The following is a 144,179-nucleotide window of genomic DNA, read 5'->3' on the forward strand; positions in this document are numbered from 1 at the left end:
GGGCAGGACCTTCCCAGAAACAGGATCCAAAACATGGCTAACCTGAGGTACTGGCATCAGCTGTACCTCCAGGACTCCCCATCCACTTCTCCCCCTGGGCTGCCAGGCTGCAGGAATTCAGAGCTTTGATAGTGGTTATCTTTCTTTCCTCTGCCTGCACCCAGAGTCAGGATTGAATGCTCAAGAGACGGATTTCTTGTTCTGACTTGGTTGTTTATTAAATCTTATCTAAAGAACAGAATGTTCTCCAGCACTTCTAGCTATCAAGCCAAAAGTGAGAAAATGGAGCTGAATCCAGCTAGTTACAAGGTCTTTTGAAGGCTAACTATCCAATTAAGAGCTAACATCTATATTATTTATACTTCTGACCCAATAACCAAACACCTGTGACCTGCACTGCAGTACCAACTATCCAATCCAAAAACTACTACCTGAAACCACGAAGAAGGAACAAGAAAGAGAGACAACACCCAAGAACCTCCATCTTGTCCCATACCTATTACTATATTCTAAAATCCCAAATTCCAAACCCTTCACCATGTGAAATTACACACTTTATTCTAACTACACACTAGTGATTCTAACTCCATCACTCAAATTTGGAAGCCTTCTCCACAGCCCCAAGTCAAAAGCAGTGCTCTTTTGAGGGTCAGTGTCAGAAAGCACTAAAAGTTTAAAACTCCCTGGCTTCAGGGTTTCAGCACTTCGCCAGCACTTGGATGAGCAAGGAGGGCTTTAGTACGGAAAGCAGAAGAGGCGGTGGATATGGGAGCAGCGGGTGGGGTGCGGAGGAGCTCACGGCTGAAGTTCGCAGGAGGGGCCGGACCCGAGGCGCGGCTCAGCCGCGCTCGGCGGAAATCGGGAAATGATCCTGGGACACGCGGGGCGAGCCTCGGCCCTTCCAGCTTCATCCCGCCCTTGCTGACCCCAGGACGGGCTGGTGGCACCTGAGAGGTGCGGGGCAAGCGGCCAGGGGTGTTGCTCGGGTTTTTATTGTTTTGGGGTTTTTTTTGTGCTGTGGCCGATGGCAGCCCCCGATGGTTTCCCGTGCGCTGCCGCATCCCGCCTGCAGCGAGGGGCTTTCCAAACAAATGGAAGTCTCAGTAATCTGTCGGGAGTCAACCCCCCAGATGGCACGGCAAGAGTTTTAAAGGAGGAATGTACTGGGTTATTTAGGTCAGCGTTAAGCTGCTTTATGCCTTTTGTTCTTCTGTTCCCTGTTGCAGTGTTCCCAAAGTGTGATGTACTGTATCAGAGCATCGGTCCTGTTGTCTTGATGAAAAACCTCAGACACTGCTCAGACAAAAATTGCTCTCTATTAAAAGAGTCTGAGTTGCGCTGGGTTTATGCTGTTGCAGTTCTGAAAGGTAACACTGAAAACAATTTGGTTTTCAGTGCTTCATAAAGGTCTGGCAGAGCTTTGCTGTGTCATTTCTCTCATTTCCTGCTGTACAGGATGTTACATGTACAAATGGCAGGAAAAAAAAAAAGGGTAAATGGTATTGTTATGCAGTACAGCAGTAAGCCCATCTAGCTAATTTAGTGTTTCACCACATAATTATAAAACATAGGTAGATTATCTTCTATAGAGATCTGAAACACTGAACCCAAAGAGCATCTGTGCAGGTCTACTACGCCAGGTTAAAATTTTCCCAGGGGAAAAACGTATATTTCAGATTATTGCTTTTCCCCCCATTTTTTTTGTAATTACTTAACTACTATAATAATTACTCATTATTTAAAATACATTTAATACCATTTTAGATAAAACATGCAGCTTGAAACCAAACATATAATTTCTGTCTTCAAAGACAGCAGTACCAGACTGCTGCTTTGAATTATACAATAAAATGAGCTACAAGGATTTCTAAGCTTCTATTACAGTTGTTTCTCATTTACCAGTAATTTTGCATATAAAGAGGTGTATTAACAGAACAAAATGCATCAAACATAATTTTTTTACATCATCTGGAGAACAGTGTGTCTTTTCTGCTTTTAAAGCAGATGCTATGTTCTTTCACATGACGTGTGAGATTCAGATGACTCTACCTTTTCTGGTGGGGAATCTTGAGGGTGAATAAAGAAGAGTTTTTCTTGTTCAGCTCAAATCACTGAATACTTGTCTCCAAAGTGATTTCCTTCAGCATTTAAAACAAGGTCTGTCCCTAGTGGTGAAGGACAATTCCCCAAACTTGCAGCGTTTGAAGGGTTTTCAGAGCAATATTAAGTCGAGTGCAGTTTTGCATGACATCTGTTCTCTCTTCCACACATCCACATCAGCGACTTAAGGTGACCTCAGAGAGGCGGCACACATCTGGATGAGTGCCAGGGAAATGCTTATACATCTGGAGGTGTGCTCAGAACCATTCAGTCCCTCCTCTTGCTTGCATTGCTCCCGTCCTGGAACATATTCCTTCCTTGGACAGTGTCCCAGTGAAGAACATTGAAGTTAACCAGCCTGACTAGGGAAACACATCTACCATTTTTCAGTTGTGACAGACATCAAAGAAAAGTGACTTCAGCTGGGCTCAGATGTTCTAGGACTGACACTGATTCAAGGAAAGCAAATCCTTAAAGTAAGTAAGAATCACTGGGTTCAGCCCATGATACTCAAAGCAAAGAAAAAAACTCATCAAGTGGATTGCAGGGAAATTCCAGCTGGAACAAACCCAGGCCTCATCTAACCTTCATCTCAAAACAAGGTCATTCGTGAAGTCAGGCCTGCTCACTCAGAGCTTTAAATGTCCTTGATATGGCATTTTACATAGGTCAGTGGAACATTCCTAAATGCCAGTACTAACCCAGCATACCCACCCTCCATCACATCACTGCAAACGCTGCAGTTGTTAACCTTGCCAGCAGATGCCACTGCAGGAAGTTTGTTATAAAATACATAAAAGAGTCAAGATCAAGATTTTTTGTTACTTGGTACATCACAATACCTACGCAGCAGCTTTCCTTCCAGAATTGCTTAAATAAGAAGCTGGTGATTGCAAAAACTGCCTAAGTCCTGTACCACTGTCTGCCCTGTCAGGGGACTGAGTTGTCTTGGGTTTGATGCAGAAACCACGGCATGTCAAAGAGAGAAGGTACAGCAGAAAGGCTGGATGCGATGGATGCTGGTCACTACATTTAACCCCTCTGGCAGATGCGGGACATGACAGAAACCTTGAGAAACAGCCACACTTGGAGCATCCTGCCTACAGTTTGTGCTTGCCCGAATCCTTGGAGACCTGCTGGTGCTCAGGCAGCCTGAACTACCACAGAACCATGGAGCAAGCTGAGTTGGAAGGTATCCATCAGGATTATGGAGTCCACTTTCTGGTGCTGCACAGGACATCCCAAGAATCCCACCCTGTCTCTCTTCTTCTTCCATAAGGAAGGGACTAGGAAAGGGCTTGGGTTTTTTTGTTAGTTTTTTTCTGAAGTTTCACTGTGAACTGTTGGTTCTTGATACAAGAAACCTGGCCAGGCACACGCATGGAAATCCAGCAATCAGCAGGCACCAGCAGCCATATCTGGGGAAGATCAGGCTCCACCTCTGCTGAAGCCTTTTCCTGGTGAGGCCCTCAGTCTCTGGACATCCTGACACTGATCAGGGTAGGAAAGAGCAGCACTGTTGCCAGTAAACTTCTAGACAATGCTTGTCTGTCCCTGAAGAGGTTGTGGGAGAGTGGTGGAAGAATCCATCTGCTTTACATGGCCTACATTCACTGGAGACAGACACTCAGTGATAGGAGAAGCCCAGCTGCTGGAACACTCGTGCCTGCTGCCAGCTCAGCAGCCTGAGAAGCCTTGATAAGGCTCAGAATGCCACATGGGGCTTGCCAGTGGCAGCCAGTGACTTATCCAGGCAGCAGCTCAGTGCAGGGGCCAGGCAGGAATCACCACGCCCCAGCCTCCCCTTGCACCCCTAAGCACCTTGGCCTTGTCTCTAAATGAAACTCGTGGGTGCAGAGGTGGTGATGGGAGATCAGGTGTGGTGGGTCACGTGCTGTAATAAAGGTTGGGTGGTGTGGAGGTGGACCTGCAAATTGTGGAACAATAATTAAGAGGTCACTGCTTCTGAGGAGAGTGGTGGTGAGCACAGGAAGGCAAGAAACCCCACCTTAGAAAGGGAGATGGGAACAAGACGGACCCTTAAACAACAAGGTGTCCACACAGTTCCTGGACATCCTCTGAACTGAGGGAGCCTACCAGCTTCTGAAAGCAGTGGAGAGGGACACAGAGAGAGAGAGGAGTATTCAACTTCCAGCAGAAAATTCTACCCCAGGCTCCCGGATTTTTCAGAAGGGAATTTCTCTGCAGTTATATCCACAGGAGTCCACTCCTCATGTAATGAGCCTCTTTTCCTTTGTAATCTCACTGGTCTCAAGTTAAATGATGAAAACTTCCTTACAACAGCACCCAGACTACTCACCAGCAGCACAGCAGTCAGGGAGCTGGAACAAATCCTTTGGCATAAAAAAGAGCCCAAAGGTTCTTCTTGAGGAAATAAGGCCCCCTATTGTCAAGCCACAGTTTGAGAGAAATGAAGCCTTCACGCTCAGGGAATGCTGTTTCCCCCCAGTGCTTTGTCTCAGCTGTGCAGTTTGGAGTTGGAGGCCTCACCAAAACAGGAAAGCTGAGATGGTGGCAGTCCCTTCTGGAGCTGGAGGTTTCCTTTAGGGCTACCTGCATGACCCTTGGCATCTATAGCTCATGACTTTTTCCTGTTCCCAAGATGCTTTCTTCCAGTCACAGGAAAAGAGGATCTGCTTTTCCTCAGCACCACTCCCGAATTACTCCTCCAGCTCTCCATGGTCAGAGCAGACTTTTAGGCAGATGAAGATGGCATCTGTTCTGCAGTAAAGTGTAACCCCCTAACACACCCCACTCTGTAGCAGCACCAACATTCACCTAACAAATAACATTTCCAGGCTCCTGTCAGCAACAGCTCTCACTTTACCAGCTCCCCAAAGTCTTTTTGCCCTGCCAGCCTCAAACTCCACTGGCCATGGGATGGTACCACCTGTACATCTCTTGTCTGAACACATGGGCAGAGTTAGGAGCTCACAGGACAATTTTCTGCTAACTTTGATTAACTGTGTGTTTGTGGCACACAAAGATGTTGCCTCATGGCAGGAAATAACTCAAACCACAGAAACATTTCCTTTTCTTTCTTTTTCTCTTGACATTTTAGCAGCAGGTTTTGGGGCAAACCCCTTAGAAACGGAGCAGTGTCACTCTCAGGTTTGTGCTAGAAGGTAAAATGCATATTTTGCCCTTCAGAAAATTCTACCTGAATGTAACACCAACGGCTGAGGTCAAGAGCCACTCAGTGACTGGAGTAAAACAAAACAAACAGAGGAATCATTTAATAAAATCCCTTAGAAAAATGAATGAACACTAATATGCACCAGCTGCACATTTAGCAGAACTGAAGTAGCAGATGCAGATTTTTCCTTTCCCCACAACAACCATTGGTGTTTGATGGTGCCCTACCATCACCACTTTCTGTTTTAACAATTCTTTTGGAACATGACACGGTGTCTGTAAATGCTCACTCTAAATTTTGGTCCATGGGCAAAGCAAACTAAACACACAGAGCACATCTGGCTGTCGACAGACACTAAGTTCTCTCATCTGCACCTTTGTTTTGGACTTGAGAAAGTGGAAATTGTTAATTGCAGGATTAAGTAAGAGCTCAGATCTATAGATTAAAAGCCTGTCATAAATTATATTGCTTTGCTAGACTAAGAAAATAGCAGATGCTGATGCAAGGAGTGGAAATACAATAAATTTCTTGTGATATCCCCTATGTAATTTGCTAGGAATATTTAACCTGAGTATGGAAAATTTCTTTTAAACAAGAGTCCTCACACAATCAAAGCTTTGGTTTTGAATGAGAACAAAAGGATCAGATCCTCTAATCAAAACCTCTCTATTGCCACAATCTACTTTGTGTTCTTGCATGGATTTTCCTCATACAAATGTAACAGAAATGTGGGTATGAACGGATCATGCAGGGAAACTCCACTTATTTCCACTCTTTTCTATGAAAAGCACACCATATAACAGAGAGCCTCGGAACCTACAGTTATATTAATTATAGTAACAATAATTATTAAGAATATTAATAATTTCTTGTAAGACAAAAAAAGGATGACATTTTCCTTATTCCTGTCTTGGTGCAGCACTGTCCGTGATCCCCTTGTCTCTGTATCCCACACAGACTGCCATCTCATTAATCCCATTATACCCTGAAATCTTTGATCAGTTTTTAATTTTAAACAGAATCTCGTGTGTTTGGGAAGAGAGGTCATACACAGGAACATTTTCTCCTAATGGTCCCATTGTATTTTTCCTGGTAGAAGCTGGTAGAGTGTAAACACGTATTAAATTTATACCTTGGTTCCCACAGACCTTATTTTTCTTCTTCATTGGCTCCAGCTATTTTTACACCTTTCCCATGACACATCACAATATTGGGCATTGTATCTGGAGGGGAACCACCCTGCCATTTATTCCTGCTGCTGCCTTTGCAGGGGCATTTCCCAGCAATAATCTACTTCTCAATACCCAACCACCCGAGCAACACTCCAGACTGAGCATTCCTGAGGGATATTATATAGGATTTTATTTTTAAGTTGTGTCCTTGATACTGAAGTACTTGGGTGTTTGTGCTGCTGTGTCCTGAGACTTGACAGGTATTTTTCCTGCTTGTCCAATGGCAAAGAGCATTATGCCAAGCAGCACAGTCCACATCACCTGCCTCCTCCTCTCCATAGCTCCAGACAGACTATTTTGCCATTCATTCCTGCATCACTGGTTTTGGACAACAACTGAAGAAGATCCCATGGTGGTGGTGAGAGAATAAACACACCACAAACACAGGATTGCTTATAAAGCCCCAGTAAACTTCCAGGGAGGAACAGATCTTCTGGAGCCTAAACCTAGTAACTGATAGCCACTTACCCAAATCACCTAGGCCAAGTGTCATGCTTTAACTGAGTACCACACTGCTGCTGCTCATTCCTCCCCCAGTGGGATGGGGAGGGGAATCAGAGAAAAAAAAAAGGTAAAAAAAACAAAACAAACAAAAAAAAAAAAAACCCCAACCAACCAACCAAAAAAAAAAAAAAACACCCCAAACCAAACAAACAAAAAAAAACCAACAAAAAACAACCCAAACTCACAGGTTGAGGTAAGAACAGTTTAGTAACTGTTAGTACTACTACTAATGGAGAGAGAAATATACCCCAAGGGAAACAAGGGATGCACATCACAGCTTAGGCTCTGCCATGAGCTGAGGAGAGCCTTCTCAATAGGCAAGTGAGAGGATGCTGAGGGAAGAGATTTAGGAAGCCTGGAGGAAAAACATGAATTCATATCCATGTGTCTACCTTTAAAGATGAATTTAAGATTTAAAAGACCACAAATAGTCTGAACAGTCACCCCTGCCTCTTCTGAAGCTGTTTTAAGACTAAAATCACCTAGTGGAAATTGTTCTCCAAATTTGGAAGGAAACAGTTTCATTAAGAGTTCAGTGATGCTTCGGCTGCTTCAAAGGGTATTTTCAAGAGGAAGAACTGAAATTAACTGGAACATGAAATCTATATGCAGGTCACAAAGACTTTTTCTGAGTTACAGTTTGCAATACAGAATTTCAGTCTGGCTGTAATGCATCTGTGCAGCACTTCAGTGAAGTTTTCCTCTGGGACCATTAGCTTTGGCAATGACATTAAAAATCCCCTCTGAGAACTTTGTAATGGAAGCATTTTCATTCCCTTTAAAGCAGACCTGCATGCATTTCTGAAATTCTAGTGAGGAACCTCCCCTAAAAAGGAGTTTTCCTTACCTGTTGCAAATTTAGTGCTACTGAAACTTGGTAGTAGAGCTCCAAATTCCCTCAAGGCTTGCAATGGCTGCATCCCCCTGCAATGCCAGCTCCAAACTGCACTAGCTGGAGATACCATCCAGCTCCTTGCTCAAAAAGGAGCTCTTACTTGTTAAGTAATTGCTCTTTATTTATCTAGTATCTCTACCTCAGCTATTCAGATCACCAGTAAAAAAAAAAAAAAAAAAAAAAAAAGGACTATGAACCTGTCTTTCAGCAGATCCATAAAATGTAATTATTACACAATGAAAAAGCCCAGATTTCCTGGTGGTGCTCAGGGCTTCAGGGCCAGGCTGTGCTGGATCCTGCAGTGCTCAGCCCGCAGTCTATGTCCCCGCCAGGTTCTGCCTTCAGACCTGAACTCATCTCCTTTATGCTAGTCAAATGTGTAAAAGGCATGATTATGGTTATATAGTTCACCTATAAAGAAAAAAATAAAGGCATAAAAGTGAAAAGTAATGCAGCAAGAAACTGGAGTAAATTTGAAGTGCTCCTTCCCTTTCTAATTCTCCTCTGGCTTTCCTTACACACAATTCTTGGGAACACACAAAACCTAGATGTTCCAATCAACATGAATTGTTTTGACCATGCTAAGTGTGCCATTATCATTGAAGCCTTTTGCAGCCCTATTCCTTCATTTTCAAGGAAGGAATTTGCATTTTTGCCTGTCAGAATCCCTCTCTTCTGGAGTCCTCTCATTTGCCTACCACTGCTGTGGACTTGTGATTTCCCTACCTACTTGCCCTGAAGGTGCAGTACCCTAATTCCATCCCTAAGTTAACCAATAAACACCAGAACTGTCACATTTTCAGATTGCAAGTTATTTTGTAAAAGTCCTCAAAGAGCACTTTTATTTTTTTTAAAGTAATTTATTTAGAGAGTACTTGAAAGCTGTCACTGGTATGCACTGTGCTCCCCTTCCTTGTATTTTGAGACCTGTGTGGGCACGTGACCTTGTGAAGATTTGGTGTAAGTTTGCCACCACAGCTTCACAAAAGCTCTCCTGACTCCAGAGTACCTGAGAAGAGCATTTAAATCTCTGAAGGAGTTTGTTTCCCCCCCCACCGTGAAACAGAACAACCAAAGCTAATTTTAAGGCCTTGCTCAGCAACGCTGCCTCCAAAAACGTCTCGAGCACACACTGAGCTGCCAGGTTAGGGAGATACACCAATCTCTAGCTTTGTCGAGTGTCACTTACTCATCTCTTTAATAACAGGCTTTAGGGCAAAAACAAAGGAAAAAGGGTGATAAGCAATGGATTTCCTTTCTCTGCTGGACTAAGACCTCCTGATCATCAGACAAAACCTGAACCTGGGCATCCATGGCTGACTGCACTGTCTTGTTGGGGACACAGTATTTATTAGGCACTACACCTCCCATATCCCTGAACTTCCAGTGTCCAACAGGACTGAACTCCTCAGGTTCCCACTGCTCCTGGGCATGATGGTCACCTCCTCCTCACTTCATTAAGTCACAGAACAGCCAATCTGAGTTTTCTGAGTGTCTAACTTGAAGTCGCTTTTGGGAGGTGGAACACATAAACTGGCTCAATGACCAAGACATTCACTCTCAAACAGCTAATAAGATGATAAGGAAAATTAGGATATTAAAAGGTTCTCACCTCTGAGAATCCAAACACTCTGGCTGCATTTCTGTCATCACCCACTCTGAACACAGGCAATGATTTTTCACTTACCACATAAACTCCTCAATGAACCAACTCCATCAGCACTGGACTATTTGGACCCTTCTCTGCTTCCTACACTGCAGTGCCAGCCTGTGGGACTGAGAGCCAAGCAGAGCTTTTCTCTGTAGGGCAAAGATTACTGAGCATGTTTTTCATGCTTACATTTGGAGCAGAATTGTCCTGACACTGGCAGAGAGAAAGATTTCAGGCCAAAAGCCACGTAAAATTCTCTTTCTTAACTTCTCCAACCACAAGGCTTCCTGGCAGTGACAGCCAGCCCTAGATCCAGTCAGGAGGCATTTATGAGTTTCCTCAGGGGGGCTTCTGGGGCTGATTCTGCAGCATCACAGGGCTTACTGAGCTATGCAGGGTCTAACGGGTTTCACAATAACAGGACTGGGGAAAAAAAAAGTCAAGTACCAGAAAATTTACCTTCAACAGAAGTACCAGAAAATTTACCTTCAGAGTTAATTGCTTCTTAACTTCCTAGCCCTACAGTGATGGGCAAGCAGCCTTCAGACTGCCCAGAAAGCCACCCCTCCTGACTATCTCAATTTGCAGATTCTATCAGCATCCAGAGCAGGTTTAAAAGCTGTTTGTGCTTTCAAGCCTCTTGCAGCCTCATTCATTCCAGCAGCATCCTACCCTGCAGATAGCATGAACAGTTCCAGAATCCCTTACACTTCTCTTCCTGTACCCACTTCTTCACTGCTATTTTTTTTCCTTTGGATGTGTCAGCAGGACAATTTCCAAAGACTCTGCAAGGAAAAGCAGTTCAGCACACTTACACCACATTAGCACAGACTACTTTACTGCTGAGTTGATGCTGTTCAGAGGGAATAGCTGAGGACTTAAGTGGCTCCAGCTGGTTGGTGATAAAAAGTTACATTAAAGATGGTAAACATCAGATGATGATGGGAGACCCCTTCCAAGTATACAATACTTGAGCAGCTGAGGGAGCAACCTGCAGTCACAAAGTGAAGTGAAAACGTCACACAGGTGACAGTTCTAAAACAGGCTGGGAAGGGAGGAGAACGTGGTGCCCACCACTGAGTAACAATGATGGCAAAATTATGCACAGCCAGAGCAGCAGCACAGCCCAGCTGCAGCAGCTGGTACACATCTTCTCTACTGAACAGTTTATCAGTAGGACATTTTAATAATACTCACTAAGATCCAGGACACCAAGCTCTACAAGATAAAATGACAGAGTTCAACTGGGATCCAGTTATAAATTGGAGGCAATTTCTAAATCTCCTTGACTTTAAGCATCACTGTGACAACCAACTACCCGAGGAAGGCCCTGTGCAATGGAAGATGCTGATTACCAGGTATACAGCAGACTGGGCTCTGACTGAAAGGTTTGCCTGTGCTTTTCCAACATCCAGAAACACCCTTCCTCTGCCATATCATGGAAAATTACATTAATTTCTATTGCACATGTTTTTAATTAAGATTATAAACCTAGACTGACATGAATATAAACCTTTAATTAAGAATAACTTGAATATAAGCACCTAATTAAGATTATATTCTAGTCAGCCTAGGTTTGTATCTCCTGATGTATCAATTTCAACAGTCTCAGGTAACCATTTCCACCGTGTTAAAATAAATAACTCCTAGTTAGGTCCTCATACAGGCTGACTTAAAAACATGCTCTTCTGATTGTGCAAATACATGTTGTGACAGTATTGATTCAACATACTACTTCTCTCTCTCTTAAGTCTCTGAGATCACATGTAAAAGAAGCCTCATTTCCCAAAACCATTCCTTAAGACAAACAATTTAAGTGATCTTTAGCCTGTTCTTCAAGAACTTTGAACTGGCCCCAGATCCTCCAGAATCACTGGCTTTTCCCTTTTGACCTCTCTGTCACCTGCCCAGCAACAGAATCAAGAACATTTACAGCCTCAAAAGGAATTGTTAAAGTCTTTGGTAAAAAAACAATTTGGGAAAAACTTTTCTTGATTCCCATCTTGTTCACCTACTGAAAACTGAGGGCATCTTCTTGATTTTGCATATTCTTTGTATGACTAGATGTAGAAGACACTGGCAAGTAATACTCAGCACTGGAACTGAGCCCAGTTAAACACTTTTCGAAGAGCCCATGACAATCCCCACTTTGATCAACCACAGACCATCTCCCTACCTTTCAACAGACAACTTTAAAAAGTAGCTACTGTCTCTCTCTTGAGAGTGATGGACTGAGTTGGTAACACTGTTAGGACATTTAAATCAGAAATGTTTACACCTGGTGCCTAAACACTGCCCCAAGTACAGCAGATGATTTTAGAATCTAGTGATAATTTTATTTAAAGAACCCCAAACCTTTGTAACTCATTAAGGTTGGTGCCAAGCTAGGCACTGGGACCAAGGTTTGCCAAATAAGAGCAGCAGCAAAGTGCAGCTTCAGGATGTCAAGTCAAGAATATTTGAACAGCTCTGCTCAGTATTCTGCTGTAAGATAAATTGAGCAAAACTTTCCTTAGTGCACAGAAACCTCCAATGACCTGCCATGGTAGGTTTGCTTTATTACCAGTACTGAAAATAAGTCATGAACATAAAAGCAGCAAGAGAAGAAGTCAGACTGACTGCAATTATTTCCCCCCAGTCTTTCCTTCTCCCTCCCACGTTCTCTGTGAATAGAGAGATCAAAGTGTATATATACCACGTGAGGATGTAAATCACATAATACATTTGAAATTAATTTTAATTTATGTACAGCAGTTACCATTCATGAATGTATACAGTCCCTGCAGTTACATTCTTTATAAGGTTAAGTCTTCACTTTTCTCTACTGGATCTTCTGATGGAGAAACAGAAAGGAGAGGTGGAATCAAGGAGTTAGGAATGATCACAGTCATTAAAAATTCGGGGATTTTGAGTAGTAAATCTCAGAGAGTCTTCCATGAGGTTCCAGAAATAAATGGTGGCAACATGTATATATTGCAATTTTATTTCATTCGCTCAAACAAAACGTTAGCATGTAAGAAATTTAAAATGACACAATATGATAAAAAAAAGCAGAGAATGAACTGAGAAACTAAAAAGAAGGTAAACCTAAATGCATGAAAAGTCAACATTCATTAGTGAACAGCTTCAGTCTTTGATTGACACTTGATAACTTTTAAAACAACGAACTGGAAATCATTATGACTGTCTGAAGAGATTTCAGCACCAGCACTAAGGGTTTTACATTCAGTTGGTTTGCAGTTGACTCGGTAGCCACTTGTCTATAGTGCAGGTTTATCACAGGTCAGATCACAGTGTTGAGGAAAGCAACGCCCTCCTGGCATTAGGAAGGATCCCTTAAACTGCCCTCAGCTTAAGACATCCATTGTACAAAAGCACAGAACCACCACAATATGGTTTTTTAAGAACTTAGTTTTTAAGAACTTAGAACCAGTAAGCAAAATAATTGTAGCTTCTGCAGTTCATTTTCAATACTGAAATCTCTGGAAATGGTGCAACTGTCAGTAGGTCAGGAAATGTCTACAGTAATCTTTAATTCAATCCGATTTTCTTGAAAGAACCAGTTCTGCAGGTTGGGATTACAGAAAGTATGTATGTAGAAGCAGCACAAAAAGACAACATCTGTTCCTTTTTCTTTTAAGCAGAAATCATGTTAATTGTAGACCAAGGCACAAAACGTTTAGTGCATAAGCCAGTTCCTTGCACAATCTAGAAGTTCAGCCTTTTAATTTTGGACCACTTATAGCCATCCATGCTATTCCACTATGTAACTCCTGAACCCTCCAAGAAACGAATCAAACATGATTTCTGACAAGGGTAAACATCCTTACTGCTCAAAAAGTCTACGTAAAACAAAAAGCTACATCAACAAAGATGAAAATGCCTCCTCTTGTTTTGAGAAAAACAGTACTTGACAAGCTTACTACGGATTTTTTTCTTTTTTAATGCCTTCAATAAATGCATGCAGAAAAGTGATGTTGTTTCTCCTCTTTATTAACAAAAAAAAAAAGAAAAAAAAAAAGAAGTTAGGCGATATTTCCACTGTCATCTTCCCTTAGAATCTGAACCTATAAGGTCAGGCAATGGTTGAATGGGAGAAAAATTTCTTGTTGAAGTCTTTCTGAAGCTGTTAAGTGCTGTTCTGCTTTAGTGTTCAGCACTCCAGGCAGTCTGTTATTGAAAGCATCTCTGACATGAATGGAGCTGCCTGTACTTTTAAGCAAATCTCTCCACAAGATGCAAGTAAACTTTTCTTCTGGATCAGCACAGATTCCAAAGCAAACACAGCTTGGAAAAATGGACAGTGCAAAGGAAAAGGGAAGATCTTCATCCATATTCCTTGTGCAAAGCACTACAGAGCCAATTTGCAGAATTTCTATTCCACTGAACTTTACCACATTAAAAAAACAAAATTATAAAAATAAAAAAATTACACTCAAGACTGAAAACCTTGGGAAAGAGAGAGGTACCACCCCCCCCTAAAAATGATTCTCAAAATTGTTGAGCAAAACCAATAGCATATCATTGCTGTTTTATTCATGGTTTGTGTATGGAACTGTGGGGGGTTTTGTTGGGATTGATTTTTTTTTGAAAGGAGGGTGGCAGATAAATCAGGAGGAGAAGGGACCATTTACTGTGACCTGATCATTCTCAGGTAACTACTGCTGCTCTGTTTCATTAAACAACCACAAAAAAGGAGTCTCAGAAAAGAGTGAAGCAGAGTCATGGTGAAAAGGTGAAGGACAATGCACTTACACAGGGGCATCCTCAGCAAGTCAGATGCCTACAACGTTTTTTCTCTCACCGAGAAACGAGTTTGGTTCACCTGGGAGTTTCAGAACAATTACTGGAAGTTATTACTGAATTTCAAATAGAAAACTGAAAAAAGATACAAAAGGATCAAGTACCTGGTTCCATTAACATGGTTACTGATAAAAGTCATGTTTTCCTCATTATTACACATGCATGTAAGATGAAAAAAAAGTGTAGAAAGTAATAAAAATGTGTCACCTTCCCCCTCCCTCTTCCCACATCTTTCTGGGCATAAATTAAGCCTTACAAATGAAAAGGCTACTCTGTGACATGCAATTTTTCTTTTAATTAAAAAGCTGGCTGTGTTGTGTTACATTACAAAATGTCCACATGCATAAATCTAAAAAAAGCCCCAAAATCTACTGTAAATCTACAACATACTAATGATTTACATTTGACTGCTGATTCGCCTTATGTCGAAGTCTTAGATTTGGTAAAGCATCGTAACAATGTAGGAAGGCATCTACATCTTTAAACTCTGGACTGTATTTGCTTTTTTTTTCTTTTTGTTTTCCTAGAAAATTGCATGAAGGCTAGCTAGAGAGGCTTCCTATCATAAAATTCCAAAATCTTGATATGTCATCACCGTCTAGGTCACCCTTACTTACAAATATTGCCCTTTAAAAGCACGGCATCTCTAATAGCTCCTTGTCTTGTGAACCGAGCCTCTACACATCTGATCTCTTAAATTACTCATGGAAATACCAGATATGATAGGAAGACAAACCTGAGATACATTTGAAGTACAACAGTATAACTTGCTAACTCCTTCATTAATAAAGAAAACCTCTCTGAAAAGCCTTCCCAAGCTTTTCCCTGTTTTTTTTCTTTTGTCTTAACAACAAATTCTGAAACATGTGCAATTTTATCTTGACATGAGTAGACTTCAAAGCACTGTGATCTTGTCTGATAGATGTAGGAATTTCTGCATAATCATTACAGTAACTTTAAGAGTCTTTTCCACCCTGCTGTAAAGGTCAGAAAAAAAGCTGCAAACTAGGAGGGGAATAGCATTATCACCAGAGTGATGCGTCTGAAGCTTTTCAGAATAGGTTGTTTCTCCCTCCTTCCAAGTGTCTGTCTGTCTGTCTCCGTTTTCTTCTAACAGCTCACAAAACGTAGTCAGTTTTACATCAAGTTAGAGAGTCACATCAGCTTAGTACGAGTCTTTCTATGCAGTATTGGACTTGCTGAGTTCCTGCCTGATAGCTGCAGAGAGACAGAGACAGAGTTAGCAAATCAAATCCAGTCAGGGCAGGAAGCTGGAACACACGACTGACCCCTCAAAGCAGGCTCACCCTGCTCTCACAACATGAATAACCAACACCCAAGGCAGCCCCATGTGGCTTCAGACAAGTGGCATTATCAACCAGGCACTACCATTTTTCTTCCCATAGAATTTATGTTAAAATCTCAATTTTCAGTTCCCACCTCCACCAAGGCAGTAAATCATACACAGAGTTTTATTTAATTCCTGACAGGTAGACCTTTAAGATTATGCTTTCTCAAGGATCTCCCTTAAGTACAGAAGGCTATACAGGAAAATAGCTTCTGTTAAAACAAAAATGAGAACTGTGAGAATTCTATTCTTTGACTCTTATGTTACAGATCAAAGAGGCAACTGAAAGCTAGAAGCACAATTCTCCTCTGAATATTACTAGTTTTGAAATACTTACCTCAGCAGCTCTGGATTATTTAAAAATAACCCACCCACCACCACACCATACTAAGGATAACTTCAAATCACTCAAATACAGCATCACTTGAACCACGCTCAAAAGACACATTGGTGTCAATGTTCTACTACAACAAAGCCCCCAGGAAACAAATCACTGAAGCACATCCATTGAACAGGTCTGGTACCAGTCCTTTGCCACCAGATGAAGAACAAAGCTACTTTTACCAGTAAATCACTCTCAGGTTATCAACACATCGTGCTTACATTTTAAAGCACCTGCAGCTACTCTAGAACTGAGCAGCAGTAGTGAACAGAGCAATACTTACCATCAATGAGTTCTTCCTTTAATTTCGTTAACTCCTTCCTCATTTCATCTAAAATGTCCTAAAATATGTCAGAGCATATATAACAGATTAGCAGACAGATTAATTTTGCCACCTGTAAATTTCTGTGGAGAGAAATCCAGAATTCTCTCACTACAATCCTTCCCATTAATCCTGAACCCTTCCGAGATGCATAACCCACCCTCCAGCTTCCAAGTTAATCCTCAAAACCTAAGGCATCCACAGAACATTATTAGTGCAGTACAATACAGAAAAAACAGCAGCTAGAAATGACACAAATTGACTCCTGTAGAATTTGTGAGAGAAGGGATAAGAATGAGAAAGCTTTGCCACAGGTGAAATGTGATGTGGAATGCAAAGAAAGGAGCTTACTAAACACCACAAGCCAAGGAAGTATTCAAAGAAAAAAGAAAAAAAGGACAATCAAGGTCTCAGTTCCCAGTGGAATGTGATGGAATGAAGGCAACAAAGTAAAGTGCTGTCCCTGCTTGCTGTTTTTTCCATCCTTTCCTCTAAGCTGCTCCAGGACCACTCACCAGGCCAGAAGCCACTCTAGAACTACCTGTTGAGCCAGGACTCAATCCAGAGCCAACCAAAACTGATCCATAACCCAACCTAAAGCCAGCTACTACGTGGGGACACAGTCTAGAAGCAACTAAAAACTGTAACCAAAGTAAAAGTGTCTCTAGAAATACCCACTGAGCTGCAGCCTGCACCAGAGTCTCCCTCCTCACCACTTGGGGATGAACCCACTGATCCAAACACCACTTGGAGATTCTTCACTTCCAACTCCACAAGTCCCACAGGATTCCTCTGCTCTTGAACCAGAGAGCTACACAAAAGACAGCATCCCTGATGCTCTTCCACCACCAAACTTGTGACCATGGGTGCTCACATCTGATATTAAAACATGGTGGAATTTGTTCTGCTACAGCTGCCCCAAGGGCTTGTTGCTTGTTTGGGTACAGAGAAGAGAAGGAAAGGTTTTCCAGGCAAACTGATTTCCCAGTTCCATCTGTAATGTCAACACCATCCTGTGTGTGCTGCCTAATGCAAAAGCAGGAATTTTGTGAGGAAGTAACAGGGCTCTCTCTAAGCCACCATCCTACAGGTCCAGCTGCTAAGAATACTGACACATGCCTGGGCAAAAATAAAGACTAGTAATTACTAAATCCTTAACTTTGGAACTGGCTAACAAAACAGTTAAAAATTGGTATTGGACAGCAGCAAGTCCTTATATCCAACTTACATAGCAATCTGTTTTAAAGCATTATACACATACCTGCTTCAATCTGTCATAATCTAGACCTTCTGACTGTACTCCGTTGGCACTGGGCTGTCCCGTTGGTGTAGATTTTGGTCTGCAGCACAAAAACACAACCATGAGTTACTGGTGGCTCATTATTACAGGATACATAGGACTCCCCCATTGAAATTATTGGCATTTTTCTAACAAAAACATAGAAAAAAAATAAGAATGGAAAAAAAAATGTTGGGAGTGGGAGGATGGGAAAAATCAAGCAGACCCAAAATACCACACAGAATAGAAAGTAACACCCAAGAATGTTTTCCACACACTGGAAATATTAATTACCATAAGAGTTATTAGTTCAAAACAAGAACTTTCAAAGCAGCGGACAGATTTCACTGTCAGTGGCTTCTGATTTCTTCACAATAGGCATGAAAAGCTGAATGCCTTCAAATGTCAAGTACTTTCCTTCCTTTAACTACTTGCTCATTCAAAAGGGGCTCTCCCAAGAAAGCATTCCCACTAACTAATGGCTGCATGTTGATGCTGACTGTATGAATGCTGGGCAATCACTCTGGGAGATTTTCAATAGCTGATGTTATCCAACTCCTCTGCAACCTCAATTATTCCATCAGTTGCTTTCTAAAGCCACTGAAAGCAAATACTGTAACAGCAGCAAGATTTGTCAGGTGATACTGAAGAGGAAGTTCTAATGTTTTGGACTACACAATGTTTGATGTTTGCTTATGAAATACTCTCTTTTAGACATCAAAAACTTGCTTACCCAGATCACCTTGCATTTTTAATACAGGTTCCAAAAGAAGGGGGTTTCCTGTCTTTCCACTCCTCTTTCCTCATCCCCTCTTTTATTCAAGGGGTAGCTCAGACTCATGGACTTACTAGAGCTATGAGCAGAGACAGAGCCTGGATGTTCACAGCAGGAATGCCAAAAGAGTTCTCCATAGAGGGAGGAATGTTCTGCTGTTCTTAAATACATTTTACATCTTCGCTAGTATTCTCCCTCCCTTACCTATAAAGGTTCAAGCCAAGAAGAAGCTGTTGATAAAATTCCTGACAATTCATCTCATGAGGTTTCCCTGACGTTTAGAATTATCACAGTATGCTAACTTCAAGGAAGGGCAGGACACAAAGCAGGGTCCTATTTCATTGCCCTTGTATGTGGCATCACTGGACAAAACAGCTCGGCCTGCACTCAGTGTCCCTTCAAAACTCCTACATAGGAGGAATTCATTTAGTACTGCATTTTTCTGCATTTGCCACATGAGGGTGCAGACTGATTTGCTACAAGGTGTACAGGAACAAAAAAACCATTTTATTTCTTCATTAGTTTTACCAAATCACTACCTTGAGCTTTCATGAGTCTTCCCTTACAAGACAGGAGTTTATCCATAAGGAAATTACCCTATCACACTGAATTTGTTCAGTAAGAGCTGAATGAACCTCACACTAGATTGTCTTGTTGACTTTTAACCTGACAGGATTATGTTCTGACTTGTTAACTGAAGAAAACTCAAATTGTGACTCCCAACAGCAAAGGGAGTCACATCAGAATGTTGGTTTGATACTTGTTCTTCTCTTGGGAATCACAAACCTCAACTGTCACAGCTGCAAAGACTTAAGTCCACACAGTTTAAGTTCCCAGAGAGAAATTGCTAATTACTATTGTTTGAAACACACCAAAAAAAACCCCAAAACCAAGTAAGGCAGAAGATGAAATACTGAATAATTTGATAGTGAAAGAAGCTGGAAAAGAGAATTCACCTTTCAACCACCAGAGAACTTACTGTGTGCACTAATGCTATGAAGGCAAACCACAGTTCAGGATCTTTTACAAAACCCTTTACGTGTTACAGTGCTCAGTTCAGTATGGAAGAATTCCTTGCCCAAAAACATTCATCAGCTGAGATCTTTAGCAATTGCTGTTTCATCAGGTATTTGGTATTTAAAGAGTTACTTGCAGTTTACACTTGAAATTGCGAGCCCTGACTTACTCCACGCAGAACAGCTGAGTTTTTCAGACAGTTCATATATAGTTTCTGACAGTTTCCATTGACTATAGAGTTCTGCTCCCATACACTATGGTAGGACAGAATCTATCTAACATGACAAACAAATCCTCTTAAATGCAGCTCCCGGCAACGGGTAACAGGCAGCTAGCACCTGCCTTGACAGAAAAACCCAACAAATAATATACTTTAATATTTTTAAAATTACTTATGAGTTTAATGTACTAATAAGATGGATTCAAAGAAAAGCTCTACACAAACTGTTTCTTTTTCTTCTTATCTTTAGAACAAAAAGTCAGTTTTACCCACCATAACTATCTACTGCTGCTATCGGTTAAAAATCTCCATGGGAAAGCTTTACGATTCTGCCTCTCAATCTTGGCAATGTGCTCCCTTTTTGCTTTCCAAAATGCAAGACATTCTTAATTCAAATACTGAAACACCATCATTACCAAAAGAGATGGTTTCTAATCTCAGGAATATCTAGCTGTGCTCCTTCCCAAATTATGCTAATTTCCCCCCCACCACCCCCTTTCTCAGCCTGAATGCAGCTGTCATTTAGGAAAACGTTAACTATTGAAATTCAGTGAATAAAAACTTCCCAGCCATTTGATCCCAACGTGGCTGAAGAGCTCTCCCGTGTGGTTTTTCATAGCATTGCCTAACAGGAAAGAGAGGCAGCCCTGACAGTCCCTAACACACCTTCAATCAAGCATGCAAAGGAAAGATTTTATTCATGCCAACATGCAGAATACACCACCCAAGATAAGTAGCTAGAAGGGGAACTTTTCATACAAAAAGATTAAGTAATCACCACAACGAGTGCTTTCATGAAAAACAAAGCTGAAATTTGAGGTTTCAATGTCAGTACTTTATGGCCACTAGAGAGTGAAACTTAGATCTCCAGCAAAAAGTACACATGATGTTAACTAACTTGCGAATAGATTCCAAACAGAAACATTAATTTATGTTTAAAAAGTCTTTAATCAAAAAGCAGATGTGAGAACACACCTAGGAAATTAATTCCTGTTCCTATGTATCTAAACTCAGAGCTTTGCAAACCTGCTTCTTAAAACACTGCAAATGGTCCACTAAATCCTGGCATATTCAACATGAATTCGTACCTTTGCAGGTGGAGACTGCCAGAAAACCAGTATTTCATATTAATTCATACCTGGTTCTTAAGCCATCTCAACTTGCCTTTGACACCATCTGCTTTTAACCAGACCACACGTGGGCTCAACTGGACAAACAAAACGTGGAGGAGGAACCTGGTGGTGCACGTGGTGATTACTAACCCATGTAGAAAAAGTCCAACCTTGAACTGGTCAAAGGGGTTATTAGGAAGTCTCAAATCCCAACAGGATGATACCTGTTTAATGAATCATAGAACCTGTTTTCAGAAGCAAGCAGATTTTTCCATGGAGATTCCCGTCTATTAGGGGGAGAAATACTACCTTTAAAAGCTATAATAGGTCTTAATTTTGTTCAGTTTTAGCACCTTAAACACCATGGGGTTTCAGTAGATTCAAGAGTTCTACATGCATGTTTCAGGAAATATTAAAAGCCCACAGCTCAAGTCCTTTCTGTTTGCTACAAAAAGAAAAGGCCTGATTTTAGACAGGACACCAACTTGTTTTAAAATACTTATCCATTCTGAATAGCAGCAACTGCCCATCTACCTCTGTGGAAGCTCTGAAGAGAAAATTTTGCTGACTTGCCAGTTTTTTTTAACTGTGCTTTGCTTAATCCCTGTCAGTGAGTCGCATCCTCCCTGCAGAGGTCAGGAGCAGGCTCTTCAGCCCTAGCAGGTGAAAGAAATCCCCTTCAGGCAAACACAGTATTAGCATTTCCAAGAGCAGCTCCCCTTGACTAACTCACTCAAAGCTAGTTTACCAAGCTGCTTGCTGAGAGAGACTTGGCAAATGTGGAGAATTAAGAAAAATACGAGGATACTCAAGGGAGACTTCTTCTAACACCTTCTCTTTCCATGAAATTTTCCTCATCCTGGCAGAGCAAACCGTCAACACCAACTAGGAAATTTTATCAGCAGGTCTAAAGTATGTGCTATGGCACCTTCCAGCAGGTTATGAGAGCACTGGAAAAGAGTACTGACATTAAATAAACACAGAATTCTTATTTTGGAAGAACTTTTAGAGTATACACCCAGGGAAGCTCGCATCAAGTTAAGTCCTATCAGTGCATTTTCCATGGACAAATGAAGACAAAAGCTTGATGAAGAGAGTGCCCCAATACATCTAAGAGAAATCCCAAAAATCCTCTGTACTCCTCTAGGTCAGAAAATATTTTTAAACAGACCTCAGCAACGTCTGAATTTCACCAGTTGGAAAAGGATCAGAGAAACTGAATGCATGGAACAGTTTACAAGAACTTACTGCTGTAGGGGCAGGCAGAAGCAAGACTTCAGAACATTTCAGACTCCCCAGAAGAGGCAGATAGTGAGAGCTGCCCTACTTATTAATCCCCTTACCCTATGGATAAGCAATTTGAGGAAAATATCCCCAGCCAAAGGGCCAGATCAGCAAGTGTCTTACACAACATGAACTCTAACATGCTCTTTAGGATTCCTTACATCAATTATTTCTGTTCCCCCACAGCGCCTCATTTTGAAGCAGATCAAGGTATCAGCACAAGAGACCTCGGCTAAAGCAGGTCAGACCTATTGGGGAGGAGGGGGAAGAGGGCAGGGGAAAGTCAAGGCCAAAGGTGATGCAGTATTTTGTTACCCTGGCCGTGTAGCAGGGAGAACATCACCACCAGTGGCACCTGCTTTTAGGAAAAAACAAAGCAAGCAACCAGAACCCAAGGCTGAAGACACCTGAAACTCCTGGATTTATTCTAAAAGAGAGAAAGATACTGAGAATGTTTAATGTTGCATTTTAGAACTGAAGACCTCAAGGGCAACCTCAACAAGAAGTAAGGCCACTCAGAGAACAATTGTTTTTAATACTCTGATCACCCAATCTTCTGTAACTGTTTCCAACAGCCAAATTTTAAGGAGAACTCAAGTAATTTCAAGCACAACATTCCCAAATTGAACATGTTCTTTTGTTTTCTCTCAAGAAATTACAGTAACTTTCTCAGATTATGAGGGGTCAGAACCCTTTAACCTCTGTGTACACAATACACAGGAATTCTAAATGAACCACAAGTTGTCTTAAAGTAAATGACAAATATACCTCATAATAAAAAAATCACCAGAGCAGCCATTTCACTTATTGAAATGCCTACCAGAACAATCCCTGCCTACCAAAGTTCCAGCTGACAAGTTACCAAAGATTGCTTGGTCCAAAGACACTGAAGGATGTAAAATATTTCTACACTTCTTTAGGATGGACTTTCTTAGATTGGTACAAGAGCTACTAAAAATTGTCACAGAATAAAGTATTACCAAGATGGCCAAAATAGCCACACAGGCATTCTATGAGTAGCAGAGAAATAGAAAGAACCCCTATTCTCTAGATTTGCTACTGAAATAGGAACTGCAGCACTGAATTTGGTTTCACCTTGCAGGAAATTTCAGACTTCAAAGTAAAGAATTAAACACTGCTGTAGTTAAATATACACCTTAGTAATTCAGTTTCTACACCAGCAATTGTTAAAGAAACTCTTTTTGGGTACTACTTTTGATTTTACTGTCAAAAATTTAACTTATTAATGTTCTCCAAAAGTAACTCTTCATTCCTACTTAAAACTGCTAAAAGCAGTTTCACAGCAGTAATTTTAAACCCATACATTTTGCTTTTAACAGTATCAAGATGATCTTTACTATTCCAGTCCAGTATCTTCAGCAGCATGTGCAGCAAGAACAAATGCAAGGAAAAGACAGCTGGTACAAAAGGGGAGTACCTGGAAATAACAGGTGACTTGCTTCCATTCACTGTATTTGTCCTTTCCCAAGGCTTTCTTGTTAGTTCTGGAAAACAGAGTGAGGAGATTAAAAACTGCATTCTTCTATTCACTGTGTAATTTATTTGAGGAAACTTCAAGCACCTGGCAACTCAAGCCAGCTGCTTGGTATTTTTACTACACTACTTTAGCTCTTTCATATTAAGCTATCTCCTGTAATATTCATCTGTGAAGGCACCAAGTGAGACCATCTTAAAGCCTCACTGGTTTCCCAGACACTGTAAATGCCATTTGATTCTTAATCCATCTGGAAGAAGGTCTGCCTACACTTTATGCACTGGATTGCTTCAGTTGTGAAACATGGAATTCTGAAACCAGTCAGCTTCAAATAATTGAAGAAGAGGTTTTCAAGCTAAAGGAGTTTTCCTAAACTCTTAAGGATACAACAGCAATTCAGTGCCAGTTTCAGTGATGTGCCAGCAGATAGAACCTGACACAACTAGAATATATTTCAGCAACGAGAAAGAAGATTCATTCCTTACAATCTGCACAAGTTAGGACAGCCTTTCTGTAGTGTGGATTGTTATTACTCGCTATCATTACTTACTCAGGACTTCAATGTGCCACTGATCTTACCAGTTTTCATTTCAAATTTGGAGTTTGCTTGGTCTGCTCCCTTTCTTTCATATTGCTTAGGTCTGCTAAGCTGGGCAAGCAGAGAGGCAGAAAGGCCCCTTCAGAGTCTCACTGACCAGAGAATTTCTGGGATGCAGCTGGATACTGAGAATATCTAAACTGCTGAAGTCTGCATGCATAGTCTGTAACCCAGCCAAGTACAGGCTACTTATGCTAGTAATAAGCCTTAAACCTAATTTTATACACCAGTCCTCAGGACTGTCCTGCCATAGGAGTTACTTCAGTTACTACAGATTTTAGCTGTATCTGCAAAATTGAGAAACCTCTGCTATGGCTGCAGTTTGCTCAAGGATGCCAAGCATTCCTCTTAGAACAGTCTGAAGACCTGTTCTAGTGATGAGGCTCAGCATTACCAGAGCATTTCACAGCAAGAAATGAAGAAAATTTCTCAACTGGAATGGAATGGTCAAATTCAAAATGCATCTGACATTTTTAGCAGGTTTGGTGAGGCTTCTTATCACCACCAATTAAAGGAACCACTTCCACTCATTTAAATTTCCTTCTTTTTGGGCCTGTATTATCAGAAGTGTTCCAAAAGCACTCAATTTTCCTAATGCTAATGTCCTTTCTGTTTAACAGAATGTGTTTAACCAAATGAAGCAGACTCTCTTAAAGGAAGAGGAAAAAAGGAGGGGTGTGTGTGAAAAGCTCAATTTGTGCAATGTCATTTACTTCCTTGCAGTCTGACTTCTCTAGATGAGTGCCTGTATCTCAATACTAAGTTTGCCAGTTATTTCCATCTGGACATGCAACTCCCTAGCACTCCTTTTTATTCCCCAGCCAGGTGTCACCTGGGTTTTGTTCACACTACAGCAGTAGTGGTTTTCAATATTAAGGCCTGCACATCAAGTGGTTGAATCATCTAGAGAAGTGTACACATGGGCAAGCAATCAGCAGAGGAAGCTGGAACAGACTGAATGCTGGTATATTCATTATCCAGTTACTTCCCTTCTGCTTCCACTGCTTTTTGGGATGACAAACTGCAGGGCTATATGGCGCAGACCCTCCCCCCCCCCACCCTTTTTGCAGGTGTCTCTTGAGAGACAATAACTTACAATACAAATACATGTGCATGCTGTCAACACCTCCTGGCCAACTGCAGAATGTGTAAGTTTTCCTTACTGACTGCAGCAGAGGCATTGGCTACACAGCTCCAAACACTGCCTCTTCAGCACAGGGATCACGGGCAAAGAATTTCAACACACTGCACTTACATACTTTATTCACTTATGTTCTTTTCATCCATCATCTTCTGAAGCAGGACCCCTTCTACAGCAAAACCCCAGGCTGTAATCATGGAAGAGGCAGGCTCCAAAATTCAGCAGAGCTGACTGAGATTTGTCACTAGATTTTAGCATTACAGAGTCCCAGAGTTCACAAACCTGAACTACTTACCAGGTGTGCTTGTTGAAGAAACTTTAGAAGATGAAGACTCTGATTCTTCCTGATTAAAAGGGAGACAAGAAGGAATATGGAAAGAGAAGGGAGGGAGAGAAAAAAAGTCCTTATAATCTGTTAGATTAATAAGACTCAATCTCAATTGTTTAAGTATTTCAGTTTTTATATATATTTAAAATGGTTCTTCTCAAGGGCATATAGAAAGTGAGCAAGCACTTCACAAAGTAGTGGTTATATGCATATGTTGACACAGTAAAGTATAAATAATTTTGTGTACACTACTGGAATCTCTCTGATAATCTTTGTATTGAATAATGTGAATTTGATAAAATTTCTCAACTCACAGCTTTATCTTCTTTTTGCTCTGGTTCTGTTGATCCCTTTTCAGCAATTCTTCTCCTGTAAGCAGAGACAAAAGTTACCAAGCTCATTATGGCTTTAAGATGGAAGAATGTTGTTTACTGCAATTAAAGACTTGTACAGCCCCATGAAAATTAGCGGTATAAGAAGTACTTTAAAAACACCTTCAAAGGCAAAGCCCTCATGCCAAAGCAGCCGTGCAATTTGGAAGTCTCTATGCCCAGCCCTACTGCTGCACAAAGGCTTACACAGAAGTACTGGATTACACTCAAATAAAAATGGCTATTCATGAAACATGATCAGCTTCTCAAAGCAACCACGAGCTGCTGTCTATCTGATCCTCAGCCAGCTGCAAGCAGGCAGCCCCAATCCCACCTGTGTGATGACTAAGCAGCTGGAGCAGAGCAGGAACAGCTTCTCACCTCCTGGCCAGCAGGGCACTCATTTCTTCCATCAACCCACTGCCTCCCAAGGGAAGGGGTCCATTTCCACGGCCACCGTCTGTTTTGGATGAAGCAGAGCCTCCTCCTCCTCCACTCGAACTGGAGGAGTCTTCACCCTTCAGAGTGCACAAAAAACAGCAGATGTGCCAACAGAATGAGAGCTGACTTCATGAAACCAGCAAAGTTCATGGGCAAGAAAGACACAACTGCATAAAGAATGGCCTGGGCTGGCAGCACATCCTGTAATGCTTTTTTCTTAATGAATTAAGCCTACCCCATGTCTTGATAGTGCTATTAACCTTGAATAAAGGTTAGAACCAGGGACAGGAATTGGAAAAAGAAACCGGAGTTATATTTACCCGTGAGACTTTCCTAAGTTTGGCTCCAGCAAGTGCAGCTGCTAGTCCAGTTAAAGGGCGATTATCTTCGGACACAAATCCTGCTGAAAATCCAGAGGCTGGGAGGGGGGGAGCAGGAGGTGGCAGAGGAACGGGAGGAACTTGGCTGGGCAGCGGAGGAGGCGGCGGTGGCGGCGGAGGTGGCCCCGAAGGTGGGAGTGGAGGAGGTGGTGGGGGGCCAGGAGGAGGTGGGGCTGCCACTGAAGACTGAGCTGGGCCAGGGGGCAGGGGAGGTGGAGGAGGAGGTGCAGGTGGTCCTTGGACAACACCTAGTGTCAGAGTGAAAACAAACAGAAGACATGAAGGACTTAGAAAACGAAGGTCTTACTTTCATTGAAATGGTGGTTCTTTTGCTCAGTGTATGAGACATTAAAACTGGTAAGATACTGGGCAAGAAAACACTGAATTTCAGCAGGAGAGAAGCACTCTCATTCAATGTCCTAAAAATATGACACAGTATGCTGTGAGAGATCAGACAGTTCCAGACACATTTACATGAAACCCCTCCAGTCAGGTTCTGTGCTGCAACCAAGAACAACTTTACACCAGGAAAACAGGCAGAGAGTCAAGTCAGGCATGAGCATCGTAGCAGGAGGAACAACAGGGTGTGCTCACATGGTGCTAAACAGTATCTTGTATCAACAAGCACTAACATCTGAACCCTTGAACTGTTCCAGTGCCAATGCTAATTTCTAAGCTGTATGTAAATCTTTCCTTTAAAACAATTCCAGCAATCCACTTTTATAATTTAATACAAACACTGATTAGTGAATTAGAAGACTGACATGTTTCAAGCTGATGGGAAGAAGCTCTTCTATTTTCCATCTATCTTTCTTCTACTTCTTTAAATTCATATTGTTATTCAAATACAAAGTGTACTTTGAAAAAACAATATTCTGATGATCACTGTATTATTATTATTATTCTTATAACAGGAAGAGTTTAAGAAATTTTGACTTAGACAACTGCTCCACACCTCCACAGATCCTACCTCTGTCTCACCCAAACTGCCATGAAGCAGGAAAAATGCTGCACAGCTACCTTAATCTCTAAAAGGCAGGAATTTCACATATAACTCTTCCTGTTTTCCTACTCTGCTAACCACTGCAGAAATTTAAAAGTTGTTAAACCCTCCTGGCATCACTCACTGTCCAAGTGCACACTTTTACTCCATACTAAAAGTGAGGCCATTCACTCTATTTCCACTCCACCCCAAAGCAGCTCAGACCTTCATTTCAGATGAGGATATAAACAGGGTCCATTCTACAAGGCTTGTACCAGGTTGCTCATCCCCTAGAAGCCCCTCTGACAACACCTTTAGAGCTACTGCAGAACTCTGTACAAAGACCTACATCTATTAATTCAACCTAAATCTGTTAAATCAATATAAAAGCAGATTCAGGTTAAGAAAGACAGGTACTGCCATGTAAGATGCATTTCTATCATATTGGAGGAGCGTTCATTAAGGTCGTCACCTGCTTAATCAAACTTTTTGTCCAAAGCTGTCTTAGCTACACTGGTAAAATACTGCAGAAAACCTGTCTCTCTCCATCTAAATACACACGTATGTATGTGCACACAGCCATGTATCAAAATACAACCACTGTCCAGACAGAAATGCTGCAGGTGTCACACACTACTTTCTAAATTCAAATTATTCCTCCCTGAAGGTCATTTACATGTCCAAAGCCACACATGTGCTCTTCTATGTTGCCTGCCATTAGGAAACTAATGATCCTGCCTGGTAACACCACGTTCCAAATAAACCAACACCGCAGGGTTAACCAAGCAAGAATTTGACAAACTCTGTTCTCAACAGGTGAGTTCTTAAGAAACCAGAATTTTACTTATGACAGGCCACAGAACATCATCTCCTAGGCACAGAGCTTTTCCATTTCCCTTACCCCTGTTTTCCAAAGGGAGTTTGACATTAGACTCGCTGCAGCTTTGGAAGCACTGTGTTACTTCCTGGGGGCAGTCAGGGGCTTTGAGAGCCACGGGCTCTGCCCTGCTTAGCGCATTAGTAGCAATAACAGAAAGCCTTACCCTGCTGGGTCGGAGCTTCAACCGGCTGAGAGGCTGCCTGCAAGACTGGCTCAGAAGCAGAGGAGTCTCCCAGCACAGAGTTTAGAGAGTTCTCAACAGAGGCAGGGGTAGCTGCAGAGGGAGAAGGGAGAACACTAGGCTTGGATGAGGGAGTCGAGGCATTCGGGGAGTTGGGAGAAGGAGAAGCTTGAGCTCCAGAGAGTGACAGAGGTGGAAAGGAAGGCAGTGGGGGGGGAGGAGGTGGCAGAGGCGGCGTTGGACCTGAGGTAGAAGGCGAAGGAACCGGATAAGCCAAGTTTTCAGGAAGCCCGTTAGGAGCCGTGGGAGACGTGGACATTTGGGTCACGTGATTGGAAGCCGACACTGGGAGGACAGGTCTTGGGCCAGTAGCTTTGCCTGGTGGGCTGCTTATCATTACTGGAGGAGACGGGGGCAGAGGGGCAAAACTGGGCACGGACCAGGCAGCGGGCTTTGTGCTGGGAGGCAACGTCGCCGCGGCACTGACGGGAGAAGGGGGCCGAGAACTTTTGTTCAGCGGACGAGGAACCGTAGCGTAATGGGGGAGAACGGGGTGGAAAGCTGAGCCTAAGGATGTAGCAAAACGTGATGCAGAGTGCCTTAGAGGCGGTGTAGGGGGAGTGGAAGTCGGTGGTGCAGAAGTCACTACAGCGTACTCCGGTGTGGCCTCTGCCATTGGCGCTGAGACTGCTTTTGCATATGATGGAGGAGGTGCTGAAGGAGGCTGGCAACTGGAGTATTCAGGAAGTGGAGTGCTATACGGGGAGTTGTCGAAAGATGGAGCTGGACAGAAGATGGAAAGCAGCAGCAAAGGCAGGATAAAAAAAGGAGAAAGAGAAAAAGGGAGCTAATGAAGCAACAAAACCAGCATTCAAACAAAACGCAAAAATGTAGACTACAGTTAGTACCAGAGGATTAGGCACAAGTGAAAATACTGTTAGGAAAGTTTTACACATTATCAACAGCTGCTCTTAAATTTATCAACTCTTTTTGTGCCAACGTTTGAATTTACAAGTACGTTCTAGAGAATGCATCCCATCTCCAAGATGGATTAGATATAGGGTTGAGCAATCAGTCTTTTACTAGCTTTAATCTTCTTGTTTGGTTGCAAACTGCAGGCAAATGTAATGATCTTAACATTTGTTTCAAGTCCACTACTAAAGCTCTTATCACAGGCAGCAAGTGTCATCTCTCTATTCCCCAGAAAAAGCTCCATAGCAAATATTGAAAGTACTGGGAATAAAACTACCAATAAAATCCTCTAAAATGCTCTAAAAACAACTTACACAGTATTCCTTGACTTTCACCATGAGCTGACTTATGTAAATTGAGTTTGAGACTGAAGAACAACCAAACACTTGACTAATGTGCCATTATATTACCAAAATGAGAAAGCTTTCAGTTATCACTTGATACATTTCCGCAGGCAGTGCATTATCTTATCTACAAATACATACAACACATTTCACTGAAATATTACTACAATGATAGATTAAGCAAGACTTCAGACTGAAAAGCATTTCTCACACTATTACTTTGCCTTATATAGGAAAATACCTTCTATGTTAATGCACTCAACCTGATACCTTTTAGGGGTTTTTTTTCCAACTTATGTAATGACAATACATTTGTTGAATAGAGCAATCAGTGATAAGGTACTTAGAAAAATTTAACTCATCGCACTTTAACCAGTGTTGAAGGTGCCCAAAATGATTCAAGCTCTTCCATGCAATCAGAGACTATGGCAACAGAGTGAGCAAATAGTGCAAAAAAATTTATTTCAGAATAGATGAAAAATTATGACAGGAAAGTCAAAGCTCTGGGACTTCTTGCCATAAAAAAGGGAAGGAATTCCAGCAAAACAAAGCCTGAAATACTGACTGTTGTTACACAGCTGTACTCACTGCCATTTGTTGGTTCTCTCATTCTCCATTCACCCAAACATATAAAGAGTGTTCTGGTGGTAGAACATGCTCGGGTTTTGAAATTCTTACCAGCATTTGAAATTCTTCTCTCTCTTTCCCATTCCAACTGTTCCCTTTCCAGCTGTTCTTGCCGTTCTCTTTCTTGCCTCTCCCGTTCAAGTCGTTCAAGTCTCTCCCGGTCCTGCCTCTCCTTCTCTTGTCTCTCCCTTTCTAGGCGCTCTTGCCGTTCCCTTTCTTGCCGCTCTCTCTCCAGTTGCTCCTGCTCTAGGCGCTCTCTTTCCAGTCTTTCCCTTTCTAGCCTCTCTCTCTCCAGCCTCTCCCGTTCCATTCGTTCACGATCCAGCCTCTCCCGTTCCAGCTCCTTCTGCCTCTGTTGCTCTTGCAACTGTCTACAGTCATGAAAAAAAAGGAAAGAGACTAAGCTGCAAAGCAAAAACTAAAAATATCAAGCAACTGTTAAAAGGATGAGGAGATAAACTAATCAACAATCTTGGCAGCAGCGAGAACAGAAGCACAGCATTTGTACCTACATGGAAGTCTTAATTCTAACATGCTGTTTTTCTGAGCTGGATAATAGTTTTATTATGCTTACAGTAAAAAGAATCACATATCCGATTTCCTCTTAACTAACTGAACATTCTGAGGCACAGCCTTCAAAAGGTAAGAATAGAAAGCTGATGCTGCTAATTTACTAACTGATAAAATCTTCCCATTTTGGGATATGGAGTTACGTTTGTTCTTTGCACGGTGTTTTTATACTCAAAGCAGTGAACAGAAGTACAGTGAAATAGCAGTAACACAAATACTTATTAAAAAAGAAATACCCCAAATAAATTATGGTTTTTGGATTAACTGGTCAGGTAGAATTTATCCAGATTTTACAGAAGCATCAAAATGCACGTGTCCATCCCCACTTGCATAGTAACACAAACACACAGCTGAACTGGCAACAACACGAGGACACCCTGAAGGCACAGGAAAACCAGACATGGTCAAAAAAATCCAGGGTGCAGCAGCCAAGGAAACACTGCAGGGAGCTGGCAGGGTTTCCAGCTCATGGGAGTCTTTGCAAAGCAAAGCAGAGAGGGAGAAGATGTGAAGAGGAGGAAAACAAGTAAAAGACAGGCAGTGGAAATACCCTAAGGGTAAGAAGAAACCTTGCACAATTCTCTGCCAAAGCCACTGGGTTGGCTGAAAGGACTTTCCTGAAAAAAAAATAAAGTGGAAAAAGCTATACACCACCTTTTTTGATACTTTCTTCTCAACTTGTTTTACATTTTCTTTAGGGTTTTTTAGGACTTTTTAAAAGACTTATCTTCCTAGTTGGTTAAAACACAGCTTTTTGATTTTCAAAGCTTTTTCGTCTCTTGGGGATAACTCCCTGCTGAACCAAAAATTAGGCAGATCCTCCTCCCAGCTGTGACCAGTATATTCCTGTCAGTACATAACACTGAAAATGTTGCTAGTTGTTGTTCTCCATTTTAATTCTTGTTTTAAAATAAATCAAAATCATAATGTTTAGAAAGAATATCTTGCCTATAAAGCACAGAGCCATTTTTTCTGCCACGTTTCAGACACAAAATGATTACAGCTTCTCAACAAACACAAAGCCCAGCCAGGTTTTAATTATAAAGCAGGGAGGAGACCTGAATTTTGACACCTCAAGCTACCAGATGTACATTTTCTATACTATGCCACTGGGCAATTTAATTTGGACAGTCATTGGCAATACTGTGCTGTATAGAGAGTCATAAGGACTGAATTCTGAAAAGGAGGGGAACTTCAGCTGTTTCACTCCTTTTCATGCCCAGAAAATATCAGCATAACTGCAAACTCCAGCCCGTGAACTATTGCTATTGAAGTCCATCCGATTTTCAGACCAAAGCTTTTCCTTTACAAACAAAAAATTATAAATACTGAAATGTCATAATTTCTATAATCAATTAAGTTCCAGTTATGCATAATGAAAGAACTTTTTTCACTATTTAACTCATTATCCATCAGAAGCAGAAAACCAGTTCTGCTCCTATACCATTTCTTCCCTCAACCATATAACAAAGCTGTAAGACCAGTCACCATGAAATTAAGAGCAGCAACTTATCCAGATAAATGACTGATTTTTAGCCTCTGAAGTCCACTAAAAAGTCTGGTGATTGACCCATACACATTTGGAACCAGTAGAGGAGTTCTATAAATGTTAAGGGAATATAATATAAAGCACAGAAATTTTGGCTCCAAGAGGTATTAATATTTTTGATGTTACATTTTTGCTTGCTCTGTACTGTACAAAACCAATTTGACTCTATGTTCTTCCCCTCCTCCCCCCCCCCCCCCCAATTAAATCTATTGTTAGAGGAAAAGAGGGTTTTGATCAAGGCTAACTTTACCTTGGTCATGTTAAAATTTTATTTTTTCTTCCATAAAGGAGAAGTGGATGCACATATTTGCATCTAAATGGCTATTCAGAGCAGAAAACAACACTAACAGACTCCAAAGCAGCTTTGTTTATTTTCATCATTCTTTTGCATTCACTTGCCAGAAGTGAGCATATTCTACCTAGAAATGTACACTCTTCATCCTAAACCTAAAATGTTAATAGGACATTCAGGATGATAAACATTCCACATTATATTTAGTTTATAATAACGGAAGGTATCAATTCCCTGGGTTTAACATCACATCAAGCAACTACCAGGAAATTTCTTTTGCTTAAAGTTCTTCATTTTTTTTACAGAAATAGAAGCTCAATATAGGTCACTCCTCACACAAGGGCAGCATTGCCAAGGCTGTTTTGCAGTAAGCCATCCCAAGAGCTCTGCCATTTCATATTTCCATAGGCAACCTGGAAAATAAACAGCGAGGCGCTTGGCATAAAGCTCCTTAATAATATTTAGTTATTTAGGGTAGCAAGGACGATGGCTGATTATGAAGAATTACTGATGGATCTTCTAATTCCAACTAACCTGGGAATAATATTGGCAAATAAAACTCAACTGAAGCGAAGCAGGGCAGAGAGAGGGAAATATCTAAAATTAATTTACAAAGTGCTGGACTTTGGGTTGCCTATGGACTCAGGAGCGAGATATTAGGGTTACAATAGGCAGTTCTGCAACAATATCCATTCATTAATGTGTCCTGTTCAAAAACCTCAGCAAGATGCTATACATCAAGAAAGGATTACAGAGCAGTACAGAAATAGCAGCATCCTGCCTTACGATCCCTGCATCCCTGCTCCCACCTCAAAACAGGGAGAACAGCAAAACTGAAAATATTCAAAGAGCAGCAGCAAACTGTTATCAAATGTACTCAATACTTTCCATTTAAAAATAATTTAGAAAAATGTAATTCTGCATTCTGGGAAAGACAACTAGAGCTGTATGGAATCCTGAGTGATGAGGACACCCCTTCACAACAGCTGGGAGGAAAGATTCAATGCAAATAATGAGAGTAAAGCTCAAAAGAAAAGAACACCTCTGCACATCAGGCAGATAAGCTATGGAACTTCGTGCTAGAGTGATTCAAAGAAAGAGTAAGAAAAAGCCCAAAGGGGGAAAAAAACCCCAAAACCAACCATGGGAGATCATTCAGAAAACAGAAATTCCATCATGCAGAAGCTGTTGGACCAAGGGATGCCCAGAGGATGGGAGAGCAGCAGAGGGAAGTATTCCAGGTGTTCAGCCTGGCCCAGAAGGTTTTGTGTCATAACAAAATGCATCTAAGTGTTTAAACTTAATCTGAAGCAAAAATAATTTCAATTGGCAATGAACACTATCAAACTGGCTAAGTAAAACCTAGATGAAAAACAGCGACATAACCACTTTTATCCACACAGGACATGAATAACAAAGTACTCATTATTTACTAAATACTGAGTGACACAGTATTTAACTTTTTTTTAAGTATCCCCATTTTCCATTTCTTCAGAAAATAAAAGGAATAAACCCAGTTTTTTTTTCTTGCCAGGAACAAAGTTAAGCACTTTGCTCACAATATAAATGCTCTCCCAAGAGAGGGCAGCAAAATACCTTGCAAGCATATCTTATACATCTGAGATTAAATACACCATTGTTGAGAATAATTTCTATTATTATGTCACTGAAGCATCCCTTTGACAACAAAGGAAAAAATAAGCCAAAACAACAAGCAAGTAAAAAACCAAAAAACCAACAAAAGAAACCACACCTCACAACTCACTAAATTTCTACTGTCATTTTAACAAGTTTAATAAACCTTTTGAGTAGCAAACCACAAGGTGCACAGGTCAGCAGATCAGTATGCCAGTAATGCAATCAAGTTACTTTAACACAACTTAATAAGCAAGGAAGAATTCCATAAACTACACACTAGATCTTAGCAACTGGTAACAGCTGTAGCTAAAAAAAGATTAAAACCACATCTGATTATTAAAAAAAAAAAAATTGCATTATATCCCTCTGGTTTTGTTTAGCTAGTGTTAGATTGTATAACTTTATTTTAAAATTTTGTCAGAGATCAAAATTATCTTGGACAAAAGCATTAGTAGATTAAGGAGAGTCATCACACATCAATTAAAGTACGTCTGAATGTCAAGACCAGTAGTTCAAGAACACTGTGAAAGCAGTACCTGAAAATCCCTCAGTCTTAGGAAGCACATCTGGCCACCAGGACAACTTTTGAAAAAGCTGAAGAGGTACTCAAAATGTCCCAGAAAGCTGTCTCATAGTGAAATGCTCATTATGCAAAGACAATGATTATTCTAACTATTTTACAAATGTGACTTATTAAATCTAAGAGCTAATTTACATTAAATAGCAGAGCCTGCTGTAAAACTGTACATGTCAGTCATACATAAGGTACTGTTACTCATGTTTAGATTCAGAGTCACCTTCAGAATCTCAGAATAGCTGCTAGCTTTATCACAGGGACTATTCATGACACTTTCTTTATGGATTTTAATTAGCTTCATGTCAAAAGCATCTTGGGAAACTTCACTTTGGGGTGTTTTGGGGGAGGCTCTTTATTTTATTTTATTTTTTTTGTGGTGCTGTTCTTGAACTAGCTTACTTTAATACTGCATCAACCTTTAAAATTATTTCCGCTCTTGCCCTTATACTTTTGTCCAGTTAAGGAGATACTGGGAGGCAATGTCTGAGGATAAAGAAAGAATCATATTTACAATACTAACTTGTGACTTAACATGAGCATTAATCCTGCAGTTCTTTGGGCAGCCAAGCAGCAGGAGCATGACTACATTCCTGAAATAACACATGGAGGAAAAAAAATGCAATGAGCAGAATTAAGCACACACTGTTGCATCCCCTGCTGAAGAAAATCCCCCCCACATTCTGTGACGGTGAGTGTTTAGAATTTCTCCTACAAGACAACTGCAAAACAGAACTGCAGTTAATTTACTTACCCAGGTACACACAAAACCTTCCTGGCTTGCTCTTGATCACAAAAAGGAAAACAATTAAGAAGTCCTGCTGTCTCAGCTCCTGTTATTATATGAAATGAGCCAACACCACATGCACACTGAAATCACTTTCTATTTAGCAAGCAGCCCCACTTCATTCAAAACCCAGTGTGTGTGATGGGTAACTTGGAAGCTATCTCAAATTAATACTATCCATTATTTTTTGATCTGTGTTGTGGAGGGGGAAGGAAACAGGTGGGTTTTTTAACTTCTGTTCCTGAAGGTGAATGACTGAGATCTCTGGTCGTTTTGCTGAAGACCTCAGCATAGTCAGTGAAAAGAATGGAGTCCTCAGGTAATTCTCTTAAAATATGGCCATTACCATACAGGTTGAAGAGAAGACAAAGATCTCAACTAGATTAAGAAATTTCAGTGTTTACTGATAAAACAATATTCTGTTTCAGAGCAGACTTAATAGCCAGAGGGAAACTGTCCTTTCCTGGGACACTTTTCACATCTAAGCCTCCGTATCTTCTTCACCTGCAGCAAAGTTGCTGTATTTGTGGAAATACAAATACCACCAGAGCAAGGATGCCTTGAAACATGAAAATACTCCCATTGTGTGTCAAAACCCAGAGCTTCTGTCACAAGGGCACCAAGAGAAAAAAACCACAAGTAACAAATTCAGAGCTGAAACAGTTTGCAAAAGCAAAGAGCTGCCTGCTCTGGCAGGTCACCTTGCTTCCTCAAGTGGAAGTTGTGCTGTACATTCACATAAATCTTCAGGATTCCAACACTGGCTTGCCTTGCTCTTGGCTGTGAGATCAAGCCATTACATTTTTTCCCAAAAAGGTGATAGGAAACTGCACTGAGAAGTCCATATATCAACCTGAATAACAGAGTTCAGCCATGAACCTGGAAGGCTTCTTGTCACAAAGCCAGATACATTAAAAACAGAGGTATTTCCACGAACAGTACAAAGGCATCTTTGTATCACATCCAAATTCGGCAGGCATTGAGCTGATAGACATTCCAAGATGAACAGAAACTTGTTTGAAATACTTAATTTTAAAACTCACTGTAGAAAACTAAGATCCAAGACAAAGACTGGAGAAAACAAGATACCTTGAGGAACAGACCTGACTGAAGTAATTGTTGCATTGAATGAAGAGGTCAGCTGCAGGCAGATAATACATTATATTTGACAGCTGTTAGTCATCATTTAGGTACACACCAATTTCACATTTCATTCTTTCTTGGCAGAAAAACTGTGTGTCAAAGCAGGGCATCAAATCACTCACAGAGATCAATATGAATACTATCCCTGTTTTGTCTGCTTAAAGATATCAAAACAAGGCAAATGGGGGAGTAAAAAAAATATCACTAATGTGTATTGAAAGAAGTCACCAAAAAACCATCAATTATAAAACAATGTGGACTTAAAAACGTACAACTGAGGGGAGATTTTCTGGGTCCCTCATGGTGCTTTTTTGGTTTTTTTTTTTGAAAAATAGTTTCTTAATTGTGCTGTTACTTTTTCTAAAACAACAAGGTGTGACAGAAGAGAGACATAAGGATGACACCCAGAAGGCACCATGAAGGTTGCCAGACTATTGCTGGCTTCAAATACTGCATTAATATTCTGCACATATTGCTCTGAGAGTTACCATTAAGACATTCAGTAAAAGAAACCAAATGTGGTTCTAAGAAAGTACTCAACAGTATATCTTTCTTTCTGTGCTTCTAGGTTTTGTTTTTTTTTTAAGTTTTAAAGACAAGAAATCTAGGAATAACTACTATGCTGATGTTCTAAAAGTAAATGTATTACATCAACTACAACTAAAGTTGGGCTCATCAATCCAAAACAGCTGAGTTGTTCAACCTGAAGTCTCAGTGTACCCAGGCTCTTGTGGCTGCCTTGAGCTCCTCCATCCCTGCTTCCAACTGCAGAGCAACAAACAAGACAGCAGTGTTTTGAGTTTTATTCTCAAATGCTGTTAGCCCCAGCATGTGGGCACAGATAGCATTATCTAATCCAACAGTCACTACTTACTAGAATACATCTCACATGATGGTTCTCCTCCTCCCACCACTGAGTCACTGCAACAAACAGAGCAGCTGGCTGCAGACAGGCTACACAATGTCTGCCTGAGCCACAGGCACCAGCACCAGATGCAGGCTGACCTCAGCTCCATCTGAAGCACGTTGTCCTCTACACAAGAGCAGCTACCTTGTGATCACCAGGAACTGCATGCGCTCTCTGGACATCAACAGAAGTGGATACAGACACGGCCAACCTACTTTATCCCTGCTGAAACTACCAACAGGGAAAAAAAGTGCTTTGACACGTTATTCTGAACTTAGCTCCTAGCTTGATTTTTAATAGTTTAATCCTCTGATCATCTTCTACAGAATTTCAGGAAAATGTGTTTATTACGGCCCTTGAAATTCACAGGAACTTATCTGAGCAATCAAAATGGAGTACCAGCATTAAACTTGCACTTGCATCTTTAATATTAAATATTTATTCACCACTCCAAAATTCAGCATTTACCACAGAGCTCACTCTTCTGTACGGTCACGCAAACCTACTGAATACATATCTCAGTGCCTACACATGGAATGAATACACACCACCCCCCAAATTTCATAATTTATGTACAAAGAGAATATACATCCACGTCTTGGAAATTTGCTATCTGTATTGACATCAAACACAGGCAGCCTCCACAGAGGCTAAGAATCTTCATAAATAAAAAGTACACGGATGCACCAATAACAAGCTCAGCAGAAATGATCAATATTTAACCTCTTTGCATCTTCCTAAGCAATCTCAGATGCATAAACTTCACTTTGCATTATCTAAACTAAACTCCTGCTCTAAAACTCTTAACAAGTCAGCTTTATGTTCTGTCAAGTGCTTGGCAGTCAGGACAGCTTCTACCTGAGCAGAATGCACAGGGTGTCAGAGAAACCCAGACAAGACTTAGTCAGCTTGGTACAATGAGCAAGAAACAGGGATTTAGATTTGTGAAGTCTGACTGTTAAAGGACAGAGGTTTGTGAGGTGAATTTATGTATATGCTCTGGAACTGACCATTACTGCCACTCTGAACAGTACCCTGGACCTTTGGTTCTTTAAGCAGCAGTAAGAGGTGAGGCTGTTTCAAATATGTTTTCTTTTTTTAATTTGTACCTAACACTTTATACAATGCAAAATTATGAAGGCATGTAACTGACTACATGTATCATGATTTTGAAACACTGCACAAATCGAGGTTCTTATAGCTATTTCCAATGTTTGGGCAGCTTTCTCTTGATCAGTCACCATTGCATGTAACACTTTCCATGTCCATTTGATTTTCCCTTCACACTAATGTGGTCTACAGGTTGGTGGTTTTCACCTTTAAAAACAGGAAACCTACTATGAACTCTCATTCTATTCTGATCATCAAATTCTGCACTATCATGCAACTCCTCCTGTTCTCCTTCAATCTCATGTAATCCAACTCACATCAGCAACAAGGACTTGCTTTGTTCAGCAGAACACCAAATCAAATTAGACTGTTACAGGTCCCATTGGTGCACTGATGCCTGTTCTTGTGCTCCTCACACTTTCACAGCAATCCTCCTCTCTTCCACATGAACTAGCAAATTCCCTCTTGGTATCTGTGAAATGATTTACCAAGGTCCAGGAACAGCCTTTCTGCTTTCACAAAGAAAATACTGTCTGGGTCCAGTTTACTGTCCTATGTTTTATCCGTTAGCAAAGTCAAATTAACAAGTTTCATTTCTTTGATCAAAAGGGATTTAAGGTTTAGGAAGAAGCTTTTATGTTATAAGCTAAAAATGCATTAGCTGGAAGTAATAAGAACTAAGTTTTATCACTCAAGCAAAAATTAGTAGGCAGTCACCATGATAAAGACATGAAAAGACAACTAGAAACCTGGCATAAATTAGATAGAGGAATTCTAATAGACTAAGGGATCTATTAATGCTTTTGGTTCAAACATCATTAAGCCAAATTTTCCTCATCTTTTTTTCAATATATTATCTCAAACTAACAGAACATGAACCTTCCTGGCAGAAGCTAGATCACAGAAGGACACCTGTACTCATGGAATTTTAGAAAAAAAAAAAAAAAAAAGAATCTCAGCAGTAGGAAAACCTGCTTTTATTGGTGACTCCCTTTCAGTAGTGTATTTCACAGAGTACAGCAGGAGCACAATTTCATACAAGGGAACCATAACCAAAAATCTGGAAAAATGTAGAACAGCTTCTAACTCAAATTTCATGCTCTGCAATAAACAGAAAAAACCCCACACTACTAAAAGATTTCAAAGCAATTTTATCAATGTCATCTGAATACTGCTTAATGGAAGAGTGGTCTTCTCAGTCCTCTGAACAGATCAGTGTCACCAGCATCTACAGTTACGCTGTAACCACACAGCACCCATTACATCTATCCATAAAGCCAAGTAAGTCACTGAAAACTTGACTACAAATAGAAAGAAAATGAGACGGGCTAAAAAAACCCCCAACCAAACAAAGAAACAACATCCCCCTTTTGATTCCATTTAAACCATGTCTATAAACTAACAATAGACAATACAATCATATGAGTGGATTCTACTGACCTCTCAAACCCTAAACCAAAAAGCCAACAACTCCATCATACCCATGTGTATCTCAGATTAGAGCTGTTATATGCTCAGTTATAATCTAACCAATCCATATGCCTTTTAAAGAAATCCTTCTTCCTTTGAAAGAAGCTGTTGGATAAATGGCACGATTTCAGAAGCAAAGAAAAACTGGAAGCTGTACATCTGGCCACTAACTAGGGAAAAGTCACAGGCTGTGGGAAATCAGTAGAAACAAGGCTACCAGGGACACAGCCATGGGCAAACTTTCATTCCTTTGAACTATAATAGCTACATTGATGCTGAATTGCAGGATGCAAGTTTTCTTCTCTTAGCATTTCTACATATGTTTTTAAAACAGCTCAGGAATATGTGAAAATTACTAATTTAAAGGGGAGAAATATTTTACTGTAGTTAAAAAATAAGACTAGCAAAATTCAGGGGGAAAATTTGTTTTAATCTCTAAAATAAAAACCTTGCCTTCCAGCCTCTTAGTAAATAAGAAACTGCTATATTTGACAGTCTCTGAACTTGTACTAAAACTAAGAATCCTTTGACAGGATTTATGAAAACCACACCATATCAATACTAAATTCTAGTACAGACACATCCTACATTGCCTTTAACAGTATCATCACAAATAAAGTATTTAATAATTACAATCCCTCCTAATATTCTGCTGTTGCATTTTGCAAACTTGTAATGTTTCTGAGTACTCACGAAAGAATTCGGTCAAGTTTTGGTCCATGACGTCCCTGAAGGACGGTAGGGGGCTTGTACACCCTCATCATTCCTTACTATCTGTACAGATCCTCTGTTCCTGGAGCTCCTGGTCTCTTTATTTATGAAGCAGTGACCATTTTGAAGTTATTTATAAGCATTAACTCATTACATTCCCAAGTGTCATATTAGATACCAACTCAGTGACTCATATTCCTGACAATGTATTTATCACTGCTGGGAGAGAAGGTAAATTTACATGCACGAGCAGCACACACAGGCATGCCATGAACTAATCTTGTATTTTAAAATGGTCTTTGGCATTAGGTAACTCTGAAGTTATTAACAAATACATATGTCAGCTGAAGCTGGCTCATTATCAATCAGTGGAATCTATAAACACCGCCTGGGCACCATTCTGACAACATGAAAAACAAGCCACAGAACAAAACATCCCTTCAGTTTTGAGGATCAAAAATGGAAGCTGGAGTGTTTTAAAGCTTGCTATTACTGTGCTTAAGTGAGTGCAAGTTAAGGAAAATTACAGCTAGCTTCAAGCACTCCCTGACAGGAAAGGCATCTGCCGTGTGCTAAGGTTTCTTAAAAGACAGTAACAAAATTATCAATTCACCAGAAAAAATTACTCCACTACACCTTATGTGTAATCTCATAAAAAACTCAGTGTTTCAGATGGCACATCTGGTCCTAGCAGCCTCAGAAACCGTATCACTGCACAGTAAGCAACTCAAATATTCAAGTATGAAGCTCTGCAGCAAAATAAATGAAGTAGGATTAGTACTTTAGCACTTTTACCCAAAATGGAAGGGCATTTAAATCCTTTCTAAAATAGAGAAAAACCTCTGAACCAAAATTATGTACTTCTGCTGGCAATGAACTAATTTCACTCTTCAATTCCCAATTTTCCTCAGATTCCTGAACACTGCTTATGAAAGCAAATGAAAACATCAGAGCCATTGAAGAGACCTCTCTATTATGCCACTCTTCACTGGTCAGTCCTTTGGCAAAATATTTCTGAAGAAATGTTTCTATTTCTGCCTAGGAAAACCCTGAAGCTCCAAGCCACATAATTTAACTTTGAAATTAGTCCTTCTCTGAGCAGAGGGTTGGACTAGACCTCCACAGAGTCCTTTTTTCAACTTTAATTTCCATGCAAGCAGATATTTTTCTCCAGCTTAAAATAATTTAAAAAACCTTTTTCTGCATTTAACATGGGAGTCAGATTCACACTACTAAATCCAGGTACACCTAAGAGGAGGGATGTGAGAGCAGAACTCAAAGACAACTATTACCAAGCCACATTTAGAGAAAACCCCCACCCAACAGACACACATTCCACAAGCCATAGACTTGGCAAAGCCTTTCTCCTGATCCATCACAAACCCCATGTTCCTTCCCACGCAGTAACATTTATTCCCATTTCATGCATTCCCTGTAGTCTTACTGCTCCCCACGGGATTCAGGTCTGCCCATACTGCCTTCACCCTTTACTGAGATTGGAAATGTCACTTGTAGATATGTTAAAAGCAACATATACTTAAATCTTTTCTTCCCAACTATTTACTACTCTCTACATTATGGTAGTAACTCTTGTTCTTACAGTCTGAAAGCTGCAAGACAGTTACTACAGAAGAGAAGTTCTAGCTTAGAGTTAATTGAACTTTATTATAACCATGTAGTTATAGGAGTAATGAGATTGAAGAAGCATTTGTGAAATGTTTTAACAAAATTACATGCTCTTCTTAAGCTTAATGACACAACAGCAATAGTCTTTCCACGGACAATCTGTCTAGCAGCATAAGCAAGTGCTCATTCCAGGGCTCCATCCTTGTTTCAGGGAAAAAACAAAACAAATCCAGAACCAGACTTCAAAGAGGACATTGCATTAAATGGAAACAAGTAGAGCACACTGATCAAAAAAAGCCGTAAGAATGCCATCTGATAGGATGTCCTTCACATACCAAAAATTTCAAGAGACTTTTAGAGTTCTTAATATGGGACAGCAGTTTTTTCTGAGGAGATGTCAATCTGCAATGCTTCTCTCAAAAGTATTTCAGCATTAAATTTCAGATAATGTGGTTTTCTAAAGAACTAGACAGCAAAAAAAAATACTAAAAGCCACTAATATAGGATAGAAAAATATGAAAATAAAAAGGCTTTTTAAAAGTCTGTTAAAAAAAGTGACACAAAAGACTTTTATCATGACAGCGAACTTGCATATAAACACATCAAACAGACAAATTTGTAATGAGCTTCTTGCTATTTGTTTTTAAACAAGGTAACTTCCAGATAAAGTGATTCCTGCTGAGATCCAAGAGCACACAAAAGAAAAGAGACAGACAAGTATGACCAGTTTTGATGTCAACCCTTTGTTCAACATATATAGCTTGCTTATCAAATGAATTCTTCCTAAATTGGCAATCGGGTTCTGCTCACCTTTTCATAAACAAACTAATTGCTGAATAGCAAAATAGAAACAAACTTGAGTGCTAATTAGACCCAACATGTTTAAGTATTTTTCCAGTTATCACAAAAAGATACTAGGTGCATTTACACCATCAGTCTGGACTACTTCCCATTTATTCAAGGCTCCCATTCCCTGTATCTGTCCTGTGTGTGACCTAAACCGTTCCCAGCATCCCTTCAGGAAGGGAACAGCTAATCTCCTGGGAGTACTTTGATGGTAAAATAATCCAGGATTGCAGCACAGGCAGTGTGCTTGGGACAGCCCAAGGTCTTACTGTTTTCACTTAGCCCAGGGTGACAGTACTGTCCTACAAGACTTTCCCATGTCATACACCCATAACCCAGACACTCACCCCACAGCAACACCCCACATATTGCCACGAAACAGAAGCAGGAATATGGAACCACAGAGTCTGTAGAAATTTGGCACTTCATCAACACATAATGATTAGTAAAAGGAATAGAAAAAACCCTGTATATTTGAGATGCTACAGGTCTGAAAAAATATCCCACGGGGATAGAGGTTGAATGGAACAGCTTAGCTTGGAGGAAGCACCAACTGGTGAACACCAGGGGAACACAGACCAGTTGCTGACAGCAGCACAGATATAACCAGCACTGCTCCAACTGAAATTTAAACTGCTAAAGGCTCCATCAATTTATACACTAAAAGCAGAAAATTAAGGTTTTTTTCCTAAAGGACACAGTGTGAAAGCAAACAAGATTTCCAATAGAATGTTCTGATCTAGTACATCCACATTCAGGACAAAAACCCTGTCATTTGTGATGACTCAACTCTCTGTTTCTAAAACTTCCTTCCTTGCTTGCTGCTTTTTTCATTGTCAAAAACTGAACACACAACAGTAACTTGGAAAATTAATTAGCCTGGTTGAAAATGACCACAGTGAACTCTCCCAAGGCTTCCCCTCTGATCTTCAGCTCTTTCCTGTCATGCCAATTTCAATGGCATTGTTTGAATGGGTGGAGAGCATGAACAAGGGATCCAGTGACAAAGTTTTTAGAGAGCAGCACTAATGAAAACTGCACATACAAATTCTGCCCTCGTGCAGGAGAGCAATTCCATGTCCTTGACATTTATTTTCTCCTCATTAGGAGTTATCACTTCCTTGAACTGAACAGCTGCTCACTTTTAATACCATACCTCCTCTGGATTTCCATTTCCTCTTGTGATGGACCATTTTGTACTTGAGAGGGAAGCTGTGAATTCTGTCGAGGCAATGTAGGACCTAAGAGCAAAGACAGATCATAAATTAATGGTTTGAATTTTTACCATGCAAAAAAAGCACAAAATCAAGGAAAAAGGCCAGCCATCACACAACATTTTAAGAACTGCTCACTTCTGCTTTTAAGCCAAACAAGCTCAACAACATAATGCAGCAAATAAAAACTGCAACCTCACACATGTACAAGGTTATCTCAGACATTTGCAGAATGAATTTATTTCACATGGATGGAAAGGTATCACAGAAATGCAAAACAAACTTTCTGTATGATGGAATTTGACAAAAGCTTTGAAAAGCACTCAGAGTCTGAATTTTTTCTTAAAACAATGAACAAGTATTCTTGGAGGAGCAGGAAAGGCTCAAAAAATTAAAACACTCACCTAAATAGAACACTGTCAAAGGGGGAGAAAACAGAAAAAGGAAAAAAACAAAAGAACAGGAGAAAAACCATCAGAACTGTATCACCATATTGAGAGAAGGAAGATAAAGGATGTTTCTAGAGGTCACACCAAAATCTACCCAGATTTCAGGTCATCAACTTGGATCAAAGACCTTTTTTGCACAGGTAAGTGTTGTGTCCAAAGGAATAGGGACATGCAACAAATGTGAAAACTGCAAATTCTGCTAAGCATGGGAGATGCAAAAGGGAAGGTCATGGAAAATCATCCTCAGCCTTTATTGATGGGAAATTCTGAACCATACAACTTTCAAGCAATTGTCTATGTGATATCTGTGCTCTAGAATCAATAAAAAACTTTAACATTTTAATCACAAATGCATTTACAGCACAAAACTGTGTAAAAAGAAGGGAAGAACAACAAAGTGTGGAATGGAATACAGGAGACCATGAATGCATTGCTGCTGTCAGACAGTAATCCAGGAAATTATTTAGACTATTGCTATGCTCAAGATTATGAAATTTATAAGAAACAAGAATTAGAATCAATTAAAACATTAAGTTTTGAAAACATCCCAGTGCAAAGCAGTAATTTCTCACAGATATTCTACCAGTTAAGAGTTACAGAGTTGTAAAGAGATCTTCCCCATCTCAAATATCAAAATGCAAATTTATTTCCTATCTGAACTTGTGGAAGTCACCCAAACCCATAAAAAGATCATGTGTGATACACTGACACATCAAGGACAGACAATTTGCTTGAGACACAGCAAACAAGTGCTTTGTTTAAAAGCCCTACAAAGAGGTTCATTTCCTCAGAATGCCACAGTATTGTATTCACTGTGATCTTTAATTGTGAAAATTATAGAACACTACAGTATCTATGTACCCTACAATTACAAAAAGTATTGGAACTTAATTGTAGAAGATAAAAGCAGGCAGTGCAATACAGAGGTCGTGTGTTCCTCAGTTACTCTTTCAGAAAGTCCTTATACCTAATGGCTTGATGTTGCTTGAGATGTACTATTTTTTGCTTGAAGTATCTCCCAGAGACACCCACAGGTATAAAACCTATAGTATTTTAAATGCAGAACATTTGACTCCAATGATAAATTAATAGTTAAATTAACATTATGTAGGAACATCTGACACATGGCTCATCTGGAAAACTTTGCTGCTTTAAAATTTTGTAAGACGCGCGTCCTCCTCTCCTCTCCCCTGTGTGACAGGTGGAAAGCTGTCATGCCCATTAAGCCATGACTGCAGCTCCCAGGCAGCTGGGCTATTTGCTGCCTGCACCAGGATGCAGCCTTTCATGGACTTTTACAAGTACACACAATCCAGCAGCAGTTGAAGGTGCTATAAACACCACCACTGCTGCTTGCCATGCCCAACAGAGCACTTGGAGTAAGTCAAGGCTCACAGCTTGAGCTGCAAACTGCAAGCAACACTAAGTATCAGATATGTGATGAAATTCCTGTCCTATTTCTCAGAATGAAATAAACTGACCTAAAAATTAATAATGATGAACAAAAATAAGAAATGGTCGTAATGTGTCCATACACCAACCAGAACTATTTTGCACTGAAAATGCAGTGGAAATTAAAAGTTCAAGCTTCCACCAATTTAATCTTTAAGTGTATTTAACAGGTTTTTTAGAAGAAGGTATTATGCTGCAGTAGCTGGATGCAGACCACCACTCTCCAAACTTTCTACCTTTGTCATTCTTTAGCCAATACCTCCAGAAAGTAAAGCCCAAGCTTCACGTGCCCTGGCTCTTCCAACACACCTAGCTAAGAGAGAACATGTTCTTGTAGCCTCAAACTTTGTTCCAGAGCGCTGTCCTTCAGAAAACCATGTTATCCATCACTTCTCCACGAGGCAAACATGGGCAAGCCAAGTCAGCTTTAGCTTGGCCAGCCTACTCGAGTGATGGGCTTCTTTCATAGCTATGCATACAGGAGACAGAACAAAACCACCTGCTGGCAATTAACCTGGTGGTTCCAGTACTTCTTATACATTTTTGCCTCAAGGAAATGTAACCTGAGTAAACCAAAGGCTTTCAAAAAAAGGGAAGTTCAGCTCCCAAGTAATCCATCCTGTTTTCTCATGAAATTTCCCTCTGCAGCCACCCTGCTAATGAGCATTAGAAAGTCAAAGGTACATGCCAGGTGGAAAAGTATGTTCTATCCTAGAAGGTTTATTACAGCAAGCCAAGACTACCACTTCACTGCTAAAATACAATTGCCTGGGCAGCAGGACAGGTGGTATATTAAATAAACAGGAACGAGCAAATAACCTCTCTCAGGCTTTTGAACACTTCAAGATACTTCAGAAACATCAACCCCCATGAGAAATACTCAGATACCGCCTGGAAAAGAACTCTGATCTTCCTACAGGATTACTTTATCTTCAGAAGCCAATATAAGCCAAGCGAGAGATGAGGCTGAGTGATCTATTCATTCTGAGTTTTAAAGGAAACCTAACATCTCTCTTTTTCTAAGAAAGCACAGATGGTGCACTCTGCAGCACATTCTGACAGAGGATATAATTTCATACTAATTTCTTCAGCAGCCATTCCAGTTTCAGTGCTTTCTGTTTTTCAGCTTATTCTCACCTTTGAATCACCCTTCCTCTACAACAGTTCAGACAACTGTGTGGTGAGAGATGGACTGGAAATCTAACAGATTAAAAATCCCAAGGAAAAAAGACTGTATTAAGTATTTCCACCAGCTAGATGATGGCTAGACCTGATTCTTCATGCAGGCACACAGACAATTATGGTGGCATCAACATCAGAACATCAACAGACTGCTGGGGACTGCTTGAACCAAATCAAGCATCCCCAACATCACCCTTTTAAACCACAACCAGAGTTACAGTTTATCCAACTCCTTAATTTTTCAGCCCTAATTGACTGGTTACCTTGTATCTCTATTCAAAAGCCAGGCCAATTTCAGTTGCACAACCCTAGGAAAGCATAACTGGCAAGCTGGGAAAGGAAACACACGGTTTGTCCTCAATGCCTTTTGTTCCTCTTGCTTCACTCTTTCAGTTACCTTCTCTGTTTCGGAGTGTCACACCACACCCCACCCCACTTCTTTTAATGCCAGCTGCACTGTATGTTATCAGTGTTGACACTGGCTGATATTGAAAATATCACATTCCTATAGCCCTAAAAAACCCCAAGGCTCAGCTGTTCAAGATTGGCACAACACATGTCCTGCAAGTTATACACTGTGTGTGCTTTCATTTGGCTGGACAGGCTTCCTTGGGAGCTGGTAACATAAGGATGGATGAAGTGGGGTTTGTGGGGGGACCAGGGGCAGCCAGATGATGTGAAATCTTCCTCAGTACCCCACACACCCTAAATTCAAGAAGGCAAAACCACATTAAAAAATGTCACTCCTGCAATTACTGCACTTCAGAGTACAGCAGTAAAAGACAAGCCCTAATTTTTGAATAAATCTAGTAAAGCTGGGCAACTATCACATGCCAAGAATTTTAGTTTGAGGTGAAGATCTCCATTTTCTCCCCAGAGAAACAGTTTATATAAACAACTCAGTAACTAAGAACTGCCAGTGTTTCACTTCTCAGTATGTCAGTGCCAGAACTAAGCAGTGTTCCAATTCCACAGTCTGATATCCAAATCAAAATATAACTTGTCTTTTAGAAGTCTTTTTAGAGACTGAAAGTGGACATCAAATTTATTTATACGCGTATATGATATACGCTAATTACAGTCTTTGGAAAACATTTTCTTTAAGGACAGTTTGAATACTCCTACTAAGCAAAGCCCACACCCCAGGCAGGAGTTCAAAACTACAGCCAAAAAGATGTATTTTTGTTAGGGTATATAAGAAGTCATTAAAAAAAAGGTGTTTTACTAAATGGTTAAAGGTTTTCTGAATGAATGGAAAACAGGCTTTTCAGAGAACTGTGCAGGAAGCAATAAGAACAACTATGGTGAAGTATCCCTCTTTCATGTTTCTCCAGCTCTTTTTCCCATTCACAGCCTGACTTGCTCTAGGCCATGCCAGAACAAAGTCTGGGTTGATTTGTTACCCAGCCTTCATCAGAACCAAAACCAGGTCACTCCTTGAGCCCTGGACGTGTTATGGGTTTATATACAAGATGATGATGGCCAAAACCAAGGGTATTAACTGGTTACCAAATCTTCTCTGATACTTCTGTTTGGGTGAATCATCTTCCAGCCAAGACTTCCCTTCCCTTCCAACACCTACTTCCTCACTCACAGTTGCCTTCAGCTCAGTTAAGTCACTCCTCACTCCAAACTTGAAAGTGAACTCTTTCCACTTCAATCCACAGGCTCTCTTAACTTGATCAAGGTAATAAAATGCAACAAGAATAACGAAACTATTCATTAAAACACACATGAATTTTAAGTAGATGTAAGCCTCCTATCAGTGCCAGCAGAACCCTCTATCAGGGCCAGCAGTGTCTTGGAAACCAGGAACTGATAACCTGGGAGCCAGGCTTGGCTCTGCACCAGTGTGCTGGGGGACCTCAGCAGCTTCCAGTTTCCTTCTGCCATCCTTGCATGCTTGGAGCTTCACCAGCAGGGAACTATGGCTGCTTGCTGAAACTACAAGATCACTAACTTAAAGGAGCAAGTACTGAAGTTAAATATATCAATACCATCTACTGTGGGATATTTATAGCTCCCCCTCCACCCTTAGCCATGTTAAAATTTGTTTAAATAGCAATGTCACAGGTGATGACTGTCCTTATTTGTTATAATAGTACTGAAATGAGTCTAACCAAGGTATATTTCGTAACTGTCTTCATGACTTTTATGAAAACACCCTGCTCCCAAAAGGCAGATTTAATCTATGTACAATTTCTACTGATAATATTTTTAAAGACAACACTATAAACCCTCAACAGTAAAATATGCTGACATTCCTCTATGCTTATTAAACAAAACTTTATCCATAAATTAATGTACTTCTATTTGTATTTGCCATGCAGTTTAGATCAGCTACCAGATTGTAATTTTAATTCAATTCTTCAGGTTGGTCACCTAAAATTCAATGCTTTCACATGATACACCACTAATTCTGAATAGCCAAAAAAAAAAAAAATACAAACTTAGGAACACAATAGGGCAACTCTTGAAACTTTGCATAAAACTCTGAAAACTTAGCAACCCTCCTTCACTTCCAAACATCACAACTGACAGTGATGATGCTTTCAATAATCTAATGGGCAATTACAATAAATAGGAAGTACTCTGTCCCAGTAAACAGGTAGAACTTCACATAGGGTCAATGTTTTGGCACGTAAATCAGGATTACCTAATCAGTATTAGCTATTATAAACACCTGGTAATGACCTAAAAAAAAAATATTTCATCAATCCCACATTTAAAAGGAAGGGAAAAATCTCGCTAGCAAGAGCAGAGATATTATCCAACTTTTGACAACACAGGTAATAAAAATACCATCATGTTACTCCTGTTCTGACAGGGAGTGCTGACAGCCTGTTCCAGAGGCTTGCTAAGAGTACAAGTACAGCATAATTACTTCACTGCTGTAGAATTTTTCTTCTCCCAAAACAAGTTTTAGCATGACATGAACCAAAACAGTACAAAGAAAAGCCCCCCCCAAGCTCCACATATACTTTTCTTATTTCAGTCTTCTGCAGTGTCTCTATATATTCCAATTAGGCAACCCCAATTTTTGCTTCAGTTTGCATTTCCCAGAGTTATTAAATTATTCAATCCATGAGTTGAGTGCATTCCCCAATCAGCAAGGATTTAATTACCTATCTCCGCTGCAAGAGAAAGGACTGCACATCAATATACATTTGTGAATAAAGATTTGTTTATTTAATAACTGGACAACCTAACTTTTAGAGTTACTCATTCAAGAGGAATTCAAAAAACGTGAACCACAGGGGCTTTTTCCCCTCCAAGGTCAGAAGAACAAAATAATGAGACCTTGCAAACAAAAATCCCTCCATTTCTTTTTCTTGCTCCCTATTTTCTTATGAATTAAACTGTGATCTAAGGCAATACTAGAACAGATTCACTGAAGCCCATCCTGACCTTGCCTTTATATCCAGAACATTCCAAAATCTTTTCAATACATAACTGCTACACATTAATACAAAAAGCATCACAAATCTTACATCTACACAATTCTATTAGAAAGAATTAAAATAGACGTATTTACTGTTGTGACATCCTTCCTTCAGCTCTTTCACCACTTTCATCTTCTGCAACAAACTCCAAGGACCTCCTCAGATGCAAATTAAGCATCTATAAACCTCACACTTAGTTTCTTATTCTCTCAGCAAGGCTTTCCTGAGGTTGTAGACAGATGCCACACAAAGCAACACTGATTCCAGCTGAACCAGAAGGTGCTTTTTGCAGCAAAACAGGGTATGATACTCCTTTGTTCCTCCCAACAAGCTTCCCTTACGTGACCTTGTTCCTTCAAAGAAATAATTCATTGTCTCACACATCAGAGAATTCTCAGCCATCTAATTAATTTCCCTTTGTTGAAGCTTTTCTCTCATTCCAGAGCAACTTTGATTGCAACAATGAGCCCTACTTAATGCAGACATGAAAACTTTCTTTGTAATGCAATGCAAAACCTTTGCAGCAAGCCATCATCTCCAGACAAGACCAGTGACTGAATACCTGAACGCATTGCATACAGCCTTACAGCCAGAAATCCTCTTCATTTGACCTCTTAAACTTGATGACACACACTTGTCATTAGATAAAGGTGTCACTTTTGGCCACATCAAACAGTTATTTAATGTAACGAGTAGTAAGTCTTTCAAAATTTTGCCAAGTAAGTGCCAGAAAAAAATCCTTGGTTCACTTTTAATGCATTTCTGAAACAGTATGGGGCAGGAATCTACAATTTAATTTTTTTAAAATTATATTTAAAATTCCAGAACAAAATGCAGTCCTGTGTTGTCCTTCTTTTCTGGAATTACAGGTTGCCTACAATGTGCCGAACTAGCCAGCAGGAAAATAGGGTTTGCTAATGCAATCATTCAAACCAGGACAGAGCTAAAACACTTTGACGTTTATTTAAATAAACAGAGTTCAACCATTTGAGAAGTTAGGACATTCATTTGATCAGTCCTATAACTCAGGGGGAGAACAAAATCCTAAATCTGCAGAGCATTTGCAGCAGTTTCACTGATAAGGCAGCCATTGCTTCTGAATCCTTAGCAGAAAGCTGCCACTTGCAGTAAAGCCTTTACTCTTAACTTCAGAGATTTTCACTCTGCATTCTGAACTCATCAGAAGGACAAAAAGCCCATCCCTGTCAGCTTAGTGGTGCCTCGCACCAGCAGATCCACTAGAGGGAGATCCTAAATAAAACAACCTCCAATTTTGCCAGCAGCCAGTAGAACAGCTGAGGATGCCAACTAAAAGATCAATGACATTTTTCAAATATATGCATGAGAAGGATATCATGATTTAATTTTATTTTAAAAAGAGGAAGAGAGCCATAACCAACAGCTGACTTGCAAACCAAAAGAATGTACACAACTTAATCTTTAATATTTCTCAGAAGTCATTTAGATTTCTGTGAACCTTTGCATAAAATTTAAAACTCATCTACAGCTTTATGAATTTCTGAATAGTATGCTCAGCTAACATTAAAACTGCTTTCCTTTTATGAATAAAATCCAACATAAAATAAGCAAGCTAATAAAAGAAACTGCCAAAATGAGAAAGCACAGCAGAAAATAAAGATACTGCAAGAATCTAACTTTAACTGGATATAATTCTAGAATTAAAGGGAAGCTATCTATGCAGGATTTCTTTATTTTGAGTTGGAGGTTCTATATACCATTTTGGATACACAGCAATTTATTTAAACTAATAGAGACAAGTTGTCATCTTCAAGTACAGATATTTGAAGCAGCATCATCAAAATACCAACTAGGACTGCATATTAGAAATTTTTAAAAGGCAAGCAGATACGATGAAAGAAACAAAACTAACCACATATAATATACTGATCATCATATATCAGTGTAAGTTTATTTTATGACACATACCATCCCAACACCTCTTCAGAAAGAGGAATTTGTTTATTATAGGGAGACAGTTGCAATACATTTCCTAAAATGAAGAGCTAATATTAGAGCCTCAGAGCCAGTGACCTGTCTAAGTAAATATTCATCTATTTCAGAGATGCTGTGGGGGGGAACCCGACACCAAGGATTCATTTCTAGCCGCACTTTTAGGAAAATTATACCAACTCCAGAGAAACAAAATTCACTGAACTTAGAGCAAGGAGCACCATTAGTTTGTTTCTAAACTGCAAACCACTTAGCAACCTATTTTCATTATTGAAGCAGCATGTTCAGAAAGAGACTTGATCCTTTTTACTTCTTACACTGGTACAGGTCAGAAAAATGAAGTAATCATACATTGCATCATTCAACTAGATCATACACTGACAAACTTTCCAGCTGATAAAACTTAGGAACACTTGTTGACAGTACTCTAACACAGAAACATTATGAAAATTTATCTTTAAACATTGTCTGGAAGTGATATGAGGCTGAGAGAGCAACTCCATGTGCCTTATTGGGAACTTTTTTTAAAGCAGTAGTGCTAAACTGCTCACCTGCTGAAACAACGCTGATAATGTTTGGCTCTAAAGTTTGGCTTTATTTCATCTTGATGGAAGCTAAAGCACCAGGTGACAGCTAATCTTAAACCACCACAGCCCTTGGCTGACAGGAGCCAGGGAAGAACAATTATCTCCTGCGCTCACCATCAGCTTGGGATGCAGCTAATTAATGCATTTTGACCTGTGCCTGCTGCTACAGAATCAAATTCACAAGGAGAAACAAAGTGACAACCCTGTAATTCAGAAAAAAACTTAAGGGCTACACCCAGTCACTTTCAAACAATTTAATTCGCGTCCATCTCAAAATTGTTAAGAACCAGAGGACAACAGCACTGTAGTCAGCAACCAGGCTGAGATAAGTCATACACAGTTATGAAATTTTGCAATCATAAAATTTTAGTTTTATCCAAGTCTTTATAAACAGAAGTGGCATCTCAGTTTAATGAAGTTTCTACTACTGAACAATATAACAATGCAGCAGCTCACAAACACCTTCCATAAAGTAGCAAGAAAACTAGTCATCAGACAAATTACAAGCCACAAAATAAAAAAGAACACACTGTCTAACTAAACAATGAGAATGCCATGCCTAGGTCATTTCAGCCTCTCTAGGAGCTCAGGTTTAGTGTTACGAGGAGTTTAACTGAATTATGAAGATAGGTATATGCATATATACAGGTAACTGAAAACATGTAACAAATTCCACAAGTACAGGTAATGGGAAAGAATTAAACCCCTCAAACCTCTGGTAATTACCACCAGTCAGGCCTTTCCATCAAAAGACTATAAACCAACATTTCACATGTTCCCAAATGATGGTGGGGAGACAGGTGATGAACAGTCAGAATGCATGAAAAGTTTACAGTTGAGCTACTTTTAGGGAAAACAGAACTGAGGGATTTAGAAGAGAAAACACCCAGCTGAGAGGCAGGAGACTGGGAATCACAACTGGGTTATTTTAGCAGGCAAAAAGAAACCTCCTAACTCTCGCTACCATGTCCATTTTGGCCTCCTATGTTGTGTAACAACGTAAGCACTGCAGAATGTTATCATCCACAGTCCAGGCAGCTTAGTTTCAAAAGCTAAGTCCTGAAACGACTACCAGAATAAAAAACAACTTAGAAAACCACCTTTTTTGCTGTAGCTGAGACAGTCCTGGTATAGTTACCTACAGGCTCTCTTCTACACAAGAGAAAGGAAACCAGCACATAACTACTGTCTCTTGTTACACAGGAAATCTTTAAAAGTTTAATGAGGACAAAAGAATTCTATTTGGTTACAAGAACACAAAAGACTCTTAGTCTTTTAAAAGAAACTCCCTCTGGGTGTGTCACAGTGTTATGCTGACCAATTTGCTGTTGAGCCCACCTAGAATATGTTACAGAGATCAGCAGAAGACTGAAAGCTGGGAATTTTTCCACCACTGTTTTAAAGCCTACATCACCCTGGCTCTTCAAACAAATTATTATTATAGACCTGGTGTCTAAATCACATGTGCTGAATGTTAATCCTGTTTTCAAGGTCTCTGAAATGGAAAATTCTGTGTGGTAAGAACTGCCAGAGAAGATTACCTGAATTTCAAAGTTTGGAGGGAAAAAAAGTCTTCACATTTTTATAATAAACCAGTAATCAGTGAGAAGTAAAAATACCAATATACAATAGGAACCTGGATGTCTCTAGAAATCCTGGAAAGTATCCTTGTTACAAGGTACATGCCTCTTGGGCAGGTCTTTTTGTTTTGCTTCCTTAAAAAAAAGGCAAAGCCAGCAGTTTCTGTATCTAATATAGAAAAACACGAAAATGTATTTGCTCGCTAGGAAGTGCAATTACAGGGATGTCAATCGAGTTGAGAAGCACTGTTTAAAAGCAGAAATTAGTTAGACAAAACACCCTAATAATTAAAACACCTAGAGGCTTAATAATGATTAGAAACAAGACTTACAGACTTTTACACATAAACATTTGAATTTTTCTGTATCTGAACAATCTTAGGGGGGAAAAAATTGTGAAGAGACTCTTACCAGCTTCCTGTGAATTTAATACTTCTAAGGCATGCATCATGGCACTTGCGAAGACATTGGCATCTTCTTTGCTGCCAAAATTCAGACCATACACCTGCCTAGCATCACGCCACTGGTGAAAGGTCTGTGTAGCCTGATTGTACTTCAGCCCTTTTGGAATGGCACAATTTATTACCACCTATAATAATAAAAAAAATAAAAATAATTATGTTTAAAATTGCTGTTCCATCAGAAGTTTTGGCTTTGGGTAGATTTTATTCCTCCACCACATGGGTTAATTCACAACCCATAATTGGTGAAACACAATGCTGAAAGCACATAACCATTTCAATTTTAATTTCAACACTGTCTGTAATCAGTGATGGGAATACACAAGAGGACTAATGAGATATTTTGTATCAACTTTTGTAGTTTAAGTGTTCTCACTCTGAAAGATGCAGTGATGTTTTATAACAGCAAATGTAGTAACATCAACAGCTCTGACTTCCAGCAGCAGTCTACTTGATGTGAAATATGCATCTGAAATTCAGAAACTCTTTTTCCCATGAATTTCAAAGGGTATTTGTTAGGTTTCTTTTTTAACCAAGTTATCACCTTCTCCCTGTGGCTGCTGCATGCCTTGCCTTGCAGGGTGCTCAGCAGCAGTTTACTGGATTTGTACCACAGATCACAGGGTATCATTTTGCAAGATTGTTATGGCTCACACAAAAGATGATAAATTCGAGCTATTAGGGCAACCATTTACTACAAGCCATCCACTAAGAGGATCCTATTGTACTTGGGTAACTATATCCTCTCACCTTTTTCTGCTGAATAATGGGAGAAAAAAAACCCCACATTTGCTCTCAGATGAATGCACAGAGACCATATGTTACTTGGAGTAAGTGTTTAATAACAAATCACAGAGGACATTACCAGTCTAGGCTTCATATGTGTGATAAATGACCAAGAACAGACCAAAAGAATTCTATGAAATGCTGGGAGGGAGGCAAACAAATATAAGAAGCTCTCCTCAAACAAAAGATTAGGTTTTTAACCCCAATCCAAGTATCACATGGCAGAGCACATTTACAGAGAGAGTGCTAATTTGCCATTTAATCATGATCTAGTAACTTCATCAAGGAAATTAAGACCTAATTGCTGTTACTCCCTTCTCATGCTCTTCAAGTGGTAGATGATCAGCGTTACCAAATATCAGAAGGTTTTTTGAACAAAATTATCTGGGGAAATGAGACATCATGCATCCAGGTTTTGGTGAGATAGGAAGAGCTGAAAGAACTGCTGGCGTCTACACAGGCTGCAGCTCACAGAGTAGAGTGGGGGAGAAAAGCTTTCAGGTTGCCACTTAAAAAGAACCAGATGACTTCTGAGTACACCACCAGCCTTTATAAATAGGTATCTGTAGGAAGAAATGGCAAAAGGACTATTGCCTTGGAGGCATGCAAAGTTCTTAGTTCACAGGGGGAAAAAGCAATAAAAGTTCTGCTACTTCAGTTAAAAAAAGCGATTTATTTTTTATTGGTCCCATAATTTTGCTGAAGACTTAATGTTCTAAATTTTCAGAGATTTCCTCACCTGATGATCCTGAATCTTCCTGCCCACTACTCTGAATGTGTTGTTGCCTGTGTGATGATAAATGTGAACTCGGCTGAATCCGGTTGATCCACCAGCTGGTACCCATTTCTTATTGGCATCATCGTAGACCATTACAGCAGCTCGTGCTTGGCAGATACTCTGTTCACTGTTAATATACAAAGTGGAGGAGAAAATAAAATTACTTGTGGCAAAGCATCATCTTTCTGGTTAACTTTTTTTTTTTTTTGTTAAACTCAAAATGCTAAAGTAATACTCCTGGAAATTTGCTGCAACCTCCACCTTTCTGAATACAAAACCAACAGGACTTTGATATTTTGCTTATATGTGTCCATTCTGAAAAGCTGTGGTCCAGACAGACAGGCCCAACAACTAATCAAAGAGATCAAGAAGGTATTCACTTCTTTTTGCACTTTTTCCCCTTACGGGTTTTTTCACCCTCCTTTTTCCTCACCATCAGCCATGAATTCTAATTGAATGACATAACCATATACAAAGCTTTCTGCAAAGAGCAAAGAATCTGGAGTTGCACTAGCTTCACACAATCTACACTTCCCAGTGGAAATTACTTCTGCAAGAGAAGAGAATTGGAAGGCCCTTGCACCTCTTAACACATAGAGAACAAACACACAGAACGAAGTCCACCACAAAAATGTCACCAGCTCATAAACGAAATACATTTTGATTTTGACACATTTTACAACAGTTGGCACGCAGATGTAACATTTTCTCCCTGAGAAAAGGTTCTACTGATCACCAAAAGGTGCAAATTCATTAGGAGATTGCTATCAGTAGCTATTCCTGATTATGCCAGTCATCTGGAAGCTGAGTTACACCCTGAAGTTAAAAAGGAGCATATCATAAATGTCATCATAAAAGAAACACACGAAATCAGACCATACCAGAGACAGACTATTTATTAGGAAAGGAAAGGGTGACACCATGCAGGTTGTCTTTATGGGAAATGTCCAAATGCAGACAGGAAATAAAAATAGAGAGGAATGATTTCTTATCAGTAAGGCGGATTCTCTGAACATACCACTCCAGCACATCCAACATTATAGAAAGCACATGATGCCTGGCTTGCAAGGAATGTGGCCTGCCATTTGGAAAACTGAGAAGGCTGAAGAGACATGAACCCTTCATAGGAAAGTAAAGGAATATTTATTCATATTTTATGAAAGAGGGGATGGTTGCCTCCCCCAGCCATCTGTCTTGGGGTTTTTTGTGTTTTTTATTGGTTGGTTGGTTTGGGAAGGGGTGTGTGTGTTTGTCGGGGTTTTTTTTTTCCAAAGACCATTCTAAATTTTCCCACTATCTTATTCACATTTCCCAACACAAGAAAATTCTGAAGTATGTCCAGCTGTTAACTTACAATACCAACATTTTAGAGAAAACAAAATCAATTTCTATCACACTTTCCATGGCATTATAGCAAATACAAAAGTGCTCAACAGTGGGATGCTTTTCAAGGCTCATGGAGAAGAGAGATCATGTCTCCCATGCACATGGGAGATTCATGATCAAATGAGGAAACAGATTCTTAATTTTAAAAATGCAAGTGTTCTAATCCCATCACCTATTCAACTGGATCAGAACGGGGATTACAACCTCTAATTAGACCACCCTTTTTCCAGTTCAATTTAGGGATAGTAAAGTCATAATATACATAACTAAAGTGCTTCTTTTCTAAGCATAGTTTACAGTTTAGACTGGAAGGACCACATCTGAACCAGGAAGAAAGAGTAAATGCAAAGAAAATAAACTCTGGTATAACTTTTAGGCATTTCACAGTCCCATTAAATGTCTGCCACAGTGAAACACAGTTCCCTCACTTGGGAAGAGGGCAGCACAAGAACCTACTGGATTTCTTTATTTTTAGATATTTTGGCACACATCTTAAAGTTCAAACCTAGAAACATTCTGTACCATTCACAAAGTATATGACAAACTGTAGTGGTTTTTCTAAAATGCCTGAGAGTAAACTTGGAAAACTTCTGAATCCATAAATGTATTTTGCTATATTTCAATTTGGATCCATCACATCAATCTGGATCAATTGCAGGCACGATAAACCATAAGTGACAGGACCTAGATACTGATTTGGAAGCAGAGCCATGTGGTTTGCAGAGTTCTTGCCAAAAAGTTACTTCTACTCAGTCATGTGCCAGACAGATTTAAAAAAGAGATTATATTAAAAATTGAGACTATGATTCTAAGATAATATGTTCCAATTACAACAAAAGTAGAACCAGAGTCACTGAGTAATGGTACAGTGAGCAGGAGACTTAATTAATAGGACAGACCATCAAATTTCAGGAGCTCTTATTCAGCCTAAGTTTATAAAGCTCTTTACATTATTTTATTTAACATACCAAAAAAAAAAGTAAAGAAATAAAGAAGGAGAAAAACCTATTCATTTTAGAACTGCTCCATATTCAAGTGGCACTCTTCACAAGTGCAAATAAGATGACCTCGAATTGAATTTCTAGCTTTTCTTTAACAACTGCTCAACTATTTTTAGTTCCACTTCTCAGGCCATGTCTTATAACTGGAAGTATTAACCAAGTCTAGATCTCAAGTACTTCACACTTCATCTAAAATGAAACAATTTTCATAACAGGGAATTATTCTAATTCACGTAAAAATATGAGATGATTCACAAACTTTTAAAAATTACAAATTCAAACAATTTCCAGCTGACCTCTTCAATCACTACACAATAAACCTTCCACCTTCACTTCATACAAAGTCTAAAACTAAAGTTTCAGTGTTCCAGGTGTGTAATTTTCATATCCAGGTATCAATTTGAAGGTGACATACTCCCCTCCTGCCAACAGTTCCCACCACACAGCACTTTGTTTATCAGACTGCAAGAGTAAGATGGAAAAATGAAAGAAAGAAAAGATCCCCATCAGAAAGAAATTAAACCACCACAGGATGCTAGCCTATTTTCCAGGTTCAATAATGATGCATTAGTAGGTGAAGGGGAGGTTTATTCAATTACTCTTACTAAGTTCTCTAGTGGTTACACTTCCTTTTAAAGAAAAGCATGGAGGCATGAGCTTTAGCGAAAAGAATCTTTAGTTCTGCTCTTCAATGGCCATTTGATAATTTAGCACCTGAACATAGCATATTGTATATTATAATTAGACACCATCAAGTACTTCAATATCAAAATCCCCCCTAAAAATAAAATGCATAATAGAAATCCATTAACTTCAAAGGATTACACCAAATCAAAATTCCACACTGTTAGTTCAGTGAATATCTTTGACTATCTTTGGCAGGTCTAATGAAAAACAAGGTTTATGATTTTTTCTGAAGACCTACCTTTTTCTACGAAAATTCTGACTTCACACTGTTGCTAGAACCTGAACCAGACTCTTGTATTCTACAAATACGTATGAACTTAAACTTCAGTGCAAAGGAACAAGAGCCAAGTGAATCAGAATGGTATGATTTACTGTATTTCCTGCTTTGCACACTTATGACACTTCCCTGCTGTATTAGGAAACAGGTCTTCACTCATCTCAGTATTTACACATGAGCTCTTCACAGTCCCCAGGCTTTGCTGTAACACGTGTGTCCCTTGCATGACCTGTGCTAGGATGGCTTCCTTCATTCACTGCACCAGAAGCACTTTGAACTGGTCACCAATGCAGATTTTTTTATATGTTACCTTACATGGGTGGCAAATAAACAAATTTTCTCCAGTCATGATGCAAGAGAAAAGAAAAAAGGATCTTCATCTCTCTGCCATGTCATTAGGCCTTCAAAAGCATCCTACTGGGTTTACTTGCCTAAATCTACAAATTTTCCTCTTCCTGGTGTGGTGTAGTGGTTCCAGAAACCATCAGACTTGGATTAGCCTGTACCTTTTCAATATGTGAGTTGATTAGGGTATGTGGGAGATTGAGCATCTCCAGGTTCACATGCTACTGCCAAAATGCACAGCTGCTCTAACAAGTGATTGCTAAATTATTAGGGCAGTGTATTGGGGAACTACAGTGAAATATTAACAAAGGAAAACTGAGAAATTCTGTGTTCCCAAGTAAAATTACTAAACTAAGTATATGAAATTATTTGCAGAAAACAGAAAATTCATACAAGGGAACATTCATGCAAAAAAAAGTGCTTACCAACCCTTAGGAGACAAAGTGTACAAAGCTCTCTTCCCAAAATGTAAAGCTTGACAAATAGCTGGATAAATATATGTTAGGAGGAGTTATTCTCCAGACAAAGATGTGAGGCTCTGATTGTTAAAGCCAGCCATTATTCTGGGTAAGTCCACCTACAGCAATACCATATAAAGCCAACGACAGGGTGGCTGGTTTTTATTTGGGGTGGAAGAGTGGGGGGAGGTCTGGCACTCAAAAGGCTCACACAGAAAACCACAGTAGTAATGAATCATAAGTATAACATTATTCTTATGGGAGAATATACTTTCCTCCTCCAGTGATGAGATCATACAAAAAGCTCAAAAACCATAGCAAACTGAACCCTAGCAGACATCATTCTTTTGCCCAGATGGAATGTGTTCATTCTTTCACATCCCAAGTTCTTAAGCTCAATGCACAGTGACACCAATCCAGTCTGCTGACCTAAGCCTTTTTTCTTTTTTCCTCTCCACAAGATGTGGATGAGTGGTTTTCCTCTCTCAAGAACCAAGAAAGATAAACATACTTCAAGGACCAAACTCGTATGTAAAACAGCACAATTGCAGCCACAGAAAAGATCATTTAAATATACTAACAAAAGCAAGGAAGAACTGTGATTGCTCTGATGCTCAACCTTGGGTATTTTTGCCAGTAATGTAACAATGAGGGTTTCAAAAAACTATATTCCATTACCACTGCTTCTGGTGATTCAGGTTTTTTTTTCGTGCTATGTTCTCAATTTACAGAGACATAACAACATGTTCTTAAAATGTGCAGTCATTGCAGGGCAGAAGGAATGGAAAGAGACACTGATTCATCAAACGCCTGTTTAGGATTTTCAAACCATGTGGCACAAAGCTAGAAAGAAACTCTAAACATTTCCAATTCTAACATTTTAAAAATACACATTTTTGAAAAGCAGCTAAACGCTGGTCCAGATATAAAGTTCTGTATCTTAGTGGCGGTGTTTTGCAAGCTAATTTTTCCTGCTTGTTCCTGAACCCTAACTGGCACATCACAGTGAAATTGTGTGTTCTCTGTTTTGCTATTAAAAAGTTAAAATCAACCACCCAAAACCACAACAAAATCCCACAAACACTGTATCACTACCTTCTATTAACTAAAAGAGACACAGTAGACAAAGTTGTCACATATTCTAAGTTGCGAATCTGGCTTTACAGTTAAGGTACTTTTTAGCATCTTGACCTTAACACAGAAATGTTTCCTATGCCCTCAAATATGCTCCAAACTGAACTCAATTACATAGCTTAATATTTATTTTCTGGGAGAAGGGAAAAAGGCTTGGCTTTGTTGACAGGGGTGGTATGAGTGAGGAGTGGGGAAGAACTCCGGGTTACTTTAGGTTTTAATTCATAACCATCTGCTTTAATTTTATTAATTTCTTGAACTTTAGCACTTCAGCCAGAAGGACATCTCAGAGGAGGCCGAGTATAACAATTAGCACCTCCTCCTGCCAACAAAGACATCCACACCATCAACAGGACATCATGGAAAAATACAAACCTTTAGGGCTCTGCAGAGGTTAACACAGCAGTTCAACAAGTTAAATTTCTCTAACTCATCCTCAGCTGAAAAGTAAGAATCTCAACTCTCCCTGCATTACTGAAAGCCAGTTAAACATGCTGCTGGCAAGGGAACATCACATGTTTGGTACAGCAGAAGGAACTAAGCTGTGCTGTGCCACTGGTACCCAACCTAAATGATGCAGCTTGCCTACTCCAACACTTCAGCCAGTACAGAATTTACTTGCTATTTAGGTTTTAAAATAAGACTCAGGAACAGCTGATTAATCTGACCTGTTTCCACATGGATTCTTCTTCCAACACCACAACCCCCCCCACATGACAAGAGTCCTTGAAGATTCCTTCCAGCAGCTCCAACTCAGGCAAGAGTGGCTTTTAAAACAGGAGGCGAATGCAGAGGGAGAAATCCCAGATTGCTTCACTAACAGCTCTCCTGTACTTGCTTGTGCCTAGAAAACTTTTGATTGATAACTGAGAGATTCATTCATCTCTCCCACTTTTCAGTCTCTGATAACCAAGAGATTCATTCATCTCTCCCACTTTTTCTTCTCATGAATTACTCAGAATACAGATTAGCTGCAACATCAGAAACCAGCAGAAAATCCTGCATGACAAAGTCCCAGCTAGAAATAAAACAAGTACTGCTGAGAAGCAGGGGAAACTGAATCATTGGGATTAATAGTTATCAAAGGAAAGGTGCTTTGCTTTTGGCACAGGATTCTGCAACACTCAGGAGTTTTAGCTGGTACACAGTTTGCTGGGATCAAACTTTCTTTGCTCAGTGAGCACCTTCTGCTGAAAGAAAATTGCTTTTCATCTTGTGCATAAAAGCATTTAACATTAATTTAGGAGAAGTCTGCTCTTGGAGCCAGAAAATTCTCATAAATTTCTCTTGTTGCTATAAATCTGTTCCTTGATGATTTTGCGTTTGTAGCTTGTTCCACAGCAGCAGGTGAATATCAAACAGCTGAAGGAAATCACTGCAGGACATCCAGGCAGAAAGAGAAATATTATTTAGAACAGCAGGATGTTGTCAAGTGAAAGCCTCCTTTTCACACAGAACTCCCAATTTAAAAGCCAAATATTTTTTCCCTACCCAAACATTTCACATGCTGTATTTCATGCAATGGACAAAGTAATTATGTGTTGAGAATTTGATATTGTCTCTAGCTTTGTCATATGCTGCTTCACATAAAAATTCACCTATTCCCTCAAAGGAAATCAGGAATATCTAGGAGAGAATACAAGTCAAACCAATGAACACTGACACTACAGAGACAAACCTTAACAAACCCAGAAGTATTAACAGGAATTAAGAACAGCAGACTGAAAAACACAGATTTTCAATAGCATAAAACTAACTGTATTAACAATGGCTAACTACATATGCAATAATGTAGTATTAATAAAATGTATTATACATATGTGAGTAATTTTGTCTACCCTTAAATCCATAAATACTCTCTGAAGTCCAACCGAAAATGATATTAACATACTTCACTTCTCAACTCTCCATTATATAAACTGTAATTACCCAAAACCAGATACAAGTTTTTTTACAGAAACAGACACTAAAATCCTTTCATACACAAAGGTGGGGGTGTTTTTTAAGCAATTCCTTCAGCAGACAGAAGGAATGACCATTTTCTGTCTTGTTCCTTTAAAAAGTACAGAATTCTGAACTTTCATTTCATCATTTATCATTCCAAGCTTGAGAGAGAGAAGAACACAGATATGCTAGAATTCTATAATATTTTATTTACAAATTTTATAATTTTATTTATTTTTTAGATTTGGTCTTTGCCTTGTATGCAAACTTAGTGATAACTTCATGGGAATACTTTACTAAAAGCCTTCATTATTTTAGCTTGGTGCTAAGATTTTCAATGAAACAACCTACAAGTTACAGGAGCACCATTTTCCCACTTTTTCCACTATTTTCTAGATTTTTTTTTTTCATTCCAGAGAGAATCATGAAGATTTTTTTTTTTTCAATAGATGCTTCCAACAGATATTTTGAAAAAAACAGGACTACACAGGGGCCAACAATTTCATTATAACACATTTACACTGACAGGGGAAATCCTTCTAGCCATTACTTTTACACTGGTAAAATAAAGTCCTGTATTTAGACTCCACAGAACCATGAAATAAGATAACTCAGTTTATGCTTGCTCCATGCACTCATCCATATTCTTGTTTTCTTTTATCCTCTTACACAGGGGTGTTCCCTAAAACATGTCCTCTTCGCTAATTTATCCTGATTTTTTTCCTGAAAATATTACATTGTTATAATCAAATCAATTTTTCCACTGGTTCTTCAAACATATTTCTTCAGGGCATTTACTATTTTGCTTATACTAAAAGGCTGCGCAGAATCCATGCAGTAATGAAGTAGATTCCATTTCCTCAAAGCAGATTCTACAGTGTCATCACAAGCCAAAGGTTTTGCCACAGTAAAGGATAATTCTGTCTGGGTAGACAACAGTAAAACAGGAGTAGAAGATTCCCACCATGATCTTTCACCTATCTCAAGACAGATTTTTATCAAAAATCAATTTCTTGGGGTTTGTCCCTGTTGTCAAAGCTAATGGAAAAAAATCTCTAAAGCAAAATCTGGGAATGAACCGATCTGCAAGCACCATGGTACCCTGTAATTGAACAAAGCTATCAACCATAAAGTCAGTATCTTTACAAAACAGGAACAATCATGACAGATTGAAAAGTTCAAAGCTTTTAACCTGATGGTCTTAAAAGGCCAGGACCAAAAACTAGCCAGACATATTAGTTCTTCCCTACAAATAGAGTATTTTTCAAGGGCTTGTTGCTCTCTTGCTGTGATTCCATGAATCTGAGCCCAACATACTGTGGAAAGCCTTTTTCAGCAGGCATGAAAAACATCTCCAACAACTATACTGACAGCTGATGACTTCCTGTGAAAAACCACCTAATATACACACATTTCCCATGTTCTATACAGTGACCTTCTTCTGTTATTTCCCAAGCTTTAGACACATGGTACAAATCACAGCTTTCAGAGCCCAGATTCCCCAGGCAAACCGAGCTCTCGAATGTGCTGCAACAGAATCCATCATTACATTGCCAGCACCACAGATCATGTAACTCATTTCACTTTCAGATAGCCAATGCCCAGCTCCTCTTGGACCAGCAAGACAGCAGTTTTTACATTACCAGATTAATACAAGGGCACCCTCTGATGTAGAGAGCTGTGTAAAGGGAAGGTGGCTAATCTTTTGAATGACACATTCCAGCCCCAGTGTTAACATATGAATATGCAATTCACAGGTCATTTCAAGAAACATTCATTACAAGAAGGAATTGTCTTTCTACAACTTAATTTCACCTAACAAGAAAAGGAAAAAAACCACAACATATTTTGCTAATTTAACTCTTGTTTTTAAACACCAGGTTGACATTGACATGAGTGTAGGCCAGGCTGGATGGGGTTCTGAGCAATCTGGTCTAGTGGAAAGTGTGCCCATGGCACAGGGGTTGGAACTTTGGGTTCTTTAAGGTCCCTTCCAATCCAAGCCTTCCATGGTTTTATGGATTAATCATGAAAAGATGAGCAGCAAAGCACGAGAAAAGGTTACATATGGTCTCAAAACCAACTTTTGTTCCCAGTTTCCAGGTCTGCATGAGTACTGCATTAGAGGGAAATAAAGTCAGGGGCTCCAGTTTGATGAACTGGATACTGAGAGTCCATCCAACTGAACAGCATGCACCCAGCACAGGTGAAGGTACCATGGTGACATCATGTGGCCCCTCTAACAGCTTTACAGGGTGCTCCAGATAAGTTCCTGACAGCCTGAAAAAGACAAGTGTCATGACCATCCCTCCAGCAGGACAAGAACAAAGGTTTGGGGAGCCAGAGGCTCAAAGGGTTGCAGGGAGCAGTTTGACATTTACCTGGTAAGCTGTTACTGGTGCACTTCTCAGGGGGGTCAATACCAGCTACAACACTGTTTAATGCACTTGTTGATCACCAGGAAAAGGGCATGTAATCAAACTTCAAGTCTGTGGATGCATTTCTGCAAACCAGGGTAGACTGGTATGCTGGACAGCAGAGCTGCTATTCAGAGGTTTCTCAGCAGGCTGGGGAAATTAGATGACAGATACCTCAAGAAATCTGGAGGCAAAGACTAAAACTTCCACCTCGGACAAAATAACCTCAGTAATTTAGAAAGTGATTATTCCCCTCTATTCAGACTGCATCTGGCACATTGTCCCCAGTTTTGGGCTCCCCAGTGGAAAAAAAGACTTTGACAAATTGGAGCAAATCAAAGAGAAAATCATTAATGGGGCTAGAGGAAAAGATGCACCAGGAGTAGCTTCACAGCTGTGCTTGTTCAGCCTCCAGCTAAGGCAGGAACATAATGGCCACTCTCAACTACTCAACAGGGAATTACAGGGAACAAGAGTCACAATCTTCTCAGAAGTGCACTACAGAAAGGTGAGAGGTAATCAAAAAGTGCAGAAAATGAGCTTTTAACCAGGCAAGGAAAAGTTGCACCAAGAAATCAGTGAAATAGTGGGAGAGGCTGCCCAGAGGAGCTGTGGAATCTCTGTCCTTTGAGACTTCAAAATTCAACACAGCCAAGGTGATGAGAGCAGATGAATCCCAAGAACTTCCACCTCGACTAAGACAGTGTGTGGCCTAGAAGAAATAAAATTTTTTTAAAACACTCCACTGAATTGCAGATATGTAAGTACCCTATTTATGACAATTTCTGTCTTAGCATCTCATTTTATTGGAATGCTCTTCCTAAAAATAACATGCATTTCACACTTGAAGTTTCAAGCAGCCTCTCCTTCTGTAGCCTTTAAATGAAGATCCTAAACACTACTGGTAGTTCTAATGTTCAAAGTCTAAAAGTAAGAGGTTCAAATAAACAACATAGTTTTTTTATCACTGTTGTGTACTACCAAATAAATGTCTGAATATTTAATAATAGGCAATAAGCCTTATTTCTTTCACACTCTCCTCCCAACAAAACACATAAGATTGATTCATGAATTTCTGACATCTCTTAACAAGTCTGTACTACAAAATACTTCAAATATAAACAGAGCTCTTGACAATCCTGCCCTCATTTCTGAGGGCACCAGGATGAGGCAAAGTTCTGGGCCTTATTCAAGCAGCTCAAAATAAATGAATTCTTACACAACTCAAGACCTGTCACGGTGTAGTAAGCATACAGTGATGTGTAAAAATTACCCCAGTTACAGCTGCTTCCTTGTACAGGAAAATCTAATGAGCGTTCTTATGTTGTGCATTCAGTAGAGACATTTATGATAATGTCTAAAACAAAGGAATACTAAATTCCCACTTAAATGCCTCTCTACAGCAGAGCTCTGCTCTCCTCTTTGAGCACAGGTTTCCACATACAAATCTCACAAATCAAGGAGAGGTTATTATCATCAAGTTGACAATCTGGAAGCATTCTGCTTTCACTTCAATTATGGGTTATTTACATTTGCCATTGAATCCAGTCAAAGTTATCACCTATATCGAAATATGAATTCAATTTTCATGCCAAACTGCTGCATTTAATCACCGAACAGCACATTTTTCTTGCACTCTTCTCTTCTTTGATCCAAATTACTTTTTGGCAAGGCTAAGTCAGACTTATTTTGAATAACTATGATTTCTTTCCAACATCATTTTGTCTCTCAATACCACTTTTTAAACCACTATTTTTTCACTCCACCTATATCCTACATATTAGTAATATCCTTCCTGAAGTGGCTGCTCACACAGCTACTTCAGAAGCTCTTCTTCCAAGTCTGACTGGAAGTCAATCAAGATTCTAACTTGAAGAAATTCCTGATTCCAACTCATACACCACCCCCAAATTCCTCCCTTCTTCCAGCAACGCATGCTAATACACTTCCCTTAAGGTACTAAGGGTTGTCATTAAAATCTAGTCCCCTCCAGTATAATCTCAATTGCTTACACTCCTCTATTAAATGCATCTTAAATTAACCTAGAATGATTCAAACCTGTGACCAATTTTTCCTCTGGATATCCTTCATAGAGTGCTATTTAACAATTAACAGTAAAAAATTCTGCATTTCCCCAAGTCTGAATCTTGATTTCATCAGTTAATGACTTTGATAATAACAAAGTGGTAAAAGTGATACGATCTAAAAATTCTACCGTTACTTATACATTTATTCATAAATTAAATCCTTTCTCTGGAGCTGGCAGAGGGATACAGAAGTATCTGGACTGTCACGTATGTGCTACTCTAATTCCAACAGAAGGGACAGGTTACTTGTACACTAATTGTTACTTGTATAAGCGAAAGGCTAAAAGTGCTCTACTCTTCCTCTCCAGACTAGTAGGCAAAGAACAGCACAAGGAGAAACTGGAAAATCAATGCTAGAATTCATTGCAAAAGTATTTTGAGACTCAGTGACCCACTTTTAACTTTGAACATCAACAGATGACTGCAGTAACTAATTCAACCCAGTTAATAATTAACATTAACATTTGTGCATTCATTACATCTAACGTTCTGTCCTAGAAAATAGGATGATCTAGATGCACCATGAAACACAGAGTAGAAGCTGTTTGATTTTCCCACAGTGTCAGCTATTTCAAGCATCTTTTGCAATAAAAATTAAGCAGCTAGAGTGCAGTGGCAGTAAGCACACAGCCCTTGAACAGAAGTGTATCAACGCAGATGTGTGCTTGAAACATTTGTTTGGGGGGGTTTTACCCACACAGAGCAGCCAGCACAAATTGGCATTTGCACCGTCATCTTAATGAGTTAAAACAAAAACTATATTTTGACATCTCTCACCTCTCTGAAATAGGTCTGTATCAAAATTTTACCAAAATGGTTACACGGTGAAAAAAAGAAAAACCTGTCTTGGCTCCAGAGCGGATGACACCCACATAGGGAAAAAAAAAAAACCACCCTGAATTATTACACTATGTCAGGTGGTCAACACCATTATAATGATCAACATCTTTATCAAGAATCACACACTGGATTTCCTTCTAGAGAGCAGCTCCTGTAGTATTTCAAACCTCTTGGCAAAGTAATTATTGCTTCAGACTGCAATACTTTGTTTCCCCCATTTTAGGATGCTTTGCTTGTAAGCTTCTTAAATGTTGTCACTGAGATCTGCCTTCACACCAGAAAAACACGTTACCAAGTTAAACAGTGAGAAACTGTGTTTGCCTTGCTTTCCTGGTCCCAATTCCTAAGCAGTTCAGCTGTCTCTCCGGTTGTTCTTTGCTTTGCAAATGCTCAAGTTTAGAGACAAAAACCTCGATTTGAAGACTCGAAAGGCAGCTTTCTTTCACATTTACTTTAATCTTAAATCTGTGTCCCAGCTGGAAACAGGACAATATGTTAATCTGTTAAACAGCAGGATCTACAGTAACAGGGACATATCCATGTTCTGTTCCATTAAAATACCACCTACCTCTATCCCCAAGTTTTAGAACAAATTGCATTACATCTCAGGGTGATAGCAAAAGGAGATTGTATTTCCCAAGAGTCCTTTGATTTTAAACTTTCCCAGACATGACAAATCACACTTTGAAGTGTATCTGCACGAACAAATACGAATAATTATTCAACAAACTCAAAACCTCTACATGTGAATTTCTGTTTGTACTTGGGCACAAGGCTTGGCTCCACAACAGCCAAAATTTGATTAAAACATCATCCAGGAGAAAAAAGTCTACAGATTTTTATATCTTCACATATTATGCTGTACATATAATGCAGTATTTTACAAAAAATTCCACTGTGTAAGTCCTTTGTACCCAATGGTATTACCAGGTTGGGAAGTCCCTTAAAGTTCTGATAAAAATATTTTTTTTCCTTTAGGGCAAGGACAAAAGTAGTTACTGGCTTCCTTTACAGGAAAAACAGGAAAATAAAGTTTTCAAAATATCAATTAGATCCAAAAACCCCCCTGAACTAGCAAGAGTACATTTGTTGTATTACTACCAAAACTGGAAGATATGTTTAGGCACTTTCTTCTAACATTAGTTAGAACTGGATGTCAGCTATTCCATTTCCTCCTTTTCAAGGAGCATAACTGACTACACCTTATCTCACCCTGAGAGTCCAGTATTTAAACTGAAAATACTATTACCTTTTTTTTTCTTACATAATTTTACTGCTTATCTTTTCTTACCCAAGTTTATTCAGTGAATCATTACATATAAGGAAGTCACTCTCATTAAACTAAAATTAGAAATTCAATCTAGAAAGTAGGAATACAAACAGCCCAAACAGAACAGCACCCATAGCCAGTTAAGGTTTTTTTTCTATGGTTTTAAGTATTAAAACTACATCAAAGGAATAAAAAGGTAGAGGCCTATACTAACCACTATACATTGCAAATTAAAAAAAAAGACTTGCAAACTCCAACTGGGGAATGAGTATTTAAAAGCTAAGTTATATATTCATCATTTGCACTAATCAATTATTTAGAGGAGAAACTACAACGCAAAGGTGATCTGAAGAACAATTTTGCTCACACTAGAAATTAAGACTCCTTATCAGCATATCCATTGTTTAGGTTTGTGCTAGCTGCAAGTGCCAGAAAGCTTTATCTGAACAGGGATTTTCACTAGTTCAGCTAATCCAACAGTAATTATCGGAAAACGCTATTTTAACGCATAAAGGCAGCACAATCCAGCTGGCATCCCAGGGGCCTCTCTCATTGTACAAGATGGCTGTTGCCAGGCTCCAAATGGAACGTGCCTTTCATTACTCTAGATCAACACTCCAACAACCATTGTATTATCTTCCCTCTCCAGCTACAGCTTCATTTCAGAAACCACCTCTGCCAGCCAGCCTTGCCTTGTTTTAACTAGCATTTTATGATGTGTCTCGTACTCGTTTCAGCGCTAAGATAACTTCATGGCAGAGAACATTTCACTGCTATTTACAGCCCTTACTACTAGGCTGGGTTTTTCCAGTGTCAGGACACACTTTTAACAGCTATGCTCGGAGGTTTAATCTTTAAACCACACAGGGAGCGTTCTGCAGCTTCCCTCTTCACAGAAGCTTTGGGAATCCTACTCTCTACCCCGGGCCTTCAGGTCTGCTTGCAAACAAGGACTTTTGGGTGGGGGTTTTCTCATGTGTTGATGGGCGGTTTTTCTTTTTTTAACTCAAGAATACTTCCATGCTCTAGCACACACATCAGTTTGATAACACCAGCTGCACACTTAACAAGATTTAGTTCTCTTCAGTTATTACCTGCCCAACAAAAGCCCTCCTTTAGGCAAATGATACACAAGACAAGGGGATTAACACCAAGCAGCATTTTCAGACTAGCTATGCATTCATATTCCAGAATACATTATGTGATCAGCTGCTACCCTGAGGTAAGCAAGCAGACTGCACTCCCAACCCTAAATAGGCATTTCGCAGGGAGACAGAGGGAAAAGAGAAGTTTTATTACCAGCTTTATGCCATATGCGGTCATGTTAAAACCACAGTTCAATTAGCTGGCCCCTGATATAGTCTAATCCAGTTTCCATTTCTGCATATCCAATTGTCCAAATTAATTTCTTAAAAAGCAGGCGATGAAATGTAACAATAAAATTTGGTTAATGTAATGTGACACAAAGTCAACAGAACCTCGTTTACACATGTCCGTGCACAAAACGAACAGGTAATGTTCCAGGAAACACTAACAACCTTTAAATAGGCTGCAAAAAATTACATACTTTCAACTATTTTTTTCCATTGTGACCTTTTTCCTCCCCTACATCAGCATATTAGTTGTGGGGGTTGTTTTGTTTATAGAGTTTATCTTTAAAAGCAGAAAAGGTAAACTGCTTGTTCTCCCTCCTCCCATGTACAATGAACAGCATTCACTGCCTCTATGAAGGATCTAAGGGCTGTGAGTCATTTGTTTTGGAAAAAAAGCTCCCAAAGGCTATCAAGCAAGACTGTTGAGATAAAGCCTTTCAAGACTTACATCAGGGTTTCCCAGACACTACGTGTACCAGTAAGTGCAGACTAATCATATTTTGTCAGACTGCACACCACTTCTGAATCCATCTACCAGCACGCCAGCGCAGATAATATAACCATAAACTATTAGAAGCACATGCTACTCCATGCAAGACATCTTCTGCTTCTGCATCCTCATGCAAGTTGCTTCAGAAGTGCTTCGGGGCTTTTTACAAAACTGAGACAAATAGGAAGCAAAATCAAGCTGGGGGACTCAAAGTTCTGATTGCCAGCAAGGAGTGAACAAAGCAGAAAGCTGCAAAAGGCTGTTCCAGGCTGAAGGAGAAGAGAAGCCCCAGCAAACTGGTTAGCTACCCCAGCAGCACAATGCTCTGAACTAGCCAAAGTTCTGGTTTGGTTTAGAAACTTTTATTCCAGGCATCTAAGGCTGCCAGCAACCTAGGCAGTCTAATCAAATCCAGGCCTTGGTTAGAAGCAGTAGTTTAGAAGTCAGTAGCTGTTTTCCCTATGGTTCTGGGTCAGACCTACAGCAGCATTTGCACTCAAAGCAGGATAGAGGTGATTTAAATCCAGCTATGGCAACACATCTCCCTCCACCAGGCAGGACACCAGGCAGTGTTTTTTAACAGCTAATATCTGCTAAATTAAGTGGACACACACAGATGTTCACAGGAGCAAGACTTCTCAAAAAAAAAAAGAACCCAAAAGCAACACAAAAGCATAGGCATTTCGAAAAAAATATTCAAATGAAAAAATACAGTAACAAGCACCAACATGCAGTCTTACCTATTCCTGCCTAACAATGGTCAGAAAAGTAGGCAACACATTATAAGGGAGCATTCAAAGCAAATTGGAAAGTCTGGGAACGCTCCAAATACTATTCACAACTCCTCACAAAACACAGCATACAGTGGGACTCACCATGAGCGCCTGTGTTTCCTTCAACTCAATAGCTAAAGAAACAATTAGAAAAGGCTTGAAAGGAGTAAAGCAGCACCCTGAAACATCTAAAAATACTGTTGCATCATGTAAAGACATTTAGCTGATGGAACAGCTGCATGAAAAAACATGCACATCTTTTATACAGCAGTGTAAGCCCATAGGGAATATCTTTATACATTAAAAAATAGAAGTAATTGTACAAAGTACAGATGTATAAAACAATTTCTTCACCTCCATTAAGTAACCAGCACTCACACTGCAAGATCCAGTGATATTAACAATGGCTTGGCTGAAACAATCCAAATAGTATTGTTACTGCCAACAGCAGGGACTTCCTGCTGAGAGGCAAATCCACCTCCAAGTATGAAAACCATGCTCATGAAAACTAAGATTCCCAGTTACCTGTGGAATGTAAGATTTGCCACTTTGCAATCTTTTCTGTGACAAATCCATTGAGGAGTAGCTCATGATGAGTCACGAAATAGTATATTGGGGGGTTGAAGCTGTAACTGCTAGTGGTCATTTTGGAACTGTTTATAATAATTTGGCTCAGGTAATGTGAGTGCATACAAAACTACAGGTAAAGTACCACCTTCCTACCAGAAAGGACAAAAGATCACACGGAAGTGACTGACACCAACTTTCATCATTAGACAACTTATTTAGGGCGGGGGGACGCACTGCATGCTAAGTATATGGCATTGACATCTACCCATACAATATAAAATCTAAAGCATAAAGTAAAAGTATCTTCAGTTTGCTTTCCACAAACACGAGCACCAAGTAGCACACTTTGGACTACAGCAGACATACAAATTGGGGAAACACTTGGCAAGGCAGAAGTGCATCAAAAAAAAAGCACAGGAGTTACAAGGTTACAAATTAAAAGAGCAAACCACTTGACACAGAGGAAAAAAAATGTACTAGCAACATCCTCCATAAAGAAGAAGAACAGGAAAATTCCCCCAACAGTAACAGCAGTGAAATACTAGAACAGACTATGAAGAAATATTGTGAAATTCCACAGGAGAGTCTGAAAAAGTTATACGTGTCAAGGTAAGTTTATTGGATTCTTTTTTCTCAAGCTGCTATTTCTGGAGCATGCCTGTGCACAGGCAGCCCTTGACCTCACAGCCAGCAGAGCACACTTGCAGGCAGAAGGTGCCAGCACCCCCTTTCTGACACTGCTGCAGGGAGGGACAGACCCCCACCACATGAAACCCCCAGGCAGTGATGCAATTCCACCATCCATCACAGGTGAACCATGTCACAGGAGAGACCAGCACTGGCTCCACACAGAACAAGGTCAAGACCCAGCAGGAGAGTTACAAAATGTATTGCAGTACTTGGGTGCTGGTTTTATCGCTCCCAGAGCAGCAGGAGGCTGTCTCAGAAGGTACAGAGTAAGAATCAATCAGCCAAATGAATCTGGCTCAGATGCTCCCAGACCATGGCTCTGCTCCCATGTCTGAGAAACACCCAAGGAGCATGCATAACTTTATTAGGATCTGAAGCTACAGCTCAAGTAATTTGCAATTACGGCACCAGCTGGTGGCCCAAAGCACCGTGATGTGTTATTTGAGCCTCCCAATGTCTGTGGCAGTAAAAAAAAAAAAAAAAAAAAAAAAAAAAACAAAAAAAAAAAAAAACAAAAAAAAAAAACACGATGCCTACAGTATCCCAACTTCCTTTAACATTCGACAGACAAAGTTACATGTAGGAAATAAACCGAGCAAGGATCTAAACATTCACTTATGATACTTTAGGAAATGAGAATATCGCATCAACATAAGTGAGACACAGCTCAGCAGTGTTCTTAGTGTTTTTTCTCACACTTCTCCAAGTGATTCGTATTTTGACTTATCTGCCCAGGATAAACAGTCCCTCAAATGCAGCACTGTCTAGAAATGATCCTGGTAAATTATGAGCAGGCAGCTGATTAATTCAGAGTCCCAGGATAACAGATTACAGAACTAGCTCCTCATGGCTAGAGCAGAATGTTCTGCCTCCTTACACGTGTGACTTCCACAAGATACACCAAAGACTTCCAGGTTGCTGACAAAGAAACAAACAACCCCTTCCCACCAAAAAAAAAAAAAAAAGAGGGCAGTGCTTGCATAATAATGATTCTAACTCAGTGTTTCCCTTATACTGGCAGAGCCACTAAATTGTCTGTTTTCAAGCTCATAAAGCAGTCTTTGTCCTAAATATTTCTGACAAGGTATAAGAGACAAATATTGCAAGTTGCAAATACTACACAACAGCACATGCAGAGAGAACTTTTTGGGCAGGAAGGAAGAAGCAAAACCAAAGTACTTTCTTTACCATCACAGGAGGCATTTCCTATTCAGAGAACCAGAAACCTGGTCCTCATAAATGATGAAGGAAAAGTAAGGCTGAATAATCAACATCAAGTGATACCCATTTTCATAATTTCTGGAACCCCTTAGCCTTTAGCAATAACTTTCCTTAAAATGAAAAAAAATGAAATCAAATTAATCCCTAAGCAGTCTAGAAACAGACTCTGGTTACAGTTCCCAACAATCTTTAATATAGTAAAACCATAATTTTGTTTTTAGTATTACTCTATTTAAGTTTCAGTGGTTTCAATTATTAAGAAGCCTGCTGAAACTCATTCCACTGTGGTTACTCAAATGGTATTTGTTTCAACTGATAAGAACATGCAAATTTTTTGGTCAAACACTCTGGATCTTTATCTGTTTCTTTTAAAAATTCTGGATTGCAGATGGTTTTAAGAAAGTCCCTGACCATGTACAGCACGGTACCTTCTCTTCACGTATTGTGCTCTGTCAACTTTGCTGTCTGGAGCATCTCCCTTACGAGGAAAAGCTGACAGAGCTGGGTTGTTCAGCCCTGAGAAGAGACAATGGAGAGGGGACCTCATCAATGTCAGTCAGTATCTGAAGGGAGGGTGCCCAGAGGAAGGATCCAGGCTGTTCTCAGTGGTGCCAGGCAATAGGGCAAGAGGCAATGGGCAGAAACTGATGCACAGCAAGTCCCACCTGAATATGAGGAAAAACGTTTCCTGTGCAGTAACTGAGCACTGGAACAAATTGTCCAGAGATGTTATGAAGTGTCCCTCACCAGGGACATCCCAGAACCGTGTGGACACAATCCTGTGCCATGTGCTCTGGGATGACCCTGCTTGAGCAGGAAGGTTGGAACAGATGACCCAGTGTGGTCTCTTCTGACCTGACCATGAAAACACTGTGTGGCACCAAAGTTGTTCTGCAAATCAAAGGATGTCAGGCACCGCAAACATCTGCAAGTGCCTGGCAATTCCAACTATGGCAATTTGTGTCTGTTCACCACCTCCAGACGTGCATTAGCTTCTCAGATGCTGGAGTCCACATTTAAGCCTAGTTTAACGTCAGCTATCAACCACTTCAGATGTTTATCCTCCAGCTGCTCCTACTTCTGCCACAGCATTAAGTGACAACAAATGCCCAAGCAGTCAACCTTACCAATGTCCCTGAGAAACCTGGTATCAGTTTTCCTGTGTAATTCTAATGTCTGGATAAATTCTAACACCTTGGGACAACTCTGATTAATTAGATTCAAAGAACTGACCACTGAAGGCTAAACAACTATTACATCGCTCTTCCCAAAAAGAGAGCTTGAGAATTTTGGGCTTGCAGTATTTGGTGTCGGTTATGAAACCAGCTTTTTCTCTCCAAAGGTCCAGCCCCTATGAGTGGTCTTCCATGCTAGGTGCATAAATAGGTATAAAGGACGAAGAGGAGATGTTGAACCTTCTTTTCGGCTTTTTGTAATAGATTGGTCTGAATCTGTCTGCAAAAAAACAGAGAAGAAAATTGTGTAGGAAAGTTTGCATGGATCTTCTCTGTGCTAGAATTAGATCAGTGCTCTCCACGCTCCCCTTTCATATACAAAGTGACATTTTTTTAAAATACTGGCTAATGGAAGCTTAGAGTTAAAACCTGCACATATCAGCAAATTTGTATTTTTGAAAGTTTTGACTTCAGCATATATGGAGAGGTTATACTTTTAATGAACTGAATTTTAAAAAAAAACCTGTCAGACGGTACACAAGGTCTGTTTGCAGAATGACTGCACAAATTCCTGCTCTGTGCATGCCATTTGACTCAAAGTGCAATCCCAAAGAAAACAGGTCCCTGTTTTTCACATACCAATTGTTGGCTTGAATCAGTGAATTCATTGTCTGAGTTTGCATGACCATAGCTGCAGTATCATTTAAATAAAGATTTTGTTCCCCAAACTTTTACAAGTACTTTGAATACCTTTTGGTATCATAACATCCCTTATTCTAAAGCAGTCTGCACACTTGAAAACTATGTAACTTTGGGAGGAAACAAAACCTACAAAGCCTCATATGTTTGATTCAGAGGCCAGGTAAAAGAGCTCTCCACCAAGACCTTAAAAGACTTGCACTCAGTTTCTGAAGATTCTTTAGGACCAAAAGGCAAAGCACTGACTTCTCCCACTGTCCCACACTTCAGGTAGTACCTGCTGAAACAGTGGCTTATTGCAGAACCTGCTGGGGCCTTCCCTGGCAGCCAGGTAAGGACCAGGGTGTGGCACAGCACCCAGAACAAAAAAGCTCCCTCCAGATCCTTCTCCATTTGGTAACAAGCCTGCTGGAGGATTACAAAAGAGAACTACCTTCCTCTGAAGAGAAAACCATAGCACTGAATTAACACATCCTGTAGTATTAAGTATTGTACTCTAAGTTTAGTTTACTTGATGCAGCCTCGATTTAACTCACCCAAAATCCCTATGCTTAACAACCCCATCCCATCATTTCAATTTTCATTGCAAAAAAAAAAAAAAAAAACAAAAAAAACCAAAAACAAACAAACAAACAAAAAAAAACAAACCACAAACTCTTTCTTCTTGCTTAACACTCTCTGTTCGGTTCCTTTGCTGTACACAGTGTAGAATCCCAACAGCCAAAAATGCTGTTCTTTGCAAAATCTATGCTGCAAAGACAGCCAGAATCATGTCTGCCCTTCATTAATATTCAGTTCTGCCTACTCCAGTGATAAAACTTAAACCAAGTGATTCAGTTATAATAGCAAGTGCCTCTAGACAGCATTTCATTATCAATTTGCTGTCACTACAAACTGAGTAGGAATCCAAGTTTACTGCAGCATTTTTGGATTTTAATCTAGGTTATGGTATTATCCACCTGTAAAAGAAATTAGCAGAAAAAATATTCATTTATTAAAAGGTCCCAAACAAAGAGTGAACTATTTCTCAGGACAAAAATAATAAGGGCATGTGAAAATAAGTTACACTTAAAACACTTAAGTACACTCTGATTTTTGCAGCAACAATACTGCAGGGAAACAAAACAGCTAAATACAAAGTTGGGCCTCTTAAGTGGATCAGAGAGGTAATGAAGTAAGTTCACAACTGCTTTTAAAGGAAACACAAGGCAGAGGTTTTCTGTATTAAAAGAATTATTCAGCTTAAAATGGGAGCTCAGTATAAGTTATTTGTAAAGGCAACTCACTGTGGTCAGTAACTCACTGTAATTCTAAGAGACAACACAAGTAAGGTCCTTCCTGCATCATTCACTGTTCTATTTTACAACCCAAAAGAACCTAATGTGGCCTAAATTTAAATTACATAACCTCTGCTCCTGTCAATGGGAGCTTTACAACCGTAAATAAAAACAGCTTTTGGTCCTGACATGGAAATATAGTTGAATTTTGAATTAACTAGAACACAATCACATTTTCTTATACAGTTACATTCTCTCTTTACATCCAGCATCTAACAGGCAAAAAAGTAAGAATTCTGCTGTAACTAACTGCACCTTCTGATTGTACCTGTGAAGGTTTTAAACAGCATTTCAGATTCCCCAGAAGAAATCAGGAACTCATCAGTTTCTTGCCTGTACTTCAACACTAGGTTGTTAATCTCTTTAATATCAAAAGCTCACAAAATTTCCACCTTTCATCACTGAAGAGTTACTCCTACTCCTGTTTATGACAACTGAAGATACAAGAGAAATCAAGCCCAAAACCTTAATTATTGTCAGATTAAGACTTAAAACATCCAGAAATGCTAGATTCCTGGAGTATTCCTAACATTCCTGGAGTATTCCTAACATACTATACCAATCCACAAACATAAGCAGTAAGAAAGCAAAGGACAGCATACAACTTAAAAGAGGAGTAAATTCAAACATTTCACTAGACTTTAATCATATCATAGGTGCTGGGGTTTTTTTCAGTCAATATAGCTCTTACATTGTAAAACTTAAGTGTCAAGCAAAACATTACTATGAAAGTCACAGTATACAGAATGCTGCCACCATAACTACCATCTGAGGTCACCATGCTTCAGTTTCACAACTCTCATATCAAGGAGATAAAGGGAATGCAGGTTAAAGAGCCAACTGATACTACTACACCACAAAAAAATCTACTGGCTTCTCTCCTGACATACAAGGGAGCTGTGAATTCAAAGTTTCACGACTCAGTACTCACATTCCTGCCCTGCAGGTTCTAAGATTGCAAATTCAATATTCCTCTGTATCACAGGATTTCTGTTCAATTTTTTGTGCTTTGCTCTAAGCACAGATGCCTAGGGACAGCTAAAAAAAAAAAGGAAAAATAAAAACAAGCACAACTGACCTTTAATATGAGTAATGAACCAGGTAGAGCTGCAGGACAGTGACCTGACGCAAGAGCTGCAAGGAATAGCTTCAGGAAAGCCCTGTTCTTGCACAGTGTAAATCACACACAGGAGCTGTGCAAGTTTCAGGCTCTTCCCTCCAGCCATAAAAATTACGCAACATGCACTGCCTCTGTGCTAGACACACAAAGAACACTTTTATAGAATCAGTGCCATAAAAATATTACAAACTGCTAGAGCAATCACCAAAGTAACCTGTCAAAAAATTGTCAAAATGTTTAGAAAGATCTTCCCTTACTCATGCAGACCTTTATTTGCTAAAAGGAATAAACTGGAAGGTGTTCTTTGGATACTCTAAACTCCTTCATCTGCATATTCACTTAATCCACACTGAGGAAAATTAACAATGCCCTTTTGGTCTTAGGGTAGCACAAACAACATGATTGCTCCTCCTTTTCATTTTACTTGCAAAGAAATACATTCACTATACTGTACTGCATACCATAAACCAGGCTGCTACTTAACATAAGCAGAACTCACAATGACAGGGCAAAGGGAAGCACTTGCAAATCTCAGTTTCTGATTTGACTTAACTTAAATAAATCCCTACCACCCTAAAGGTTAAAAAGTTACATACAAAGATGGTGAATTTCTGGACTTTGTTGCTACAGGAAGCTATGGAGAGAGATAAGATCAGCAAGCTACAAAAGAAATTAAAGGAATTAATGGGTAACAGGTTCTTTAAAAAATAATAAAAGTAATCTGCAGACATGTTCCAAAACACCTCAAAATAGACAATGGATTCTAGGGTGCTGGCAGAGAGACAGGAAAAGAGATCCCTACGGGGATGCTGGCAATTTATTCCAAACAGCTTCGCCTATTGCTGCTCTCCAGGATGGTGTATGGGACTACATTGATCAGTAGTCCGCACCAGCAGGGCACTTCTCCAATTTTGATGCAACTCCAATATTAAAATCTCTGTAGTTCACATAAAACCTAACACCTTCCATAGGCAGGGAATCATAGAACCCTGCTATCTGTCTTGTTTAAATTACACATCCTGTTTTTCTTCGTTTTGTTATCAAGGCAGTTAAATCTAAGATAGGAAGCAAAGTCTTCTAGATAAAAAGTCATTTTCTATTGTTTTAAGTAGTCAGAAGGAAGTCTCAGTTTAAACAAACAGCCCCTCTGCCCAGGAATCACCACTGGGGAAATGCAGGCAATCTGACATATTTTTTAATTTTAAACATAACCGCTTTCAACCCCATTTGCTTTATTTCATAAGTAATCGACAGCTACGCTATTTTTGATGTATTTCTGTCCAATATTTTGTAACAAACCAATCAACCCAAACCCAGTCCCTACAAGCCCTGTTCTTGGGTTATCAGGTAACAGCAGAAAAGCATTGCTCCATGCCACTCTAAGAGCAGGCTATCAGATGTAAGGAATTCAGAAAGCACATTGCAGAATCAGATTGAATTCGAGACAGCTAACAGATCTGTGAGTTCCGTGAACAAGCTCGGAGAAGTTCAACATCCAAAGTTTGTGCTGAAAAGAAAACAGAAGTAGAAAGAGAGGATGATCTCAGCAGCAAAGGAGCACGTGTAGGTGCACCAGCGAGGCTGGCGTGTTTGCAACGGGGATGTGACAATGTTGCCCTCATTATTATCACACACACAGTGTTTAATCTCTGTGGTAAGGAATTATCCAGGAAAAGCGCTTAGACTTCCAAGAGACACTAAACCCAACAGGAAAGCTGAACACTGAACTTTACAGGCTTGCAGAGAGACACCACCTGCAGCCCTCTGAAGAATTTTAAAGCAATCCCCAACTACATTAAGTTATGATCTCCCACATCTCAGCTCCCCCACGGCTACCAAAAGGATGGGAGGTTGGCCAATCTTATCACCTTTAACTACTCAAGACTAATACAGCAGTGTCTGGCCAGACCTGCTGCAATGTCAAAAGAGAAAAACAACTCCAGCTCCTGCTTCATCTGGAGAGCTAACAATAGATGCAGTGCATTCCACGGATCAAACAGAGCTGCAAATAATCCCAGCATTTTTTGCCATGGTCACACGGAGTACACAGGCTGTCACTGAAGCTCTCCCCAAACTGGGGAAATACTGGGGGAAGTCTTGGTGCTTCTGTAGCCTGCAGCCACTTTTTAAAATGGCATTTTATACTATTCTCTCTGAAGATGAGCAAATAGATTCTAAAGTGGTTTGACCTGACTAAGTCTCGTCTAAACCACAGAGCAAGACATTCTAAAGCCAGAAAAAAAAAATTCTCATTTTGAGAGAAGAACCTGTTTTGCAAACAAGGCATATAAAAGATCTTTTTAAATGTGAACTAAATTTAGGATTGATATTTCAGTTGCAGTTTGTCCAGTTAGTCACAACCACAGGAAAAAAACCCTAAAGATCTCTGGAGGAATAAAGTGTGTTTTTTGATTCTTTTAATTAACATCATAAAAATTGTTTCATTAGCTTCAAAATTTTTAGGAAAAGAATGGCAAAAAAGCAGGTAACAGTTTCAGACAAAAAAATATGATGCTAATTTCTCCAAAGCTTGCAACAAAATACAATTTTAGCAAGTGCTAGACATCACTCATCAGCACTAAGTGAAGCTTAGACAAAGCACTGATCAGGTAAGCCTTCATAACAACATTTATTTTGACCAAGTAGAATTAAATTCCAAAACCTTAAGCTAAGTTATAGGTAAAACAGAAAACAAGGAGAAAGGCTAATGCATTATACAAGCCTGTAAGACACCACTACCAACCAAGTCCTCTTCACCCTATTAAATTTTTTGGTAGCAGCTCCACAACTGCTGGGCTCTAAAGATGGCATTGTGGATGTTCTCCTGATCATCCCATCACCAGGTACCTGCAACCCTACTGTAATCACCGAAAGTATCCTTGGCAGAAAGCTGACAGACAGACACACTCACTGCCAAGTGAACATTTGTTTCATTAAGAACACCACTGAGAGTGGTTTGAAATACAAGTATCTATTTCAGGTTTTCACTTGTGCCTTTGCTGGCCCCATTAGTTAAGATATGTGGCTGGGAGCAAAAGGCAGCACTCGTTTTTGAAAGGCACGTGATGCTCCTGATAGGAAAAATGGCCACTTACCTCACACCTCATGATTTTACTTAGAATAGTAAGTTAAGCTCTCTCTGTACACGGAATTTGCTGGATGAAAAGCTTGGGCACTCTCCCCACTCCCATACCTCTTTTGATCCATTCTTACCTACTGTCTATGAAGCGATTTAAGCCCAACATCCAATGGGGAGACAATCAGCATGAAGTTACTCACTTAAGCCTAAAGACACTCAACAATGTACAGGAGATGAAAGCAATGTCATGAGAAGATCAAAACTACACATAGTAGCTTGCTGCAACACAAAAAGAAAGCAAAATGCAAGGGTCCTCATGTTTTCAAGTGGTTTTGCATACACAAGTGGTCATATTTTCAATTTTTAATAAAAATTCGAATGGTTTCAAATAGAAGTAAATAATCCATGATTACCAGTTTAAGAGCTTATCCCCTAAGTGTACCAAGTAGCTACACAGAAAATCAGTATTTGATAACAGTCTAGCAGTATTTCCAACACTTCCAGACAATTATGAAACACAAATAAGCCATGTACAAAGGAGATAAACCACCTATCTCTTGAGGTAGTATTTTTGCTAGGTGCAGAATCCAGGAGAACTGCTAATTATACCCAAGCAAAACTATCATTCATGGTACAAAGCTTCTTCAAGCAGAGATCTATTTCCAAGTAAAAATAGATTTGTTTTAAAAAATGTTTATACTTCTAAACTTTATATTGTAGAAGAACATACTATAAACCACAAAACACTCTCTATGCATTAGACTTCCTTAAAAGTTTCTAAATTATGCAGATTCCTGCTACAACAAAATACCTCATTCTGATGAAAACACAGAATTTCTGCTGAAACTTAGAGCAAATTTAAGATTCAGTACAGAACTCTGCTACAATCCACAGCAGCTAACAACAGCCTGGGCCACACTGAAAGGATTTTAATCAGGTGCCAGCAGCACACCGGTACCATGGTAAGGGAATGAAATCTGTGCAGTTGTGTAACTACAGCAAGAAGAGTTTACAGTAAAAAGAGAGTTATCCTTGCAAAACCAACCTCCTCCCTCTTTCAGGCTATCATCAGTAGGTTGTAGCCCAACATCTTACCCCATAAAACTGGCCCACTCTGCTTGGGTCCCAAGAGGGTATTCCTTCACAAAGCAATCCCTGAGCATTACCAGGGGAGCTCACATCATCGGCATTCTTTACGCTTTAGTCTTTTCTCGGCAGTACTGTCAGTGATACCACCAATAGATTGCTCCACACTGCTTTTCATAAAGCTCACGGTCTCAACTGTGCAAAAGTTTGCAAGCTTCAACCACAACTGATGACTTTTTTTTTGTGTATTCTGTGTCTGCATTTACTATGTGCCTTCTCACCAGGAGAAAACCCTGAATGTCATAGCTACGAGCCTCAATCTTCAGGAGACTGCAGTTGTTTGGCTTATACTGAACAGATACAATTCCAAGCTGAGAAACTCAGCAACATTTTCCACAAAACTACTATATTTCAGCTGGTGTTCAGAACCTCAGCCCATGGAGGGATGTCAATCAGGTTTGCAAAAGCTCAGAGCCCAGTGTTAGATCCAGAGCAGATGTGAGGTTTTGAATGGGGAAGGAAGCAGGCTGTCATGTCTATAAAGAACCCATGTTTAACTTCAATCACAAGAAAACGACCAGCACAAACTGTTAGTAAAAACTAACTAAAAGATAACAAATGCATCTTCAATGCCACTCGTGAACTAATGATGTCAAATACTTTAATTTCCTCCAGTTCTTCTGGAATCCTACACTAATTACCACAGAGGGCAGATGCTGTCAAATGACTTTGTTCTTGACAGCATTCACGGGACATTTCTGTAAGAGATGTATGCACAAAATTACTGTAAGGACAGCAGAAAGGAGATCTGAAAACCTTATTCAGACACCAGATGCTACACTCAGAGAAAATATATCAAGTGCAGCTTTGCAATGCCTGTGCTGCAGCAGAACCATAAAGAGATGGAAGAGTGTTCTTGCTATTGGAGATGACAGGAGCCCAGAAGAAGATGCAAGCAGGGTAAGAATTCTGATTAATATTTGCATAATGGAAGAGTGACCAAAAAAAAAATAATATAAAAAAAACAGTTCAGATCTACATTTAGGTACATTCCAATGAACAGATGCAAATCTGTGCATGACAGACTGGATAACAACCAGCCTTAGTTTCCAAATGATGAGTTCTAAGTGGAGAGTAACAACTGGCAGGAGGTCTTAAAACAGACCACAGTGAGAGATTAATGAAATTGATGAGTTCAATCTTGAAAAGACTCAGGAGAAAGACAAAGCCTCACATACCCTAGAGGTAGCTTCTGAGAGAATAAGCTGGTCTGTACTGTCCAGAGTTAGTGAGTACAGAAACCTTAATATACAGAAGGAAGATTTAAATACTGTAGTGAGACCAAACCTCCAAGGATAATTCAGAGTGGGAAAGTTTCAAAACAGAGGTGCACCATCTCAAATTAAAGATAAATTTAAATGAGGTGCCCAAACTGCAACCTACAGACCAGAGCCTGCAGGAAATATCTGTCTGCCTGGATGGTCTCTGGCATAATTTTTCTCTGGAGCCTCCAAAGATTTAGGCAGAGAACATGTACAGCTATTTTGGAAAGTTGTTCCTTGCTGCTCAGAGGGTACCACAACACCTCGCTCCTTAATAACCACGCCTACATCTGCCATGTAGCCAAAACTCACAAAAGTAACCCATCTCATCATTGTAGACCAGGTGCACTTCCAGTTCTCTAAAAGGAGTCACTGAAGTGGACTGTCCCAGTCAGATGAGCATTACCCATCTTTTAGGTGTATGGTAAAGGAGAGATCGACTTAGTCCAATCCAAAGCACCTTCAGAGAAAGCCACCTGGCCTGACCTACTCAAAGCACTAGGACAATGGATGAAGTGTCCCAGTCCTGTCTTAAAAGCTGATGGATAACTACTGATGGATGTTAATTAGCTGAAGTTCGCAATTCTGATTAAGCACAGTACAAGGAGACCACAGATCCTTGTAGCTCGGGTTCCCCCCTGGCAAGCACACCTTGTTGTGATCACAGTTTTCTTCATGTGCATGCTCTACTAACATGGCAATAACTACCAAGAATTAGTGATTTTAGGGAGAACATGCAGCTGACAATCTAGCTGTCCCAAACCTACATGTCTTTCAAATATCATGGCACATTATATTTGGCCTATTATTTCAATTTTTAAAGAACTTGAAAAATTACACTGTATTCTGGTTAAAAAATAAACCCCAAAGTTAAAAAAAAAGTGCGTGAGTTAAGAGCACCTCAAAATTCTGGTTGCTTATATATGAAGGAAGGAGTGACTTGCAGTTGTAAAACCATTAAAAAGTCTTAGTTACATACTTACTCCTCTCACCCCTCCCACCTTTTTTCTCAGACTGCCTCTGACTTTGGATAGATGAACTGAGGAGTAAACGAACAGCTAGTAGGTTTCTTCATTATTCAATGTGTAGTGACGTTTTTTGCACATTAATCAAAACTTGCTCTGAATACCAAATTCAGAAGTTATTCACAGTTTAAGCACAGTGTCATAAAATATAGCATTTGAGAGCTTCAAACTTGAGCACAGCTTCTTTTTAAGAAATTAGCAAAAGGTGGAAAGTAAAGGAGAAACGGATGGGAAGTTGTTTCCTGCATGGGAGACCTGAAGCACAACAACTGGTGCACCCAGTCTTCTGATGTTACTCATTTAATCCAAGATGATCTAGGGGCCTTTGTCTTCAGTGGCCATCCAAGACTCTCTCTGCTTTGAAGGACTAAGGCAGATGCTGAATAATTAAATGTTTTGACATATTAGGCCCACAGTCTTAAGTTAGTAAGGAAACAAGCCTGGACACAGCTAATGAACACCCCTAACAACTCTCAACCAGCACCAAAGGACAGAAATTCTTTGAAAAATAAGAAGTGCTTGTAGAAAACACTGAGCTGAGCCTATGAAATCATCTTATCTTCAAGCAATTCCCTACCTCATTCATTAGAGACTTTCCGACCCTGGCAACAGAAAGACACGCTAAACAAAAACAAAACAACAAAAAACCAAACCAAACAAACAAACAAACAAAAAAAAAACAAACACAAAAACCCCAGGCTTCAAACCACCATCTATTTCTATCTGCAAACCAGAATCCAAGCTCTATTGTAGGGGAGGAAAAAATAGCATTAAACCATTCACATGCCCCTGCATCCTTTTTGAGATAATTCTGCATCTGGTGTATGCATACAGGTATTAATTAAAGACCAAGAACCAGTAGGGTAGTGTCACTGCTCACATATACACCAAGATTGTATTGATTTCTTTTCAACAGCCAAATAGAACTTTGGACCACTGGTATCAAATCTACAAGATTTGCCCCAACTTAATTTCAATTTGGGGGGAAAGATGATGAATACTAAAAGCTGACTGTTTTGACAAAGCCCTATTTATAGCAGCATAGCACCTGAAATTAACTTTTAAATGCTGTTTGTGCTACAACTAGAGTGTTTCCAGAACAATCACTTTCTACTCTGAGTTCCTTTAAGATTTACCTAAGCAGCCTACCAGCACAGTACTTAAACCTTACAGCTCAGATTTCCCAATTTCCCGGGTATATTCTAGAACTTCTCCATCTACACACTAAAATTAGATAATTTTATTAAAGTTACAGATGAAAATGTTATCTTCACAATAAAATTATATTCTGCCTCCCTTCTCAAGAAGAAGAGACATTTTTACAAATTCCTACTGTTTCCTGTGCCAAAAGACAGAACTAAAACAAGCCACCACAGCTTAAAAAGTCTCAAGCAGTTTTCTCATTATGGCCAAACAGTTGTGCAACAGAAGCAGAGATCCCTCTTCCCAAAAGAGAAAGCAAAAAGCCCCAAGCATCCCCATCCATGTATTTAAATCATTTCTGTGACAGAGCTTAGGTTTGATCACACCAAATGCCATAATAATTTTTTAGGTTGCATCAAGTTCTCTTTGTGCACACAAACATTTTGTATTGTGTGCCTGTTTGAGAACAGGCACACAACTCTCTGGCACTGAGGTCTGAATTAAGCATCAGACTACGAGAAAGGCATTTGTGTTACTAAAGGCTGCTTGCTCAATGATGCTTTATAGATTAGAGACACCCCCTTGGCAAAAGAAGCAAGAGAACAGTACTGAGAGGTGTCTCTTGAATATCTTCCTTTTTACTTCAACTCTTTCTTTTGGTTTCTGCTTTATTAAGCCACACAACTAAATTTACTGTAGTACTTATTTTAAAAAGCTACTTTCAAATCTGCTTCTGATTTAAAGTGATGTCAGACAGCTCTAAGAGCAAGAAAGTGACAGCATTTGACCTGCTAATTTAAGTATCTACCTTAATTTCAGCTTAGATTTTGTGAATTGTCTTTCAAAACCCACATAAAAATTCAGAAAACTGATTCAAATAAGATTGATTATTACATAGTATAAACATCATGCCTTCTGAGACACAATTCACACATTACAAAACCACAGTATTACAAATCCTCAGCTTTCCAGTTTCTGTATTTCAAACATCTATATTGCTTGACAGACATTGAAGCAAAGATCAAATTAACATCCTTCTAGATTTCAAATATCACTTTTGCCTTGTTTTCCACTACAGAAGACTAACTAGATTATAAAATAATGCCTTACCAGATGTTGTCATTTGTCCATTACTTAATTACTGGTTCCAGAGGGTAATTTTCCCAAACACGCTCTAAACATTTATTCCAGAATCCACTGAGAGCAAATGGACAGAATTTAGATGCTGAGACTGGTTGGGCTTAGCACTGGGGGGAATGGGGACGTAGGCAGAGGAGGTATGAACATATTCAAATATTAAAGTTAAATCTAATAATTAAAATTTAAGCAGATATTTTGGTTTAAAGATTCAGATAGTTAATGCAGATGGCACTTTCTCTGCATCACGTACAACGGTTTTCACAATTCACAGCCTAATATTTTACCCATATAACAATTTTCTCCCTTTTGAAGCGTTAACATGTTGCTTGGCAATGCCATCCCACCCCGGGGAAGATAACCACCACCCCTTTTTGTCTGGCTGGAAGCCTGATTGTGTTGCACAGGTGTCCCATCCATCCAAAAACAAAGAGAGGCTCTGCGAGTGCACTGACGTCACCGCAGCTCCAGCAAGCCCCAGAATAGCAGCTCAAATCCATACTTCATACTCCAGTGCTACAGGAAGCCAGAACCATACCCTCCTGCTAAAGTATAAAATGAACGGGCACAGATATGTGCTGGGAATACCAATTTAATATATCCTGTACTAAGTGACATTCTGTTTGTTGCATAGCAACAGGAATCTACTGCAGAAAAACAATATGGAACCTTTTTTTTTTTTTTTCACTTGCCAAGCTACAATTAACCCCAGTCTTCCTGAGAAAAACACATCCACAGCATAAACATTACCTCTGTCACCAGCCCACTAAAGATGTTATCCAGCATTTACTCTGTTCTACATTAAATGATTCTGTGCAGGTAAGTGGCTGGAGGGCATGGTGCTGCCAAGAGAAAATTCTCTGCTGCAGTGAATATGGCCAACGATATTTTAATTCTATAGTAATGACCAAGGAAAAGTTCTTAGATACACAAAACTTGCATTCTTAAGCATGAAATGCTTTCATAATTTTACAGTGTTTCTGTCATAGTACATAAAAAAATTAAGGCACTCAAATTCTGAAAGAAAAGCCTATGGCTTCATTTCTACATGGTTTTATCTTACAAAATATTAAAAATGAGCACCTACCTAAACTACTGTGAATTTAAAATTATTTTATCTTCAGATTTCATAACAATGTACATGCACCTAAACTCTTTGCCTCTTCAAGATAAAGTTTTTTGTAAGACAGTATGAGTTGCATAAGATCTCTCCATGTTCCCAAACGAAAAAGAAAACTACAACCATACAAGTGGTTGGGAAATTGATACATTGATATACCATAAATTGTATAAAAATATGCACCAGCAAATTGGAGAGAATCCTCTCTCAGGTTTTTGTTTCTTTGCTCGTTCTAAAACACCCTCCCCATTCCAAGGGAATGACATGATCAGGGTATGCTCACTGAGAGTTACAACCAGAATACCTGACGCGTGGGCTTTGGGGTGAGTCTACTCCCTACACCCACCCCAAGCACAGACATACTCAGGGACCAGGAGGTTAGTTCAATTCAGGAGGAAAAATGTGAGATTTCAAATACTTGGATTCAAAATATCGAATGCTGAGACTGGTACCACACAAATCACCAAACTTGCAAGCATTCCTCACAGCTACATAAAGAGTCTTCATAACAGGGTTTTCTTTTTATTGTCAGGGCAGCGATCACTGCAAGAGGAGATGTTGCTTGTTTTGCATCCATCTGCCCTAAGAAAAGGAGGCAAGGACATTCAAGGCAAGATATCCAGGATACTCAAAACTGGCTTAACAGTATACTCCTCTATGCTGTGACAACTGGGGATTTCAACAGGGGAAAAAATAAAATGCCATTATTAAGTATTATTAAGCATTTGTCATGTCTAAAGATGCAACCCTTGCAATGCAATCTACTTCTACCTGCATCTTACAGATTTACTATGCAAAAGTCACACTAGTGACCAAGACCATGTCTTCACAAAAATAACAGACATGGGCTCTTTAAAAAAGGCATTCCAAGCATCCTTTTACCCAGTGATTTCCAGTAGCCAGATGCTTCAAAGAAAAAATATATGTTCCTGCTTTACATGGAACCAGTAACATTTGAAAAGTATTTTCACAGGTTTACCTTCTGACACTGTTCTCTGTAAGGCAATCTCCGCTTTCTTTATGCAGACATCATCTTTGTAGAATAATAAAAAACCCAAACAGCAATCTAAATAGATCTTACAGCTGCTAACCTGTTTTCAAGCACCCAGTTTCTTAAAGTCTGAGATAAGAATTACACCAAATACTGCTACAAGGTCAGACACCAAAACTATGAGCTACCTATAAAAAATAAACCACACGGTAACATTTACCTGTATCTGCAAGGTGCCTGCAACAATCCACGCAGTATGAAATCTCCACACGGTGTCTGCAAAGAGTTGAGCAACTTTCTGAGGAATTCAGCCCTTGGACGTGTGAAATTGCCTGTGTCCTGTTCCCCACCACTTCAGACAGTGATCTAAGATATTGTCTCTCCTTATAAAACCTTTGTCATGTTTATAAGCATAGAGTAACACAGCTACAGCAACAGTATTCATAACCTGCAAGGCAACCTTTGTGTTTGTCTTATTGCCATCCATTTGTAGATTTAGCTATTCTTGGAAACAGGGACATACACCTGTTCTATCAGTGACTAAGAAAGGTACACAAAATAAAAGGAATACCCTTTGGTTTCAAAGTCACCATTATAGTATGCCGAAGAAGAGGCCTGAAGCCACCCTATTCCTCCAAACTTCATGAACAGAGTACTTGAGGATACTGCCAGAATACAAAATCAAGTCCCTGAGCTCAGCAGTCCAGATTTCTTCACCTCACAGCTTCAATGCAAGGTCAGATGTAAAGTGCAGCAGTAATCATTCTGAGGATAATTCATACATGATACAATTAACACAGCTGATCACCAAACTAAAGGCTACTGCACTCATCACACCACACTGTGGAAACTAGAACAATGGTACCACCACAAGCCTTCAAATTACAGCATGAAATCTTTAAGATGCAAAATCTATTTGACTGCCTTCTTTGATGTGTTTACTTCTTTGGTCTTCTTCCTCAATCTCAAAGTAAAAACTTTTATCCAAAAGCTACTACTGCATTTCCACCCAGTAGCTAAAATCCCAAGGAAACCATTGAAATGGTACAAAACCTCATTCTCAATTACTCTCTGAAACACGTAACACTAAAGAAGCAGTCGAACTACTTACTGGATTCAACTTGTGCTTAAGTTCAAAGACAACACTACTCAAGAGCTCTAATCATTCAATCCCTCGTCCTCCTGCTCATGATTAGACACAGATCCCCTGCTAGTTTTCCAAAACTGACCTCTCCTCAGCCTTCTCTTGGTCAGAACAACACTGAACTCTGGAAAGGTCTTTCATGCTTTCCCTCACCCCTCAAACAGCAAGGTCTAACCAAGGGGGGAAAAAAGCACTGACTACTAGAGACAGATCTACTGTCTCCAGATGCAACTTCAGACCAGATAGTTCATATCTGACTAGGAAGGCAGTCCTGTGTTCCAAACATCTTTATTTCATATATGTACATCAGACACTTCCTGCACCATCCTCCTGTTTCACTCACACTAACGTGAATCAACCAAATACATCAGTGTATGACAATAAATTAAACCATAATATCACCTCGGACTACATTCAGAGATTTTTATCAAAGCAGAAGTATTCTGAAATAGGAAAAAAAAGTACCTCTAAACATATTTTTTAAAAAAAAAAATATCAGTATTTCTGCTAGAGTAGTACCAAACCATACCTAAGTAGCGCGTTCAGTGACTAGACTTGCATATACAATTGCTAAACTTCAATACCTGATCATTTTTCGAGTGCTGTCATTCTCTATTTTGATTCTCTCTGCCAAAATTAGGCTCATTTGGATTAGGTGTCACTGTTCAGTCAGTCTGGCCACACCACCTATTTCAGACAATAGGTAACTATGTTTATTCTGAAGTTGTAAAGTCCATTTGCCATCATCCACAGTAGCCAATTGCAGGTTTCCAAAAACAGGCATTGCAAATGCATGCAAGAACACAGTACAAGTTTTCTAGGAACGTGGGAGATATAATAAAAGGTGCACAAATTGCTATGCACTGTTTATAGAAGACTCCAAGCTTTTAAAAGAAAACAAAGAGCAATGGGATTTTTATGGAACAGGAAAATACAGGCAGAAAACAAGTTTTCAAAATGAGTAGCAGTGCATAGTGTTCACTGCAGTGCATTATTGACATCAACATACACTAGCTAGAAAACAAAAATTCTTGCTCACCTGGAACTAGAAGCTTGGAACCTGAAAAAGCCACAAATTCAATATAAGTTCTTTGAATAACTAGTGATTTTAGGCAGCAATACTACCAGGTTCAATGCCCAGATTTACTCAGAGCATATGCTTAAGTGACATTTGCAAAGTCAAACAGAAAGCTGAAAGGAACCTAAAACTACCAACCACCTCTTTCCACCAAAGCCAGTAAAAATACCACTAGTGCAGCAGTATTGAAAGTTTTGTTTGAAATACATGAACTACAACAGAATCTTAAATCACCTTTCCATTTAGTACTTCTATTTTCAATCCCATATGATAGGAAAAATATGCAACTTAAAAGGAAATCTCCACAAAATATAAGCTTCTAATATGAAGACATACTGATCTATAAAACTGAAATAGAAAAGTGTTCACCAGGGTGGTTCACCAGATGGGGCCACAATAAAACACTATCTTAACAACATGGCCTTCAAAGCATTTAAAAACTGCTTTCACTGTATGGTAACCTGCAATAAACTGACAGCAGGCAGTGGCCTAAAAAGAATTTTAGGTATTAAACTACATTTTAGGAAATTGCTTTAAGGACATACACAGAAATCGATTTCCTCTAAAAAGAAAATTCAAATATTTCTTTACTCACTATAAAACTACAACTAACAGATAATATGCGTTTTAGCTGTACCAGTGACTACTCTTGCTCTTTTACAATTCTGCTTAATTCCAGGTTTTATAAGTTCTTCTGTTTTGAACTAGGTGGCAAGTATACCACAGCAAACAACAACCTCTCCTCACTTTCTGTATGGAATTTGAAGCATAGATTACTTTGCAAGCTATTTCAGGAAAGAGAAATTTCAAATTTGTAAAGAAAAGACAGTGAAAGAACAATTTCAAACAAAATCCTTACAATTGTGTTTGTGCTGCAAACTGAAAGTTGAGTTATTTCTGGCAGCACACCAGTCCAGCAAAGTAGCATTTTTGCATCACCCTCTGGAGTGCAATCACTTTCCACTTCTTTCTCCCATACTTCACCTGGTGTCAGCATCTTTCTTCACCAAAATTAAAAAAAAAAAAAAAAAAATCCACAACACCAACCCACACACTTAGCAAAGCAGACCAGCTTTGGACTAAACTGAAATTGTTTTTGCTATTCTTCTTTTACATAAAACAGCTTTGACTGGAGAATTTTCAGTATGTGAAACTAAGAACAAATTATTTTTTTTGCCTGAATATTGACAGCGTTTTCTTTTAATGAGCCTTGCCTAAAGATTACTCATGGAGACAAGAGTTGTACTTCAATTCCTCACACTAACTTGTGCATTGATTCCAAAAACATGTCCTTATTACAAGCAGTTCAACTGGAAAGACTAATCTGAAGCGGACTGACACACCATCTCACATCCCACTGAACAGTCCTGTTTTCTCCACCAGGCATTTGGGCAGGAGACCCAGAAAGATGTCACATCACCTCCCCAGCAGCAGCTCCATAAGCCTCCCATAAGTGCCTACAGAACCATAACATTAGGAGCAGCACACACTACCATATAACACCATTACAGGCTGGTAAGCACAACATTCACATTTTCTTCTGGAACATTTTTAACGTTAGTCATGAAATAGCTACAGTGAAGGAGACTTGTAATACATGATAGCAGGGGAGAGGTTTAGCAATTAGGAGAACAATTTATTAGGAGTACTTGAAGCAAAATTCAACATTTTCCTCTACAACCCATATTGGTACGGAGCATTTTCAAATCAGACTCAATTACTTAGATACACGTTTTCATTTCTCATGTCAGAAAATTTGAAAGTTAAAATAAGGTGGTGCAGCTATTTCTAAAAGGGGAAAAAGTTCCTATATATTGTTCAACCAAAAAAGCCGAACAGAAACCATGTTCTTTTCCAGGTTTGTGAGAACCCATGGGAAGTTAGGGCAGGAGAGGCACAGCAGGGACACAACAGTGGCTCCTCACCTGGCAGGTTTAAATAGAGGCAGACACAAAAGCAGCTTCGCTCCCACATTAATCCTAAGGAAGATTCTAACAGCCCAAGAGCACAAAGTAGTTGTATTGAATTCCCAAGGACTGGCAGGGCAAGGTGGGGTGGGAGAGTGAAGAAGGCACCAACAGATATCACAGATGATAGCTCATCAAGGCTGATGTGATTTCAGTCTCTGCTACATTTAATTTGAGCTACTACTAGAAGTCAAATTTTTTTGAATGAAACACAAAAAGCACATATCTTCTGCTCTCTCTCACCACTACAGCACTCTGAAAACCTAAACATGCCTGGATGTTTAAAGGGCTGGCACATGTATTTCTGCATTGCTGAGTGGAAGCAGGCGTGAACTGTCAAAAGCAATTCTAGATGAAAGGTCAAAGCAAAAGAGGGAATAATATCTGTTTCACAGAATACATTTGCTCTCTCTAGTAATGAAAGCAAATTACTCTATCATCCAGTGGTTCAATAACCTACTTCTATAATAGTTCCACACGAGCTGCCCTGGCATGGGAAGAAGCAGCCCTCATTACAAAGTATTTCCAATCACATGCCTAAGGCAGCGCTGAGACACGTCACTTAGGGCAAAGCATCCACTGAAACAGGTGCTGGGAGAAAAATGTTTCTGCTTTTTATGGAAGTGGAGAAAAAAGGCTTTTAGGCTACAGTGGTCCAAAGCAGGATGCCAACTAACTCGTTCTTGTTTTCTGACCTCCAACAGCAAGCATGAAACCCTGAATCAGAGTCAAGAAAAGACTTGTACATGCCCTTCCAAGAGAGCATTCCTGAATTATACACACTCACAGACTGTTTCTAATTTTCAGAGGCTGACAACATAATTGCTAAGATGGTCATAAATAGCTTTGTCTAAAAAAAAAAAATGTATTCTCATTCCTGCACTCTCCATTCACATGGTAATTTTTTAAAGATTTATACTTTTACTATCAAAATAATTCACTAAACTATCCAGAGGCCTTGCGGGCAAAACAGCTGTCAGATCCCATATCAGGTGGGCAGAAACAGCCTGTCCAAAAATTACTTGCAACTGTCACAAACAGAGTACAAGCTAAAGACCACACTTCTATCAGACAGATGACTCAGTCCATCTGTTAGTTTATTTAAGAACAAGGAAAGTAACCTGAATTCTTGTATCCACCTGAAAAAAAATCCTGCCCACACCACCAATTTTTCTCTTGAGATACAAGCAATTTTAGGAACTGTATTGCTTGCAGTTATGCATATCCAGTCTAATTTAACTGCCTGCTTGCACTTCCAACATTTTGTCAAATACTTCTCAACTAAATTAAGCTTCCTATTTCAAATACACCATTCGGGCAAGTATTAAAACTAAAGGCACAATTCCAAAGAGTTACCTTACGTGCCCAACAATAATTTAATGTCACCATCAAATTGATGGCCTTGCTGCTGTGCTATTTCACCACTTTAAATAACTGCAGTTATGGCAGCACACTGAACTGTACTATTGTCACTAATAATGCTCTTGTATACCCACTTTCCTGGAAACCCCAGGAAATGTGTGTGGGTTCCTTCAAGAATTCCTAGCCCTAATGAAGGTACATGTTTTGTTACTTCTGCTGTGGGCTTTCACTCAGTGAACAGTGAGTATGGCATTAGTTTTCTTAGCACAACACTTAAAATATAATGAAGGGTTACCAACCCAGGCACAAAATATGCTAACTTTTAAATAATAACACCAAGTGCATTCTGTAGCAACATATTTGAGCAGAAAAGCTCCTGATTGTAAGTAAATAGAAATTTCAGTGTGGCTTAGAAACCACAGATTTAGCTGCCTTTTTTTTTTTTTCAGGCTGCCCTTTTAGCTTGAAAACACAAGCGAGAATACGACATAACTTTTCAGAAAAGGAAAAATCTATAATAATTTAGCTGTTTGCCCTATCTAAACATGGAATGAAATTCACATATCTATGATATGCATAGTAGCCCATCATAAACACCTATTATTATACTGGGCTCTGGAAATACTTGAATTTAAAATTTCCTAAAAATACCGTTTCTCCCCCAGTTCTTGGGAACTTGGGTAATGAAACCCGATTAAGCAAGTCTGTTTTCTGACCAGCACACTAATGAAAAACAATTCTTTCCCACACAAAGAAATGGATGTAGTAACCCAAAGAGAAGGCTGTACAGTTTGATTTTTTAAAAGCCAGTATCTTGTAAAGCTCATTTATTTTTACTGGAGTTAACATTCAAAATGAGCCTGGTTTAAAAAAAAATTAAAACTAAAAAAATTAAAAAAAGGTAATTCAGTTAACCTTCACGGTAGAATCTCAGCTCTAGCAGCAGAGTTGTGTTTACCAGCTACCGTAATACAGACTTCAACATATGCTACAATAAAAGTCTGTTCACACACATTCCTCTTGTACAAATACGATGGGAAGTCATGCTATCACTAGAACAGGGACACCAAACTCTGCTGTTACCTGCATCTTCATCACCTCTTCCCCCCACCACATTTCAGTCAGCTGGTGAATGGAAAGCACACTGAATATGCCCATTCCTGGGTACCTATTATAATATAAGTGCTTTCAGGAAACTGTATAAGGGGCAGCACTTTTGTCAGCTAACCAGAGTACAAAGAGAGCAACAGGTGTTCATGGGAATCAGCTGTTTACCTAGGGCAGGAGACACAGATACACACAGCCCTATTCAAGCTGGCTCCTGAACCAAGTAACCTCATACTTAGGCTACAACATTTAACTGGGATATTCAATATTCAGAGTTTCTCTGCAACCTAAAACCCCTAACAGATGTTATTCAAATAGCATATCATTTCAATTTGAATACAAAGCAGACTTCTGCAAGAATTAATTCTTGTGCAGTGTCGGTGTTCGTGTCTCACAGAATTGCTGATTATTTTAACATTCAAAGCTGCTCTTCACAAAGATGTTTAGTATTATCTGACAGAAGGAAAAACAGTTTGCTCTTTGGTAACTGACCAGCTAATCATCCAGACAAGATGCAAGATCTTAACACAAAATCATTAGAATTAGTTCAGGCTCATGATGGCTGAAGAACAGCCAAAGCACAGGAAAGAAAGTGAGGGTGCTTTCCCCTACCCTATCCCATTTCATCTGTTTTATTTATCTGTTGGAGCATACTTACCTGCCCAACAGCAATGACAGAATGCAGTTTGCTCATTCCACAAGACCATTAATATTGTGCCAAAAGTGTACTTTTGGTATAAACTGCTAAGATTTAACAGCATCTGCTATTACAGAGGAGCTATGTATAAGAAATGCTTGTCGCTTGTCCCACGTACCCTGTCACTCCTCACCCGTGAGACCTTACCTAACCAGCAAATGCACATGAAAAGTCATTGCCTTTTAACAAAATACAGCATGAAGATATTGTTTAAACATGTTTCAGAAATATACCATAAAGCATAGTCTAAACAAGTCCAAAGAGAGAGCATGGAGTGAAAGCTTGCCATTGCACTGGAGTCAGACCAATTAAACAAAACTGAGTGTATTTAATAGTGCCTCTATTGAGAGAAAATACTTCTTTAACCACATCATTTTTTTTAGCCTGTGTAGTTTAATTGGTCAAGCTTGCTTCTTTTTTTCCAGAGGGTTGGAACCAAGCGTTCTGGAAGTCAGTTTCCTTTGAAACACCCCATGACCACTCATCAGAGCAACCCTCCAAATCACAACTGCATCTCCCCCTTACCAGCTTTATGCTCTGCAGGCACGAGTCAGTAATATTTTACCTACATTCACTCACTGCTGCAAGTCAACTATTCAAACATCTAAATAAGCAACCTAAGGGTAGGTTCAGCCTAGACACTTTCCTGTTGTACTAGTTAAGAGAAAGAAATACTTGTGCTCCCTCCAAGCTGGCACAAGTCCTAGCACACATACAGTTACATCAGTGAACAGTGAGCAGTCTTGCTGCTAGAGCTCACTTCACTCAGCATCACCCGCACAATTCAAGTGCTTTATGCCAGCACGAAACCCAAACTTACACGGGGCTTCCCAAGGTATTTGTGCCAAGTCTTGCTCGATTAGCAGCACTCATTGTGCTAAAGGCTGTCAAGATAATTAAAAAGAACACCTCTGCTTAAAGGATCTGGATACAAACTGTGGGTTTTCCAAGCTGTAACTTTTCATTTGCAGGGTATCTGACTTCTACATGAGCAACATGAATAACTGAAAATAAATTATCACAAGACAAAACAAAGCTTAAAATAACGTAGGACATAAATACCTACAGTTAACAAAGAAAACTAGAGGGAAATACAGGAACACAATTCTAAACAAAACAGCAGGGAGACTGTTCCCATGCTTCCCACTGCAATGCCACCCTTACCATTGAAGGTGCACTGAAAGAGGGGTCCCTCACAGTACGAAAAATTTTATTAGGATTTTCCTGCAATTTGCAGGGAATTCTAATGGCTCATCGGTTTTATGCAGCAGAGCAATTTACCGACTTAGATCACGCAAATCTTGCCGGACTTCTACTCCAAAGGACCTCACGGCTTACACTCGTGTCTTTAAGACAAAGAAGGTTCATATCCAACAGTAAGGCAGACAATAACTTCCAGGCGAAAAAAAAAAAAAAAAAAAAAAAAAAAAGGGCAGGCATGAGTAACTCGTTTCCCCAGCTGTCTGAGTGAGGGGCAGGCCTACAGGGAGCGCGGCGTCCCCGAGCAGCCAGACCAGCGCTCGGCCACCGAGCCGCATTTCTCACCGGGTCCTGCACCAATCCAGAAAGGAGATTATGGAAACAGAACAGGCGCTAAAAGCGAGCTGGGGGGGGGGGGGGGGGATGGCGGGGGGAAGGGGGGGCACGGGCCGGGGAGGCAGAAAATCGCCTTCAAATGAATGAGCCGGCGGGGAGCGGGAGTTCCCGGCGGGAAGGCAGCCGGCACCCACCTCGCTCCCCGCCGCCCCCAGCCACGGCCACCTCTGTGTTTACATCCCAAACCTCCAAACGCGACACTTTCCCGGCTGCCGAGAGGGGGATCCCCCCCTCCCTCCTTCCCCCCCGGCGCCTCTTTATTGATTACCGAGGGAAAAGCCCAGCTGCTGCTGCAATGCAACACGCTCCGGCTAAGGCGGAGGGGAAGGGGGGGAAAAAAATCACCACCGGCAGAGAAAGAAAGGAGACGGGCGCCCGGGGCTCACGCCGTGCCCGGCCCGGGGGAGGCGCCGGAGTGGGGCCGACCCCCGCCCCGGGCCGGGTCCCGCCGCCGCCCCCCGACCGCAACTTCGCCGCCGCCGCGGGGGGACGGGGACGGCGGACCGCCCTTCCCCCGCCGCCACTAACAATGGGCCCTTCCCCCACCGCGGGGCTCCCCTCGGCCCGGCCCCCTCCCCCGCCGCCGGCCGATCCCCCCGGCTCCCGACCCCGTTCCCGTTCCTGGCTGCGCGCCGTCCGAACCGGGGGCCGCGGAGCACCGTCCCCCACCCCGCGCCCGACGCCCGCTCCGGAGTCGGCCGCTCACCTCATGGTGCTGCCCGCGGTCGGGGAGCCGCTCCCGCTGCCTCGCTCGCTGCGCTGTCTCCCCCGCCCCGCTCCGCTGCTCACCGCGTCTCCGCAGAACGAGACCCCCGGAGAGCGAGACCCCCGCCCGGCAGCGCCGCCCGCTCCGCCGCTCCCTCCGCCGCCGGGCCGGGCCAGACCACCGCGGGGAGCCGGGGGTGGGAGGGGACGGGAGAGGTGGGGGAAAGGGGCGGGGAGGAGCGAACCACCGCGCGGGAAGGGCGGGGGGAAAGGAGGAGGAGGAGGAGGAGAACGACAGCGGGCGGGGGGAGCGTGGGGGCGGCCGGAGACACCGGCGGGGCCGCGGGAGCGGCGGCGGGCGGGGGGTGCGGGAGCGGCGGGCGCGAGGAAAGAGGGAGGGAGGGAGGGATAGAGAGGGAGGGAGGAAGGGGCGGGCGGCGGCGGAGGCCGCGCCCACCGGCGCGCTGTGCCCGGGCTGCTCGCTGGGGCTCGGCGGCCCCGGCGTGGGGTGGCGGGGGTGGAGGGACGGGGCGGCCGCAGCCGCAGGTGAGGCGGCGGATCCTCCTCACGGCGAACCGCCCGCACGCCCGCCCGCGGCAGATTCTTCCCTGTCGGCCTCGGGAGTCGCCCCGGAGCGGAGAGGCGGGCTGGGCTCCCGGCGAGCCCGGTGCCTCCCTGCGTGTGAACACCTCCACCCATCCGCAGGCCCTTCCCCGTTCGGCCCCACGCTGCCTGAACCGGGCTCCGGCCGGCCGGGAATGCTCTCCCGGTGCGGGGGGGGGGGGGACACGCAGCCCCTAAGCCCCCCCCTGCCCGAGCTCGGCAGGTACCGGCAGGCGACAGCGCTGCGGGCAGTGGCCCCTCCGTGCCCCCAGCGGCCCGAGCCTTTTTCGGGAATACAGGAATGTTATTTCTTCGTCTTTCGGTAACCCCGCGCCTGTCCTAAATGCAGATTTAGTTCTGCTCTCGGTACCCGCGGCGGACCCAGCACACCGTACAAGTAGCTTTAACCCAGCTCGCGTTCGGCTCCTTTGTGTCAACTAGCGAGTGAATACCCGTTCTCTTTCGTCTCGGTTAAAAGAAACTATGAATAAGTGTCTTCGCAATTGCCAATGCCGTTAAGCCATCTTGATGCTTTTGCACCTCCAATTTAATTTTTCCTTAATGAATACCAGTGTTTTCTAGGGTCTAGTAGTAAAAATATACATGAGAAACAAATCTGTAAGCATCTTCTTTATGACACTTTCTAAAAGTGTCTAGACTTTTAGATATAAAAAGTGAAGAATTTTAAATATATATATATTTCTGATGTAGGTTCCACATATTTACGGGGATTTTACCATGAATCTCAGCTATTTGACACCACCTCTTCCTTGATCAGTGAGGCAGAGTCACTCACTCTCAATGGTGTCAGTAGCACAGTAAAAGATGAACCAAACAATAAAAAAAAAAGGCCAGTTGTTAGAAAACACTAACTTGGGAACAAGGACAGGCTCTGAAACTGAAGCTAATGAAGAATAGTTTAGTAAGAAAACATGTTTTTACTGGCATAGGGATGATGTCAATGAAAACGTTGCAGTAGAGGTGAATCACAAAATGCAGATGAGTAATCAGAAGAAAAGCGACATCTTGATCTTAAAAATTGTGTACCTTTGTCAACAATGTAAAGACAGTCTGAAAAGGGGACACAATTGAATCTAGTAAATAAAATTACCTTAATTGCATTCAGCAAATGCTCACGACTCTAATGACTGGCAGTGGACCCAAGTTCTTAAGGCATAATGAATTTTCTAAGATCTGGGCTTCCTATCACCAGAACATAGTCCAAATGAAAGGTTTGGAAGGAAGGCCATTCTGGCAGTGAAAAGTCACTTCAAGGTAGCCAAGCAGAAATGTTAAAATCTGTATCTAATATATCTCTGTATCAATATAGAAACATCTAAGATTTATGTCTAATGGGCTTCAGCAGGTACATCAGTAGAAGGAATGGCAGAGACAGTTGGAACAAGGAGGATTTTGTTCTATAACAGAAAAAATCAGGATCCTAATGTGACCGTACTGGTGCAACTGTCTGGTCTTACTAGTCAAACCTAAAAGAATTTTGACTGTGACAGGTATATAAAAAATACTGAAAGTATGCCTGGGCTCCAGGTCTGTCTGAGAGGGAATGAAAATAGCCAGAAGCTGTTACTCCTGCAAAATAACTATTATTGCTATTTGTGTTATATTACTTGGTGTTCTTAGCCAAATCAGATACGGTCATAGCTGGATTTCTGAAGACCTACTCAGTGGTACAATAGAATTTGTAAAAATGCCAGAAGAATCACTTTGCATGCTGGCATCGCAGATGTCATCAAGTGCAAAGTCATTTTGGACACTATCTTAGTCAAAAATCCCATTGAATTAATTTGTAACAAAATAGTAAATCTGCAGTAACTCATATTAGCAGCTACATGAGAAGAATGAGAGCCAAAATTATATAGGGCAGAAATCAAATTATAAATGTTGAATGCCTCTTTCTTTCCAGGTCACTTTAGTGAGGTTATTGTCAAGAAATTAAAGTAGTCTAGCAGAAGAAGGAGTTAGCATCATGTACATATTTATGGTACTTAATTATGCATTGAGAAATCTGCCCGCTCTCATAGCGGACCACATGCTCCAAAACTGTAATAGCTCAGTGTGTCCTGTGTCCAAGTCACTTGGTGTGACTCTGCTGTCACCTTTCTCACTGATAGGATCCTCCAGCAGCACAGCATGGATGTCAATGCCCTCTGCATCCCTTCCCACTGCTCTCCCTTCTTCTGGCAATGACAAAACCAATGTGGCAGAAAGCCTTCTTAGCTGGTGGTGTCACATTAATAACCTGAACCCCATGTCAACCTACAAGGCAGAGCCACATAATGGTTGTTCTAATCAGTATCCAAGGACTGTGTCCCTGCCCTTCTTCCTCTGGATCCAAGCTGCTCAGAATACAGCAAAACCACTTTGCATTCCTCCCTCTTGCATTTTCTGCTGCTCAGCTGCAACTGAGGACTGTAATTCAGACACTTCCCAAAGCTAAGGCAGCTCAGGTTGAGCAGTATGGTGTGCCTCCTCTCCAAACAACCTGACTAATGAAAGCTTTCTGAATGCTACAGGAAGGGCTCACCCAGGCATAAACCAGAAGAGAATGTGTTCCTGTTTCGTATCAGCCAACTGCAAGAGGCTTGGCAGGCTACTCCCAAGTAAACCCAGCAGATCCCATCACTTCTCATCAGTATGGATCACCCTTGATACAGGGTCATGAGGAGGATGCATGATGTTCTTATGCTCTGGAGACATTCAGGGAATCCAAAAGCTTTAAAAAGCAGAGTAATCCTTTCTGTCACAGTGAGATTTCCCCTGTCTTCTCTGAAACAATCTCCCACTTTCCAGTCTTTGTTTCCTTAGAAAGAAAGCTGCATAATGCATATGTAATCTTGCATACACAGGTCATATGCAAGATTACTTTGGCCTTCTTCAATGATTGTAAATAACATAACGCAGGATACAGTCAAAGAAGTTTCTGAAGCAGGACAAAGTGGGTTTTTTTGTTGGATTTTTTTTTTCTGGTGGTTTTGGCTTTTTGAGGGTTACTGTTCTTTTCACTTAATACATCCAGAGTTTGGGTTTTGAGTACATAAAAAAAGATATTTTATTTCACTTGTCTGGATTATTTTCAATAGAACTGGTATAGGAAGAAAACATTATTTGCTATATAATAGAAATGAGAGAGTTGCAACAACAAAGCATGAGTTTTCTCTCCAGGGATAGTGAAGGCCTTCCCAAAAATGGTGGACTAAAAGAAAATAGCTCTGACACTGTGCTTCTGGTAGCATTTAGGATTATCAAAACAGAAGTGAATTAAGTAACTGAACATATTCTTGTTATCAGTGATTATGTTAATCTAATTTATAAATATATCTTTTGCTCTGGACCAGACAGAGCTGACGCCTGAACCAATTCTGTGAGGTCATGGTTAGTTGAACAAAATTAAGATCCAGCTATTATATAGATAGTTAAAGTATATTGGCTAGTATAATTCTTCCTGTCCTCTTCTTGCTTTCCCTCAACCCCAAGCCATTTTCAATTTCAGGTTGCCATGAGTCAGCTGACTGCTGAAGTGTTGCATAGCAGACCATTAAAGGAAATGCTTTCAAGTAAAAACTCCTTAGTTTTATTTTATTTATGAAATTACACAGTTTTTCCTAACTGCCCTCTGGGGGAGGGGGAGTAAACTATCTACAAAATTCTCTAGGAATGCTAAAATAAACAATTATTGGCATGACTCAGCAGATAACAACAATAGCCAAGAAATCTTTTCTTAAAGGAATAATATTTTTATTCTGTTGTAAAAAAGGCAAAACAACATCACCAGCAAAGGAAGCAAATCTTTTGCTATCAAATGCGGTCCTTTGACTCCTAAAGGTGAAACCTGGTCTTCTTACCAGCATACCCTGCTCCTTGTTATACAAGTAAACAACTCCCAGATCTTCCATTAGGCACCTCCAAAAAGGAATGAAAACAGCAGCTGAAGCTTTTCACTGTGCTTCTTTCCACCAAGGTTCCTAAAAGTGCCCCCCACACTGTCAAATAGCATCAGCACATCAAACCACTAGCCTCTGTAGATGTGAGTTGGGAGTATGGTATCCGTCCTTCAGGCTGCTCCCAGTAGACTCAAATATTTAAATGAAAATTCCTTGTATAAAAAGGGATTGTTTTTTCCCCTCTAGGTTTACCATGAAAAGAATTTGTATTGTGCTGCAGGCTATTCAGAGAGGGTTGAAGTCTCTTTTTGTGTAAGTACTGTCTATCAAGTGTAAATCGATGTGTTGTGTACTTAGTGTAAAAATGCTTATCTGACACTCAGATAAATTATGATTGTTGTTTTGACCCTTGTCTTTCATTCACCTCCACTCAGCTGCTGACTTTTATGGTTTCTAAGATGAAATGTTGATTTAAGAGCAGTGCAACTGACCAATTCTCATCTCGTCTTTTCCATCTAATTTTATACTCTTTTCCCCTAATAGTCGTATTTGCCACCGCTCTGCATTCTTCTTATGCATTACCAATAAAATGTATTCATCATGTCCCCTTCTCTCCCTTGCTAATGTCTTAGAACAAATTGTACTCTGCTGCTTTGTCTTTTGCTGGAGCAAAGTCCAGGCACAAAGCTGGCCCAGGATTTGGTTAAGATTATTTTGAGCCATCTTTTCTTACAACTCTAGATGAATTATTCTCTGAGGTTCTCAATCATAGCCAAGGATTTGGGCCATGATTAATTAGTTATTATTAATAATTGTTAAATGCCTACAGAGCTCTTGTAGCATAAGAAAGGGTAGGCTTCTTGCCTAGAAAAGCTATGTAAGGGATGTCTAAACTGCAGACTCCCATGTCTAAGCCAGCTTTAAAATACTCAGGTATTACTTATCTGGTGCTCAGTGCACTCTACCTAAAAGTGCACTGAGCTCTGCAAGCAGCTTCTACAACCCCAGCAGAGGTTTGACTTCACCAGAGCATGTTCACTGCACTGTACCCCTTCATCCTGTCTGAGATTAGGCAAGCAGATGCCAAAGGAAATGGTGTAGTCTTTCATCTGGAAGTCTGCACTAAATTTCACCAGCTTAATGTTACCTTGCACTACCCTGGAGTTATTTTATCAGACTCCATTACAAATATGTTCTCTATTTTGTCCATCTTTCTCCTTTCTCCTCCCTTCTATTTTAGATGAATGACAACACACTTGTTATTGCTGGTAAGTTTTCATTCACTACAAAGTTGGAATAACTTACGGTGGAAGTACTGTCCCAGTTATAGATGAATGACAACACTTTTACTATAGCTGGTTAGTTGCCATTGACTGCAAAGTCAGAATAACTTGCAGTAAAAATAATGCCCCGATTATAGATGAATTACAACACTTTTGCTATTGTGAGTGAGCACCTGTGGATTGCAAAGCTGTTAGTAACCTACAATACAAGAAAGGTTGCAGCTTAGTGAGATGATAACCTTTAAGTCCTTTTCCAGCACTGCAGATTCTGCTTTCTGGCAATAGCTATAGCCAGTTCCATAATTTGGATTTCAAATTTAGTAAGTGATAAATCATGCATGAGACCCAAAATATACAAAGCAGCAGTTGCAAAAATATTCTTTCTCAGTATTTTAGAAAGAACATCACTTTTTTTTTTTGCCAAAAGAATTAATGTTTCTATAAAAAGACGTGAAGAAATGAGCTCTTAAGAGATTACAACGCTAACACATGCCATTATTATTACTATAACTAGTTAGAAACTACTTCAAAATGTAGATGTACTCTATAAAACCAATGAGAAGGAATTCCTTGCAACTGGCCCTAAGTAACGCATCCAGGACTAGGGATTTGTATCTTAACCATAACCACTCTCTCTGCTGAGTATTTATTTATTCTCCACTTCCTCTGTTAGTTCAGCTCCCATGTGTGACAAACACAACCACATAAACTGTGATGGATTTTCTCCAGCTCCTTCCACCCTCAGACAGCACAGAACCACCTCGTACCCTATTTCCTGTGTCACAGGTTTATTTCTAAACAACTCATCCTGAGTGTTTGACACTGACTGGTGTGCTGCAGTCAGGAATTCAACTACTACGGTCAACTGACTGCTTTTCAAGAATACCACTCAATAAAAAGTGCTGGAAACTCTACATTCAAATCTTTGCTGAATGTTGGACTTTCTTACTGGTTAATAAGAAAAGATTCATCTTCTGGAGAGTATAAATAAGTAGAGGTAGGAAAAGACCAATAGAAATTCCCCACCAGGCTTTCTCCATACTTTTCAAAAAACAACCTTCTACTATCTGGAATACATTTTACTGCCCAAAGTTCTTCTTTGTAAAACTTCTTAATTCTCTTAGGCTTATTGAGTCTAGATAAATTCTACATTCCCTTTTTTTTTTTTGTCTTCTAAATAGCTCTAAATTTTACCACAGGCTTCTTCAGACATCAACTAACCCAAAAAATACCAACTGTTCTCTATCACTAAACAAAATTTTTATTGTTCCCATAGCTCAGTTTCTCAAAAGATTCCACTAACATTTTGTGGTTTTGTTCTAAGCTCCCTCCCATGTCTCTAGTCCTGGGCACAAAACTAATATCTTTATTCAAGATTATTATTATTATCAAGCAACTGCTCTTTGCTTCTGAACATGTAAACAGAAATCATAATTCAGGAGACTGTTTCCACTACAACAGTTGTTGTCAGTCTTAAAGAATCTGTGGATGTATAATAAAGGACAGGTAGCACCAACTGAATGATTTGTAACCCTAAGAGATGCTCAGACAATAATTTTATTTAATTGTCATGACTGGTTGAATATTTCTAACCTTCCAATTGTGAATAGAGGTTGCTTTTTGCAGAGAAATTACTCTTCTAACAATGACCCATTCATTCTGCTGTGACTACACCAGTGGGTGAACGGGAAATGCCAGCTCTGCAATGTTTTAAATTACTACTATTATTATTAAAACAACTGTACTAGGGTATTGGCACACCTGCAAAGAAATAAGCTTACCTGTTCCATGGCTTACCTGCTCATGGTTTAGAATCATCCTAAACTGTAGCAGCAATAACCATTAGCATCTGATAGGGTTGGTCTATTCATAAAATCATCAGTAAAACCTTCCAGGAGCTCCTGGACAAACTCAAACAGAAAAAGGAAGCCTACAGAGGGTGGAAGCAGGAACAGGTAGCCTGGGAGGAATATAGACAAAATTGTAGCCAGGGATCAGATTATGGAAGTCAAAACTCTGAGGGAATTAACTCTGGCCAGGGACATCAAGGAGAACACAGAAAAGCTTCTATAGGTACATTGATGATAAAAGAAAAACCAAGGAAAATGTGGGCCATCTCCAGAAGGAAATAGAAGTTCTGGTTACCCAGGTGGGACATGGAGGAGGGTGAGGTCTCAACGATGTTTTTTCCTCCACTTCCACCAGCGGGGGCTCCAGCCCCACCAAGCAAGTCACAGGAAGTAAAGGCGGTGACTGGGGAATGAAGAACCACACAATGTAAGGCAAGGACAGGTACCAGAGCATCTAAGGAATGTGAAGGTGTACAAATCCATGGAACCTGACGAGATGCATCCATGGGTCCTGAGGGCACCAGTGGATGAAGTGGCTGAGCCATTATGCATTGAATTTGAGAAATCATGGCAGTCTGGTGAAGTTGAGTTGGTGGATAAGGAATTGGCTGGACGGCCACGCTCCAAGAGTTGTGGTCAGCTGCTCAATGTCCAGTGGAAACCAGTGATGAATGGTGCTCCTCGGGGGCCAGTATGGGGACTGATGCTAACACCTCTGTCAGTGACAGGGACCGTGGATGGAGTGCACCCTCAGCACGTTTGCTGGGGACATGAGCTGAGTGGTGCTGTCAAGGTGCTGGAGGGAAGGGACGCCACAGGCACATTGACACACCCGTGCCCACGTGAACCTTATGAAGCTCAATAAGGGCACGTGTAAGGTCCTGAACCTGGATCTTGGCATCCATCCCTGGAAATGTTCAAGGCCAGTTTATATGGGCCTTTGAGCAACACAGTGTAGTGGAAGGTGTCCCTGCCTAAGGCAGGGAGTTGAAAATAGATCGTCTTTAAGGTTCCTTCCAGCCCAAACCATCCTAGGATTCTGTGATTTTCCAAATATGAGTTGATGTGTTGGCAAAAACGTGTTCAGATAAAAAATGCTAGGAAGATAAGATGCCCATCTCTTTCCACAAGAGGTGATGAATAAGGTTAAAAATGCACAACTGAATGAGAATCTATTCAAGGGTGCAAGCCTGCTCCTAAAACCCAGCAGCAAGGGCAATCTTTGTGTGCTCCTTTGGAGCAATGGCTGAGAACAAGAGCAGGAAAATAAATGGGACTTTAGCAAGAAGGTGGTGAGGTTGTAATTCTAAAAAAATTGATAAAACCCTGTATGAATTCATCAGCATTTGTCCTGAGAAAAGAACAAGTAATTGATCTACAATGGCATGGAATGTATTTTTTTAAAGGAATTACCATATAATCATGTTTCATAGACGATTATTCCAAACCGAATCCAGAGAAAATATAATACCAAAGTCAGTCTGCCATTGTAGAGGTGGGCTTTGCATTTATCAGTTTAATTTTCGCTTTAAAACCAAAGGAGGCCAGTTACTTATTCTGCTAAAGCTGCTGTGCAATGCCCTTCCATCTCTTAACTTCATCATGAAAACTCAACAGGAGTTTTAAAAAAGACACATCACAAGATTCATTTGACAAAAACCATCAAACATTCTTCTCCATAATCTGGAACAGATGGAGTGTCCTGAAGACAGCTGAAAGCAGATACGTGCCTTCTATCCCACCAAAGCACAAGGATTCCTGCCTCATAATGGTCATTTCGGGTTGACCACACTTGTGGTAACTCACAGTAGGCTGGAAGCTGCTTCAGGCTGTGCTTGGGAAGGGAGAGGAGTTAGGTAAAGCTGAGAAGATGAACTAGCCCAGGGAATTACAGAGGGATTTCATGCATGGATCAGATCATGTTAGGTCAAAGCACGCCACAAGAAGTGATGTCTTCGAACCTGGACAAAATGAGACTTACAACATTGCTTTGGCATTCTGGTCTGTGACTTGTACAGAGATGTAGGAAATTTCACCCTAATAAACAAATTCTGATTGCACTCGCATGTTAACTAAGAGGTATTCTTGCCTCCACTTGCATTCAGATCACTGAGGAAAGCCCAAAGCTGTTGATCTTTTTCTGGAAGATCAGCCTGGTATAGGCTGCAGGAAGATCCTGGACACAGGAGTTCTTCTCAAGCGCAGCTAAATCCATGAGCTTTCTCTACAAAGCTCTTAATTTGTAGCATTTTCAGGCAATTTTTGGAATGGATCTTTTTAAGTCACAGAAATAAGCAAGTTAACCTCATAATCACTGCATTACAGCCTCACCCAGGACAGCAGTGCTGGTTCATGTGCTACACAAGTACCTGAGCATGTTCTCTCTGTGTGAGTTAACCTTTAACATAAATCAGCTGAGACTCCAACCCACATAAACTGTGACCTAACAACAGGGCATTTCTTCTTCCCTTCAGTTTCAAACACAGCCACTCATCTTTTCATTTACATGAAGATCTTTTACATCAATTACATCTGAATTTTATGCTATAATTAAGATCCCTTTGCACCAAAAAAAAAAAGTGGTTCAAAATGCATTAATTAATTACATTAAATAAGCACACAAGAGACAGCCTTGCATTTTTTGTTCCTCATCTAAGAATTCTGTGAAGCCAGCTGCAATTCACAAAATTGCTCAGCTTCACAAGCATTTCTCCCTCAAATTCTTAGACCTTTTGGATATCTTACTGGTTTCTGTGAGGGCTCTCAAGCACCCAAAAATGTATTTCTCTTCCTATATCTTGCTGTCTGTACCTTTGCTAAATCCTTCACAACAGGTTTTCCTCAAAAGCTGAGAATTTTCCATAGCCAGGGCTTTACCTACCAAATTCTGCAGGCAGACTCTCCTGAGATGCTGACCTCACTTGTTTAATGATTTCTCTCCAGCTACTGCATTCTTACAGCAACTGTACAAAGGAATTCTGACTGGTTGTAAGAACTAGGGAAAGGCTTTCCAAGTGTATTCAGGGGAGTTAAATCCTGTTAAACAGCAGAGACAATCCTGTTAATCCACAAGGCAATTAAAACAATTTGTCTCAAGTGTCCAGGATTTTATCTTCATTGTCTCTTCTCCCGTTATTATGTAAAGAAAATTTTTGTTTAATGTTAAATTCATTATTATGGCTGTGACAGATAGGTATAGAAACTATGGAGAAATTGTAGATGGGTTGTCATTAGCTGAAAGACTAAAAGGGATGCTTAGTTGGAAACAGTGATCTTTCATAATTCATCAAAATGCCAGGATTGCTGAATATTCATTTCAAAAGACAGATTCTTTGCTGCCATTTCACTTTACAATGGGTTTGTCCAAATGGGAGTACTGTGCAAAATTCTGTTTCACTTGTTTCTGGTGTCTTCAGCACGGTGGAAATAAATTATGAAGAATCCCCATGCTCATCAAAAATAGACCATTTGCAAAGCTTACAGGGAACCTTCGTGCAAGGAAAGGGAAGGGTTGGAAGCTATGACCACGTGAAACACACATCATAGTCCATGTTCAGAATACCTGGCTGGCAGCACCCAAAAGGCTGGAGGGATGGATCTGCTAATGCCATAAAGCGTATTCTCCCTCTGCACTGCCTCCTCTGGGATGGAAGGAAAGATAATGGCAACCTTTGGCTTCATGCCTGTCATTTCCATGACACTACTATACGTTCCCTTCAGCATTTGTATGTCTCCCTTTACCTCTCAGCAGCATCAGTTACTCAACAGGAAACGTCTCGAAATAAGCCTTTCATTTGAGGAGTCTGCCAAAATGAAAACACTTTTAGAAAAAGACAACTGATCTCCTAAATAGAAATAAATCTGAAATTAACTGAAACCAAAATTACATGTTTCACTCCCTACACCCCCACCCAGGTCTCTGGATGCTGGGAACCTTGAGCTCCATTTTAAAACTAAATTAGACTTACAGTCTGAAAACTGACCTCAGACTCAAATTTTGGTGGAGTGGCTTGAGATGATATGGTCTCTACTTAGATATAAATGCACAACTTTAGATCCCCTGTACTCACAAGTTGTTTCCTAGAAACAAAATCTTATGATTTCCCATTCAATTAGATTGTGTATTTTAATGAACTCTTTAGTTTTCTCATTAAGCAAATCATCAAATAGAAGAGACATCTGCACTGTTCTAACTGACTTAAATAGAAATAATGAATGTACCACCTTTGGGTTGATTGGACACCTGGATTATTTCTCACTGAGAAAAATAATACATCTATCCATGAGCAAATTTTGAGAAGAGACAGTGAGATAATTTAATAAAAAAAAGTTATCAAAAAAGTGGGCTAGAATTACACACATTTACTGAGTAGAGCCTCTACTCCATCCACTGTTAGAGCTTCACTTTGAAGACTGAAGTGAAAGAGCAACAGTTTTTTTCTTTCTGAAAATTCCATAACAGAGGAGAAGGGAAGATCTGGTTCATGTATTTAGCTATCTAGGAATTCTTCTGAGTAAAATACACCAGGATTTGCAGTTGCCACCTTTATTCCTTCTGACAGAAATAATTCCACTGAAATATTTTTTCTTCAGAGACACTTGGTTTATATTTTATTAAAAGGATAAAACTGTTATACCTAGAAAGCAAGAAGCCTTTCCAAAAAAGACTTCCTTGGACTAATTTTTACAGAATACAGACCATTTACTTCACAAAATTAAACTCTTGCACTTGGAATTTCATGTGCAAAACACAAACCTCGGGAACAATTCCCAAAAGGATTTATTTAACAGGCTTCATTATGTGGAAAGGGTATAAAGCAACCAAAAACCTGAAATGGCTGCTCAGCATTATACTGTTCTGTGGCTGCAAGTGTGATTTACAACTATGCATTTTCTGCCCTTGTTTCTTTAGCTTAGTGCTGAATTATAAATGAACAACTGGATCCTGGCATTCTCCCTCTAGTTTGAAAATAAAACTAACCTGTTTGAGGGACACTTTTTGAAAACATTCAGCCAATATGAATTCTTTATAAGAAACTGTTTTATTGGGAGAAAAAAAGACCCCAACCCATCTCAGACCTTTCTGTTTTGCTCTTAAATAAAGAGTAAAGATAGCTAGATGTAAAACCAGGCCAAACAGTTCCATGTCAGCTTGTTTGATGCAGTTCAAGTAACTGTGGATAACCAATTCACAGAAAAGGCAACTGGTTTGCTTTGGATTGATTTGAATTTAGATGTGCAGTAAATTTGTCCCCTGATGTAAATACTTGACAACACGTGAAGTCTTCAAAATCACTTTCAGTCTGCCTGACAACATGAATCTCTTTGTCTGCTCAACATTTGTGGTCCATATTTGTTATTAAATAATGTGCACAAGTGCTGCAACAAACGAATCATAAATAATGACTGAGCATTTTTTTAATAGATGACGCAGGTCCCTGCCTCAGGGGTTTACTGTCTACCTCCAAAATGGGCTAAAAAGCCAGAAAATTATACACAACACCAGAAATTAGCAGAGGTCTGGCACTGCCCAGTACTAAAAGCTTGAGAGAAGACATTAGTATGAAGGAAGAAGAGACAGAATTGTGAAGTTCAAAGCCAAGAGCACATTAACACCAAAAAGACATCTAAGTTTTACTTTCATACTGGGTGTGATCTCAAGACCTGCTGGAGGGAGAATCACCAGATAGCCAGTCCTTGCTGTATTTCAAGCTCTGTCACAGCTAGACCTGAATGTTTATCATTAAACAGATGCACATCAAGAAAGGTGTGACCAGTCTCAGAGATGAAGTTGTGCTTGTGTTTGCAGGCCCCCAGCTGGGCATGGAGCTTGTCCTTGTACCTTTCCAAAAACCTCAGCATGGGGCTGTAAATGGCTCTGTGGGGCACTCCCAGGGGTTAAGGCAGACTGGTGGAGGAGATTGTCTGGGCACTTTGCATCTTCTGACCACAGCCACCAAAATAACTCTTGAGCTGTCAAGCATAGCCCTGGGGAACAGGGAAGGTTCTTCAGCTCTCTCCTTGTATTACAGGCCTGGATTCGGCTGATTTAGCCTTTTTTTTTTTTTTTTTTTTTTTTTTTTTTTTTTTTTTTTGTAAATAAGGCATCAGGATCTGCCAACAACATTCCTCTAATTTTATCTGATCTCATAGGAATTATTTTTAGTAAGAACTGGTTTGCCCTGAAAGAAAGCTATTCACTAAAAAAAGCTTTGTATACTTAAGACATATGGGACAAAAGGAAGACTGCATCTAGCATTAGTTTTCTCTTTCAATCACCAGAAAAACCCTGAAATTGCCCTTTTAGCAAAGAGAAAAGATAAATGGGTTTGTTCTGAATCAAAAATAATAGATATGCCTTGTGCCATTCTTGACAACCTTTTCTGAAGTCTAATTAGCTCACAGAAGATGTGCACAACTCCCACCTCTAAGAACTTTACACAGGTGTAATTCCACTGAAATAACAGCTGAATAGCTGTAGTAGAATGAGAGCTATTTTTGTCACTTCTCTCACAAAAATTATTTGAAACAGATACTTTGTAGAGGTAGCAGCAGCCAGTCCCCCTTTCTGACAAGCTTACAAGCACTGGAGACATTGCTTGGGGTCATCATCCTCTGTATTTTGGTGCACAGACTTAGTGAATGGCATGCATGTTATGCTTACTAAGCTACTTTGGATAAACATGGAAAAAATGTAGTGGTATAGTTGTCACAGACCAAAATGGTTTCATGTGCTATTTGATTTGAAGGGAGATTCCTTTGCTGTGTGTCATTTACCTTTTATACATTGCTGCTGTGCAGTATTTCATAACCATTCATTCTTTGGATACCCACACTGACATTGTTATATACATATAGGCATGAAAAAATGGGAACTGTGTGTTCTTACTCGACGTCACATTATAGTCCACAAACAGCTTTATTGCTCTTCACCATGTTTGGGAACAAAGGCAAAGGGATGACGTATGTCTCACAGTAGAACAATTTCCTTCTCACACTTGCAAAACAGAGCTCCTCTCTTTTACATACGGTTTATGTACACATGCATAGCCTTGGGACATCAGGATCTGAGGAGAAAACCTCTCATGTTTCATATAGAAATCAGTGACAGGCATGGTCATGTGCTAAATGATAAATAAGCTAGCATGGTGGAGTCAGCAAAAAACTTTCATGCTTTAATTTTTAACATCATTTCTCAAGCGGTGATCCTGCAAGTCACAAGGATTTTTGAGCAGGTTGGGCCCTGTCATGAATTAACTGTTGGCGTAACTGATACAACAGCAAACAGCTTCCTAGATAATGAACTTCTTCAGGAAAAGTACTGCTTGTGTCTTTCTGGCATACAGCATAAGCCCTTCTCGCTGATTCCTGCCTTTCCTGGCACACCTGGAGTGCACTCACTGTGCCTCGGTCACTGAGCATTCCTTGAATCCACTGCCACCATGGGGAGAGAATTATGATATTTAGGATACAGCAGGATTTGAAAGTAACGTGGGATCTGTTTCTCCCTCCTGTCCCCTGTGGCACTTTGAAACCACCCTGCCATGCCCCTGTGTCTCCATTTCTGCCTTCATGGTGATAATTTCCCCATCCCAGGAAGTCTGAGAGCCTGTAAATGTGTTTAATGTGAACTGAGGTCTTCCGTTGCAATTTTCAAAGCAGATGTAGCTATTTTGTAAAGGAGGTTGTGACATAATGGATAATAAATATAAGGCTTCCTGCAGCTGAGGTTTTTACACTCTGCATTTAATTCACTGTTTTCTTGCTGAATTATAATATTCCAACATTACCAAGTACTAATGATGACAGCTGAAAGTTACATTGTTTGGCATTCACCTCATCTCAATACTTGGGCATAATTCTAGCCCAAGTAACCCAAGCAGAAATGAAGGATACTGTATTGCCTTAAAAACATCCACATCCTTTCCTGTAGTAATCCTAGCCCATCCTTACCCTGAAGGAGGGATGGATCACAAATATCAGGAGGTAACTTCTGCTGTTCCTTTCACAAGCTTCTCAGTTTGACCAAACCTCTGACAGTTGCTCTTCAGTCATTCAGTAAAGAATGGGCAGGCTTGGATTAAACTTGTGTGCTGTGACAGACAGCAGGGTGGAAATGCAAGGGGAGCAGCCCTGTGGCAAGGTATTTGGGGTACCTGGAGTTCCACAGTCTTAGAAGAAAGGGAGCCTAGGATAAGGGCTAGAACAAGGAGCTCCTGGCAGCTGGAATATGTCAATGGTGGGGACTAAAACCTGAAGCTGGAAGGAGACCCAGAAACAGGGATGGAGACAAGGAGATGTAGGGCTAAAAGGGTGAGAAATTGGGAATATAAGAAGGAAAAGCTAGAGTAACTAGGAGTTGAACACTTCCCAGTTGTGTTAAGAGTTGACACCGTGCCTAGATGGGTTCCTCCCAGAATATGGAATAGAACCCAAAATTTATGATTTACATATTTTTCTATTTTTGCTACTGAAATCTACTAAAAAGAAGATGGATGCCTTTTCTCCTTGCAGCCTGCACAGGGATGATACACTTCTGCATGGTGAGAGTTGTCTGTGAACCTCTGCTTCAATCTGTGGATCTGGAATTCCTTCCAATGAAACAAATGGAACTGAATGTAGTAACATGTGAAAGGAAATCAACCTCCATTCCTTAAAAAGCTAAAAAATTCTTTGATATGCATGTGTTTGTGTATATATATATATATATATATATATATATATGTATGTATGTATGTATACACACACATAAAGTAGTGTGAAGGGAACTTGTAATGTCACTGCCTTCGGAAAGCAGGAACTACAAGGAATGCAACAATTGGAGCTCAACCATTTTTCATCTGCTCTGAGCACTTCCATTTTTATCCAGTCTATTTCTTACACCTCATGCAGAGGTTCCTCCAAGTCCTCCGGTGCTCCACAGTTACTTCAGCCTTTTATTCTTGGAAAGTGTTTGGGTAGTGGGAGCCCCTAAGTGAGAGATCCAGTCTCTTCACAGACAACTTCACAATCTAAAGAATCTGGACTGTAATTCCATAGCTGGAACTTTTCACTGCAGTGCTCAAATAGAATTCAGCCAACGCCCAGCTTATCTTGCTGTTCTTCCTACTCTTCCTCCTTTTATTTTTTCTTTGCTTCATGAGCTTTTTTTTCACACTTTTTCAACAAAAAATGAAAGCATTTTATATTTCTTCATCACTCTTTTCCTTTCCACCTCTTCTGTTTCTGTGCTTCTTTTTCATAATTAGCTCTCTTTTTTTTCCTTCTTCATTTTGCTTCCCTCTCATGTCACAAGGAATGAAGCTTGAGCCTGGATCTTGCATTATCTTAATAATTATTTGAACCTGTATTATGTCTTTGGACCACCACTACAATCATAACAGTTAAACCGTCTTTTTTTAATATTTTTTTTTCTATAAAAACTAATCCTAGGCAGCCTTCCAATTATGATATCAGTCTTGTAATGTTTGCCTGAATTTGCTGACATCCTGAAAGAATGATCTCAAGAGGTGTATTCTCCTAGCTGAGAGGGCCAGCAATGACACATCACAGTCAGTTTTTAGCCTGCCCACAGCTGATTATTTCAGGGATTGGAATAGTGCAAGTGGAGAGGATGGAGCCCCCCAGGAGGCAAAATCTGGAAACAGCTGGAATAAAGATGAGCAGGAAGGATCAGGGGCTAGGAAAATAAAATCAAAGGAGAAAAAGGAGGATCTTAAGAGCCCAGAGGCAGAAGTAGCAGTAGCCTAGAGCAGAGATTTTCTGAATGTGTTGGAGAACAGGAAAATAAGTACTGATTAACTATTAGTTATAATGTAATTTTAAGCCATGAAAAAGCCTCCTGGTGGTATCAGTATGAGAGCCAGTGATAACTGTGGAGATTATAATGAAACACTGTAGCCTCTTTTCTTTTCTCCTCAGCTCTGTTCTATCATCTTCCTTACCCATCCCTATTTTCCCTCCCTAGACCTGTCCAGCTCCTACAGCAGTTAACAAGAGCCTTGCCATCAACTCCAGGAGGAGCACAGTTGCGAATTACTGTAAATTGAGGCCAGCCTTGGCAATAAACCCATAATAGGGCCAGTTCCACATCAGAAGCAGAGGATGTTTCACTGACAGTGCTAATGCACTGTCCAGCAATAAAACTACTGGTTTCTGGCATATTATGGAGCAACATGACAAAAAATTGCAGAATCCACGATATTATCCTACCCACAGTTTTCTACTCACCCTAATTACAGTTCTGTTGCTCAAGCTATATAATTTGATTTTCAACAGCACACCAAAAAGGCAGGAGCTCAGCAGCTCCCAGAGCTATTACAGTTTGCTGGACAAATGTGTTTTGCTTCTGGTCAGGACTTAGGTGAATAATTAATTAGGAAGTTAGATGTCCAAACATGTCTCCAGTAGGTCTACAGAGCAAGAAGAGTTAGTAAGGGCTGGCATGCCTGGATGCCACTCCAAATGCTGAAAGTTGCTGGCAGCTCTTTCCTCTAAGGGCAGGTGGTAGATCCAGTGGAAGCCACAGTGTTCTTGCACTTTCATTCCAAGTGCAATTTTTGTGTCTTCAGAGATAAGCAAAGGCCTAAGCTCCACTGGTTTGGTGGCTCTTGGCCCTTGTCCACATGACAACAAAAATATCTGCTGGAAAAGGAAGATGTCATTTTACTCACCATGTGCATCTTGTTTGGACCTTAAAGCATTTTGCCATTCTCTTACTTCCATACAGGTATATTTTTGTTTATTTTCCATTGAAGTCCCTAATACATTTTTTTTTAATTGCTGTTGACACACAGTTGTCATATGCCACGAGCTGACTCTGCCAGATAAGCATTGCTGTGGTACAGTCAAGAGCTGCCACCCTCAGCTAACCTGTCCTTCTGAAGGAGATTTCCACCTGATGAAGCAGTAAGTCTTTTCTTCTACCTCTGCAGAGGCATCAGTGCAAACCCAGTCAAAAATCCAGTCAATATTCAGCTAAGGTGAATGTAAGTAGGCATTCAGGCTTTCCATGAAGAAACTGAGGTGTGACATGCTCTTTACAGCCAAGGTTGCCTGGGTGGCAATACTCTCCAGCACAGCAGCAGGTGGGAAGCTAAGGCAGCCACTTCTGTAGCTGCTGCAGCAAAATTCACCAGAGCTCATCTCTCAACATGGAGTAATGTTCTTGGCATTAGCGGGAATCAGACTTCCTCTGACTGAAGTGAAAAGTAGCAAGGGACATGATTTCAGATTGTTACTGATTTTGTTTCACTTTCAAAGGCAGCGAGATCAAAATTTGAATTCTAATTATGTGCCTTTTTTTAAAGTCACAGCAGCTAACTAATTCTCATCAGTGCTTTCCCTAAGATCAGAAGCAAAGTTGTCCCTAAAATATATTTTTTCAATACCAAGTCAGTAATATAAGTACAGTGACTAAGATGAATCAGTTCTGTGGTGCTCTAATTCTGTGTTTAATAATGAAACAAAACCAAAAATTACTAATGAAATGGCAAATCCTGCAGGGTACTGAAAATTGCAGACTGTTGTCTGAGCTTGCACTCTGACCCCAGCTTATGCTTGTCTGCTGAAGCACAGTAAGCGCACATGATATTATAGAACAAATAACACACACAATTAAGCCAATACATTCAGGCAGATAAAAACTAATGAAAGATTTTAGCTCTTCTCAAAAATAATGTGCTCGGTAGAAGACAAACTCTTGAAGCATGTGGAATGTCTTAACATAATACATTTCCATGCTTAGATTCTCAAAACTGCAAAATAGAGACATTTATAGGTATGTGTCTCAAATGTAAAATAATATTTTTGGAAGGAGCAGACAGTATCTTTTTCTGACACACTGAAGGGGAATAATGTTCATTGTTTATGCATTTGCTAAAGCAGTGGAATTTTACATGGCTAAACTTTATCAGATGTATATCAGTTTAAATTGGTTCAAAATCCAACTCAACATTCATTTTAGATCACATTCTTCAGAGGAACTGATTTATCAGGTTGCCTAAATCTAGATGCAATACAAATAAGCCAGGAAAGACAAATAAGTCTCTTGGCACAAAATAAATGAGCCATGGGGAAAAAGAAATGTGAAAAAAATGAACAGTTTAGGGTAACTAAGAAAAAATCTGCCAGTGGGAAGAATGCACAGTTTCAAATTCCAGACACTGCCCCAGTTGGATTTCCTCATGTTCCACCTTCCCTCCAGCCCTTCCTTTTTAATTTTTATTCTTTCTCCTTTTTTTTAATCAGTGCCTTCTGGACCACCTTCCCTGCTTGCATGCATCAGCTCTCCAGTTTTGCATTTGCACTCCTTTTTAAGCCACATCTCTTTAACAAAACTTATAAACCATTTGGAGTGCCTGAATGAGAACAGTATGGAAGGCCCAAAAAGCTTTGGGCATGGTCTGAGCAATGGTAGCTGCCTGGGTATGCTTCAAGCTCCCAACAAATACAAACACAATCACCCCATGAACAGGATCTTAAAATGAAAGGCAGTTAGTAGCAGACCCTTATCATCCTTCTGTCAGGTATATTGGTTTGCTGATTGTGAAGCTGTGAGGACTTTGTAGAAGAGGAAAGTTTATAAAAAAGGAAAAAGTGAAGGAAAATTGAAGTGTTTGTATGAAACCAGTCCTGTCAAGAAACAGTGGCCAAGCATTAGAATAACTACACTTTAAGAAATTGGGGATTAAAGGTAAAATACTTCTGGCCAGAGACCAGGTCTCCTTAGCTGGGGAGCAGCCCAAAAGATAGAAATCCTTATTCCTGCACAAACTTTCCATTAATGGTGGCTAATTAACCTGGTACTTGGTTAAAAATTTAACATATTTGTCAGGTCTGACTCAGTTATTATTCATCACTATTTAAGAATGCAACAGTCTCATTTCCATCCATGTTCATGTAGTCTGGTTTGTATAGAGAGGTAAATGAACTCAGAGAAGTTCAATCTCTTAGCTCATGCAGAAGAAAGAGTTTTATCAGGTAGCACTGAGTTGTAAGACAGTGCCATATATATTACCATTATACACTGTATTTCATTTTGCTCCTTTTGCTTCCTATCAGACTCCCTAGAGGCCTTAGTTTGTATTCATTCACTCTCTCAAACGTCTTCCCAGATGCTCAAATCCCACTTCTGTTACTGCAGGTTTTTTTAAATTTGTCTGGATCCCTTGTGCAGAGTCAGGACTTTACTGTTCCTTAGCTCAGCATTCTCCTGGCTAGAGTCCAGCTCAGGTAATTATATCCAGGGCTCTCTCAGACTTCTCTCTCTAGCTGCATTTGGAGAAGTTATTCTTCCTTTTCTTTCCCAAGCTGCTTTATAACACTGCAGATCCTGGGAACTGATGGGATGTGTATTTTGGAGAGGCTATGTATTATGCATTAGGGGTGAACCAACACCTTCCGCAGTGGGACTGAAAGTACTGACACAGCTTCCTTTCTTTTTCATTTCAATGCTATTTTAAGTGGGCAGTTGTCACACCAAGCAGAAGCTGAAGGACAAAAATTTGGTCCAGATGAATCTGTTGTTGCTATTTGGAAGTGGAGACTTCACCCTCTAATTTCCTATTCTGAATCTAGCCTGGATTTGTTCAATAGCTGTTCAGTGGCTTATGTCACTTGAGCTGCTTGTCACAAGATGCTCACAAAAATAGATTCCTCACTTATTGGGAGAAATATCAATACAGAGGCTAAAGAGAGAACAAGTACTGCTAGAGTTAATGCTGCTACATCAACCAGGAGGCAAATTACAAAGTAAAAGCAGTAGAAAACTTAGTTTTACAATGCCTCTGTTCAATCCAGCAGTTCTCTTTCTTATATTTATCCAGTGCTAGGCCAAAGACAGTTCAGGGTATCCTTTCCAACGAAAATAATTCAAATAGAATCACCAGGAGTCTAAAGCATCTAAGAGAGAAGAAGTATCTTCCTTCTTAACTAAGAAGCATGAAACATAAAGTTAGGCAAATTTCAGAAAGAAAAAGAGATGTATAGTGAAAAACAGGATAAAGAATAGTAATTGATCTACTTACTAGTCACTACTCATTTCCTGCAGGATATGGACATGAGAACTGGCTGCAAATACTTATGCAAGCTCATGTAACTGCTCACTGCAGTGCAGTTCTTCCAAGGCAAAGAAAAGGATCTTCACACATCAAATAAGTAAACTCTGATGAATTCTCACTCCCTCACCTTGGAGGAATTTGAGTTGTTGCTATCAGCAGAATTTTAAGATGTTCCCTGCTCTAGGCAGAACTGCTATACTCAGAAAAATCTTGGGAAGACAAATGATCCAGGAGAGGTCAATCTGTACTCACAAGAAGCTTAAGAAATGCTTTCCTAATCTAAACCTGAACGTTTTACTTTCACCATGGGCCATCTCCCAGGGAAGGATCATCAGAAAACAGCCTCATCTACATGGTCTCACTTGGATGGATATTGGACCAAATTATCTCCAGAGGACCCTTCATGCCCTCTCTGCACCCACAGAGAAGTCCTTCACACCATGGAAATTCCTACCAAGGAAAAACAATAAAAGAAACATCCATGAGATGCAAAAGTAATATAGACTATATTAAATATATCTTTGTTTTGTTTCCCCCCCCAAAATGTACAAGTTTTAAACGCTGCCAGGTCCAGCTCAGCTTTCATGTTAAAAAATACCATTTATACACAGTGAGGCCATGACTGAACTTGGATCACTTGCTGAATTAGGTTCTTCAGAGCAGTCACAACCACCACAGCCTTCACGTGACAATGGCCAGCCAGCTGAGATGGTTTCTGCACTGTCCCAGAAGTGAATAGAAGGGGAAGGGAAGGAGCAGGGGTCTGTTGAAGTGTACATCTGAAAGTTAACTCTGGAGCAGCATTAAGTTTAAGTTTGCACAGCCCCTGTGCAGTTTTGATGACAGGACTTGGCCAGTGCAAAAATAGCTGGCACCAGGTTCACCTTCCTCCCCCTCTGCTAAACAGCCCTTTCATGCAAAAAGAAATGGACCCCGCTGTACTCAGTAACATTTTTATCCTCCCTCCCCTGCAGTTCAGGGGTACATGAGCAGTCATAAATCCATATTTAAAGTGCTGTTGACTGCTTTAGAACCTGGGCAGTGAAGGAAATAAAGTAAGCACATAAGCATGTAGCCTTTGCACTGTTAAACATGGCAACTAGTGCTGGGGATAACTAAAAGCGTGGTTGACTAAGGAACTAAATAAAACTGTAAGGCACTACTTTATGATTTATATCACATGGGTTTTTCTGTAATTTTTGTAAGTGGAAACCAGGACTGGGTGCAGGACATGTTTGCAGAAGACAACTGGAACAAATGCATTGTAGGATTCTTACTGCAATCAAAGCACTGGGGAGAAGGAAAGAGTGAGAGTATACAAACATACTTCAGCACTGGAATTTTTATGAAGGAGAAATATTCACTATATAATGGTATCCATGTAGAATGGATGCTGTTGGCTTACATTATATCAGATGATTGATGGTGGTGCAACATAAATAGCTAATGAGCAATGTAATCTGTATTATTTCATGTTTATTTATTTTCAAGAGGTGATACAAGAATAAAGCAAATGCTACAGCTTCATAAACTTCAGCATCTGTTTCTTTTTTCTGTTTGCAAACTAACCATCAAGCAGGTTTTGGGACCTGCAAGCAGGCAAGTAAAAATTGCTTCCTTATGTACAACTCAAGATTTTCTTATTAGTCATTATGAGTAAAGATGTCTAATGTAAGAATAGCAACAGTTTAATCTTCCACAGAACCCAAATATTTCAAGTACATTGCTTATATTATCAGGTGAGTTTGCATTGAACAGTGATATGGATTTTATCAAAAAGAAGCAAAGGCACTGCTTCCCTTTATGGAAGCTATTGATCAAATTTTCAAGAGTGCTGCCCTTCTTATTCACTGCAGGGTCTTTGCACACAGGGAAAGCTAACTGTGGTATAATCCTCTCCTTATTTTATCCTTTAGTAAAAGAGCCTCAAACTGCTCCTATGTATTTCTGCAAATGCAGTGATAATCTCCTGTTCCCAAAATTCATTAGGACAGCTACGTATTTTTCCTAAAGAAAATTTTGTCAGAGAAACAAAACAAATGCTTGAACCACTACTTTACCAGAGAGTCCTTTTTGGCTGCAGGACTGCAAACATTTGTAGATGAGTGCAACTGTTTTGAGTCAAACTTTTAAAAGAACATGGTAATAACCATTAGCAAGCCAGAGGTTCCTGTGAAGATCATACAGGATATATTGAGGGATATTAAGAGAGTGCTGCAATTCAGCTGGGAAAGATCAAAGAGAGACAGATAACAACCAGGGGACATCAGAGTACCATGAAAGTTGCTGAGGATGTAGGAAAAGCCTGTAGTGCTGTGGGACATAAGGGAAGCCAAATAAGATATGTATGTCAAGAAACATCTTAGGGTGATACAGAAAACCAGAGGACACATCATCATGGCAGAGTTGCCTGAGAAGGCCTCACAGTGTGAGATGCAAGTCTCAGGATGATGAGGAAAACCAGAAAAGGTTGAGAATTGCTGGGAACACAAAAACCAGTCAGCTAACACAAGGGAATGTTACTGAATGCAATCACATCTAGAAGAGCTTCAATTCCCAGGTAGAGCTACAAGGATGTTTGAAATAACAGTGTCAGAGTGTCCCTATTTTATGGTGAATAACACATGATGCTGGACATCAGGGACCAATAAAGTTAAATGAAGAACAATTAGAAATATGCCAAGGAAAAACAAATCATATCACAAAATAGAAAAAAAAATTGCTAGAGAGCATAAGGGAGAATCTGGAAAATGCTTTCAGAAAAAAGCTCCCCAGCCTAAGGGCCCTTCTTGGAGCAGCTGCTGAGCCTGAAGAAGTTGTAGCATTTTAGGGAATGAGAGAGCAACTGTAAGGTGCCAGAAACAGTGAAGCAGATTGTGAGCTGAATGACAAATGTGTAAGCTGCTGGTTGCTATAAGGGGCCACACTGTCTGGAAATGTTGGAGCCTGCTGTACTGCTTCTGGAGGCATCCAGGAAAGATGCAGGTTGAAAGAACACTGTATAGGTTAAATAGCATCAAGAAACATTGGAGAAGACCACGAACACCTTTAAGCCTGTTCAGCAGAGGGATCCAGACTAAGGCAATGAATTTATTGGGGTGGCTAGCTAAGCAAACCAAGGCAAGGGTGTGATCTCCCAAGGGCCCAAAATACCATGAAAAAGCTCAAGAAAGAATGCAGATTGCCAGGGGACTGAAGAATCCACAAGGGGCAACTGAAAGCTGTGAGATTGTCAGGAAGCACAGAGTAAGGTCACAGACTGAAACAACTCAGATGTCTGGTTTCACCCTTTTACTAGCAGAAGAAAGATGTGACCTAAGATAATCCTGCCTACTTCTCTTTTGGAGAGCAGAACAGAATCCCTTTCAGTTTGCTTTCATGAATGCTTCCTGCTGAACAGCCATACAAGGCCATGTATGGAAAATAGCTATCTATCCTATGTCATTGTGTGTTTAAACTGGGCCTTGGAAACCACACGAGACCAGGAGAGGAAAATAATCTCTTTGGGACAAGGAAAAATCTTAAAGGACTAAATTGTTCTTAGGTCCGTGTGCTGGTGCAGGGAGCCCTTCTGCCCTCCTCAGCAATGTTACAAGCAGGTAAATACCCCCAGTCTTTATAATGAGTTTATAAAATACTGAGAGAGAGAAAAGCAGTGTGGAAAATATGTTTTATTCATGCATTTCATCTAACTCCAGAGCACTGGTCCTAAATAGAGTAACATGGCCAGTTTATTTATAATTCATGGTGCCAACTGGCTCTGGAGCAATGCCTTGTTGGAGCCTGGGCAGAGCGAGGCCCTCAGTCCCCATCTGGCAACCCAGTTTTACAGAGGAGACACTCTATTTGAAACCTGCTCCTTGCTGCACATCTTCCCTAGGAAATGCCAGTCCGCACCAGGACTTTAGCAGCACAGCTCCAGCTCCCTCTAGCACAGCTCAGCCCCAGGAGAGCCATTCTGCAGCCTGAGTTTGGATGGGGAGGTGCAAGGGGGAAGAAGACAAAGAGTTATTTTTTGTCAGATCTGCTGTGCAGGGCTGAAAACAGCCAGGTTTACAAACTCTTTCCTTTGTTTGCCTTAGGTCCCTCAGTTTCTATATCAGGCGCTGGTTCAGCTTCCATTTGCATTTCCTCATCAACATTGTTAACAATGGTTTCCTCACTGAGGGTATCACTAGGATTATACTTACTGCCAGAATCCTCTGGCACAAAATCACTGTCTGAGTCAGAGCAGAGAAATAATTAACCCTCATGATACTTCTCTGAAGAATGAACAGAATACCTAATAAGATTTATAGGACATCAAACTGATCCTGCTCCTAAAGAGAAAAGCATCATCTCGCTGAAGTTGCCATTGCCACCAAGGAGTGGGGAGGTTCCTGAGTGGACACAGGAGACATCCTCACCTCACCTTAAGGCAACCTGCATTCCCTTGATCAAGTTACTTACCTTACATGTCCAAACAGCAAACCACTTTTTTACCGCTCTGGCCCTGGATTAGATCATGGTTTCATTGCCTAAAAAAAAAACTATCAGAGTCAACGGATTCTCAGCTTCTGTGAAACTGCCCAGGTTGGAGGAAAGTAGGGCAAGACTATTTTACCTGAAATTACTAGCATTTGATTTGAAAATGGCCTTCAAATACTCCTGATCATATTCTTGTTATGTAAGATTAGATTTATCATTCAACCTATAATTCCAGAACTGACATAGAACAGTTGAAAAATTTTCCTCACATATGGAGAAGAGTGCTGTCCCACAGAAGAGAAATAAACACCAAAAGAGATACAAATTTGCACGCCTTTGCTGTTTTCAACTCCAGAGACAAGAGTTTTCCTTCCCTCCAAAAAGTAATCAGTCACTTCAGTGGCAGACATATGCAAGCAAAACTAACTAACTTTCTAGGTCCAGAAGGATCCTCTCCCAAAAGCTGGTAATATGTCTCAGTGGGTAAGAGAAGGACAGTACAGTCCTAGCTGGCTGGGAGGGACCTCTGGAGAAGTACCTATGATACAGATTTTTGTCTGCAAAAAACTAGTAGTCTGCTAAGATCTGGAGCCTCAAAATCCTTTCACCTCTGCTGGGAATTTAGTTCAAAGCAGCTGCATGTAAATGTTGCATAGCAAATGCTACACTGGCAAATCTGTCTCATGATTCTTGTTTTTTAATCAACAAGAATAAACTATATAAAAGAGGAGCTAGCTTTAGGGCAGCCAGTTTTTTACCGCGTTTTAAACTCAAAGTGAAAAGAACCCTAAGGAAAAAAAAAAGAAAATATTTGAAATATGTATGAGCAACTGCAGTGCCCTGCCTCATCTCTTTGTGCTGCATAAAGGGGACACAGATTGGCTGAATCTTTTATACAGAGAGATCTGGCCAGAGATTCATCAGAAAGCACGCAGCTACCATTCCCAGTTCCTGTCCCTCCCAGCCAGGACTGAGTAAGAGGCAGGGAGACAAAGCAAGAGGATCAGTAGCAAGGCTGGGAATTGCCTGAAGGCTTGTCATCTTTCTCCAGGCCCTAAAACAGTGAGAGCACTGAATATTTCCTCCTCATTCACATCCCTTGCATAAGTGTTTCTGGTATCTGTGCAACCTATAAACTTCTGCTTCATCTAAAAGAAAGGAGAATTTTGTCAGTAATTCCTGAAGGAGGAAGATCACTTCAACTTTTGACTTACTTACTATTCATTAAAAAAAAACGAGATCAGTGAAAGCTGCTTATGGAGAGAGAAAAATACCTCAGCATGAATGCAACGGTTAGGGCACATTGTAAATCTTGTTAGGAGCTACACCTTCAACATAAAGCTACAGCCATGGTGTGGAATTGATGCAGATATTCTCCCTGCCCCCACTCCTAAACACCACCTAGATCTCCTTTCATATTTTTAATCTAATCCAAGTCTTATGAAAACACTAACCTTAGAGATCTGAGGTTAAAATTCCTCTGCATACCCAAGCCAACTAAGGGCCAGGTAAATCTTTGCCACCTCCATGACAAGGGTCTTAACAGCAGCACTGTGTTGGAAGTAAGGAAGCCCTTCCCAGCACTGATCCCAGCTTCAGCATATGTTTTATGTGAGTGTGTGAGCCCAGTACTACACAAGCTCTGGATCAGGCACCTCTTAGAGGAAACTGCCATACAGCAGACATCCAAGGAATGTGTGTGCTTGCAGTTGTTCCAGGAATTGGCAACACAAATGTCAAACACCCATTTTGATGCTAATTTGATCATAATTTGGACCTCTACCTTCACCAGGGCTTGACCAAGAACAAAGACTTGAACAGGGGAACTTGAGAAGCTTGCAGGGTCTTTATTCTGCTGTGCATTCTTGGCCACAGCTGCTCTGCACAAAGTTCTCCTGCTGCAACTCTGGGAAGGGGTATATGGTGAAAGAGCTGCTCCACAGCAGATTCCCAAGGTGTGCCAGCCAGGCTGCCCAGTGGGCCCATGAGCTGGAGTCCTCCCCTGCCTGCAGCCCAGGGGATGGGAGAAGCTGCTAATTGAGATCCACTCCCCCTGCTCAGCCCGTCCTACTTCTTGTGGATATTACCACCTCTTGAGACCTGCCTGCAGAGTAGGCTCATGTGGACACCCCCTCAGCTACTTCAGTCAACCTGGGCCAGACTTAAATGGATTAAGTAGGAGGTTTTTGCTACCCAGTTTGATTGAAGTGGGTTGAGGGCTATTTACACATGCATTTCTGCAAACACATCCTGAGAGGGCATTAATTCCTGGCAATGAACAAGTAGCAGGGACTATCAGCTCTTGTACTGCAACAGCTAAATTGAGTCCACTCAAATGAGGCTGTGCAGATTTAGAGACAGGCATGAATTTTCTTTGCAAACAGTGAAAGCTGTATTTCCCATCAGCTGCAGGTTGCTGCTCTCACAGCAGCACAGGGGGAAGGGGAAGCCTGTTATTCTCACTTGAGAAGTCAGCAGGATTCACCTGCCAGGAAAATTCAGGCCTTAGCATTACAGCTGCCCTGTCTCTCTTTCTGTAGGCTGAACTGAGAAGAAGGCAAATTCCATCTGATCAAGGCTCAGACATGTAGTTCAGTATTAGAAGTCAACTTAAGTTAAAAATTCGGAAAGCCCTTCCACCCCAGCTGCAGTTACACAGCTCCAGAGGACTTGGGAAGGTATCACAGCAAGCATCTAATCTCTCTTGCCTCTTCTGGTGCTTTGTACTCCTCGATTACGTCAGCCATGGCAGCATGAACAACACAGGTAAACCAGCCTTAAGTCATGCCTATCAAATCAAAAGTTTTGCTGCTTAAAGATTAATGTAAGAAATCAATGCGCTTGCAGCATGTGCCAGCAGATGATCTAAGCCCATCTTAAGCAGGCTCAGAAACTTCACGTAATGGTGATACAAAATCTATGAGCAGTTAATGCTCAGTGTGTCTGTCTGCTTCCAGAGTGCTTCAAAAGCTGGCTCATGAGCTGGCTACCAGATGTGCTCCTCTTTTCCCTGAAGGCCATCACAAAGACTGCTATTTCATTCTCAAATCTCAACAGCCAGCGTGGTGACAGCAGAGAGGCTGCTCTCTAACATATGTCTCCTGCATGACAGCACATTCATTTGAATACCTTGTTAAGCTGAAGGAACTGAAGTGGCCACTTAACAGGAAGGGATGAATCTTTCCAGCATCCAAAAATGAAAGGGCAGTTTCTGTTAAGGACAGAACATGACCGTAGGCAGGGATGACTCTCTTGCCAGAGTAATGGCTATTGCCATCCACACACATACACTTCCTAACAAAGCAAGATTAGACTGTATTAAGTGACATTGTCTTTTCTGATGGTTCACAGGAGCAGGGGCACTGGGGAAAAAGAATGAGGATAGTAACAGGCACCTGAGTTTCAGCCTGCCCTGAAGCTGTGACTCAGCTGTGACAGGCACCGGGACAGGGCTCTAGAATCCTGCTGGCTACATACAGCCTTAACTGCCATGACAACAAAGTGTCACCAATATTTAATTATCCTGTTAGGACAATATGAGCCTGAATCACTTTGTAAGATGCTTGTGTCCAAAAGAATAGAAAACTGGCATCGATGTAATTAACAGTGTATGGCTCAACCTGGCAAAACCTTCAGTCAAGCCATGTAAAACATAAAATCCTTAGAAAGGAGCCGCATGCTTTGTGCTCCTTCGGGAGCTGTGGAGTGAAACCTGTGGCTCAGTCTGGCGTGTTATAACCCATCCAGGAGCACAAACTGCTTCTCACTGCAGGCTCAGTTCTCATGGGCACGGAGACTCAGAAGCCAGTAAGATGTCAAGACCTCGGATCTCAGTGTATTCAAGATTTATCTGCATCCCTATGCACATAAATGGCCTTTAAAAGGAAAAAATAACCCCATGTGATTAAAGTCTGCATCAGTACAAATCCCAGGCTGGTTTACACCATACACACACAAGAATGGAATGTATAATCACAATGCCTGGGATTCTCCTTAACTTTGCTAAGGGCTGGGTTGAAGCTGTTTTAAAAGAAGCAACTATATCTCCTTTAAGCATAAACATTCCTGGCAGTAATAATTGCCTTGTAACTAACTCCTCATTAGCACACTCTCAGACCTGAATTACTGCACTGACTTTATGTTGCTCCCAGTCCAAGAACAGGATTATCATCCCGGCACCAAAGTCTGCTCTTAATTATACTGTTACAGATATCAAAAACAAAACAAACAAAAAAATCCAATGAAATAAATTGAATGACTCTGGCTTTAGAGTAGCATAACTGAGATCAGTTTGTTCCCATTGTTTCCTATCTAATCCACAATTAACATGATAAAACACAGTGTTCTTTCTATACAAAGCTTCTTTTAGGTGGGAAGACCAGCTTGTTTTACCCACCAGTAGTATGTCATGGTGACCGATAACTATTTTAATGAATATAATACTCTTATCTGAATTACTTATCCAGAGGAGAAAAATAGTTTTGGTGGAGGAAAAAAAAAAAAAAAAAAAAGGATGTGGCACCTGCTTTAGATAGAATAAAAGCATTAATATGAAGAACAGGAAACCAAATGTCTGACCCTGAGTGATGCTAAGCAGCTGTAACTTCCATGAACTTTGCAGGAGTTGTAAGATCTCCATAGATGATATCATAAGATCTAATGCCACATTTTCGCTACCTTTTTTTTTTTTCAGTTTATCATTAATGCAAAAGAAAACATTAGATAAAACACCTGAAGAAATCACCACGTGCAATCCAGGTGCCTGAACACAACTTTACGAAGCAGAACTTGCAGTGGCAATGCATGTAGGAGCTTGATCAAAGAGAGATCATTAATCATGTATATACAGGTTGGATGAGGGGAAAAGGCCTGAGGAAAAACCACATGAAAAGTCTTCATCACACAAGTACTTACATTATTGCTTCATAGCTTTTTACAGCCTTAAATCCAAGCAGAAAAAGACGTTGTATAAGGTGGTCTAGGGAATACAGCAAGGATATACAAAGACAGACTGAGGAAAGGGTAAATGAGGTTTTACAGCATTCCAGATTTCACTTGCAAGTAATGGAATGGTCTGTTTAGACCGTTGGAATGATTTCTTGTATGGCAGAAAGCAGGAACTCAAAAAAAGAAAGCAAGATAAGTATGTATGTTTTAGCAGAATTCTTACTAACTACTAAATTATTATTGGCTGCATACCAAACACTCCACACAGTGATAAACAACTGTTCATTTTATTTCACTAAACAAAAAGCCCATTGAAGGATTTCTACTATTACTGCACTCACTGGAACTCACTTGAAAAATACAGTTTTGGACATACATCAAATACAACTTACAGCTGAATAGCTGCAGTGGTCTGACTTACTTTCCAGACATGTCAAGAAAATGTTCTGTTCTTCAGGCAAAAGGAGAACAACAGAGCACAGCAGTGCACTAACTACAGGTATCAGACATTCCCTGGGGCTCTCTCCAAGAAGAGAAATAGCTTCTCTTCTTAATTGTGGAGAGTTCAGCAACTGGCCCTGCTTTCAGGGGAACTGGAGGCAGGGGTGGTTTCATATACAGCCCCTCTTCTTTGGTAGCAATCCAGCAAAACCAGTAGGAATCCCCATATTTTGTCTTGCCACCAAAAAAATGTACATTTTCAACAGCTGTGTCAGCACAACGTGGGGTCGTAAGTGGTGGTGGCAGGGATGACAGAATCCTCAATTCTGCAACGAGGAAGACCCTATGCAGGGTTGCACATCAGGCTGTAGAGAGCTGTCATTGTGACAACCCCGCATCCCCCAGGGACAAGGCCACTCAAAATCCCTCTCGCTGTTCTTTGCCCTGGCTGCTGCAGTTTGTCACCTCCAAAACTGTGCCTATTGAACAGTTTTAGAAGCTGCATCCTAAAAAGGATCGTGGAAATCATTTAGGTTATGGGGGGGAAAAAAAATATCCCACAATGGGTTTGTTTTCTAATCTCGCTCTGTTGCATTGGCTCAGCTGCAGGGCTAATGACAGGGCACTGACAAGCTCCTGAGCCATTTCTGTGTCAAAGAATGCAGTCAGCTTTATGTAAAAGCTTTGCACACACAGGACTGAAAAGCAGAATTACACCCCAACGTATTCCATAATTTTATTCCACGCCATTCAGCCTCCTCCCCGAGGAGCAGCTTTAGTTCAGCAATGCCTCAGCAAGGCAGACCAGGGAAGGCAGCGAGGGGCTCCCACACATCCCTTTTGTTCCACACGAAGCCAACCTCCCGCTTAACGCAGCCTGGGAAAACCTGGGAATTGCTTCAGCTGGGAGGGCCGGCCGAGCGAACACAACACAACACAAACACAAACACAAACACAAACACAACACCTCAGGGGCACGGCCTGGCCCCTGCCCTCACCGCACTTCACCTCCCGCCGGACCCCCAGGCTCCCCGCTAGCCCACCCTCGTCCCCAGCACCCCCCGTGGCCTCAGGGCGTGAAGTTACGGCGGGGACAGCCCGTACCTGGCCGGGCAGAGCCTCGCAGGTGCCAACCCCGGGCGGGTGGGCGCTCCGCCGGAGGCGGGGCTCGAACCCGGCACCCTCGGGCTCCGCTCCCTGCGCGGCAGGCGGGGAGCGCCCGCCGCCATCCCGCCGCGCCTCCAGGGGTCGCTGCGGCAGGAGCGCGCGGCCGGCGGGCCGGCGGCCCTGAGTGACGCCCCCCACGATTGGGCGGTGCTGTCCCGCGGGCCAATGGCAGGCGGTGTCTCAGCCGAGCGCCCGCCCGCCTGCCCGCCCGCCTCCGGCGCCATCTTGCCGCGGGGAGTCGAGGGGCCCGGCCATGCCGCACTTTCAGGCCTGGGAGGAGTTCACCCGCGCCGCCGAGAAGCTCTACCTCGCCGACCCCATGAAGGTGCGATAGCCTTGGCCGGGAGGGGAGGATGCGCGGCCCGGCCGCGGGAGCGGCGCTCTGGAGGCGGCCCCAGCTGAGCGCAGCTCGGCGGGGGCGGCGGGCGGTGTCGGGCTGGGGGGGAGGTTCAGTGGTGACTGCACGGAGGAGGCAAGAATCACAGAATTGCAGAATCCATTAGGTCGGAAAAGACTTCCGAGATCATCGAGTCCAACCTATGACCGAACACAGCCATGTTAAGTAGACCGTAGATAGCGCTGAGTGCCACGTCTAGTTACTTCTTGAGCACTTACAGGGACGGTGACACAAGCATCTCTCTGGGCAGCCCTTTCCAATGTGTAGTCACCCTTTCTATGAAGACGTTTACTTCTAATGTCCAGCCTAAACCTGCTGTAACACAGCTTAAGGCTGTGTGGAGGTTGCATGGGAGAAGAGGCCGACCCCCGCCCGGCTACACCCACCCTCCTGTCAGGCAGCTGCAGAGAGGGATGAGGTCACTCCTGAGCTCCTCTTCTCCAGGCTGAACACCTCCAGCTCCACTGCCCTTCTCTGTACTTTCTCCAGCACCTCCATGTCCTTCTTGAACTAGACACAGCATTAGAAGTGTGGCATCACCAGTGTCGAGTACAGAGGAAAAGAACCTACCGGGAAGGGGATTACTCATTGGTGTTGCACCTGACCATCCTTTTCTGCGCCTAGGGAGCCGTGTTTCAGGTGGTGTTGTTGGCAGCTGGGGTAAGCCTCAAGAACTGAACTTCAAAGACATGGAGCTCATTCATGGTGTATCTGTGTGTTGGAAACCAAGGTTAAGAGTTCTGCTGAAATACCAAGATTTTATTTATTTTATGAGTTTATAGTGTTTAAGACCTATATCATTTGAATTTGTCCTTTCTTTAGCTCTTGTGAGACATTGTTGCCTGCAGTAAAGTTTCAGACTGGAAGATGTTTGCATCTTAAAAAATAATTCCTCAAGGAATTAACTTCTTATTTTATGACTATTTCTTGTTTCCGGTGACTTTTTTGGGGAATGTGGTTTATGCAAATATTAAAATTAACCTCAATCTTCAGAAAAAGCATTATAGTTCACCTAAAAAGCAGCACAAAAATGTGACATGGAACTCACACCTGAGAAAACTTCAGTAAAAATAGCCTAGTGTTCTTCACCAAAAATAGGGGAACTGGTGAAACCTTCAGAAGATTGAATTAGTATCTGATTATTTAAAGCAGATTAGTGTCTGCCTTTTAATTAGCGCAGAGACACCATATGTGATTGCTGCTGATAATAAAATTGCCCAGTTTTGCCTTCTTAGGGTCTGTGACATTCGATGAAATGAAAGAGAAGGGATGTCACTGCAGCAAGGAATTGCTCTTCTCTTTTCCTTAAAGGGCCTCCAAAGACAATTTCTTCCCACCCATGGCAGTAAACTTGTCTAGTTACAGAGGGGTTTATGGAGACCACTCATTGTGGTCGCACAAGTACCCTCCTGTTAATTTGGCAGAGGTTTAGCTTCAGCAGTTTTGTACTTGGGCTTTCTGGGAAGCTGAAGGAAGAACAGGAACTGTGGGAGATGGGTGTGTGTTCTCCAGCCAGGTCCTGAGCAGTCTTGGCCTTTTGCAAGAGCAGGTTATTGATACATCGAGTGTGTACCTGCTGTCTGTGCCAGCCTCTCTTGTGCTTCTGGGGCTGCTCAGCAGGGGTCTGCTGCTTTGGTCAGAATGTGGCAGTTTGTTAAACAAAAAGGGTCAATCTGTGATGAGATCCACTCTGGAAGAGGAATTTCTAAATGTGTTTGTAGCGAAGGAGGTTGTTGACCATGAGCGCAAATCACTGTACAATAAAAACTGTTTGCACTTTGAGTTCAGAATGTTCTCAAAGGCCACCTTGCTTTGTTTGTAGTTACTGGTGTTAGCTGAGGCTGCAAAGAGAGCCCTTGTGGCTGGTTCTGTGCTCAGGAGGAGCCGTTTAGTGCTCAGTCACTGAGGATGTGGATTTATCAATGTGACTTTGAGAATTTTGGTGATTTTAGGGTCCAGAGGGACTGGATGGGTTAGAGCTCATGGCAGGTGACTGCAGAAGTGATTGTGGTAACAGTTCAGGTGCTGTAGAAGAAGAAATGGTGATGTTGAGCTCACCCCACTCTGCTGATCCCTTTCAAGTCTTCATGTAGAGCTGTTTTTTTGTTTTTTTTTTTTATAAGTGTTTCAAGCCTAGCAAGCCCAGGCTTTCAGTTGGTTGTTCTTGGGTGTGATACACAGCAAGGGAGTCTCATCTTGGTGATTCTCATGGTTTATTCTGCCTGTCTCCATGGTCTCTGCAGCTGTATTTGTAGGGTTTTTGAATATGCCCAGTGTAAATGTTGCTGATGCTGCTAGAAAACCAGTCTACAGTGTTAGGCAGGTGTTGGAGGTTGTTTTTTTTTTTCTTTTTGCTTGTTGAATTTTACCCATTGACATGCTAAAAGCACTGATGGCTAGGTCCTTGAGACTGGGGAGGGAGAACCCCTCTGGATTTGGGGAGTTTCTCTTGGAGGGTCAGAGACACCATGAGATCAGAAGCAGGTGAAAGCAGAGTGGGGGGAGTTGCTCTCCCTCGTCCTTGGCTTCGGAGAAGGAAGGTCACTGCTAACGCCGCCATCCCAACGCTGGGAGCTGCCTCTTCTGCTGTTGGATCCCACACCCCGGCCTTGCTAGGACGCCCTCCCGCTTTCAGCTTGCTGTTTCCAAGCATCCTGCCTCTCTTTTCCATCCCTTCCCGTCTGGGACACAGCTGCCACGCACCCGCCCTGCCGGCCGGGAGCCACCAGCGCCCCTGGCGGCTGTGACAGGAACTGCACCAAAGGGAAAAGTGCCCGCGGCCGAGAGCGCTCAGCTGGGTTCCTGTTCTGTTTGTTGTCAATTCCATTGATGTTGCTGTTGTTTGTTTGCCTCGTTTTACATGTTAGTAAAGAACTGTTATTCCTGTTCCATTATCTTTGACTGAGAACCCCTTAATTTCAAAATTATACTGATTTGGAGGGTGGAGGTTTACATTCTCTTTTCCAAATAAGGGCCCTGCCTTCCCTAGGAGACACCTGACTTTCAAACCAGGACAGCAGGGAAATGTGGTGGGTCAACTTCCACACCACCTTGGCTATGGGATTACAGCTCACACACCACCAGAGCTGAGGATCACCACAGAGGTGCTGAAAACATAGGTAGTACATAATTAAGGGTAGTCTGAATGTTGGGAGATTCCCTTCAATATATTCTGAGCATTGTTAGCTGTAAGTGCTAATTGTTAAAATGTTTGTCATTTCAGGTGCGCGTTGTTCTCAAATACCGACATTGTGATGGGAACCTCTGTATCAAAGTAACAGATGATGTGGCTGTAAGTAGAGAACACATTCCCCCTTCAGAGCTTCTTGTACCACTGACAGACTTGTATTTTGCTGTCAGTCAGCTTGGGAGCTCTTGGACACTGCCTTAAGGGTGCCTGACAGTTGCCTAAAAATTTGTGCTCAGCCTTCTCTCACTGCTGTGTCTGTCATTGACGCTGACCAGTTCAGGAGCATTTTCAAACAGGTGTTTACTAGTGTGAGCATGGTCCTTTTTATTTGCTCAGAGTGGTGAAAACTTCCAACCATAAGGTTAAGTTCCTTCTTTGTGATTATGAGACTAAATGACAGTGATTTTACAGCTAAGGAGTTGTTTTTCTGTAGTCCAGGGTGAGCCACAGTATTCTGCCCTACTCTTGTCTTCAGACTTGGAAAAGAGTCAAATTTCTTCTTTCCAGGAAAAGTAGTCTGGCATTGGAATTTCAATTGCCTGGAAGGGATGTGAAACTCTAGTAAAGGGACTTCTTGATTGGGTAATAGGGCTTAGCATGGATGAGATGTTGAGTATGGGACACTGATAACGGGGAGTTTAAGGGTAATTTTGTTGAAAATCTCCCATAGGTTGGAGTCAGGTGATTCACAAGCGTGAACTCTTCTGGGGTATAGGCTGCCTTACCTACTTTCAGTCACAAAAAGGGGGAAAATGGGGGCTGATTTCAGGGTTTTGGTTGGGTTGTTTTAGTGTTTGGGTTTTTTGGTTTTGTTTGATTGGATGTTTCTTTGTTTTAATCAGATGCTGTGTTCCCTATTTAGGGCTGCCTTAGAAAAACAGGATATTTTTGGGATAGGGGAGCCGCTTCAGTGGGAAATACTGAATTCTATTGTCCCTGGCAGTGTAACATTAAGGACTCTGAAAGGCAAAATAAACTTGCTTTCAGAATATAAAGAATTGGAAAGTAACTTCAGGTTTTAAATCTGGTTCTATGTTTACACAGCACCAAAAAAAGGACAGCTTTAAAAGTTTTAACAGCTTTTTAGAGCTAGAAGAAACTAGGATAAGTTACGAGTTTCCCTGTTTTCAGTATGGGAGGCAGGAGCATTAAGGAGAAGCTTAAAAGTAAACACAGATATGCTTGTGCTTTGAAACAAGGTAGAATGTGCTGGTGCTACCTCCTGGTAACTAATGAACATTTCAATGCTCTCCTTGTCCTGTGTGCTCCAAGCACAAATGCATAGCAGCTCCAGAGAAGATGAAACCAGTTGAAGTGAAATCTGATACCAGGAACTTTGTCTTGCAGTGTTTGCTGTACAGAACAGACCAGGCACAAGACGTGAAGAAGATCGAGAAATTCCACAGTCAGCTCATGCGACTCATGGTGGCGAAGGAATCCCGCAGTGCTGCCATGGAAACAGACTGAAGTGCTGCGAATACAATCGGTGCTCCGGTCATATTTCACTGGAAGCAAATCTCTTGGATTTGAGGGAAAAACTGGGGCAGGAGATGCTTTCATGTACTGAAGTGGACTGATGACAAGTCTGAAGCATTTTCACCCCTCAGACTCCACTTTGAAAATCTAGGAAATAAGTGCTTTCAATTGAAAGCTTATATTTATTTTTGGGTATTAAGCAACTATTCTTACACATTAGGTATGCTAAGAAGACAAGTAAATATTTGAAATCCACAATATGTTAGTCCAAATTTGATAGGCATACTTCTGGAAAGTTACTGTAAAATTTAATACAGATTTCATTGTGTTCATACCTTATGCTGGTGTATTATCAAAATGGAAAGAGTTTATTAACCTAATACTGTGGCATGGTGACTGGGTCTAATAAATATTTACATACATTATATAAATCTGTTTGGTTTAGAATAACAGATGTTTTCTGAGCTGAAACGTTGAAATTGCCTATTTGTATTACCACTGTCACTGGCAGCACTCTAGCTCTTGGTATTGATCTGAGTCATAAGATGTGCAACATTATCCATGATGCAGTTTGTGGAGCTCTTATATTGGCTAAGTGATTAAGCTTCTGTGTTTTAAAAATTGAAATAGAACTTCACTTGAATATTGCTAGAGATCTGTGAGAAATTGGGAGGGGCTTTTTCTGCTTGTGCCAATACTGTTACTAAAAACAGTCAGTGGCTTTTTTACATACTTGAACAATTTTGTACTCACAGGGGTTCCTTTTCCCATCCTTGCTTCAAGCAGAGTTGAAGTATATCAGCAAAACAAATCCTAGAAGGTCTTGCCTGTTATGTTAATAGAAAATATCCAACCAAACACTATCCAGGTTCCTTATTCTAGCAGCTTGTTAGCTGCCTTTTCAAATGTTACGTGTGGCAGGTGGATGTCAGCCAAATGAATAAATGGATGAAAACAGCTTAATGAATACTTAAATGCCACTGTCAGAAAGAGACCAATGTTCCTGTAGCTTAGGTGTGTTTCTCACAGTAACCTCTGGTAGGCTGATGGAAGCCTTAATTGTCTCTTGTAAAAAAGCTTTTTGTTTGAAAACCTAGTAGCTATAATTGATACTTGCTTTGACTGGGTCTTGCATACTTGAAAACAGATGAACATTTTAATGTAATTAGGCTATTGGTATAACTATGTGCTTTCAGAACTGGCTTTTTGGGTTAAACCACACCACAAAAGTGAAGCAGGACCATACTTGCAGTGGCATTTATATATAACAAAACAATCTACTTAAGTAGCTACCTGCTGTCACTTACATAAAAATAATGGAGCTACTGGAAGCAGAGGACTTTGCACATTTGCCAAAAGCTTGGAAAAAACCCACCAGGCTTGAATATTAGACTACCCTTTCAGCTGAACATAGAATGTTGCACATTGTTGGAAAATATTGCAGTGCTAAACTCCTGGTGGCTGCTCAAAATTCTAGTCTGCAACAGTGACTGGTATGTGTGTAACATTTTTGTATTGGCTTTTGAAATATAAATAAAGCCAGAGAGAAGGCTGGAGTCGGTTCATTGTTAAACTTTCATGAGATACGGTAATACTGAAATATTTCTTTGGTGCACCAAGTACTTTTCCTAATAATTGCAGTATAATGGTAGAGAGAGACTGGGTGTACTGAGTGTCTGAAAGGCTCCAGTAGGCTTTAGAGGAGGAGCAATTACAACACTATATTAGAGCAGCAGTTTTCAAGCAAAACAGGCAAGAGAATACATTTCTGCTTTTCTAAATTCAGAAATTACGTCCCTAAAACCCTGGGGAAATACTATTGCTACTTTTTTAAGGGTATGTGTTGTTAAGATTGACCTCCATATACTCAGAAAAAACTATAGTGCTTCTGTGAAGTCAGCATGCAAAAGAAAATAGTACAAAGCTGCTGCTTTAAAAAACTAAGTGGTGTGGAAACTTCTTTAGAAAAACATATTTGCTTCATAACTTTGTCCTGGAATTTTCAGCCATTTCCATACTGTTTTCATGGGGCAGGAGGGAAGCTCTGAATCCTAAATTCAATTTCTTTCATGCCTCTACTCTTGCTGACAATATGTGTGCTTATGTCCACAGATCACTTCCCTAATGATTTGGTCCATCCTGTTGCCAGCTACTTGAATGTGTCCGCTGGTTTGTGATTAAAAAATCAGTTTATTGTGGCTGCTGCAGCAGCAAATGGGTGCTCTCAGCACCTGAATCTCTGCATTGGGCAGCCCAGCTTGCCAGAGACTCCTCCAGCCAGGAGCTGGTGCCAGTTCCAGGCTGCAAACAGGGAAGGAGCACTTGGGCACCCTGTGCAGTGACAGACAGGTGGCCTTTGCAGAAGTAGAATGATTGAAAAAGATAGGATGCTTTTCCCTGCTGAAGCTAATTTTGTTGTTGCCTCTTGGTTATCTTCAGTAATTGTTCTATTTTGTGAGACTAGTTTAATGTAAAGATAAGGGCCTTGTTTTTGTTCCAAGAACTTGGGTTAGTTTATCCATGGAATTTATTCTGTTTCTCTGATGTTCTCACCTCCTGGGTTCCCCAAGTGTTGATCTCAATTCTTTCTTTGTGCAAGGCACTTAGGCTATGTGTCTGAGCTCTCTTTTGTGCAACCTCACCACTTCTGTTTCCAGTTTTAGGAGTTTGAACCCTGAGCTGCTCCATATGTAATCCATTGTGGAAGTATATTCTGAAGTGCAGGAAGGTTTTAAAATTGTCTGTAGAAGTGAGAAATTTGGTCACAGGTCTTTGTTTTAGAGAGCCTTATGAAAGAGGCCTTCCTATTAAAGTCCTGACCTAACTTCTAGGAGTGACAGGTTTATTCTGGAAAACTGGACCCTTTGGTGCTGGAGTCTGTCAAAATGGGAAATGGAACTGAAGCCAAGCAGGTGCTTTTAAAAATGTTTTAACTTGTCAAAAGAATTATGTTTCATCTCGGTAAGTTTCTTCCTGCAGTATAAAAGTGAGTAATACTCAGCATTTTGCTGTTGCAAATGTGGGGAAACTGGTTTCTGTTAGTAGGACTGGGATGATCTTAAAGGATTAAGTAATTTTAGATGTTCTTAGGTGTTCATCCTGTTACAGGTAGGATGAATCCCCTCACTTTGATCACCTGGAAGAAGGATAGGAGCAGTTACCTTATTACCCATCTGTGCTTTCTCACTTCTGGCTTGGGGGAGTACAAACCCCTCACAGGAATTCCACTGTAACCACTTTTTTAATGGATTTTGAATCTGAAGTGGAAGTACACAGAAAATAAGTGGGGTTTTTTTTTCTGTAAACTTACCTAGGCTGCAGATCATGCACAAGTCCAGATCCTTAAAGATTTTGTGAGCATTAGTGGGTGTCCTTAGGGAGTAGGAACTTAGTTGAAAACTGGTATTACTTGTAGAGTCCTGTGTGCTGAGGGACGTTCCAATTGACTGAAGGAAAGCTGGTTTGATCAAACAAATCTAAGGAGTCCTTTTGTTAGATAACTCTCTTAAAGGATCTTCTTTTTTTTTTTTTTTTTTTTTTAGAGGAAACTAGTCTATGAAGTGCTACATCTAAATTCCTTGCTTATGTTAATAGTGATTTGCTTTTCAAGGCTTGGGGGTGTCTATTCTGAAATGGAGATACTGCTTTAAAAGTAGATGCTGTGTGACTCAACACAACTTTTGTTTATAAAGATATTATCTGTTAAAAGAGCTTTGAGAGTTCAAGGATTGGTATTTAAATACAAGCAACAGTTGAATTGTCTTTGTTGCTGGGGATGACATAAAAACATGCCTTTCATCTCTTATTACTTTCACGTAAGCAGATCTTTAGTCTAAGTAGACTCTTCAGGCTGGCTTTCAGATAAACCTCCCCACCCTGATGCTGGGCTGAAGTGTTTGAGTCACTACGAACTGGAGACAGATACCAGCTTTTTAGTCTGTAGAAATGCTATTTTTGAGATGAGAATGATGCCACAGTATTTTAGCAGATTAGCTACTCAGCAAAATGCAAAGTGTGGTAGTTTGTAAACCCCTGCTTATTCTGCAAGCCTGTGTGTGTGCCCAGTACTGGCTCCACCAGAATAAGTGCTCCTGGGAGAATGTGAGCTTGAACTGGACCATGTAAAACTGAAGTCTCTGGGAACTGAGCAAATAAAAACGTGGTCATGGCATGATAGCAGAGTTAACTGCCTTCGTGCAAGTCCAGGCCCATGTTGTTGAACGTAATCTTTGTTTCTGGTGAAGTTTTAAGTTCTTCATGTTCTTATACTGTGCCAAGGTAGTCGTAGGGGTGTGTTTTTGGAGTCCTGTGATGGGAATGCAGTTACTTTCTGCCACTGTAAAAAGCATCTTAAGTCCTGAGTGCCATCTCTGAGTGCTCTGGTGTGGAAGTGCCTGGTCTTCCATCAGGAGCCAGTGTGCTCGACCCATTATGACTCCTCAAGCAGAAAGTTACTGGGTGTTGTGAACATTTGGACTGCAAAACCAAGAGTATGGAGCTTCTCTTAAACTGTAATACTGGTATTTATGAAAGTGTATTCCATTTAAATTTAAATCTGGCTCTAAGGATATTTTGCTTTGTTTAGCAAGTTTTGGT

The 144,179-nt window shown here is 40.6% G+C and overlaps 2 protein-coding genes across 3 annotated transcripts; one reads left to right on the forward strand and one right to left on the reverse strand.

Annotated features, from left to right (window-relative positions):
• Positions 1–12,506: 12,506 nt before the first annotated feature.
• ENAH (ENAH actin regulator) lies at positions 12,507–101,897 on the reverse strand. 2 transcript variants are annotated; one of them, XM_062490473.1, is made up of 16 exons: positions 101,802–101,897; positions 57,909–58,074; positions 56,334–56,511; positions 45,663–45,674; positions 45,201–45,285; positions 30,873–31,192; positions 28,861–29,661; positions 26,776–27,083; positions 26,396–26,532; positions 25,958–26,012; positions 25,611–25,659; positions 23,520–23,586; positions 21,022–21,084; positions 17,656–17,734; positions 16,356–16,413; positions 12,507–15,560 (listed from the first exon to the last, which is right to left on the reverse strand). In XM_062490473.1, the coding sequence occupies exons 1-16, from the start codon at positions 101,804–101,806 to the stop codon at positions 15,523–15,525; spliced, it is 2,421 nt and encodes an 806-aa protein (XP_062346457.1). In that variant the 5' UTR covers positions 101,807–101,897; the 3' UTR covers positions 12,507–15,522. The 2 variants fall into 2 exon arrangements, with proteins under 2 accessions (XP_062346457.1, XP_062346458.1); XM_062490474.1 differs by lacking the exons at positions 21,022–21,084; positions 28,861–29,661; positions 45,663–45,674.
• A 32,837-nt stretch (positions 101,898–134,734) lies between these two features.
• SRP9 (signal recognition particle 9) lies at positions 134,735–141,133 on the forward strand. Its single transcript, XM_062490475.1, has 3 exons — positions 134,735–134,845; positions 138,141–138,209; positions 139,455–141,133. Exons 1-3 carry the CDS (start codon positions 134,774–134,776, stop codon positions 139,572–139,574), a joined length of 261 nt encoding a protein of 86 aa, XP_062346459.1. The 5' UTR covers positions 134,735–134,773; the 3' UTR covers positions 139,575–141,133.
• Positions 141,134–144,179: the final 3,046 nt, after the last annotated feature.

This window comes from Cinclus cinclus, chromosome 3 (genome assembly GCF_963662255.1).
Source record: "Cinclus cinclus chromosome 3, bCinCin1.1, whole genome shotgun sequence".
In the NCBI taxonomy this organism is placed as follows: Eukaryota; Metazoa; Chordata; class Aves; order Passeriformes; family Cinclidae; genus Cinclus; species Cinclus cinclus.

Excerpts from the sequence above, each read along its gene's own strand:
- SRP9 (XM_062490475.1), top strand. The coding sequence starts at position 134,774 with ATGCCGCACTTTCAGGCCTGGGAGGAGTTCACCCGCGCCGCCGAGAAG. Across the intron at positions 134,846-138,140 it reads ACCTCGCCGACCCCATGAAG|GTGCGCGTTGTTCTCAAATA; the intron begins GTGCGATAGCCT and ends TTGTCATTTCAG. Across the intron at positions 138,210-139,454 it reads AAGTAACAGATGATGTGGCT|TGTTTGCTGTACAGAACAGA; the intron begins GTAAGTAGAGAA and ends TTTGTCTTGCAG.
- ENAH (XM_062490473.1), bottom strand. Across the intron at positions 56,512-57,908 it reads GGAAGATTCAGGATCATCAG|GTGGTAATAAATTGTGCCAT; the intron begins GTGAGGAAATCT and ends TTATTATTATAG. Across the intron at positions 21,085-23,519 it reads AAGTCACCTGTTATTTCCAG|ACGGGAATCTCCATGGAAAA; the intron begins GTACTCCCCTTT and ends TCCCCCTAATAG.